The 144,179-nt window shown below is 43.2% G+C and overlaps 2 protein-coding genes and 1 pseudogene across 4 annotated transcripts; all 3 read right to left on the reverse strand.

Moving 5' to 3' along the window:
* Nucleotides 1–4,657: 4,657 nt before the first annotated feature.
* On the reverse strand, nt 4,658–23,803 carry TBC1D20 (TBC1 domain family member 20). Of its 3 annotated transcripts, XM_055434894.2 has the most exons (9): nt 23,586–23,743; nt 19,111–19,273; nt 14,810–14,995; nt 12,355–12,435; nt 9,484–9,670; nt 9,225–9,326; nt 8,145–8,286; nt 7,164–7,351; nt 4,658–6,903 (listed from the first exon to the last, which is right to left on the reverse strand). In XM_055434894.2, exons 3-9 carry the CDS (start codon nt 14,907–14,909, stop codon nt 6,648–6,650), a joined length of 1,056 nt encoding a protein of 351 aa, XP_055290869.1. In that variant the 5' UTR covers nt 14,910–14,995; nt 19,111–19,273; nt 23,586–23,743; the 3' UTR covers nt 4,658–6,647. The 3 variants fall into 3 exon arrangements, with proteins under 3 accessions (XP_055290869.1, XP_055290857.1, XP_055290876.1); XM_055434882.2 differs by lacking the exon at nt 19,111–19,273 and having other exon boundaries at nt 23,586–23,803; XM_055434901.2 differs by lacking the exon at nt 19,111–19,273 and having other exon boundaries at nt 23,590–23,745.
* A 12,977-nt stretch (nt 23,804–36,780) lies between these two features.
* Nucleotides 36,781–93,417, reverse strand: CSNK2A1 (casein kinase 2 alpha 1). Its single transcript, XM_055434841.2, has 13 exons — nt 93,274–93,417; nt 62,052–62,262; nt 59,679–59,790; nt 55,360–55,461; nt 54,795–54,845; nt 53,539–53,598; nt 52,002–52,085; nt 47,274–47,384; nt 46,433–46,534; nt 42,633–42,733; nt 41,467–41,615; nt 40,183–40,269; nt 36,781–38,163 (listed from the first exon to the last, which is right to left on the reverse strand). Exons 2-13 carry the CDS (start codon nt 62,150–62,152, stop codon nt 38,048–38,050), a joined length of 1,176 nt encoding a protein of 391 aa, XP_055290816.1. The 5' UTR covers nt 62,153–62,262; nt 93,274–93,417; the 3' UTR covers nt 36,781–38,047.
* Nucleotides 93,418–111,643: 18,226 nt separating this feature from the next.
* LOC148775391 (deoxyuridine 5'-triphosphate nucleotidohydrolase, mitochondrial pseudogene) lies at nt 111,644–112,177 on the reverse strand (annotated as a pseudogene).
* Nucleotides 112,178–144,179: the final 32,002 nt, after the last annotated feature.

The following is a 144,179-nucleotide window of genomic DNA, read 5'->3' on the forward strand; positions in this document are numbered from 1 at the left end:
TGGGAATTGCAGTCAAAAGTTGATGTGTTGGCCCCTGTCAGTGTAGAACGAGGGTGTGAACAAAGCACAGGGATCCTTGTTCCGGACTTGGCACCCCTGCACCCACTTGAGGGCGGCATGCTCTGGGTCAACCTTGACCTGGACAGGCATCTTGCACTGTGTTGAGAGTCTGCCAGCTGGTGTCTGCAGGTGTGTGTGGGCTTCAGGCGGGGAGGGAGGGGCTGAGGCAGCAGCTACAGGCTGGCAGGAAATTCTTGCTGTGAATTTCTCTCCTCTCAGTGGGCATCCACTGCCAGGGAACAGAGATATTTCAGGAAGAGGTGAACATGCCGCTGCTGCAGGGTGATGCTGTGAGCATTTTTAACATCTGAGATAAGATGGCACATTATTGGTCCAGTGCTCTTGACTAGACCTATTCTGTGCTGGTCAGAAGAAGAAAATACAGTTCTGGGTGTTCATTCTGGAAGTTTTTACCTCCCACTCAGACCCCTCCTACTGCCCCCTGCTCCCAGTGAGGGCCAGCACACTGTCTGAGCCAGGATGTGGAGCATCATTACAACAGGTGCAGGGCATCTTTGTGGCTCACAGTCTAGCTCCAGGCTCCAGGAGTTTTGAAACTGTTAGTCACTCAGTCGTGTCCAACTCTTTGGGACCCCATGGACTGTAGCCCTCTCTGTCCTCTGTCCATGGGATTCTCCAGGCAAGAACACTGGAGTGGGTTGTCATTTCCTCCTCCAGGAATCTTCCCAACCCAGGGATCAAACCCGGGTCTCCCATATTATAGGAATATTCTTCACTGTCTGAGCCACCAGGAGTTGGGGGATGTCATTTGGAGGGAGAGGGAGGGGAAGGGCTTATTCTAGACCCTAGAAAGGAACTGCCCTTCTGTTCCTGGGTGCCAAGGCTCAAGAGAGTTGACCCCAGGCTCTGTGAGCGGAGAAGTGAGAGAATGTGAGCACTTTCCTGCTCTGCGTCGACTCATGAATCATGAAGGCTTTCCCTCCCTGGGAGTAAGGAGTCAGGAGTCAGGCAGAGCCAGTGACCAGAGGAAACAGCAAGCTGAGCCGAGCTGGGCCCCAGGAGAGCACGGGGCCCACCCAGACCACGACCAAGCGCTTGCTCCCTCGTGCCAGGGCCTGTCTTGGCCATGGTGAACCGTAGAGGCCTGTTGTGGAGCAAAGTAGACCACTGTCTCGGTGCACAGGTACGGACTACTGAGCCCCAGGCTATAACCAGTCTACCTAGTCTTGTTTTATAAACTTGAATTGGTCGCCAGTATTTTTAAATTGAAGATGCTACATTAAAATCTAGATACCCAATTTCTCTTGAAAAACACTGAAGCTTGGCAGTCTGGGCCCTCATTTCCACGTGGCAGGTCCAGATCACATGATGTTCCTGATCGCAGCTCACCGCAGTCCTTCACCCCTAGCGCTTGTCACACCATACTTTCCAGTGTCCTTGCACCATTCTTTTGGCATTGAGTACTAAGAAATGTTAATGAAATGTTTCTTTACCTGTGGCTGTATCAAAAAAGTGAGGACAAGAGGGAAGTGGAAACCGCATGGGCCGCATCTTTCACTTGGCCCACTCCATCTGAACTGGCGGGCAGCGGGTTTATGTCTGCTGCAGCCAAATGGGGGGGGGGCAGGAGGGCAAATGGGAGGGTGCAGGGCTGTCCTGGGGTTCTAGCTTCCAGCACCATACATCACATGCCAGAGAGTGAAGAATCTAAGCTGGGCAGGCTCACAAGTGCTCCCCACTGCAGTCAAGTGGAGGCACCACCCTCTCCCAAGGAGTCACCCCAAACAGGGCCCTGGCACGAACTCTCCAGGGCGGACTTTGGACGCAAACCATCTACCTGCGGAAGCAGCAGGAGGTCCCAGATGTACTTGTGTGACACAGTTTTTCTCTCCAGGGCCAGTGGAAGCACACTGCTCAGATAAAGAGCAGCTGCTGATGTGGGCAGGAAGTGGTGAATGGGCCCCACAGCCTGTGTCAGAGTAACACGTCTTCTTCTAGTGTCTGGGGCTGCCATGAAAGCCACTCACTTAAAAAGCAGGAAGCTGGAGGCAAGCCCACAGCCTTGCCAGCTCACAAAGGCTGCTTGACAAATTCCAACCATATGTTAAGTCTGGAGAAAAGGGCCTTTGAGAACTGGAATAAAAAACAGGATCCACCAGCAGCAAACACGGAGGGGACAGTAGGGCAAATGGAAGAACGCAAGCCAGGCTGAGCCTCAGGCGCCATCATCTGGTAGATGTATTTGGCAGAAGCTTCTCGCTTCCTTTCAATCACCACTTAATTCAGGGATGAGCTCCCGGGGCCCAAATGCAAGGCTGAATTAAGGTGTTATTGATCCATGTATGTTCATGAAAATGAAATCAAAATACTTATACAACTTCAGTTGGTAAAACGTTTCCACAAACGTCAGTTCATTAAACCATCCATGGTGGGATGAGACTATCTCTATTTTACTGTCATTGACAATGAGTTTGAGAGATGTAGTGCCTTGGAGAAGCTCACATTGCCAACGAGGGACACATTTGCCATCATGTCACCAGGCACTCTCCAAACTGAGTTTTGGTCACGGCCCATCCTCACCCTACAAATTGCCTACAGAGGGAGTCCCAGTTGCCTTCCACAGATCTTAAAACTCTCCTCTGCCTGAGCCACAAGTACTCTTCCATTGACAATGCACACTCCATCTCTGTACAAAACACCCACACTTTTTATTCAGCTGTTATTTTTAGTTTTCCCTTCAGCCTTGTGTGTTGTGCAGTACTTTCTGATATCACGCTTCTCCAATTCTCCAACATCAACTGGGTGTCCTGTAATTCAATTCAGTTCTGACACTAACTACCTGGGGAGTTAGCATCAGACACCTCAAGTTAAAGGGCTCAGTCCCACAAGGCTGTCCCATTTCAGATCCAGTTGCAAGTGTGGTGCCCACCTACACTTCTGCCTGGTCAACTGCAAGTTCACTAGTTTCCCCAAAACCCTCTCAGGTTCAATAATTTGCTGGAAGTGCTCACAAAACTCAAGAAAACACTTCACTTACATGTACTGATTTACTGTAAAGGACACAACTCAGTAACAGCCAAATAAAAGACGCATAGGGCAAGGAATGGCGGGAGGGCTGCGGTATTCCCAAGCAGTCTCAGGACTGTGATCCTCCCAGCATTTTGATGTATTCAGCAACCCAGCAGCTCTCTGAATCTCTGAACCAAGAGTTTCTGTAGCACTCAATGTTCAGCCTCTCCTCCCCTACCAGGAGGTCATTGGTGAAGCTCAAAATTCCCACTATGTAAATTGGTACAGCCACTATGGAGAACAGTATGAAGGTTTAGTAAAAACCTAAAATGATCCTGCAATCCCACTCCTGGGCATAAGTCCAGGGAAAAACATGATCTGAAAGGAAATACACACCCCGGTGTTCACTGCAGCACTGTTTACAACAGCTAAGACATGGATGCTACCTAAATGTCCATCAACAGAGGAATGGATAAAGAAGATGTGGTACGTGTACACAGTGGAGTATTTCTCATTAAAATAAATGAAATAATGCCATTTGCAAAAACATGGATGGACCTGGTCATACTGAGTGAAGCAATTCACACAAAGGAAAAATATGACATCCCTTGTATGTAGAATCTAAAAAAAAATGATATGAATAAACTTACTTAGAAAACAGAAACATACTCACAAATTTCATGAACCAGCTTATGGTTGCCAGGGTGGAGGGGTGGGGATGGGGGAAGGGATAGATGGTGAGTTTGGGGTGAACAGGTACACACTACTGTATTTAAAATGGATAACCAACAAGGCCCTACTGCATAGCACATAGAATTCTGCTCAATGTTATGTGGCAGGCTGGATGGGAGGAATGTTTGGGGGAGAATGGGTACATGTATATGTATGGATGAGTCCCTTCACTGTTCACCTGAAACTATCATGCTGTTTGCTAATTGGCTATACTCCAGTACAAAATAAAAAGTTAAAGTTAAAATAATTCCCCACTGTATCATCTTTCTGGTGTTCTGTCCCATCCTGAGGCTATTGAGGGGTCCAACATTGACTCACCTCATTAATATCAACCCAGTTGGAATCAAAAGGAAATCATTATGAACAACAAAAGACACCCCTATGAACAAGACACTCAGAAAATTAGAAGGCTTTTAGGGGAACTGGTGACAAAACCCAAATATTTATTACACCACACATACCTTTCCTTCAGTTTTCCATTTATCAAAATTCTCTTTACATTTAATCAACAATGAAACTGCCACTGAAAATACATTGCTTCATCAATGCAGATCTCTGGTGAGCTCCAAGAGACAGGGCCGTGTCCTGGTCAGCTCTGTATCCTCCATGAGTCAAATCAAAGGACAGCATGGGCAGCTGGCCTATGGTGGTGGGACACAGTCAGAGAGCCAAGTGATGCCTGCTCAGCCTTCAGCCCCTTATGTCTCCCTCTGGGGCAAAGAAACAGCAAACCCAGACAAGTGAGTTCTTGCCTCAGGTGAAAGAGAAACTGTTTCAAGTTCTCCAGGTCAGTCAAAGCTAACCAAGAGTCCAGGGCCTAAGGCACAGCTCCAGGTCAGGGGTGGAGGGAGGGAGCATCCAAGCCACTCCAACAAGGGAAGAATGACAAGAGGGGTCAGTAACCACATATGGCTGTTTATTTCATACAGGGCTCTGTACAAAATATTTACAAGTATTCTTTACAGAATAGTAAACCACTTGAAGGTAAAAACGCTTTCTTCTCATTGGCAGGGGCTAATCCTGTCAGCAAAGCTATAAATCGTAAGAACTTTTTCCTTTCTAGGCCACAACAGAAGCAAATGCCACCTGCTTTCCTGGAATCCAAAAAACTGTGGCCTTGGGACTCTGATCACATGCACCTCCCCCCTACCTCTTCCCCATCACTTCCCTTCAGTATTTACAGACAGACCCGAGAGTTTGTGGCAGGAGGGGCCGATGCTGTCCACTTGCAGATGATAAGACAAACTTGCTATAGAAGACTGGGAATACCTGTCACATCATCTAGATCATGGAAATATTCCCACTGTCTTGATAAATTTACCTCTTTCTAGATTAATCCATCCACATCACGCTAACCCCAGATGGGACTCCTGCTACGGAGAACGATCCGCTGTTTTTGGTTGTAAAGTGCTTAGTGTAACTCATGTAAGTAGATGCCTCTCCTAACCACTCTTCATGTGCAGGCGTGGAGGTCTGGTGTGGTGGAAGTGAGTGCTTCTGGCATGTTTAAGAAAATACCTGCCAAGAGAGAACAGTGCCCGAGACAGACCAGGAAAAGAAAAACACATGGCTGCTTCTAACCATACACCCCAGTTCTTCAAAGCAGCAAAAGGCACTTTTTCCCAAGCCACAGTTAATCGAAAACCAACCTAGGTTTGCTTACATGAAGAGTCGTGTCAGAAGAACTGAATATGCACCACGTTCCCTAAGGCCTGGGGAGTCCTTAGGAAGCCTGGAGCAGCGGGGCTGGTGTCCCAGGCTCCCACCACACGCTTTAGGCTGCAGTTCGTCCCTTTCTGGGTGCTGACAAGTTCCCAGTGACATTTCCAACCAGGAAGGAGAGACCAGCAGCTGAAGAGATAAATCAAATACAAAAAACAAAGCCAAGGTCATGACTGGATGCTGATCGGGGGGTAGAAGGGGGACTGAAGGAAAACATGAAGGAAGGAAGGGAAGCTGGACAGGAATTGGGCACTGTGGAAGTGTGGGGCTGTTTACAAACAGCAACTGTGGCTGAAGTGAAATGTTAAACGCTTGAATAGAAAGGAAACCTCAGGGTTTTAGAAGTTCATCCTTCTGACGAGAACTACTTTTTTCTTCCATGAAGGAACTAGTGATGGTACTTTACATGTTGGATGTAATTCTAAAAACAGTAGTAAATGTACATTTTTATAACCACTGTGTGCCTTGTGGAAGAGAGTGAAAAGAAAAAAAAAAGGGTGGGGGGACAAGCAAAAACCGGCCTATGTCAGAGGTCCTAAAACTTAACATTCCTTCCTGTCTGACTGGAAACGCCCAAGTGATTTCTAGGCTGAAAATAGGTAGGACTTACCTACTAACCTAGTTCACATGTGTCTCTTAGATTTCTGACCAGGTTGGAGCTATTCTTAAAAGGGGCCAATCTTGCTCCCAGGCCAGCCTCCTCTGCCCCTTCCCCTTTATTACAAGGTCTGACTAAAGCAGCAGCTCTGTCCTTCTTTGTCCAACTGAAGCAGACAGACTGGAGAAGCCGCCAGGAGGGTGTTCAGTGGTCCAGTTTACTTACTATGAGCAGCCAAGACACTCCCCAGTGACCAGGCCCAGTGGGTTCCAAAGGCACCCAGGAGCTGCAGAGACCCATTTCCTTCAGCAAAAGCGAGGCAGCGGAGAGCTCACTCAGGTCACAAGCGAGAGGAGTTCTGTGCTCAGGCCCCCGAGTGCCCAGCGTCACGCAGGCTCTACTATTGGCCTCTGAAGCAAAGGCATTCATGGACAGGAGGGAAAGGGTGCAGGAATAGAAAACCCTTGACAGAAACCCTTTTAATAAAGGAAATTCCACCCCCTCCCAATCTGTCCATGGAAGGGTGAGACTGACGTCATGTAAGAGGAAGTATCTTCTCTGGCATTTAGGGAAACAGCTGCAGCTGAAACTTTGGGGCCCACTCCAAGGCACTTTTCACCACAGCTAGGGCGGCCGCTCCAAGCGCCACTGTCAGCCCCATCACTGCCAGCTTCACAAAGCGGTTGGTCCTTGGTTTGGTCAGGACATCTTTTGTTCGCTCATCAGGCCGCAGAAGTCCCCGAAACCGCTGCCGCAGTACCATGTCGGGCCTCTGCTGCGCTGACGCCAGCTCAAAGTCTTTGAACGTAGAGGCAGCCGTTCTGCAGAGGGGAAGGAGACAGAAAAGAATGGGATGAAAGAAGGGGAGAAAAAGTGGACTAAACAGTTTGAGGGCAGAGCCATCCACTGCTCAGAAAACTTCTTGATCAAGACCCATGAACTCTCAAGTGGGGATTCTGTTGGCATAAACGCAGATCTCTGGAAAAACCACTCCCAGCCCTGTCCCTACCAGACACAATCTTCCATCACTTCTGCTCACTAACAAACACCCCTGTGCAACCAGTGCCTTGGCCCCACTCACTTCTCGGCTTGCGGCTGGGCAGCTGCCTCTCGAGCAAGTTCAGACGGGGGAAACTGAACAAAGAGGTCTCCTGCTCTACTGATCAGTGTCTCATAGGGCAGGTCCTGAGGGATCTGGGACAACAGATGGTGGACCGAGGCCATGTCGCAGTCACAATCCAGGACTTCCTGCTCTCGATACAACACGATCTGTGGGGAGCAAGGCCTTGCATCACAGACCAGAATACACAGGGCCACTTCATTTCCTTCTCGTTAGAGGTAATATAAATCGGTACCAAACAAGGCTCACCCAAAATGTTCAGCAAATTCCTGTATCTATCTGGGAAGTGATGCTATACTTATCTGAGTGCTTTTCCCAATGGGCTAGCACTTCCTGCTAGAGGCAAACTTTCACACCATGACATGAAAGGCTGACGAAGGTTTTTTTAGGAGGAAGCAAAGGAGAGAGATTACTGGAGATACCTAGAGCTCTAGCACAGAAGAAATGGTTCAGAACAGTAGAAAGAATGGTCTTGCTCCCTTTAAAACACAATGAAGAACACCACCTCCACCCTCATGTCTGATAGTTCAGGCCCCTCTAATAACTGGAGGCCCTCATCCCCGACTAAAAGCCATTTCAACTTTCCATCATAATATCATGCCTCTTCTTAAACCCAGTTGGCCATTTGCACTAGCTCCAAGAGTTGTCAACACAAACCCTGATAATTCACAATGCCCACGAGCATTTTAAAGGTTCAAAAAAATCAAACAGTAAAAAATCTAACAACTTTGTTTAACCAGCATTTCCCAAACTTATTTCTACACAGAATAATTTTGACTCCCATGACTCTCCCAGTAACATTCCAAGAACAGTGTCCAGGAAGCCGCCCAGGAAGTGCTGTCTTTTGTATCTTTCCATAATCACCAGGTTTCCTTTTAGGGAAGATGATCAAGCTGGACTGGGGGGCACATGCCAAACTGCTGGCTCATGGTCTGTACCTACCACAGCTGCAAAGTAAATGGGCATCAGTGGGTGGCAGGCCAGGAAGAAGTCGTATAACCGCACGACGTGCCTGAAGTCAGACAGGACGTGCCCGAACCAGGTGATAAGCCAGCTGAGCGCAAAGATGGTCCCCACCTCGGCACTAGGAGCAAGGGAGTCCAGATGTTAGGTTCCCTGCTGAGTTATCCTGTCCCTCTCCCTGGGCCTTCTTTGTCCTCAGTGCTGTGTGAAGAAAGTAACTGGGGAACATGCTTTCTGGAAAATTCAGCTGCTGATAAATTCAGTATCTTCTCCTCACAAAATATTATAGAAAGTCCTTGCAATATCCTCCACATCGTGGCACTAATTCCACAGTAGGGTCCTGGTTGGCCTTATCTCCTTGGGTGCTCTCATAATGGCCAAGAAATGTCAACTCCAGGAACAAGAAAAAGCTGTTTTCAGAGAACTACACCATTTTCCTTCTGGGAAAGCCACACCCTTTTGGGGGGCACAGGCATCTATTCCTAGGCTTGAAAACATAACTATTAACTGTATAGTTAACATGAGATGACTGAAACACCTTAAGACATATATATATATATATAGTTTTTTTTTTAAGAGAGGCAGGTATTGGCCAAGAACACACTTCCAACTAAACAGAAGAGAAAAATCATACAAGAATTGCAAAGAAATATTTCTTTTCCTTGGTGTGTGGTAAATAAAACAATCTACAGATGGCCTTGGGTCCTATAGGACTCTACTTCTGTCATAGCAATAACCTCAAAGTCTACCCTGGCATGCTTAGCTCGCCCACCTCTCTCCACTAAATGTAAACTCTTTAAGGGCATGGGCTGTGACATCTCGTGCATTCCTTGAAGAGCACAGCACACACAAGTGTTCTAAGACTGTACACAGAACTGAATTATCTAGATTGCTGGTGACTAGAAAGGACAACTCAGAAGAACCTAACACTAATCAACATAAGATGATGATGCAATTGATCTAGACTTGTGAGGAATAAACAAAAGCTAGGAGAAAGCTGAAGAGGAGTGTCTGTGTGTGCGCATGCACGTGTACACATAAATGCAGACACATATATACCTCTGCATGAAGTCATGGAGTTCTGGATTCACCTGGTCAATGATGGGCATCAGATAGTTTAATATATGCTTGGTGTTGTCCATTGTTGGGTCCATGAAATCCCTAGGAGACATTTCAACAAGCTTGGTCAGACCAAAGGCTTGGATCAGGGTTGGGGGGCAGCTGGGAGTGGGGTTCAACCCACTGAAAACACCAACTAGAAAGGGGGCTGAGGAGTTATCCCCGGTGGGGACTGTCTTCTGCCCTTCTGCGTGGGTACCTGAGATGGTGGGTAGACAGCTTCTCCACCAGGGATGTTGCCAGCCTCTCGCCGAGCACCAGCAGGAACGTGACCACGATGTCGTGGTAGCCCTGGTAGTAATGCAGCTGCGGGTTGCGCTCCAAGATGAGGAGGATGATGTCAATCAGCTCTTCCTGCAGCCCTTCTCTCTGTTCTTCTGGCATGCCTGGGGGAGGGTAGTGGGGGGGAGACGCACTTGAACAAGGCAAGCAGTCTAGTAACATGGAGGTAGGGAAGATGGTAAGCTGTGGATATGCAGAGAAACTGTTTAATAAAGTAAAACAACTTGGCAACACACTCATGATCCATACGCTGTTGACAGCTGCTTGGCCATGTAGGAAAGAGCTACAACTTGGCAACCTTACAGTTGGGGAACCCAGCCAACAATACCATCTTAACCAAGTCACCACAGGGTGTGATGGCAGCAGGGGGACTATTGGGCAGCATGTGCCTCTGATGTGCTGGGGTGAAAAGAACTCAACATCGCTTCAGTGGGATTCCCATCAAGAGTGAATCACCTGAATCTTACAAGGAGGAAATAAAAACTGAGGGGGATTTTATAAAGTAACAGGCCTGTGATAAAATACAAAAGAACTAGTCCAGACTAAAGGAAGCTGAAGAGATATGAAGAATGAATGGAAAATGCACTTTTCCTATAAGGAACGTTATTGGAATAAATGGCAAAATCTGAATAAAATCTTTAGATTAGGCAGTAGTATATTTTGTTACTGATTTTAAATGTGACTATGTAAAAAAGAATTGTGTTTTTAAAAAACACACACTGAAATATTTAGGGATAAGGGGGCACCATGTATGTAATTTATTCTTAATAGCTCAGAGAAAAAAAGTGTGTATGTATGATAAAGGAGAGAGAGAAAACAAGACTAAAGCAAATCTAGTCAAAGGTTGATGTATAAGGAAATCTGGGAAAAAGCTACCTGGGGAATTCTGTGTCCTACTTTTGCAGCCTTTTTGTAGGTACAAAATTATATAAAAACAAAAAATGTATGAGATGTGTGCTCCCCTCAGAATCAAACTAAATATCATAAGAAGTACTGATCTTGACCCAAAGATGCAGCTGGAAACAGAGGAGCTGGTCTTGGGAGCTCTTTCAGTGAAGGCATCTAGTCTGGCAGTGGTCAGCGCGGCCCCTCAGCTCTTCCGGCTCTTACTATAAAAATGTCAACCCTTGGCCTCATAACCTGTTTTAGGAGGATGGCACACAATACAGCTTTCCTACACCATTAGGTTTTCCAGTCAAAAGCAGAGCTTGTGAGAGAAAACAGCTAATGCAAGGGCCCAGACTGAACTGAAATAAAGGTTTTTAGGTGACAGTGATGCTCATCTCTTATGTACTTTTACCCATCCCTTCTCAAAAAGGCATACTGTAGAAGATAAAAAAGAAAATGGAAGTAAACCAAGTACTCTGGTCAGGTAAAGTAATGAAGCAGTGAGAGAAAAAAGTAAGCCTTATTTGAATTTTCAGTATAAAAGTGGTCAGCTAAGTTCAGAAGAACATGAATGTAAAAAGAATATAAAACCACATGGAAAGTTCTGTCTGGAAGAATATCCTGGACTGATGTCACATAAATGTTAAGAGTTTAAGGGCTCAGAAGGAAAACAGACTACACCTCGGGAAAAATATGAACTGAGTCGACTGTCCTATGTGGTCTCCTCAAGACCAGAGGAACAGGAAAAGGGGACTGGACCACAGGTGTATGCGTTTATCAAAACCAAGACGGCAAGCTACTGGCTACACAAGAATCACAAGAGCCTTTCTGGGAACCAAGATTGTAAACAGGAGGGATGCCCTTTAACAGACAAATCCAATGCCAGAGCATGGGCTCAGAACAGTGAGGCAGTTGGTTCTGAGACTCTCGGTCCCTCTAGCATCTCCTCTCTTCAATTCAAGGACTGAGAGGTGGAGACACAGACAAGGTCTGCTGCCCAGCTCCCTTCATTGTGAGTGTGGGGGAAACTGTCATCCTTAGCATTTCTGGGAATGGAGAGACAATGTTAGTAACAGACTCTTTAAACATGCAGCGACTGGCCTTCATTCCAGTCCAAGGTCCCAATATATGTATATGCAAGATTGTTTGTTGTTGTTTGGTTTCTAAGTCGTGCCCAACTCTTCTGTGACTCTATGGACTGTAGCCCTCCAGGCTCCTCTCTCCATGGGATTTCCCAGGCAAGAATACTGGAGTGGGCTGCCATTTCCTCCTCTAAAGAATCTTCTGGACCCATGGATTGAACCTGAGTCTCCTGCAATGGCAAGATTGCAATGGCGGATTCTTTACCACTGAGCCATCAGGGAAGCCCACAGGCAAGATACCACTACTTATAAATGAAGGTATTAATAGTTCCTGTTAGTCACCACTTCCAAACCAATCTGCTCTTTAAAGTCAGACTGATGGCTCTAGAAATCCCTATAAAGTCTCTTCTGTAGTTCTAACGGGCAGGGGGAAAACCCTCTTCTCTCATTTACCACCTCTAAGCCAAGAGAAATTATTTTGGGCTCAGTGTTCTTGCCTGGAGAATCCCAGGGACAGCTGCCATCTATGGGGTCACAGAGTGTCAGACACGACTGAAGCGATTTAGCAGCAGCAGCAGGCCTTCACAGTGGGGGTCTGAATGGACTAAGTCAATAAAAGAATGACTCAGCAGATTGGAAGCACGACGGGTCCCTGAGGATCCCTCCTGGATGGGTCCTGGCTGTGGTCATGTTCTGTGCTAGGATGTAAACGTCTTGGGACGAGCAAGCCCAAGAGAGTAATGTAACTGCAATTGGACTGAAGCCACCCTACCAAACCTCCCCCTCCCTCCTCCAAAGACCGACAAAGTGTGTCTCACCAGGTGGGAACCGCCGTAAAGACCGACGGACATCCAGAAGCACTTGTTGGTAGTCCTTGCTCATCTGTCGTAGGTTTTTCCCTATTGGAGAAGGAACATGTTATTGTAGGAATGTCTGGGAAGCCACAGCAGGAGCAAGACATCCTGGCATGACACAAAAGGCCTGGAAGACATACTCAAGGCTTTCTCTTGAAGCGGACATGACTCAAGATACAACATTTGGAGAGGAATCCCTGGTTTAGTTCCAAACTCTGTTTCATGCAAGTCATGATGACCGTGAGAGGAGGGAAGACAGATTATCTAGGAGAGGCAGCAAAGTCAGGAGGCCACGACCCACTGTGCATTACTGGGAACCACACTGAATTTCAAAGTTCATATCTGTAAAATGGGGATTATTCCCTTCCATGTGTACCTCTCAGATTACTGTTAAGCATCAAGTAAGATCATGAATGTGGAAACCACAGACCGCTGGAAAAACTCTAACATATATAAAGTGTAGGAAGATTGAGCTGTTCAGAAAGGAGTATTAAGATAAATGTATATGGAGAAGAACTTAAGCTCTCTTAGCCCTGAAATTCTAAAACTAAGACACTGGTAATAGGAGATAATACTTGTGTTCAGTTGCTAAGCTCAACTGAAAGCAAGGAGGCAGACTCTAACTGTTATATATATAACAAGTGTACATTTCCTTCATAATGGAAATCAAAGCTTAGCAGCCGAGCCTGTAGAATACTTCCCTACACACAGAATTCATCTTAAAAAGATATGAGAAATTTGGAATTTGACAGAATACCATCTCAGGATTTAGAGTGTGACTATGGCAATGCCTATTCCTTCCAACAAAGGATCACTGCTCTGAGGCAGCCCAGTTCCAAAGACAATAACAGTTCAGTTCAGTTCAGTTCAGTCGCTCAGTCGTGTCCGACTCTCCGCGACCCCATGAATCACAGCACGCCAGGCCTCCCTGTCCATCACCAACTCCCGGAGTAACAAGTGGCAACTTAAAACATCTACTTGGCCACACCATGACACTGTAAACTTTTTATTGGCAGTGGCTGTTTTAATCATCTCTGGTACCCAGCACACATTAGGAGCACAACTGTGTGTGTATGCTCAGTCACTCAGTCCTGTTCTACTCCTTGCATCCCCATAGACTGTAGCAGAATTCAGTTTAGTCACTCAGTCGTATCCGACTCTTTTGGTAATTGCCAAATGAAAGAAAGAATCCCCAACACCTGGACTTTTGCCAAACATAGTAGGAAAGCAATAAATGTAGACTCAGTGAATGACAAAGTGCATTCACTGTTTTCTGTACTTTCTTTTGTATTCTGCACTGTAGTCTAAGAAATTCTTTTTTTCACTACATGGGCCTTGCAGATAAAGTTAAGTACAGTTAGTTGTCCTTTGGTATTTGAGGGGGATTGGTTCCAGGACCCCCAAGGATAGCAAAATCCATTGATGCTCAAGTCCCAAATATTAAACAGTTCAACATTTGTACATCCTCTCATACACTTAAATCACCTCTAGATTACTTTCAAAACCTAACAGAATGTAAATGCTATATAAATAGCTGCCAGAGCACAACAAATCCCAGTTTTGCTTTTTGGAAATTTCTGGAGGTTCCCCACCCCCCCGCAGAATCTATGTGTGTGTGTGTACGTGCCTTTTTTTGGCCTTGCCAGGTAATGTAGGATCCTAGTTTCCTGACCAGGGACTGAGCCCATGCCACTGGCGCTGGGTGTGTGGAGTCTTAACCACAGGACCTCTGCGGAAGTCCTTCCAGAGTACTTCTGATACATGGTTGGTTGTATCCTTGAACTTGGAAGGCCGACTGTAACAGCTTTTCACAGAATTACAAAATTTTAGAATTCAAAATGGTTTTAGTATTTCCCTATAAAAAGTCGTTTTGTGTTGTTGTTTTTAAGGACTATAAAGAGGCATTATATCCCTGTAGAAACCCATGTTTCTCAAATGTCCATCTGTATCAGAATTACGTGGGATTCTTGCTAAAATACAGATTCCTGCAAACTTACTTCTAGGTGAATATAAACTGGAACATGCATTTTGTGTTTTGGCTGCACTGTGTGGCTTGCAGGATATTAGTTCCCAGATCAGGAATGGAACCCGGGCCCTTGGCAGTGAAAGCATGGAGTCCTAACCACTTGACCATCAGGGAATTCCCAGAATATATATTTGTAATAAACTCCCCTAACTAGCCAATAATAGCTCCTTCCCTACCTAATAAAAGCTCATTCTATTTTTAATTAAAATTTTATTTCGCAGTTTGGTCTTATTTTCACTCAAAATAGGATAGGCTCAAGCTATCCTAAAACGCTTCAGGTGTTTACACGTCTATTCCTGGTTTGAAACGAGCATAAAAATTAAAGACCCTGGAATTCTTTTTTTCCCTGCCTCCTAGACAAACTCCCATCACAGCACTTCTTCCCCTAACTACCTGATATAGGAGGTGGATCATTGGTGTTGACATTGAGGAGCTTGGGCCACACTTTCCGCCTGATCTCATCGGTCAGGAGCCCTCCTTCACTGATAGCCATGCGTCTAAGGGCAGCCACATCAGTGGGCTCACTGTTCAGAGCCTGGTAGATCTCAGCCACTTTCTTTTTCCTTTTGGCATTAAAGTCTGCAAAAGAGAATGAAAAAGGGCATTAGGCACATATTTACCATGCGTACCTTTTCTGTTCGGAGAAGGCAATGGCAAGCCACTCCAGTACTCTTGCCTAGAAAATCCCATGGACGGAGGAGCCTGGTAGGCTGCAGTCCATGGGGTCGCTACAAGTCAGACATGACTGAGCAACTTCACTTTCACACATTGGAGAAGGAAATGGCAACCCACTCCAGTGTTCTTGCCTGGAGAATCCCAGGGACGGGGGAGCCTGGTGGGCTGGCGTCTATGGGGTCGCACAGAGTCGGACACGACTGAAGTGACTTAGCAACCTTTTCTGTTCAGGGCTCAATCTCCTTACTTGGTTTGAAGTAAGGTAGGTATATTTAAAGTCAATTTACTAATGAGCACGGGCTTCCCAGGTGGCGCCAGTGGTAAAGAACCTGCTTGCCAAAGCAAGAGACGTAGGAGACATGGGTTTGATCCATGGGTTGGGAAGATCCCCTGGAGAAGGAAATGGCAACCCACTCTGGTACTCTTTTCTGAAAAATCCCATGGACAGAGGAGACTAGAGGGCTATAATCCACAGGATCTCAAAGAGACACGACTGAAGCGACTTAGTATGCACAGACACACACTGATTAGCATCACTGGAAAAGACTCTGATGCTGGGAGGGATTGGGGGCAGAGGAGAAAGGGACAACAGAGAATGAGATGGCTGGATGGCATCACCGACTCTATGGACATGAGTTTGAGTGAACTCCAGGAGTTGGTGATGGACAGGGAGGCCTGGCGTGCTGTGATTCATGGGGTCACAGAGAGTCGGACAGGACTGAGCGACTGAACTGAAACACTAAGGAGACATACCACATAAGTAACAAAAGAGGAATTATAGCAAATGCTCAGTACATTTAGGCATATCTAATAGCTGCCGTTCATGCTTTCCTAAAGAATTCTGTGCTTCATTAATGCTAAACTTCACAGAGCATTGTTGTTGTTAAGTCAACTCTGCAACCCTATGGCCTGCAACATGCCTCCCTGGTCCTCACTATCTCCTAGAGTTTGCCCAAGTTCATATCCACTGAATCAATGATGCAATCCAACCATCTCATCCTCTGCTGCCCTCTTCTTCTGCCTTCAAACTTCCCCAACAGCAGAGTCTTTTCCAATGAGTCAGCTGTTGGCATCAGGTGGCCAAAGTATTGGACCTTCAGCTTCAGCATCAGACCTTCCAATGAGTATGCAGGGTTGATTTTCCTTTGGATTGACTGGTTTGATCTCCGTGCTGTACATGGGATCTCAAAAGTCTTCTCTAGCACCACTAAAGAAAGCATCAATTCTTCAGCACTCAGTCTTCTCTTTGGTTCAAATCTCACATCCATACATGACCACATATCTCTTAATAAATTTTCTCTATTATTTACTGAGGAATAATGTACATGCATGTCACCAAAATTCAGTATTACATTTTTTAACAAAACCACATGTGAAAAAAGCCTCTGATTACATGCTAATACAATTGGAAAACATCAGAATCACATGGAGGTATTTTCAAAAGCAGGATGTCAAAGGGTATACTTGGGACTCCAGTGTGGCTAGTGGTAAAAGGGGCATGCTACTGTTTCTCAAGAACCACATTAATCACTGGTAATCTGGAAATAATGTATTAAGCATCTTACATCTTCATGTGATAGTTTGTTATTTATACACAGGCATTTTGCTGCATTTAAATTACTTTTTTAGGAGACTGGTTGAGAGTTTGTGGTTAATGTGCATCATATTATAATTAGCTCTATTTAAAATAATGGGGTAACAGGCTCTCAGAATTTTCATGCAGAATGTTTATTTCTAGGAACAGCAAACACAAGAAAAGTTAAGACTATTCAATCCACTGAAGAGATGTCACATAGCAGTGCACTGTAATCCTCCGAAAAAAGGTATGTGCAGACACCAAGAGCTCAGACAGCTGTGGGTCAGAAAGCATTATGGAAAAGTGAAATTTAAAAAGAAAGGGGAGGATTCAGAGAGGTGAGGAGGAGACCAGAAGAAAGGCTTGGAGACAGAAACACAGGCCCTTTCACTTAACAGTAAATGAAGTCATTAGGAAGTATTCATGTAGCACATATGAGGGGCAGGGCACTAGTGTTAATGTAAAGTAGAAGATAACACTGCAAGGTTGGTCAGGCCTTAGAAAGGAATAACATCAGAAGGGAAGTGAGGTTTTTAGGACAGACACTAAGCAGCTTTCCTCAGTTATGTTCTATTCTGAGGCAGCAGTATAGAAACTGTTTCCATGACATAGCTGCATATTGTTAACACAAATGAAAGGTGGTTCCAATAACCCTGGTTACCTATCAATGAGAGAGCTGTGACATAAACCTTATAAACTCAGGCACCAACTATTTTGGAGTTCCATGCAACTGGAGTTGCAGACAGGACAGGATACTTCTCCACCCAGGTAAACCTGTTCTCCTGGCTAGACTGTTATTTTCCCAGGTGAATCTGCTCCAGGCAGTCTGAGAGATTTCTGGTTTACATCTATAGTTCTGGCATAATTAATTGTTCATAGCAAACCCCTCCTCCCATCTGCACTCCCAAAAATGTCCCAGGTTGATGCTAAATTCAATGGTTACTCTCTAGAAATCAGGAAAAATCAAGTCCCAATTCCCAATTAATCAGCACAGCACCAACTATAATAAAATGTTTATTTACAAGGTGCTTCAAGTTCTTGGCCTGGACATGTCTTACCATCCATCCATGCACCTACCTGTCCATTAATGTATCCATTCATTTATCAACCTGTCATTTAATGAGCAACTACTCATAGTGAAGCACCAGGCTGTGCTGTGTTGTGCTTAGTCCCTCAGCCGTGTCCGACTCTTTGTGACCCCACGGACTGTAGCCTGCCAGGCTCCTCAGTCCATGGGATTCTCCAGGCAGGAATACTGCAGTGAGTTGCCACGCCCTCCCCCAGGGGATCTTCCTAATCCAGGGATCGAATCCAGGTCTCCCGCTTTGCAGACTGTTTCTTTACCATCTGAGTCACCAGGGAAGATCATGAATACTGGAGTGGATAGCCTATCCCTTCTCTAGGGGATCTCCTCAACCCAGGAATTGAACTGGGATTTCCTGCATTGCAGGTAGATTCTTTACTGCTGAGCCACCTGGGAAGTCCGTATAACAACATAGGCTGAGACAAAATACGAGCAGGAATTGAATTTCTAGCAAAGAAGAAAATAAGATTTAAAAAGTTTTTTTAAACTTAAGAGTGTTCTTGTACTTTGTACTTTCTACACATCACAAATTAAGAACACTTAAATGGTAATACTAAGTATTTTTTGAGGTATCTGATATTTAGAAATCTTATTAATCTACTTGCTAAGAGTTTGGAAATTTTTCCTCAATTTTTTTTAGACATATATCCACCCCGCCCCTCTTTCCACTTAAGCTATTCAGCAATCTGGGGGAAAGGAAAACCGAAAGTGTCAGTTGCTCAGTTGTGTTCAAGTCTTCGCAACCCCATGGGCTGTAGCCTGCCAGGCTCCTCTGTTCACAGGTTTTCCAAGCAAGAATATGGCAGTGAATTGCCATTTCCTTCTCCAGGGGGAAAGGAAAACCACAGCTTATATCTTAGGGGAATTAACTAAGATATAACTAAGATGATTAACTGTTTGCAATCAAGTGGATTTTCAGGGTATGTTAGTCATTCAGTTGTGTCCAACTCTTTGCAACCCCATGGATTGTAGCCCAACAGGCCCCTCTGTCCATGGGATTCTCCAGGCAAGAATACTGGAGTGGGTAGCCATTCCCTTCTCTGGGGATATTCCTGACCAGGGATCAAACCTGGGTCTCCTGCATTGCAGACAGGTTCTTCACTGTCAATTTAAACTATTTCTGAACCCAAATCATTGCTCCAATACTTATTTCTCTCAAAACTCTGTTTGGATTCTATTGAAATCCTGCATTTCAAAATTTACTGCTGTCATCCTGATTCTGATGCTCTGTGGGAACTCAATACATGTGGGCAGAATAGAATAAATAATTTAACTTAGCTATTGTTCCTCTGGAAAAATTGGCCTGTAGTAAATGGCATTATTTCCCCATATTTCTATTGATTTTAAGAATATCCTCACCTGTAGGGACTTCCCTGGTGGTCCAGTGGTTAAGAATCCACTTTCCAATGAGGGGAGATGGGTTTGACCCCTGGTCAGGGAACTATGATCCCACATGTCGTGGGGCAACTAAGCCTGTGTGCTGCAACCAGAGAAGCCTGCATGCCACAACGAAGAACTCGTCCTGCAATTAAGACGTGACGTTGTCAAAGAAATAAATTTTTAAAATTAAAAAAATAAAAGTCAATACTCATTGTATAACTCTACATAGATTTATAGCCACTTTGGGCTTTTTCTAAATCTACTGGTGATTCCCAGGGTAGAATGGTGCTCAACTGTAGATTTTAGCTGCTGTGTGTTCAGACCCCAACATCACCTTTCTCAATCCCATATTTAAGCGATCAAGTGATAGTGGAAGATGAAGAAGGCACTCCTATGTGTGCCACACACACAAATATTTCATTGCACCTAATGTACAGGTTTTGATTGTGACATAAAAAGGTAGGAGAAAACAGAAAAAAACTTAAATGATCTGGAGATGTGTAAATTACATAGTGATAAGGTCAACTGTGAGAATACACAATGAGGGAGAAAAAATTAAGCGGAGTCTCAACCAAACAATTAATCTACACATATCCTCGTTGCTGCAGAAGGAGAAAAATCAGAGCTATTCTTCGGGTGCATGGAAAAAGGTTAAAATAACTTTCCTCCTGCAGGGGATCTTCCCAATCCAGGGACTGAATCCGCATCTCCTGTGTCTCCTACATTGGCAGGTGGATTCTTCACCAACTGTGCCACCTGGGAAGCCCAATGTCTAACTATCTATTTTAAGATAAATTTTACATATGGATTTTGGGGTAGGACACATTTCTGGACTTGAGAATGCTTTATTTGGCTTTGGGATAAAAGCCTACATTTCATCTACTGATTGTATACATGTCACTCAAATCCCCTTGAATCCTTTCTTCTCCAGTTTTGCTCTGCTTATATGAGATGTACTCTATATTCTGAAGTTGGGATCTTCCAAACTCCTTTATAGTAAAGGCCTTGGCTTTCACAATCATGACAGAATGAAATGACTATTCTACAGCTGGCTGCAAGATATAAGACACTGCTATAAATAAATCCCTGCCGTCTGAAAAGCAACTCACTCAACAGAGGAAAAAGGAATGATATTGGCACTACTTGACCAGCTCTCCATTAAAATGATCATTTAAATAAGGGGCACTGAAACAGTAGTTCTTAACAACTCTGATAAGGATGACTGAGTCGGTTATTGTCTCAAATCTCTCCCTACTCTGGCTATGGAACTCAAGTAAAGATTTCTGTTTCCTCAGAGCAACAGGTATCATCAAAACATGTGGCGTGGGAAACTCAATATATGGTTAAGGACACTGGCAAAAAATGAGCACTAGCTACACTTCCTCTAAAATTTTTTCCACGTCAGCAAAATACGTATCAGTGACTTAGATCAGGTAAATGATCTACACACTTAATATGCATCTTATGTGTAAGAATAAAATTCCATATTATTTGGTTTAAGCATGCATATCAAGAAAGCTTTACAGACTTTAAACAGAAGTTAAAATTAGCAACGCATTGTTGCTGTTGTTTAGTTGCTTCAGTCATGTCTAACTCTTCCGCGACCTGTGGACTGTAGCTCCCTAGGCTCTGCTGTCCATGGGATTTCCCAGGCAAGAATACTGGAGTGGGTTGACATTTCTTCCTCCAGGGAATCTTGCCCACCCAGGGACTGAACCTTGTCTCTGGCATTCCAGGCATATTCTATACCACTGAGCCACCAGGGAAGCTCCCTTAGGCCTTAATCAAAACGATGGAAGAGCCAGTCAGATAGAGAGCCTCCCAGACAGACATATACCCCCAGCTCCACTCCTTGAACTCCTGATGTTGATACTGGAAATTAACTTAAAAGTTTAAGCTTTCAAAAAAGAGAATTACAGTGGGAGAGGAAAACCTAACCTTATTCTGATAAAGTTTAAGTGTTAGTCGCTCAGTCATGTCCAACTCTTTGTAACCCCACAGACCCTCCAGGGTCTTCCGTCCATGGAATTCTCCAGGCAAGAATACTGGAGTGGGTTGCCATCCCCTTCTCCAGGGGATCTTCCCAACCCAGGGATCAAACCTGAGTCTCCTGCATTACAAGCGTTTTTTGTTGTTTTTTTTTTACCATCTGAGCCACCAGGGAAGCCCTATTCTGAGTAAGATTCCCATCAAAAATAAACAAACAAAAAAGAAACTTTTTTGGAGGTCCCAATTAGTTTCAACAAACAGTACCCAAATTAGCAGAGATTCAACAACTACTTGAAAAATAAAGACAAGTACATATGAAGAATGATTGCTCTACCCACTCCCCTAAATGGAGAAAAACAGAGTAAATCAATCCCATCATAACCTCTACAAAGGAGAGTTAACAGTATTACTAACCACTCCAATTCTCCAATATGATGAAAATCAAAACACCAAAAATAAATAACACTCCTCTCATTTCTAAATTGCTCCCATTTATCCAGAGAAGCAAAATTCAGGACACTAGAGGATAAAGTCTCGCAACCTAGGCACAGTTGTACTCCAACAGGTCACAAGACCCATATACCACTTGGGGCAATGACCATTATGCCATGAGGACAGATGTCATACAAATACCAGGAAAGGGTTACAAGGCCAAAGGGCCCAGAGGAGTAATATGAGGAGTGAGCTTCATTTCTATAGAGGACTGCTGCTGCTGCTGCTAAGTCGCTTCAGTCGTGTCCGACTCTGTGCGACCCCATAGACGGCAGCCAACCAGGCTCTGCCAACCCTGGGATTCTCCAGGCAAGAATCAGAAGAGGAGAAAAAGGCAATAACAAAATGAACTCAGAGAAACAAAACTTGGGTTGCACTGGTGGTTGGTTCTGCTATGGGAATCATCCACCAGGGGATGGAAAGGTGGGAAAGTTACCTTACCCTTTCCCAGAGGGCAGAGAGATTATTTCATCTGGTACAGAGTAAACGTTAATAATTTTAACTGTCATGTATTAACCATTAGGTAAAACACATTTGAAAAGGTAGTGCACAAAGAAACTGTTTCATGGAAATTAGTTTCAGTTCAGTTCAGTCGCTCAGTCCTGTTCAACTCTTTGCGACCCCATGAATCACAGCATGCCAGGCCTCCCTGTCCATCATCAACTCCCAGAGTTCACTCAAACTCATGTCCATCGAGTCGGTGATGCCATCCAGCCATCTCATTCTCTGTCGTCCCCGTCTCCTCCTGCCCCCAATCCCTCCCAGCATCAGAGTCTTTTCCAGTGAGTCAACTCGTCGCATGCGGTGGCCAAAGTACTGGAGTTTCAGCTTTAGCATCAGTCCCTCCAATGAACACCCAGGACTGATCTCCTTTAGAATGGACTGGCTGGATCTCCTTGCAGTCCAAAGGACTCTGGAGTCTTCTCCAACACCATAGTTCAAAAGTATCAATTCTTCGGCGATCAGCTTTCTTCAGAGTCCAACTCTCACATCCATACATGACCACGTGAAAAACCATCGCCTTGACTAGCCGCGGACCTTTGTTGGGAAAGTCATGTCTCTGCTTTTTAATATGCTATCTAGGTTGGTCATAACTTTCCTTCCAAGGAGTAGGCGTCTTTTAATTTCATGGCTGCAATCAGCATCTGCGGTGATTTTGGAGCCCCAAAAAATAAAGTCTGACACTGTTTCCCCATCTATTTCCCATGAAGTGATGGGACCAGATGCCATGATCTTAGTTATAAAAAACAGACTTGCTTTTTACACAATTCAATAACATTAAAATAGGCGGCATAGGATTGGGACACAGAATACATTGGTAGTTGCCAGGAGCTGTGGAGAATGGGGCCTGCGGAGGGATGGTCTTTTATTTTGGCATTAGAAATGCTGTGGAATTAAGACACTGCGATGGTTGCCCCACCTTGTAAAAATTACTAAGAACCACAGAACTGTATACTTTAAAGGGTGAATTTCACGGTAATTAAAAGAAATACGTGTCCAGCGCGTCAATTCAGACGACGACGACCGATGAATGAAGTTTGGAAAACTGGCCTGACCACTAGGGAGGCGGCCCCCGGAGCCTGCGGACGTGGCCGGACAGTCTCGGCCGGGAGCGAGGCTTGGCCTCGGGTCTCAGGGAAGAGATGGGACCTGGGGCCCCCGCCGTCCTTCCCACTAGGGGGCTCGGGTCTGCCGCCAGTGTTCCTCCGGGCCCCTCAGCATCCGCTGACCGCCCCCCCGCGCCGCCCCAATTCCAGGCTCTCTTCCCCTTCAGACGTGACCCAGGCCTTCAGTCTTCTCCTTTTTCGCTGTCCCGACCCTGGCCGGCGGCGCTGGGCGCACCCCGCGCGGTCGTCTCGGGACCCTGGCCTGCGGCCCCCTCCTCCGACAGCTGTCCCCTGCCCCCCGGGCCGACCCTATCCCTCAGGCCGTCCTCGCAGGCCGCTCCTCGGCGCCCTGGCCTGCTTCCGTACCTGCCTTTTCCGCGCCGCCGTCCCAGCGGCCGGAGGTGGGGCCGTCACCCTGGGCACTCCGGACGGCCATGTCCCGGGGGCCCGGGCTCGAGCCCGAGCCCCGGCTGGTGGCGGAGCCGACAGAAGACGCGGCTTGGCCGCAGGTTCCAGCGCCGGTTCCGCGGAGCGAACTCGGCTTGGTCAGCCCGCGGCGCGCAAGCGCTCCCCGCGCCGGCCCCGCCCCACGCCGGCACGTGACCACCCGCTACGGCGCGCAGGCAGCGGCGGGGACGCGGCTGTCACCCGGGCTGGCGCGCAGGCGCCCAGAGCGGCGAGCGAAGAGCGCGCCCCGGAGAGTTTGTTCCAACTGAACTTATAGAGCGTAGCAGTCTTGAAGCAATGTGTTCAGGAGCGGATTTTTTTTTTTTTTATCATTTCCTTTGGTTTTATCTGTAAAGTGATATGGATGATTATATAAGTACTAAACTCACAAGAGTTCTTGGGAAAGTGTTTAGAACACTATCAAGAATATCAAAACTGCTGGTGGCGCTAGTGGTAAAAGAACCTGCCTGCCAATGCAGGAGACGTAAGAGCCAGGTTGGATCCCTGGGTTTCATGTCCACCCTATGCAATCCACGATCATGGTCCACCATCACATTGTAAAAGTCCTTTTTAAAAAGGTCCTCTGAGTAGGTTTCAGGAGCAGTAAAGACTGAAGTTAATCTGATTTTTAAAACTAATATTCAATTTACTAAAATTAGAAATCCTAAAACCTTGCTTTTCCTTGATTTCAGCTGACATTTTACAATTCCATTCATTAATCTAGTAAGTTTAACAATCACTTCTTTGGCACTGTGAGTAAGACCCTATGGAGCCCTCGGAGGACAGACCCGGCCAGCCTCCTCCGCGCCACCCTTCCCTGCACCCCTCCTCCATGTCCTCTGCGTGTGCCTTGTAGAAAAAACTTTAGCTTCCTAGGCCTTCCTCAAGTTCCAAGGAATAAATTTAATTAGAGAAGTGAGGGGAAAAAAAAATATAGAAAGGAAGGAAATCAAACAAGACAAAATAATAGTTTAGCCAAGGCCCCTTAGTTCCTCCTCAAGGGCTGTAGATATCCTGGGAGCCATATCCTTTGACTTGTTTTGCAGATCCTGAAACCACCACCAGGAGAAAAAAGTTAACTATATGCTGCCCACAAGCATGTAGACCCCAGTCCAGTTGAAACCGGAAGGTTGATGATGTTGACTCCTGATTACTTCACCACCAACCAGTAAGAAAAATGTCCAAGAGCTGACTGCACACCATACAACCCCTCTCCCTCACCAAGTCTTTAAAAACCTTTCCCTGAAAGCCATCAGGGACTCTGGGTCTTTTAAGCACCAGCTACGTGGACTCTGTGTTGACACCCTGCAATAAATGCTGCACTTTTCTTGGCCACAATCCTGGGTGAGTAGGTTGGCTTCATTGTACATTGACCAGCAGAACCAAGTTTGGTTTGGTAACAGTACCATTAATAAAACTTCATCAATTAATTGCCTTTCAACATTTGAAACTGCATTTATAAATGTAATAATTCACTTTTCTTTTTAAAGTACCACAAAAATATTAACAGTGAGAGTTTAAAACATTTCTAATCTTTAAATCACAGTTGAGATTAAAAGATGTTTATTGCTTTGAAGAAAAAATTAGGTCAACCCAATTTGGGAGTAACGTGCTGGAGCAATTTGGGATATTTCTTCCCTTCTCAGTTGCTGTGCTGGCCAGTGAGCCAGCTGGATTCTTGCTTGCACTAGTGATGAGACGTGACTGGCTCCCCTCTCCACCATCATGACTCTAGGGCTAAATAGTGTGTGGTTATTGTGAGGTTTGGGTCAGCTCACATCCTCTGTAAAACAACAAAGTGGCTGGCTCACCTGGAAAAGGGGGAGAGGGCCAACTACTGTCAAGTGCTCAAGAAGATGAAGAACAAGGTGTCCCTTAGAGGTAATCAGTTTCTGTCCCAGACTGGTACCCCATCTTCTCAACAGCACTTTTTTTTTTTCTTGGCAGCTCCATGAAGCTGGCAGAATCTTAATTTCTCGACCAGGGACTGAACCCCAAGCCCTCAGCAGTGAAATCATGGAGTCCTAACCACTGGACTGCCAGGGACTTCTTTTTATTTTTTCATTCTTCCACTCATTCAATCAGTATCTACTGAGTCTTCCTTTATGAGAGCCCCTGCCCTAGCAGGTGGACATACAGCAGTAAATAATAGATACGAAAAAGAAATGAAGAGATGATTAAATATAATTTGCTTCTCTGACTGGCAAAAATTTACAGACTGATAATATCAAATGCTGGTGGGGATGTGGAAAAAATGGGCTTTGAGCAGCACTTACAGTTGGAGTTCATCACCATGGAGTTCTAAATGAGAGGGTGAGTGAAGATGCTAGCTATTTTGCCTCATAATTTCCCATGTCCACTCTTGTTTAAAGATTTAGGTGGCAGGTGAAAATTTTTAAGAAACCTTCCTGAGTCAATAGAAACTAGCCTATGATCTGAACGCTGGTCATGCCCACTGCCCCGTGGCCTGGGTGTAGAGCCCGCCAGGTTGGTCTGCCACTGACACTGGGAAACATTAATATCGTGGAAGACCCCCAGCGACAAACATGGAGATTACTGTTTGCTCAACAAACATTCATATAGTCCTCCCCCAGCTCATGCTAGGAGCCAACATAATGAAGCTTTACTCTCTGTGCTCCAGGAAGCTCAGATTAGTAAGGGAGATGGATTTATCAAGGTGTGACAAGTTTTAGGAAAGGGAGAAATTTAGAGGATTATGCAAGCCCAAGAAGGGGATCAACCACACACAAGGGCAGAAGAGGGTGATGAAGGGAAATTTCCTGGGGTAGTGATTTCTAAACTTATATAGAGCGAAGGGTAGCAGTCAGTCAGTTGATGTAGGGAAGAGCATTCTAGTCGAAGAAAATAGCACAGGCATTATCTTGAAGCTATGAGGAAGCAAACTGTAGTCTAGAAACTACAAGTGGTTTAGTTTTCTTACAGCACAGCAGGAAAGACAAAATGAATTTTGACACTAGTGAGGGCAGAGAAGTGCGCAGGGACAAGCCAGACAGAATCTCTTCAACCATATTCAGAGTTTGGACTGGATGGAGTCAGCAGGGTGAATTAAATAATTTCTTTTTTTAGCGTTGAATACATTCTTTGATGTCATCTAGTTTAATCTTTATCTTCAATAAGAATCCCCTCCACTTATCCATGTAACAAAAGTTTATGGATAAAACCAGTGCTAGGCTGTGATTCAGGCCATAGAGAGAGTTGAGTTGTTCAACTTGTAATGGGAAAGAGACAAGTAACCAGACAATTGAAAAGCCAAGTGAAAAGAGGTCAGAAGAGGGCAACCTAGAAATCTGGGAGAACACAGAAAATCCCAGAAACCAAGAGACTCCTAATTGAGTAAAGGGCACAGGAGCATCTGTTAGGTCTGTGTGGTAGGCAGGATTCTAAGATGGTTCCCAAGATCCCCACTCTATGGTGTACATGCCTGATTAATTCCCTCCCTTTGAGTGTGGGCAGGACTTGTGACCATAATAGGATCTCAGTCTCATGATTCAGTAATGTTATATGGCAAAGATGAAGGCATTCTGCAGACATAATGAAGGTCTCAGAGCAGTTGATCCTGTAGTCAACCGAAAGATTGGCCTGGGTGGACCGAATCAAGCAAGTTATTTAAAAGAAAAGTGCAGGCCTTCCCTAGAGACCTTCAAAGTAGGGGATATTCTCCTGTAGGCCTTTTATCAATTTGTATTTTCTTACAGAGTGAGAGATGGACAATTTCACCACTCCCCTCCCCCCAAAAAAAAGCTCAGGCAAAAAGATACACTGGTTCACATTAAATGAAAAGTTGTTGCCCTTCTACATCTCCTGTCTCTCAGCTGCCCATCTCTTCATGTTGATTGCATTCTTCCACAGACCCTGGGTTCATAACATGACTCTGGCAGCTCCAGTCATACTTCCTACATCTGACTCTGTGAAATACAGCTGAATTGTCTTTGTTTCTGCATTTCCAAGAAAAGTCCCCAAACCCTGGTGCTGAGAGAGGGAAAGAGGTGGAGATTAATTTATGATTGCCCTAGGATTTACAATACACATCTTTAATTAACCAATTTGCCTTCAAATAATATCCTGCTTTCATGGAAAGTATAAAGACCTCACAACAGTAGATTTCCATTTCCTCCCTTTCTTTCTTCATGCTGCTATCATATGCTTTGCTTATTAAATTCTTCCTCTTTCCCTTCTACCCCAACCTTGCCTCAACCTACACTTGCAGACAACTGATTAAGCACATTCTGTCACTAGATTAGCTTGCATTTTCTGGAATATTATATGGATGGAACCATACAGTATGTAGTCTTTTGGGCCTAGTATTCACTTAGCATAATATTCTAAGATTGATCCATGTTGTTGGATATATCAAGTTTTTTACTTTATATTGCTTAGCAGTTCATCATATAGCACAGTTCATTTATTCACATTCTAAAACTTTAACATGCTATAAATACACAATTCATTGTTATTATTTTTGTTTTAGATTAGGGGTTAGCAAAGGGTAACTCATACATGCCAAAACCAGCTCAGTGATTTTGCACAGTCCATGAGATAAGAATGGCTTTTACAAGTTAAAATTGTTGGCAAAAAAAAAAAAAAAATCAAAGTAGGATAATTTGCAGCACAGAAAACTTATATGAAATGTAAATCTAAATCCATAAATAAAGTTTTACTGAAACACAACCATGCTTTACCTATTGTCTGACTACTTTCATGCCACAGCAGAGTGGCTGCAATAGAGATCATGTAATCAGCAAAACCTAAATTATTTATTTGCTCCTTTACAGAAAGTTTGCTGACCTCCTCCTTTAGATTTAAGGCAATTAAATCTTTTAAAAATTTACTTTCATCTAGTCCATTTACAGTACTCTTTCATTGTGTAGGTCCAAGTTTCTGTCTGGCACCCTATTCCTTCTGTCTGAAAAACTTCCTTTAATATTTCTTCCAGTAACATATTTCCTCAGTTTTTCTTTGTCTGAGAAAAGGCTTTATTTCCCCCCTCATTTTGAAAGATATTTTCAGGATTCTAGATCGACAATTTTTTCTTTCAGTACTAAAGTCACTCCATTGTCTTCTAGCTTGTATGGTTTCCGATAATTCTTAAGCTTCCTCTCCATGCAATGTCCCATTTTTCCCCCCTCTGGGCTGCCTTTAAGACTTTTTGTTAACATTAAAAAAAAATTTAAATATCTTATTTTTGGCTGCACTGGGTCTTCATTGCTGTAGGTAGGCTTTCTCTTCTTGTGGCCAGTGGGGAGCTAATCTCTAGCTGCAGTGCATGGGCTTCTCAGTGCCATGGTTTCTCTTGTTGCAGAACAAGGGCTCCAGGGCATGTAGAATTCAGTAGTTGTTGCACACCAGCTTAGTTGGCATGTGGAATCTTAGTTCCCAGATCAGGCATCAAACCTGTGTCTTCTGCCATTGGCAGGCTGATTCTTAACCAGTGGACAACCAGGGAAGTCCTTTAAGCATTTTGAATATGGTATGCCTAGTTTTGTGTGTATAAATTTGTTTCCTGTTCTTAGAGCTTCTTGGATCTCTCTGTGGCTTGGTGTCTGTCCTTTGGCCTCCTGTGCCCCAAGCCATCCACCATAAGAACATGCCCTGGGTAGCTGCTGCAACTTCAGCATGGGACCCAGAAGGAAGTACATGGAGCCTGAAACCAAACACAGGAGCTCAGTCCAGTCCCATCAATCCTCAACCTGAAGCTGAGCTGCTTGGCTGAACCCACTTTAGATCAGTTGAACTATAGCTGACCTAGAGATCTGGGTGAGGATAATGAAAGGACCAGAGATCAAAAAAAAAGCAAGAGAAAATTTATCTTTAATGACTGGTTAGAAACCTGGACAGCAATCTTGGAACCACAGCTATACAAAGGCACTCTGGGGAGCAGAACCAAGCAAGTCACATGGATTCTGATGGCAAGTGTGGGCCCTGGCAGCTCGAACTTGCTAAGGCAGGGCCTCTCTCAACTCAGCTCCAAATATCCCTCCTCTGCAAAGGCTTTCTTGATCATTCTCCCCTCTCCAAGAGTTCAGGACTTCTTTCTTCCTAAATTTTTCTACAACATTGTATCACAAACTCACCCTTCAGAAGCAACTACAGCTAAACTTTGTTTTCTTCTAAACTCTTTTCCCAGAGGCAGCCTTTTCAAGTGCCAGAGGATTCTTTGTTTTTAACTTCAAAGACACTGAGGTTGTCTTCTCTCTCCCTCGGGGCATTCAAACCCTAGCCCCTAGCCTCTGAGGCCCACCTGTATCCAAGTCACATGTCCTGGGGCCCACTGTGACTTCAATACCCACTTACCTTCAGGATGAATTCTGTCTTCCTTTCTGCCATCTGGAAATTCCCACTTCTTTTTTTGAAACTGGCTATTTAAAGTAACGGAGAAGGCAATGGCAAGCCACTCCAGTACTCTTGCCTAGAAAATCCCATGGATGGAGGAGCCTGGTAGGCTGCGGTCCGTGGGGTCGCTAGGGGTCAGACACGACTGAACGACTTCACTTTCACTTTTCACTTTCACACATTGGAGAAGGAAATGGCAACCCACTCCAGTGTTCTTGCCTGGAGAATCCCAGGGATGGGGGAGCCTGGTGGGCTTCCGTCTATGGGGTCACACAGAGTCGGACACGACTGAAGTGACTTAGCAGAAGCAGCAGCATTTAAAGTAAATTAAGTTGTATCAGCATCCTCACATATTTAGAGATAGGTACTTATCTTTAGAGCAATGCAGTACGCTGACTAGCAATATGATTTTTTCCCCCTTTGGGAGCAATTTGTTTTCTGCTTTTCTGTCTGACAATAACACATGTCCCCATGGTTGTGCATCTCATCTCTCCCAATCTCCAGTGTTTAGCATGGGACCAGACTCACGGACATCAGCACATGTTTATTGAGGGGCATATTTTATTAAAATATGAATTCTGCAAAGACCAGTCAAGATGAGTGGATAAGTAACCTGGATTCTAGGCTGAGGGGATGAAGTTGAGTGGGTCAGCAAGGAACAGAATGAGTAAACAGCTATGAGAATTTAGGTTTCTTCATAGGAAGTTTACCATAGAATTCTCAGAACTGTTCAACAGAGAAAAAGTCCTCCCTTTCTAGATAAGTCTACAAATGTTTATCTATAGCTGAGACTCTGACTCATAGGGTGAAATCAGGAAATCACTTGCCAGCTGCTGCTACTTTTCCTTTTTTATCATTAGAGGAGCCAAGAAAATTCTGTCAAAGCAGGTGATGCAAGAGTGAAGCTGATTCAGAAATACCCAATCCCCTCAAGAACTTCTCCAAGAAAGGGATTGGCCATCCTGTAGTCTCCCATCTGGAGGTGTCTGGGGAAGAGCTTCTTACATTGAGGTCACTAAGAATCCCTTGTGATTATGACCACAGGGAGACAAATCCAGACTGTAATTTGCTGTAGTGCAAAAATATTTGGCTTTCAGTAGAGAAAAATTCAGAGACAAGAGTGGTAGGATCTTAGAGGGAAAGAGTGATGGGGGTGAGAACTGGCCAGTGCTGGCCTTCATGCAAATTAGAAACAACCTGCATCTGTTGAAAACTTGTCATATTTAGTGCATGGATTTTTTTTTCTTCTAGAACCAGATACTTACAGCCATCTGCTGTAAAATTATAGAAATAAATGCACAAGTCTACAGCACTGCACAGCTTATGTGGCATCTTTTTCTGCATATGACCTACACAATTCAGAGTGGAAATGAATCTTCAGCCTAACTTTACTATGCGCCAGACCCTGTAGCAAGCATTTGTATCTAACCTGAATAACCACTTTACAAAACAGATACTAAGACTCCAATTTTACATATGAAAACAATATTAGAACCTCTGGGGCAGGGAGGAAGAGAAGAGGGGCAAAAGGGGCTTCATTTGTATTGGTAATAAAGACTTGGGTGGGTTCATGTGTGTGTTACAGCTTCTTTACAACTTGGTATATCTAAAAAATTTTATAATGATAATTTAAGTCATCTGTGAGGATTCAAGAGGTTAAACTACTGATCTAAAACTATACTCTTGTGTAGCGTAACTCTCAGCAGAACCAGAGCATGTGAAGTTCAACCAGGTTACCTCTTTGCAGTAGTTAAAATTTACCACAGAATCATAGTAAGGTTATAAAATCTAGAAAGCACTTGTCTACATTAAGTTTGACTCCAGAATCAGACTACCCTGTGTCACCCTCTGTATGTCTGTTCTACTTGGAGAACAGACTGAATTTCACATTATTATATACAAATAGTGGAAAGCAGGGATATTGTGCCATCTAAGTCTTCTAAATTGGTCAGGATCACTGATCAGGCTTCAGACACTTAAGATTTCACCAAAGGCTCATTACATTACTAAATAAAGAAGCAAACATTAAATAAAAATTTTATCATGTTAATCCAGCCTGGCCTATAGCTTATAATTACAGCTGCAAACCTATGAACAAGGCTCTTCTGATCTTAAGATCTTATTCAACAATACTCCCAATTAACTTATTGTATATGAGGGAGGAGGAAGGTGGAACTGGGAGTGTAGAATGAATTACTATTTGTTGAGTATCTACTAGGAACCTGGTAGGGCTTCCCAGGTGGTGCTAGTGGTAAAGAATCTGCCTGTCAATGCAGGAGACTGCCAATGCAAGAGATGCAGGTTCAATCCCTAGGTCAGGAAGATCCCCTGGAGAAGAAAATGACAACTCAATCCGGTATTCTTGCCTGGAAAATTCTATGGACAAAGGAACCTCGCAGGCTATATAGTCCCTGGAGTCACAAAGAGTTGGACACCACTAAGTATATATACACACAGGGAAATGCCAAGCATTTTCCCTGTGATACTCCACTGATCTTCAATTCTGAGGGATATTACCATATCCTCACAAAAGGTTTTTATGAGGATGCACAGATTCACAGATTAGTAAAACATACAAGGTCATCAGAGAGTTTACATGCAGGTTGGGAGAGAGACAAAAATAACAAGTTCAGGAAAAAGGGCACACGGGTAGAGATGGCAGTGGGGGAAGCAGAAAGAGGTGACTTTAAGTATGGTGGAGATTAAGGTTTTTAGATACATTTTTTGAAGACAGAACTGGGGACTACTTTACTTCAAAGACTTCAGGTGAACATTTGTCAAGCAGTAAAGAGTCCCAGGAAGAAACGATCAGCCACAGTCCTCAAAGCTGAGGCACAAGGGAGGGTGAAATTACCAGCAGGGAAGTAAGCAAGGACTGAAAAGATGAAACAATTACTCAAACCCAATTCTAATCTCAGGGGAGATATCTGCTAGTGGGAATGGTGACAGAACTAGGTATTTTTTCAAGAGATACTTATAACACACTTGACAACAGGTGAAACATGATGAAATTTAAAGACTGAGAGGAAATAAAAAAATTTTGAAATCTGTCAACCAATCCGCAATGTTCTCTACTACGTTAGGATTACACTCAGCCACACCCTGAAGTTCTAATCTTACAAAGTATATTCCTCTGCCTCTAATAGGCCCACTCTAACAATTTAATCTTCCTGTCTCATGGATAAAATAAGAAAGAGATAATGTCAGAAATTAACATTCATTTAACCTAGGCATTTCAGATACATGATACTATGCAATGGCTCCTTGTATCTAAACCATGTTTCTCAACTCCCAATATTATTAATATATGGATGCACTGAACATTTAAAGAAAACTAGGAATCTGGGATAACAGCATCTCCTATTTCAACTTTGTTTCTTTAAATGAGAAAGAATAAATGGCAATTCAAGTATATAATGTAGAATATACTCATTTGATATCAGTAAGCAACTATGTGGATCAAAACAAACTGTGGAAAACTCTTCAAGAGATGGGAATACCAGACCATCTTGCCTGTCTCCTAAGAAACCTGTACGTGGGTCAAGAAGCAACAGTTAGAACTTTATATGGAACAGCTCACTGGTTCAAAATTGAGAAAGGAGTACGACAAGGCTCTTTATTGTCACCTTGTTTGTTTAACTTATGATGCAGAGCACATATGCAAAATGCCAGGCTGGATGAGTTACAGGCTGAACTCCAAGATTGCCAGAAGTATCAAATCTCGGATATACAGGTGATAACACTTGAATTGCAGAAAGCAAAGAGGAACTATAAAGAGCCTCTTGATGAGGGTGAGAGAGAAGGGTGAAAAGCTGGCTCAAAACTCTGTATTAAACTAAGATCACAGCATCTGGTTCCTTCACTTCATGGCAAACAGAAGGGGAAAAGGTGGAAGCAGTGACATCTAAAATCACTGTGGATGGTGACTGCAGCCACGAAATTAGAAGACACTTGCTTCTTGGCAGGAAAGCTATGACACACCTAGACAGTGTATTAAAAAGCAAAGACATCACTTTGCCGACAAAGGTCCATATAGTCAAGGCTCTGGTCTTTCTAGTAGTCATGTACAGATGTCACAGCTGGACCATAAAGAAGGCAGAGCACCAAAAAATTGATGCTTTCAAATTGTGGTGCTGGAGAAGACTCTTGAGAGAGTCCCATGGACAGCAAGGAGATCCAACCAGTCAATCCAAAGGAAAATCAACGCTGAATACTTATTGGAAGGATTGATACCGAAGTTCCACTACTTTGGTCACCTGATGCAAAGAGCTGACACACTGGAAAAGACCCTGATGCTGAGAAAGACTGAGGGAAGGAAAAGGGGGCGACAGAGAGTGAGATGGTTGGATGGCGTCACCAATTCAATGACATGAACTTGGGCAAACTGCAAGAGATGGCAAGGGACACGGAAGCCTAGCGTGCTGCAGTCCATGGGGTCACAAAGAGTCGGTCACGACTCACCAAACAAACAACAAAAACCAACTCTGTTTCACTTCTTTTACTGGCCTTTTCATAGTTTCTATTTAAGCTGCCAAATATGTTCCCATAAGCTCACCAGTGGACCTTTCATTTCAGGCCCCAAGACTGCAAATTGCCTCCCACACTGGGAGGTATCTCCAAGCCTGATCTTCCACAGGGCTTACTGCCATTAACTAACACTGGTCTTTTCTGCTAACACAGTGTCTCTATGGGCCTTTATGTACCAACTCAAACTTTCTAAAATCAGTGTCAGAGCTGAAAAGCTCAGAAGACATCTCATCCAGTCTCCCCCGACTGAACACACAGAGGTCCCGAGACAGCCAGAGGAGAGACAGGTCATACTGTGAATTACTTCCAAAGTCAGGACCAAGGACTAATCCTCCATACAAGGGGCCAGGGGAGTTAGGTTTAACAGGTGCCAGACACTTGACATTTACTCTCATTCAATCCCAAAGAAGCAGTGGCTCCATTTTATGGATGATGAAACAGATCCAGAAGCAACTTGCCAAGTAGCCAAGTATGTAACAAGGGCAGGAATGAAACCAATCCTGTTTAGCAACATCATGCTCTCTTCATTGTATCTCCATGTTAAAAACTCCTAGACTTCATTGCTCCTCCACCAACCTTAATCCATCCCGCTACACACTGCCATCAACCCAGTATTAAATTCAAAGCACATGAGAACTAAGGCATCTACAACACACGGTGTCGGCAGGAGAAGCTTTGTTTAAATGTTTTTTATTTAAAAAAAAAAAAAAATTAAAGACCTTCATGGCACAACTTCTTCCCAGCACAATTTATGTTTTCGTTATACCAATTACAATACAATTACAACCAATAAATCATCAAGGTGGGGAGGGGAAACTTATGACTTCAAACTTAAAAGTGGGGGGAGGGGCACTTCAAACAATGTTAAAAAAAATACTTAAAAAAAAAAAAACAAACTTTCAGAGTAACTGCCAACAGAACTCTCTGAGATTGGCATTCCAGATCCTGCCATCTAATCAATGCAAACAGGTAGTGCTGAGAAATGAAGTGTCCCAATACAAGGTATACAGATGAGGTAATTTACAACAACACAGAAGTTGTTACTCTGTAAACCCTTGTCCCTCCCACCCACCCAATTGGGTCTTTTTTTAAATTTTTCATGCTTCTGCAGTGACTCCTTAAGTAGCATTTTAAAAACTTCTATTTCTTTTAAAAGGCTCCTGGGTAGCATTTCAGAGTCCTCTGCATTCACCTTCAGCTTCCTTCAAGGTCTGATGCATGTTAGGAGGTCCAGCTATTTGCAGCTTCTCACATCAGCCTCAGCTACACCTAGGTTTTTCTCTGAGCTACAAGGATGTGATGTAAAATCTTGATTTACAACCCTCCTCCCCACCTCAGAAGAATTCATTAGTCCTGTTCAAATCATAATCCAGTGCAAATGAAATCACAGACTGCATCTCTGGCACGTTCGGTGCTTTGAGCTTCTGCACAGATTCAACATGGTAACCCCCTACAGCATTCTAGGGCAAAAAAGGATCAAGAACAATAAATATCCACTGTACGTGGCCACAAAGAAGAAAATCACCCTGCCACACAGTCAGAATGTTTTCCCTATGGTGGAGAAACATTATAAAAGAAAGCTTTAGCTTTCTCTAAAGTTTACCATTATATCACTAAAGCCACCACCTTGATAAAGTTACTAGAGCCAAGATGGGTTACAAAGTTAGATAAGTTCATTAAATTCAACTCCTCAAACAATTATGTTTATCTCTGCTGCCTGGGTGAGAAAGACTTGTAAATCTACAAAGATAGGAGAATGGGGAACTAAGACTTCAGGTCTTAAAATATGTTGGAAGAATTTTTCCTAGTCCCCACAAGCAGCTACTGTAATGGAATAACAGGAGAAAATACAGAGCTGATGGTTTTGCTATTGTGCTTAAAAAACTAGGCTTCCTTAGTGAAGCACCTGATAAACTTAGGTGGTTGGATTACAGTGGAAAATCCACTTTACACACAAACAAACACACAAAAACTGGCGACTTTTCCCATCCCCAATCCCTGCACTGCCGAGACACAAAATGATTTTATGGCAAAGGATCCTTAATCCCCAGAGACGCTTTGGCTTGTGGTGCTTTTTTAAGGCCTCTCTGCCCTGCCCGGTACCATGGGTTGAATGAGGGGTATATAAAAATTGGGGCCTTGGGAAGCCTCCATGGTACAGGGCTGCAGGCCCTTCAGATGTGAACGTGAGACACCCACCCAGCGAGACCTTTACACAGGGAACTTAAATCTAACCTTGATAAATAAAACCAAACGTTTATTTACACCAAAGAATTCCAACACTGGATCTTTCACATATGAAGGACAAAGTATTATATATATACACACAGCAAGGGGTGGCAGGGCTGTAACAAGAGAGTTTAGTTTTCCCACAATTACAGGTCTACCATTTCAGTTTCACTGGAGATAGTGGCTCTGCTCCTACCACTCAGATACATTTATAAACCTGAGGGGCAGGTCTTCTAATTGGATGGCATATGAGGGAAGGGGAAGGTAGGAGGAAATGAAGGTAGAAAGCTGAAAATAAACTTCAGTGGCCACATCTCTCATTAGCTCTTAAAGAGTTGCTAGCATGAAACCTACATAGACAATGTTTTTTTTTTCCCTTTTGTAAAAAGCAATAAGTTATGCCCAATAACTAACTGAATTCAAAAGGGCCAAGTCAAAGAAAACTGAAAAAGATTTTACCTTCCCCCTCCTACCAGCTATAGAGCATGTTGGGAGATGAAAGGGCAGAGGACGAAGGAGTCTGGGAGGGATGGTATTAAAGTTTTAAACTAAAATGAAACTAAATTATAAATGAGCTGGATTTAGGTTAGGTTAATAAGACATGATTCAAACTGCATGGAAGTTTTCAGGACCTGTCTGCACTTTGGGTAGATTTTCAGCATCTCAATGTAACTAAGACATACTTCCACTAGATTCACCAGGATAACCCCACTGAAGCACTTTTGGAGTAAAGTGATGTAAATGACTAGCAGTGCACTGCTCTCATAGGTTGGGTCCTCCCTTCCTCCTTCCTTCCCACCTCCCTTGAAGAAGCTACATTTTTGTAATGTAACTCTGGAGAAGAGTGTGAAGTACAACCCCCCAGAGTGTGGGATGGTAGGGGAGCAATGGTGAGCATGGGAAGAAATCTCCACCCAAACACAGCAGTTGGAATTGAGGCTGGTTTATCTTTGATCTTTAGTGATGAGAAACTCAATTTGGAAGGGGAGAAAAAAATTTGTCCGTGAAATAGTCCACCTGCAGATAATTTTTCAGGGAATCCCCTGAGTTATGAAAAGTTCGAGTTAAAAAAAAAAGAAAGAAAAAAAGAAAAAAAAAAAGAAAATCAGCCTATTATAATTTTTTTTATGACTGAACTACTATAAATCCACAAGCAACGGTTCAGACACGGTGCTTCTGAAGTATTTCACCCCTCCCCACCAGGCGCAAGCGGCATCAAGGGAGAGAGTGGACTCCCCAACCTCTGCTCAGGCATCAGGAGACAGAAGGGGCCGTTACTGCTGAGCGCCGGCGGCAGCTGGAACAGGCATCCCAAGGGGGTTGGCAGCAGCAATCACTGGTGAGCCCGCCAGAGGTCCAAGGGGTGAAGGGGTTGGCACTGAAGAAATCCCTGAAAGAAAACAGCAGACAGTGAGCTAGAAGCACCAACCATGGAACTCTTAAGTCACCAGTTTTTCAAAGCACCTATCTCAAAAGTGACACAATAAATACTCTTTATTGAAGGCCTCGCCTTAATTTTTACAAATTAATTTCAAATTAAATCCTCACAAATTAAAATTTAAGTTCCAATAAATTTAGAAGACAGAGAAGGAAATCTAAGTTTGGAGAGTTTCAGCAGTTTGTCCAAGGTGCAAAGCTAAGCAGCAGGTATGTATGCTTTGATTCCAACCCAAGACTGTCTAAGATAACACTGTCCAACCAAACCTGCTCTGTAACCTGTACTAACATGACAGTCACTAGCCACATGTGACTACTGAGCATTTGCAATGTGTAACTAAGCAACTGATTTTACAATTTTATTTGACTTCAGTGAATTTAAATAGCCACATGTAGCTAGTCACTACGAACTGAAGAGCAGAAGGCTGGAGTCAAAGTTCATGTGCTTGTGGCCACTGTGCCTAGAGTCAGCTGGTGCAGAGAGGATCATTTCTCATCTCTAAGTTAAAACAGTGTTTTAGGATTTATTCCCATTTACTTTCTTGATCATATTACCTGTTACACTGCCCTCAGTCAGCTAGTTCTTTAAATTTTCAAAATATTATAAATATTTTCTGAATAGGTAATATGGTTACATGACTCAAATAACTGCAAAGAGGATACAGTGAGAATTCTCCCTTGTCCTATAACTTGGCCAACTTACAGCACCATTTTGGGGGGTGTATCCTTCTAGAAATATTTCATGGGTATACTTGAATTTTATAAAAACATGCATTTAAGAATCACATATAATAACTTGATTCTGTTTTTTCCCATTCCTAGTCTTGAGCATGGTTCTGCATCTTGCTTCTTTTCACCTCACATTACTACCTTTGAGTTGAAGCTACAAAAGAACACTAAACACTCGTTCTTTTCTCTGAGTATATAGTACTCTGCTGAAAGGATGCTCCATAATTCATCTTATCAATTCCTTATTCTACAAGGAGATGTTTTTAATGTTCTCTGATTACAAATATGGCTAGAATGAGTAACCTTGGGTATGTATCATTTTGGACACTTGTACAATACCCAGAGGTTGAACTCTAGAAAGCAGCTAGTTCTTAAAAAAAAAAAAAAAGAAAGAAAAATTGAGACAACAGCAATTTTTTGAGGGTGTCGGAGTAGGCACTCTCACAAGCACCCATGTGGATGCTGCCCATATATATAATTCTTAAGGGACAGGCCTATGGTTTCTTTTGGGTAACTGTGGTTTCTTCTCGGTAAAAACTCACTCTAAATCACAATGACTCAACAACAATAAAAAGTAATTGCACACAAACCATTGTAATTTACTAGGTACCCTGTAGCTGCTTTGGAAAAAAGAACCAGTGTTAGACACATATGTACCCATGTACAAACCCCATCGCTGCTCTCCCTCATTTTCTTCTGTGATGAGGACCGCATCACCTACTGCCACTCTAACTTGTGAGATGAAAGGATCCCTCTTCATTCTTAATGGCTTGTTGAGACTTTCAAGTCCCAAACAATTCTTGTGATTCTGGCCTCAAAGACTGTTGATACTCTAACTCAGTGATGCCCAACCTTTCTGGCACCAGGAACTGATTTCATGGAAGTTAATTTTTCCATGGACTGGGGTTGTGGGGAATGGTTTCGGGATGATTCAAACACTTTACATTTCTTGTGTGCTTTATTTCTAACCGAATGCCACTGCTGATCTGACAGGAGGTACTGTTCTGTGGCCCAGAAGTTGGGGGACCCCTGCTCTAACTACTAAGATAACAGGTTTCAAAAGCATCCTGAAACCTGGTGGAGAGAGCCATACAAGTCAGTATGTTAATAAGGTAATCATTATAGAGGAGAGCCATAGAGATCAGGCCACAAAGACGGAACAAAATTAAGAATGACAATTGACTTCTATATATACATTTAAAAGAAAAAAAAAAAAAAAAAGAAATTTACCAATGACACTGACCTGACATCATATTGGCGCTGCTGACAGGCGTACTGCCCCCTGGCATGCTAGATGAGCCCATTCGAGCCTGGTCCTTCACAACAGTGTCTAGAAAAAGAGACAAAAATGTTAGGTTCTGTTATGCTTGAAGAACTGAACTAATGGTCTAGGGTCTTATAGCAGTCATCCTGATTCTTTACATTTTATTTAGACTCTGTATTATTCCCCTGATAAGAGAATTGAGGTGTCAACTACCTTCACTATGAAATCAACAAGTAATATAAACTAGAACTATTTTTGCTTAAAACTGTGACAAAGGCCAACTATTAAAGTAAATGGTAGGAAAATGAAGTAATCATAATAGAGCTAATTTCTAAAAAACACACAAAAAATGTATTTACTTTTGGCCATGCTGCATGGCATTGGGATCTTACTTTCCCAACCAAGGATTGAACCTGTGCCCCCTGTGGTGGAAGCACAGAGTCTTAACCACTGGATTGCCAGGGAAGTCCCAGTAGAGCTAATTTAAAACAAAAACAATCCTGTTACAGTTGAACAAGACAATACAATCTACCCTACCTATCAGTATTATATTATGAGAATGAATGAGTTTTACTGCAGTTGGTCAAGCATGGTGCCAAATGGGCCAAAACTACAGGTTTGATCAAGTTACTGCTTTGACCACAGACTTCACTCTCCATCTCGATCAGCTTGTCTATCTGCTTCAAGTACAGGAGACTGAGCAAGAATATAACTGATTCACTAAAACACCATCCCACCACTCCCCAAGGAACAACCTGACACTGAAGCTAACATCACAGTGAGGATGCAGTGGAGCTAGCTACGTGGCATTTTTACTCAAGACAACAGTTAGCTATATTCACGAACCTAGATCAAAGTGTTCATATAATTAGATTTTCAAGCCTCTCTGGCTCCCTCCAATGAATGATTAATAAGACAGACATAGGGCTGTATGTTCTAATCCAACCCCTCCAAACGAGCCACAAAAACTGTCACCCACACAGTAAGAAAAGAAGTTTATTTAGGGATGATCATGTGTCAGGTACTCTGTTAAACAAGAATCCTCTAAACAATTCTGCAAGACAACTGCCATCACTATCCACACTGAAGAGACCAAGGCTCACTGTGGGAGAAGTAACTTTGCAGCAAGCTAAGTAAGGGAGGCTGGGATTCAAATTGTGTTCTGTAGGTCCGGAGCTTTCTTCACAGCACATATTCTCCCTTGCTCTGTACAGTCTGCTGGGCAGGCCTGCAAGGCTCTGTGGACTGAACAGCTGGACTCACAGAAATAAGGGTGCTCCATGGCCTCTCGTGCAGTGAGCCGTGACTGGTGGTCGTATCGCAGCAGCTTGTCCAGGAAATCCAAGGCCTCAGGACTAACAAGGTGCTGGTTTTCACTGTGGACAAAGCGTTCCCATCGCTTGCGGGAATGTCTGCAGAGCCAAAAGGGAGAATGAGAAAGGGACCCGGAGGAGAGAAGTCCAACACTGCAACCCTACATTTCCCTTAGTGGCTAGCATTCCAGCCAATCACAAAGAGAGGGCAAAACTCAAGAGCTAACTGGAAAGACTGGAAATGGCAGTGTTGCAGAAAAGAGAAATCTGGGTACCCACAATTTTATGAAACATAATTCAGGTTACAGAAGGCTGGACTGGTTGGCCTCCTCCCAACCCCCACCCATATTCCTGGCATCTCTACCACTTGGCCCCTAAAAGCCTTTGTAACAAGAAAGCCTACCTCTTCCCGTTAAGTGGTGAATGAATTAGTATTGGGTCTAGTCACTACTTTCGGAGAAGGCAACGGCAAGCCACTCCAGTACTCTTGCCTAGAAAATCCCATGGACGGAGGAGCCTGGTAGGCTGCAGTCCATGCGGTCGCTACGAGTCAGACATGACTGAGCGACTTCACTTTCCCTTTTCACTTTCACACATTGGAGAAGGAAATGGCAACCCACTCCAGTGTTCTTGCCTGGAGAATCCCAGGGACGGGGGAGCCTGATGGGCTGCCGTCTATGGGGTCACACAGAGTCGGACACGACTGAAGTGACTTAGCAGCAGCAGCAGCAGCTAGTCACTACTTTTAGGGTCTATTGTCTGTAAATCAGCCTGAAACATGCACTTTCTAGATTATTTCTTTCTCTTAGAGGGAGTTCTGTCATCTACAGAAGCAAGATAAATCTAGATATTGATTTCTGACTCAACTACAACCCCTCTACAAGGTCAGGGATCCTCTGTCTACAATCTCCACACTCAGACTCCTGTTAGTGAATCTGGGAAAATGGCCATTCAGTCCAAAGCTTTCATCACAGGCTTGCTTATGCAGCGTTCTGTAGCAGTGGACCACAGAACTTTGCAGGCAAAGAGATCATTAACTATTTTAGGAATCCAAAGTAACATTTTACATCCAAAGTGCTTTATGGCGCAGATGCATAATTTTGTTTTATGACTTACCTGCCCAAGATATCGTTGAAACGTGGATCTAATTCAATGTTGTATTTGTCAATATAGTCATATAAATCTTCTGTCCCCAGAACCTTGGCTATCCTCACCAACTAGAATTGAAAGAAGACAAAACTCATACCAAAGGCATATGACATGATTAAATCAACAATTAACCATCATCAAGTTAACAAAATGGGACCATCATGGCTACAGGTATGAATATTACAGCCATTTACTTCAAATTTCCTTGCATAGCATGAATGGATTTCCACACAACATTCCCTAAATTACTACCAATGTGAACATATCAAAAAGAAAAAACAAACTATTTTATAACCTGGTTCCTTCCCTCTGAAATGCAAAAGTAGGAAGTCAAGAAACACCTGGAGTAACAGGCAAATTTGGCCTTGGAGTACAGAATGAAGCAGGGCAAAGGCTAACAGAGTTCTGCCAAGAGAGCGAACTGGTCATAGCAAACAACCTCTTCCAACAACACAAGAGAAGACTCTACACATGGACATCACCAGATGGTCAACACCAAAATCAGACTGATTATATTCTCTGCAGCCAAGGATGGAGAAACTCCATACAGTCAGCAAAAACAAGACTGGGAGCTGACTGTGGCTCAGATCATGAACTCCTTATTGCCAAATTCAGACTTAAATTGAAGAAAGTGGAGAAAACCACTAGACCATTCAGGTATGACCTAAATCAAATCCCTTATGACTATATGGTGGAAGTGAGAAATAGATTTAAGGGACTAGATCTGATAGACAGAGTGCCTGAAAAACTATGGACGGAAGTTCGTGACAGTGTACAAGAGACAGGAATTAAGACCATCCCCAAGAAAAAGAAATGCAAAAATGCAAAATGGCTGTCTGAGGAGGCCTTACAAATAGCTGTGAAAAGAAGGGAAGCGAAAAGCAAAGGGGAAAAGGAAAGATACCCATTTGAATGCAGAGTTCCAAAGAATAACAAGAAGAGATAAGAAAGCCTTCCTCAGTGATCACTGCAAAGAAATAGAGGAAAACAATAGAATGGGAAAGACTAGAGATCTCTCCAAGAAAATCAGAGATACCAAGGGAACACAAATTTTATGCAAAGATGGGCTCAATAATGGACAGACATGGTAGGGACCTAACAGAAGCAGAAGATATTAAGAAGAGGTGGCAAGAATACACAGAAGAACTGTACAAAAAAGATCTTCACAACCCAGATAATCACGATGGTGTGATCACTCACCTAGAGCCAGACATCTTGGAATGTGAAGTCAAGTGGGCCTTAGGAAGCATCACTACGAACAAAGCTAGTGGAGGTGATGGAATTCCAGTTGAGCTATTTCAAATCCTGAAAGTTGATGCTGTGAAAGTGCTGCACTCAATATGCCAGCAAATTTGGAAAACTCAGCAGTGGCCACAGGACTGGAAAAGGTCAGTTTTCATTCCAATCCCAAAAAAAGGCAATGCCAAAGAATGCTCAAACTACCACACAATTGCACTCATCTCACACGCTAGTAAAGTCATGCTCAAAATTCTCCAAGCCAGGCTTCAGCAATACATGAACCGTGAACTTTCAGATGTTCAAGTTGGTTTTAGAAAAGGCAGAGGAACCAGAGATCAAATTGCCAACATCCACTGGATCATCGAAAAAGCAAGAGAGTTCCAGAAAAACATCTATTTCTGCTTCATTGACTATGCCAAAGCCTTTGACTGTGTGGATTACAATAAACTGTGGAAAATTCTGAAAGAGATGGGAGTACTAGACCACCTGACCTGCCTCTTGAGAAATCTGTATGCAGGTCAGGAAGCAACAGTTAGAACTGGACATGGAACAACAGACTGGTTCCAAACAGGGAAAGAAGTACGTTAAGGCTGTGTATTGTCACCATGCTTATTTAACTTATATGCAGAGTACATCATGAGAAACGTTGGGCTGGATGAGCACAAGCTGGAATCAAGACTGCCAGGAGAAATATCAATAACCTCACATACGCAGATCACACCACCCTTATGGCAGTAAGTGAAGAAGAACTAAAGAGCCTCTTGATGAAAGTGAAAGAGGAGAGTGAAAAAGTTGGCTTAAAGCTCAACATTCAGAAAAATAAGATCATGGCATCTGGTCCCATCACTTCATGGAAAATAGATGGGGAAACAGTGGAAACAGTGGCTGACTTTATTCTTCTGGGCTCCAAAATCACTGCAGATGGTGATTGCAGCCATGAAATTAGAAGACACTTACTCCTTGGAAGGAAAGTTGAGACCAACCTAGACAGCATATTAAAGAGCAGAGACATTACTTTGCCAACAAAGGTCCATCTAGTCAAGGCTATGTTTTTTCCAGTAATCATGTATGGATGTGAGAGCTGGACTATAAAGAAAGCGGAGCGCAGAAGTGATGCTGTTGAACTGTGGTGTCGGAGAAGACTCTTGAGAGTCCCTTGGACTGCAAGGAGATCCAACCAGCCCATCCTAAAGGAGATCAGTCCTGGGTGTTCACTGGAAGGACCGATGTTGAAGCTGAAACTCCAATATTTTGGCCACCTGATGCGACGAGCTGACTCACTGGAAAAGACCCTGATTCTGGGAAAGAATGAAGGCAGGAGGAGAAGGGGACGACAGAGGATGAGATGGGGATCACTGACTCAATGGACATGGGTTTGGGTGGACTCCGGGAGTTGGTGATGGACAGGGATGCCTGGCGTGCTGCAGTTCATGGGGTTGCAAAGAGTTGGGCACGACTGAGCAACTAAACTGAACTATACTTCTCTCTGGTGAAGTCTCATCCCCCCCCACACCCACCCCAACAACCTAGCTGAAGATGTTACTTCCTCTGGAAAGTTCTCTATTTCATCAGACCACTCACTCCTATTATAACCGCCTTTGTGTATCTTATCTACACTTTTACTGACATTTATGACTATAACTCATTTTCTTATACATTTGGTTCTCTTACTAGATAAGACTGTGAAAAACCTTTTGTGGGGCAGGGGGCTATTTTTTTTCTATATTCCTCAAACCTGCGTGGCACCTAACAAAAAGTTGCTGATTTTAACTGAATTCACCCGCTATTCTTCAACTCATATGAAGAGTAGTCATTTTCATGAGTTGTAATACGTAAGTCATAGGTAAATATGACTTATAAAGTCATATTTACATAACATTCTTGGAATTATAAAATTGCAGAAATGGAGATTACAACATAGTAGCATGAAGGCCGGGGGTAAGCTGGTGTTGACTACAAAAGGGCAAATAAAGGATTCCTGAGGTAAAGAGATGTTCTGGTATTCTGGTTGTATTGATATTAATATACTGGTTGTGATCTTGTACATAGCTAGAAAAAGTTCTATTTGGGGGAAACTGGGTAAAAGATATACTATATCTCTCTGTTAATTATGGCAACTTCACATGAATTTGCTTCCCTGGTGGCTCAACTGGTAAAGAATCCACCTGCAATGTGGAAGACCTGGGTTGTTATTCTGGCCTGGAGAATTCCATGGACTGTAAGTCCAAACAGTCACAAAGAGTCGGACATAAATGAGTGACTTTCACAACAATTTACATTATCTCAAATTAAATCACTGTGCTCAAACAAGGCAACAGTACCTCCCACAAGGCCCTGGAATCATTAATTGAACAAGCCATTAACTGAAAATTATTCTGGGGTTTTACACTCAGAGATTCTAACAGCTCTCAGGTAGCGGTTAGGCATTTGTGTTTTAGCAAGATCCACTGCAGTTTCTAAGGAGTAAGCAGATCTGGCCATTGCTAGGGTACATCAATAAACTTCCCAATAGGAACAACATATATTACCTGATCATAATTGTCATGTCCATGGAAAAATGGTTCCTTCCGGAAGATCATACTTGCCAGCATACAACCCAAGCTCCACATATCCAAACTATAATCGTACATCTGCAGTAAAGAAAATGATGTCATCACACGTGAAATGACAAGATGAATCTTGTCACTTCAAATGAAATAAAAAGCTTTTTTAAAAATAGAAAAACAAATAAATCCCACTCCACTGACTTTAAGGTCCAAATACCAGTATCTTTATATATTATTCTTCAGTCTTTTCTTCTATGCATTTCCACTTATACTCCCTAACCCTCTCATTTGAAACCTGTACATACTGTTTTGAATTACTTTCTTCACTTACATAAGAATACCCAATTGTTAGTTTATGAAAACCTTTTAACGTGTACCATTATTTTATAGCATGACTGTTTCAGAATTTAATCTTTAGTGTACCCTACAGTAGGATAGTGTTTTTCACCATTATAAATAACGCCCTAAAGAATATTTTTATGTATAAAATGTTCTTTGAATTCAGTGCTATACCAGAAAAGAAATTTCTACGACAAAGCCTGAACTTCTTTCAATTCTAAAACAAGCCCTGGAATTTCTGATTAGAAGTGTCTTTCTTTTCAGTTAGGATCAAATGCAGATTGTTTTATATTCTACTGACATTGTGATAATACACACAAAAGTTGCGGTAGACCAACTGAAGGGATTCATATTTTACACCCCGATAAAATGGACAGTCATGGATGTGCAAAAATGGCCCATTCAAAACACAAAATAACATTTTTAGAAAATTACATGCAAAACAAACATAGGACAAAAATTTTATCTGCCCTGCTCGTCTCACCTGATAGTCTACAAGTAGCTCAGGACCTTTGAAATACCGGGAAGCAACTCGGACATTATATTCTTGGCCAGGATGGTAAAACTCAGCCAAACCCCAGTCTATTAGCCGTAGCTGAAGGGGAAAAAAAAGATAATAAATAAGTGTGTCTTTCAAGATACCCCCCACAGTGCCATTAGAGTACTCTTTTTTTTTTGGCCACATTGTGTGGCCTGTGGAATTTTTAGTTCCCCGACCAGGGATTGAACCTGGGCCCTTGGCAGTTAAGAATTCCCAAAACTACTCTTTTTAACATACAATTATTTTGTGTTTCTACAAATTTCTACTCCTCCTCTGACTATGACTATGAATGTCTCTACTATTCAATCTAGACTCCTATTCTGGTGAACATCTCTTCTGAGTTAATGCCTTCAATGAAATCTTTTCTAATTATGTAAATAGAAGCAACTACTGTCTTTGAACTGCCTCACCCACCAACCTCAGATAAATTTCTTTAATAGAACCTACAACTCTTTATTGAATATTTGCTTTCTACTTTTTTACAAAATATGGACTGTAAGGTCCTTGAGGATAGGGACTGTTTATTCACCTTTGCTAATTTTTAGAATTCAATGCAATACTCAGTACACAGGAGAAAAGTAAAAATACAGCTCTTACCAAAATAGTATTGGGTTGGTCAAAAAGTTCCTTCGGTTTTTAAGTAAAAATAAAAGACACATTTTTCATTTTCACCAAGATCTTTATTGAACAACGTATTACCGTTTTGTTCTACTACATCCTGCCATTTTCCAGGCAATTTCACAATTCCATTTTCCCAACACTTTTTCTTTCTGAATAAAGAATTGTTCCAGGTGCCTTTAAAGTCTTACAGGAAACTGAAGTTTTTCCACTAAGATAATTTCATAAAGACCAAAATAAACAGACATCCGAAGGTACAATGTCTGGTGAATATGGCAGATGAATCAGAACTTCCCAGCCAAGGTGTTAAACAGTTTTTGTCTGGTCATCAAAGAAACATGCGGTCTTGTATTATCCTGGTAGAGGATTATGCATTTTCTGTTGACTAATTCTGGAGCACTGCTTTCAGTTGGTCCAACTGGGTGCTGTACACGTTGGGATTAATCGTTTAGTTTTCAAGAAGGAACTCATTATAGAGGACTCTCTTTCAACCCCACCACATATACAACATCACCTGCTTTGGATGAAGATTGGCTTTTGGTGTGGTTGGTTGATGGGTGGTTCATTTCGCTTGTCCCAAGATCTCTTCCATTTCACATTACCGTACAGTATCCACTTTCATCATCCGTCACAATTTGTTTTAAAAATGAACAATTTTGTTACGTTTAAGTATAGAGAATCACATGCGGAAACATGGTCAAGAAGGTTTTTTTACACTTAACTTATGTGGAACCCAAACATCAAAGTGGTTAACATAACCAAGCTGGTGCAAAGGATTTTCAATGCTTGATCTGGATATTTTGAGTATGTTGACTATCTCTTGCGTGGTATATAACATTGATTTTTTTCAATCAATGTCTCGATTTGATTGCTATCAACTTCAATTGGTCTACCTGACCAAACAGCATCATCCAGCAGGAAGTCTCCAGTACAAAAGTTTGCAAACCACTTCTGACACAATCAGCCACAGTACCTTCTCCACACACTGCACAAATCTTTTTTTTGCATTTCAGTTGTGTTTTCACCTCTCTTGAAACAATAAAACATAATATGCTGAAAATGTCGCTTTTTTTCTTCCATCTTCAACATTAAAATGGCTCCACAAAAATTCACCAATTTGGCTAAGTTTTTTTAAAAAACACACACTGATAACAATATAATCCAACAAAATTATTTCCAATGAAGTTAAAGACAACTAAGTGCTACTAGAGTCATCATATGGAGAAATAAACAAACTTTTTGGCCACCCCAATAGTAGCAAGGACAAGAGGCAACCTTCCTTGACCTTCATGCAAAGCATGACCATAACTTATAGTGTGAGCAGAAGGGCCTGAGTAATGCCTGACTGTTCCAGCACTGTCTCCAAAACTTCAGTTAATTAGGTTCAGTGTCTTCTTTTAGTAAACAAAGGGAAATATAACAAAAACTATGAAAATGTAGCCTTTTTATAGTCTTTCTTTTCAACATCTTAATATCAGTGCTCCAGAGCTATTCCTAAGCTTCCTGTCTTATCAGTAAGTATTCCCAGATGACTATTTCTGGTCTTGCGGCTTCACACACAGCATCTCTGATATTCCCACCTATATTTAGCTCACACCTCTCACCAGACATATCTCTATGATCACCTGAAAGACATCTCAGAACTAAAACTCTGATTATTCACTGCAAAACCTGTTTTTCCCAAGGAATCCTCCTCCTCCTCTGCTACCTTAAATGTAATCCCATTTATTCTGTCATTCAGGTTAAAAACTTTTCACCCTGGACTCTTCTCTCCCTTCTAGCCCACATCTAATCTGTCAAGATATCCTGATGGCTTTATCAGATTCTGACCCTATCATCACATCCACTGCCACTGCCCTGGTCCATGCTATCACCAATCTCTAATTTACTGCAATAGCTGCTTTTCTTAACTGGTCTACCTTTCACTTTTAAGAGGAACCAAAATGATCCTCTTAAAAAATATTTTAAAATTATTATAAATTCATGGGAATCTGGAGATGTTCTGTGTACCCTTCACCCAGTTTCCCCTGATGGTAACATCTTACGTCACTATAGTACAATATTAAAGCCAGGAAACTGACACAATTCAGAGACCTTTCTTTTCAACAGTTTTACACGTGTATATAGTTCTGCACAATTTTCTCACATATGCAGATTCATACACCTAGATTCTTATCTAGGCCATGATTAGATAAAGAGCATCACAACCGTTATCCTTTATCCTACTCCTTCCTCTCACTTTCTAACCCCTGGCAACCCTTCTGTTCTCTAACTCTGTCATCGTGATAATTATAGAAATAGAACCATGAGTTTAAGTTTTTGAGATTGCTTTTTTCACTCAGCATGAGACTTATCCAAGTTGTTGCATCATCAATAGTTCTTACTAATCAGTAATGATACTACAATGGTATAGATGCATCAGAGTTTAATGAATCATTTACCCAACTGAAAGTTTCTGTATAGATCTCAGTCTGTTTTTCTGGGATAAATGTCACTACTGGGTTGTTTGGTAAGCATATGTTTAGCTTTTAAAGAAACTGACAAACTATAAAACAATACAGACTGACATTTCCAAAATGAGAGTGCCATCTAACATTCCTAACAGCAATATATGAGAAATTGAGTTACTCCACATTCCTGTCTATATTTGAAATTCTTGTTTTTTTTTAAATTTTAGCGGTACTAATAGATGTGTAGTGAACTTTTAAATACAGAATGGAGAACTTATCAACCCTTTGCTCAAACCCTACAAAAACCTCTGTATCTTCAGAGAAAAGGCCTGACGGTGATCTTCAAGGTTTTACTAGACATGGTTCTATTTATCTCTCTCAATCTCATTTCCTTCTTCTCTTCCCTGAGTTCATTCTATCCCAGCTCTACCCTTGTGCTGTTTCAATATGCCAGGCACATTCTTGTCTCAGGGTTTTTGCATCTGCTATACCCTCTTCTCAAAACCGCACAGCTAATTCCCTTCAAGTGTTCTACAAAATGTCACCTTCCTAACAAAATCTTTTCTTTGTCACCCTGTTTAAAATTGCAACACCCTCTGACACTCCCCATTCTTGTTTTATTTTTCTTCCATACCACTTTTAACTCTGTGTCCCACCAGTCTCCCTCAAATGCAAGCTTCTACAGACAAGAATTTTTTGTTTTACACATACACCCCAGCCTCTAGAATAGTACCCATTACACATAGTGTGTAAATGTGTAACAGGATATTAACCCAATGAATAAATCACCTATTATCTCCAAAGCCTGCAACAGAGAGCCATCACTGCATACAAAAGGTGGGCTTGGGTCACCTTAAAAAACAGAAATGTTATACTGCAACTAATACTCATGACACCTGCAGCAGCAGTTTCTGAATATTTCATCCATTTTACAACTATGCACACTTAATCCTCGTAATAACCTAGTGGCACGTACAACAAATATTACTTATATACCCCCTATAAGAAAAAAAAGAGGCAGATGAGAAAAAGCATTTCCCAACAGAGTAGTTTTTCAATAAATAAGACTAAAACCAAAACTATTGCTTTACCCACAACACTAATCTCTTTTATTTTTGATAGGAATATGAATGAAGTTTTAAACATTGTGATTTTTAAAAAATCTGTTTTATTCTAGTTGATTTACAATGTTGTGTTAATTTCTGCTGTACAGAAAAGTGATTCAGTTACACATATATATACATTCTTTTCCACATTCTTCTCCATATGGTTTATGACAGGATATTGAATATAGTCCCCTGTGCTATAAAACAGGACTCTGTTGTTCATCCATTCTATATATAATAGTTTTGCATCTGCTAATTCCATACTCCCAGCACCTCCCCGCACCTTCACTTTGGCATCCAGTCTGTGAGTCTGTTTCACAGATTAGTTCATTTGTGCCATATTTTAGATTCCACACTGATTTGTTCATTCATTCGTCAAACATTTATCAAGTGCCTAATAGGTACCACAGACTATGACAGATGCTAGGGATAAAATGTTGAAAAATGGGCTGTTAACTCTCTTGTGTTGATAAATAAGACTTGTCCTATCACTTTACCTTTCTGTGCTCATGATCAATCATGACATTATGGGGCTTGACATCTCTGTGCATAATCCCCATGCTATGACAGTAATCCAGGGCCTGTGGGAGGAACATGTAAAAAAGGGAAGAATTAGCTTGTATAAGAAATTTTTTTAGTTGAAGTCTTTTACTTTCTCTTCCAGCTTTCCTTCAAGCCTCACAACACTCCTAAGAGTCAAGGTTAGGACAATCACTTCCACAGGTATTTTTCAGAGACTTGTGCAAACCCATGGACTCTAAATTCCGAAGACCTGTTCCTGTAGAGGTATTTCAACATCTTTTTTCTTAAAGACGCAAAATGTATACCAACTACATCACTTCTAATTTCTCCCTCTTACTGAGAGCCTGGATTATTTTCATAAACATGAGTCCCTCAAAGGAAGAAACCTGACCTGTACTACAAACCTCTTATTCAAAGAGTAGTAAATCTCTAGCAGCTAAGAGTCTACAACAGAGGTTGGCAAACCACGACGCTCCCATGGGCCAAATATGACTTGCTGTTTGTTTTTGTGAATGTTTTACTGGAATGTTTTTATAAATTGTTTTATTGTTTAATGGCCCAACTATTTGCTTCTGTGGCTGCTTTCGTGCTACAACAGCAGAGCTGAGTAGTGTGACCAAGACCCTATGACCCACAAAGCCAAAAATTTTTTAACAATTTGGCTTTGTAAAGAAGTTTGCAAACTCCTGATTTATGACATCAAATCCGATTTGAAAACCAAGTCCAACTTCAAACTAGTGGGTGGCATAACTTCTGGAGTTTGCTAATCCAGGCCTTTAAGCCAGCTGAAGCCACTGGCCAAGTTTTTGTCCTTTCTGAAGGGCAATTTGGGTTCCTATGATACCCAGGGTTAGGCAAGCATATCCTTAACTTTGTGAAGTCCTGTGTGGCACAAGACTGCATGAGCCAATGAAAGATAAAATACTTCTACTGGCATAGCTTCTCTGGGGTACTTCTATAGTTCAAATGTAGGCTTTACGTCAACCCTCATTTAGTAAGGCACTAGTCAACTCTTAGCAATTTTCTTACCTACAAAGCTGATCTTTTGAGTACCGGAAGCAACATATTTGGCGATCCCGCTTTAGAAATCAAAGCTCATTCTAAATCAGCAACTTCTAAGCAGAGATTCACATAATCCTTAGGACAACGGCTCTTTGAGGGTTGTCAAAGTTTACTGTTTTATTTGCCCAATTTTAAGTGAAATAAAGTGTATCAGAAGCCAGTACATCAGGAATTATTTTTGATATAGATTACAAATATTTGTTAAGGAGTCTTTTAACCTCTCTTCTAAATACCCTTTCCAAAGCATTATAAATTATACTCCTACTAGACCCTACCTTTCAATCAGCATAAGAGTTCTGATGCTACTAGTTTATTAACTAGTTATAGAAACATACTCCCCCACCCCAACATATTTTACAAAGTCAACCCACTGGCTTTTCTACAGTCATTTGGATTACTTAACAAAGGGGAAATCAATCCAAAGATACTTAGTATTCAAGAATTCCTTACCTTCAGAATCTCATACATGTAAAATCGAATATCATAGTCTGTTAACGTCTGGTACAATTGCTGTTAAAGACAAATGCAACATTTGAGCCATGAAATAGTTCTGAAAGGAAGGCAACTTCTCATCCTCATTTGTAGTAATTCAAATCAAGACCTGGCTCATGTACCACTGTTCTAAGACCTATCTGTTTACCAGTCTCTACTTCTCCAACATAACATTAACTTTAAAGATATACTTTGGGTTTTCAACTCTATATGTAAAAGTGAAGAACTACTTAAGCTCATATTGTTCAAACTATAATCTACTTTTGGAAGCATACCAACTGATATTTGCAACATGCGCTGATACACATTTTCAACATTTTCAGCTTAGTTTTGTTTTTCATTTACTTCCAGATCATCTCATAAAAGGAATGTGGGCAAATACATAACCTCCTCAGTAGGGAATTAACCCACCTTGGCCTACAGAGTCATAGCCACTGCAGATCACCAGCGGGTATGCAGATGGCTTGCTGCCAAACACATCAGGACAATTTAACAGAATATTTCTGTCCCAATTTGAAAGTAAACTTTTCTTCCTTGTTTTCCTCCTCTCAGCATAAGAATTCAATCATTTATTGACATCCAACATTCTTGATACTGGAGTTGTGCAAAGGCAAATCAAACATTTCTGCAAGTTAAAATCCAAGAGAGTGCCCACATTCTTCTACTGTACTGGAATTGAGAATTGTTTGAAACTGGTTGGAAGTGAGAGATACCTATTGCAGGAGTTTGTGTTTTAGCAGAATTTACTATCACCCTTTCTTTCCCATCCATCTCTTTTTAAGATCAAGAGCCCAAAGTTTCTGAGAAATTCTACGGTATAAGCAAGCAGTCCTTGCTTTTATATATACAATATATTCCTTCTTGAACTCTGTCATTTTTAAAGCAAAATGCAGTAAGGCCAGATCCTGATTAAACATGAGCTGTTTTTTCCATTAAGTTTGACATCAGTGGAAACTGTCAAATGAATGGTAAACTGTCAAATGGTGACAAACCTACACACTGGTCACTAAAGAGAATTAAACAAATAAAAGAGCAAAATACAAGATGTGGAAAGTGGGCACTGTACAAGAGTATTTCTATCTTTAAATTAATACTATCAGGATGAAAAGCTCTTTTAAAGCAAGTTAGAAGGACGCTCTTCTAACAGTAACACCCCTAAAAGGTTTGTTATGTGGCCTAAAACCCAGCTTGAAATGGTTGGTTATACATTATACCTTGAAGTCTGTGTTGTTTACGTGTTCAAAAACCAAGGCGGGAGTTCGTGACTAGGGGAAAGAAAAAGAAAACGCACATTAGCAATAGACCTGGCAGCTTTAGTGGGCACAATGTTTGTGGACACTACGTGGTGAATTTGGCAGTCCTCGCCTCAGTAGTAGGAAACCCTCTATTGCTACAAGCCCTCCCCACTCTGATCATCACCACACTTAGGTCACTTTGGGGATGGATTTCAAACAGAAGATATGGAGCTGAAGTCTCACCAGGCTCTAGGCAGCCCGACAATGCGCCCATCGCCCATCGGCATCGGACCTGAGTTTGCAAAATGGATTAACACATTTCAGTTTCCAGTGCTATCAGTCTCTTAGCCTAGAAGAATAAGAAATAGTCTGTGGGTGGAGGTCTCTTTGAAAGAAAGACCCAAACTAGTCAAATGGTATAACTGATTAAGCACTTTTAAAGCAGGACTTAATGGCAGAGTGAAGAACAGAAAGAGGCCAGTTGTGCTCAAGGTCAAACACCACCTCAGCCCTTGTGGGCCTTACTAGTGCCTACTATACTCACCACAGGGTCTTTTACAATGTCTGCCAGTGTGATGATGTTGGGACCACCTCGCAAATTCTCCAAAATCTTTATTTCACGCTTGATTTTCTTCTTCTTTACTGGCTGAAAGGGTAAAAGTACATCATTAAAAACAATTATTTCAGGATATTTCAATGGGTAGTATAATAGACAAATGGTTTGCTTATGAACTCCTTGAAGGAAGGAAATGTGTCAGACTCATCTCTGAATCCCCTTCTCCTAGTCTTGTGCCAGGTACCTCTGCAGCTACTTGGCAATACTGAATTGAAAGAAAATAAATATTTGTACTCCAAACACCAGAACTCTGCAGATTAGCATTTAATTCTGATGATCATTCTTAATGTGTTAACATTAGAATGAAACATGGGGCTCTTTCCATTCCGTCCTCTAAGTCTTATTAAACACCCTACAGAAATGAAGGAAATCAGGACCAGTAGCAAAGATGGCCAAGCTATCTTTGTGCAGTATAACCTTTCTGGTTAAATGTGGGCCTGGGAGTCATAATGACTAATGTGACTCCTTCTTTCATTACCTGCTAGCTGTGTGCTTATGAGCAAGTTATATAACCTTTCTAAACCTTTCATTACAGGTAAAACGATCAATAAGAATACTTATAAAATTATTGCAAGACTCAAATGAGACATCTAAAAAGATCTCAGAATATGGCTGAGACATAATATCTGTTTAGCCTTATAACCAATGTATCTTTCTGTTTTAGTACAGAAATTGCTCTCACTGTTCCGAGAAGGGCTGTGGTCCAAATGCACCTCCTTTACAAAGTCTTCTTTCTAAACAGTTAAAACAGTGCTGGTCCAAAGAAATACAATGCAAGCCACACATGTATTTTATTTTTATTTTTCAATCTATTTTGGCCATGCCACGAGACTTGTAGGATCTTAGTTTCCTGACCAGGGAATGAACTCAGAGGTCATGGCAGTGAAAGGACAAAGTCTGAACCACTGGACTGCCAGGGATTTCCCCACATGTGTATTTAAAATATTCCAGCACCCACATTTAATATTTTAGGGCTAACAACAACAAAAAAAAAATCCAAAATCTTATCATTTCAATATGTAAATCAATATAAAAAATTACTAATGAACTATATCTCAATTTGGATCAGCCATATTTCAAATGCTCGGTGTGACCTGTGTCTGCCACAATGGACCATGTGAGTCTTTCCTATTAGTTTTGGTCACCTCAGACTACTGACACATAGTATACACTTCTTAGAAATTATTGTAAGCATATAATATCTCTTCTTTAACAAGACTGCTGGTTACTAAACTTTGATGATCAACCTGGATTTTTTAACATACAAACTGTACAGACCCACTGAATCAGAATCTTGAGAACAGAGCTGGAGATCTATTTTTAGACATTTCCCAGGTTGATGATTTAGGTCTAGGAACTACTAAACAATACTGCAGACTTTTTAAACCTTGAGTCCTAAGTACATGGTACAGCAAAAAGGAGAAAGTTTTGGAAACAGATTGGCCTCAAAACCTGGCTTTGTAGCTGTGCAGCTTTGAGAAAAATACTTAAGTATTTCTGAACTTTACCCCAGCCTTGCAGAATTGTGATGTAAATATCACAGCTAGAAAAGGGCCCAATGTGGGGACTTCTCTGGTAGTTCAGTGGCAGAGAAGTCACCTGTCAATGCAGGGGACACAGGTTCAATCCCTTGCCTGGGGAGATTCCACATGCTGCAGAGCTACTGAGCATTCATGCCACAACTCCTGAAGCCCGTGTGCCCTAGGGCCCGTGCTCTGCAACAAGATAAGCCACTGCACCACAACTAGAGAGGAAACCCTGGTTGCCGTAATTAGATGAAGTCCATGCACACCAATGAGGACCTCGGGTGGACAAAAAATTTTTTAAAAAAGTCCAATGCAAAGTAGGCATTCAATAAATGAAAGCTATTTTATTATACTAACAGTGAATTCCATTTTTAATTCAATCCATGGCCTCAGCCTTGCTTCTATTAGAATTCAGTACACTGGGTGGGAAACTTTGCTAATTTTAAGTTTTCTTTTTGCTTCAACTACATCTTTCTCATCTGCTAGAGTATCTAGGCGGAGAAGGCAATGGCAAGCCACTCCAGTACTATTGCCTAGAAAATCCCATGGATGGAAGGGCCTGGTAGGCTGCAGTCCGTGGGGTCGCTAAGGGTTGGACACGACTGAGCGACTTCACTTTCATTTTTCGCTTTCACACATTGGAGAAGGAAATGGCAACCCACTCCAGTGTTCTTGCCTGGAGAATCCCAGGGACAGGGAGCCTGGTGGTCTTCCGTCTATGGGGTCACACAGAGTCGGACACAACTGAAGTGACTCAGCAGCAGCAGAGTATCTAGGAGACGTTTCTCGTCTCCAGGAAAGTCAAAGTGTTAGTTGCTCAGTTGTATCTGACTCTTTGCAACCCCATAGAATGTAGCCTGCCAGGCTCCTCTGTCCATGGAACTTTCCAGGCAAGAAAACTAGAGTGGGCTGCCATTCTCCTCTCCAGGGGATCTTTCTGACTCAGGGATTGAATCCGGGTCTCCTGCACTGCAGGCAGAATGTGTACCATCTGAGCCACCAGGGAATCCCCTCTCTCCAGAAACTAATCCATTAATCTCTCTTCTGTTTTCTACTAATTGCTATATCCCTACTGCTGGTTGATGGCAAATAGCTCCTGGTTTACAAACGTTTTTCCTACAGAATCCTTTAAAGTCTATAAACTTACAAAAGCTAGTTTGTGATAAACCAGGCGAGTCACTTAAACCCTAATTTAATGTGGTCAATGTAAATTTTGTCTTAATAAATGGGAGGAGATTAGAAAAAGTCTTTCCAAACTACCCATCACTAAAGACCATCAATGGCTCCCAAAAACCTAGAAGAGACAAAAATTGTAATTTTTAGGCTGAAAGGGAATGCAGAGGTTATCTTTTCCAGGTCATCACTAATTTATTCTCCCTTTCCAAGTTTACTTCCTATGTAAACTTCCATATGAAACACTTCTCTCACTTATTTCTTCCTCTGTTCTTATCTTGTGCATTCTAGATTATGCCTCCCTCCCCCGCTCCCATGCACACCAATCCAAATCCTCCTCACTCAGGCCCTGAAAACAGTTTCAGGGACCTTTCCCCAAGCACCACCACTGTCTTCTACACTGTAAGACTCACTATTTGTGCCTTTCATATGACTCTAAATGATCTATCACCTCAGTCCATCGTATACTTTTCTGTAGGAATATCATTTTATAATTACATAGAACTTCAGTCTCCAAAGTATATATCTATATACAATTTTGTGTTTGATCCTAATAACTCTGAGAAGGACAGGTAAAGCCAGACTATCTCATTTTCACAGATAAACATGTCTTAAAAAACAACTACCATGGCTAATTACTTTTAAAGTGATATTAGAATCTAAAAGTCCAGGTATCGGCCTACTTCTCTTTGAACACACAATAAGACATAAATACTTAAACTCTCTGGTTCCTGAAAGGTATGCCAAAACACCCCAGAAAATTCACAGGTGCTCTATGGGCTTTTTAATTTTTGAGGGAAGCACCAGTTACTACTTGTGGTCTGCCAGTCACTTAGCACACTACCAGCTTGAGGTAGTTCAGTTTCAAAATTACACTGCACTACATTCTCTTCGATGGCATATTTTTGTGAAGCTGGGTTTTCAGCAGTTGCTGTGACAAAAATCAAGTATTATGCAAAAATCAGTGTGGAACAGGAAATGAGGTTACCGATGTCCAGTGTGATTCCAACATATGAGAAGTTGTGGAGTGACTAATAGGTATACGTATCCCAATAGTAAATAATTATGGTGACAGAAGAATAAAACAAAATTACTTTTCTCTTTAACTTCATATGTATAATTTTTTAAAAGGCTACCAAGTTGAAACATAAATACTATTTTTAGTTATTTGGACACAAAACTATTTCATTTGGCTTAGGGGCACCATCAAAGTTATTGAAGCAATATGGGTGCTATAAATTGAGAAAGTCTGGGGCCCTCTGCTTCTCGTGTCAAACATGGAAAAGTTTCTGTGGTATGTGACAGTGCACAGTACAGCTGTAACTAAAACACTCTGTACACCAGTAGCCCATGGTCCAATGTGGCCTGTACAGTGTACTATACGACTTGAGTCAAAAACTGCTCCTGCTTCAGTTTCCTGATTTGTCAAATGAAGATAATCTCTTCTACCAACTTCAAAGGAACAATAAAATAAAGGCATTAAAAACACTAGAAAAATACCTTCAAATGCTACTTAAAACCTCTGAATTACAATCTTTTTGTACTTACCTTCAGAATTTTAACAACAACTTTTTCATTATTTGTGATGTTGATGGCTTCAAATACTTCACTGTATTTACCTCGACCTAATTTTCTAACCAGCTGGTAGTCATCTTGATTTCTGGGAACAAAAAGAATCAAAGTCACAGTGATTTACAAAGTTCAAATTATCAAGTAATAATTCAATTTACAAAACTGTCAAGTGTCAGTCGCTCAGTTGAGTACAACTCTTTGCGACCCCATGGATTATAGCCCGCCAGGCTCCTCTTTCCATGGGATTTCCCAGACAAGAATAGTGAAGTGGGTAGCCCTTCCCTTCTTGAGGGGATCTTCTCCACCCAGGGATCAAACCCCAGCCTCCTGCATTACAGGCAGATTCTTTATCATCTGAGCCACCAGGGAAGTCCATACAAAACTATATCCAGTAGAATAAAAGAAAAAAGAGGTATTTCAAATAATTCCTTAATTGGTTTCTTTGTATTTTTTTTTAAAGTTGGCCAGTTAAAAATGTGTCTTCCAAATCCCAGAATTAAAAAATTTAAGTCTTTCAGTTTTCTTTCAAATCCCAAGCTGTTTGTATTTCTACTGACATAGCACACATAGATAGCTTGTATTGGGATTTGTTATATGTTTATCTCCAACAACAGACAGCTTTCCCTTGGAAAATAATTTTTATTATATTCTTGCCCCCCCCAGTCTTGCCCACTGGTGGCATCTAGCAAGAAGTCAATATGTACTGTAAGACTATTTCAATTCAGCCACACTTTGGGAATTGCTGATTTTTTAATGGGTCTCTTTGCACATAAATGGCTTTCAAACATAGAGGCTTGACCGCCAACTTGTTCTCCAAGGCTCTGAGGACAGTCCATGTACTGGAGTTTGCAAACTACACTATAGAACATGAATCATAGTCTGGTGTTCCTCCTGCTACTTTCACCCACATTCCAAGACCACTAAGCAACATCTGAGGTAAAAAGGAATAACGGAAAATGCCAACACTTTTTTTGCCTCTGCTTACAACTTAGAGGAGTTTGATCTAAAGAATGACAGACTTTTCAATAAGGCCTAAATGCTATTTACTCCTGCCGGGGACCCTTGAAAATCCAACATGTAAAAAATCCACCATTCATTTTCCTCAAGCAGCTATAAAGAAAGTGAATGAACAGAGAAGGCAAAAGGTACTACGGCAATGGACAATGTAATCATCATCACAGGTCTAGGGAAGGAAGCTCTGAGTTCTGGTTGAGTTCTTTTCTTGTGGGAGGGCCTAGAACACAAATGTAAGCAAGCAAACAGAACTAAGCCAAAAACTCAAAAGGGTTGTTTAGTGTCATTTAAGCAGAACTAAGCACAATGCACTTAATTTGAAGACAGTAATTTCTGAAATTACTGCAGTAAAACTCAGATATTCCTACAGTCCAAAGCATGTGATATAGAGGAAAATTAAGATTATCATTAACACTTACTGGCACTGTACCACAGTTCTTGATGGCATCTTTGAAGCACACTGTGCTTCCTTGTGCAGAGGCAATATACTTACTGTTAAGAATTATGGCCATCAACATATTAATCATCAGGAGTAAAACACACCCTTTGATAATTTTTGAAGACTGTCTGTAAACACTCACATGCTATGAAAATCACATGTGGAAAATATAAAATGTAACATATAGGAGCTGCAGCTTTACTGAGTTTTCAAATTGCTATCTTTTGTATTTGAATATTAAAATAATTTTATCACAAAACGTACAACCCGATCAATTATAGTAAGCACACACTATGCTGGGACAAGATATGCAAAAATCCAGATGAGACTGCACAGAGGATTAGAAGGGCAAATACAGCTGTTCAGGCAGACAGCAACTGTTCAGAATGGAAAAGGGGCGGAATTCCATGTTACACATGGCTAGTCTCATGATGAGGGCAAATGTTTTAAGGTTTTAATTTTGCTTCTCATCAGAAAGAGGACACCTTTCTGGAGAACTGTTTTATCCATCAGTATCATCATGGGACAACATTCTCTGACCTCAAAAATTCTTTTATGTAAGAGTCCAGTATTTTCAAACTCTCTCAAGTATTAATTCTCACCTAACTGAAAACCCTTTAGCTGAGCAAGCTAATAGGTAACTCTTTGTTACCAGCTTTATATATATCAGAGAAAAAAAATAATAAGAGATTGAAATGATTTTTAAACGATAATCCATCAAAACTGTTAATTTGCCAAAGCCGATAATCTGTTTCTTTACTGTAGAAGAAAACAAAAACCGGGTTCAATCTTGAGGTTTATAAATGCAGTCAGGGAATTTCTGACATAAATTACTCAACAAATCCACCACAGTCAGCCCTTTGGATGAGTACAGTGAAGTGAATGGAAATTATTACCCCCATTCCACCACATGTGACTCGTAATCCCAGTACTCTCGGGGTCTGTGTGTATTAACATCTGTGTAAACTCTGGCTCTGCTTGGCACGGGTCCCGACATGTCAGACAGGTTGGCGGACAAAGCTGGACTTGGTATCTGGAGAGCTGGCAGTCACTGTGTTGAGAGGCAGCTGGGGAGTAAGACCTTGTTTCAGACCTGTTTTCTTCAAACTGCAGAAACAAAACACATAAAGGCCAAGGAACCGTTTTTAAAAAGCATATAGGAAGAAAAAAGTCATCTTACAGTAATGGTCTCAAGTATACCTCAGGCTCTCTACTGGTTAACCAATGAATGTATCCCAACTGTGCCAATCGATATTTCCTAAAACATGGGGAAAAAGTAAAACAAGAGAACTCCAAGAAACATATCTAAGCCTATACTGGCCCTGATCCTATCTTACAAAGTAGCCTGTTACCGCCTCATCAAAAGCTTGGATGCTCTTGCAGTCTGAAAGCAAAGAACGGCATTGAGGATACACCAATCAGCATTACTATTATTTATACATTCTACAAAAAGCTTTCAACAGTTTTCTACAGCTCATGGAGGGGTGCTAAATGGCTCTAGAATGGTGGCAAAGTTGAGTACAAACCTCAGTCTTACTCTAATATTTGATGAAACCAGGAAGGGAATAAACACTTGTTCTCAAACATCAAAGTTCAATGTTATTTTATTATTTGGGAAACCTTATGTAATAATCGATAGGCTGTTGATAATCATTTGAGAAATATACTTCATTAAAAAAAAACAGTAATTTTCTCCTGATTTAATATACAAGCAAGCTTAATACAAATTGGTAGAAGACAGTAATATATATTGGCTGAACTAACGCAAAATTTTATACACAGGAAAAGCTGGTGAAATTTCAGAAATGTGCTTTCTACCAAACCAGTAAAAAATGAAGTCTCATTCATCATCAACCACTCCAATCTAGTTGTCTCCATTCTCTAAGAGTCCTACAGCGTTTCTTGATTCCCTTAACTCTGCATTTAATTACAAATGTATTGAGGGAACCCCCCTCTGTTTGTTTGACGGGACACTGTCCAATGCATAAATCTGAATAAACACAATCATATTTTTTTTAAATGTAATGAGTCTCTAGGCCATGCATATTTCAGCCTAGATGGTATAACTTCAATCTAATTACAAGGAAAACACAGAAAATGAGGAAGCTTCTATTAAAAAAATTCAGGAGTGGGGAATAATATACTGTGCTCTCCAAAAGTGTAAATATTATAAAAGATAAAGGAAGGCAAGAGAGACATGGCAACTATATACAATGTCCTACCCTAGACTAGACTGTATCCTGTATTAAAGGGGGAGAAATGCTATAAAAAACAACACTATCAGGTCAAATGACAAAACTGGAACTTAGACAATAGGTATGTACAAGAGTGTACTTACACACGATAAACCAAATGGGGTAACATGTTCTTTGTACTATTTTTATTTTGCTGAAACATTATTTTTAAAAACTATTGTAAAATATATATAAAGTTTACCAACTTAAACATTTTTAAGCATACAGTTAAAAGGCATTAAGTACTTTCACATTCTTGTCCAATCATCACATCCATCCATCCTCAGAAATTTTCACCATGCCAAACTGAAACTCCGTACCCATTAAACACCTACTCCTTCATCCCTGAGCTAATAACCACCATTCTATTCTGTCTCTCAGTCTGACTTCTCTAGGTAACTTATACAACTGGAATTGTAGAATACTCATCCTTTTACATTTGGCTCACATTTGGCTCATTTTTTTTCATTCAGCATGTCTTCAAGGTTCATCCATGTTGTAGTAGCACATGCCAGAATTTCCTTCCTCTTTAAGGCTGATTACCTCCATTGTATGTATATGTTTTGTCTATCCATTCATTCATCAATAGACACCTGAGTTGTTTCTACCTTTAGGCTATTGTGAATAATGCTGCTAGAAAAGTGATGTACAAATATATTCTGGAGTTTCTGCTTTCAATTCTTCTGGGTACAATTGTGGATCATATGGCAATGCTATCTTTAATTTCTTGAGGAACCAGCACACTCTTTTCCATAGTGGCTGCATCATTTTATATTCCCATCAGCAATGCACAAAGATTCCAATTTCTCCACATCCTCTTCATGTAACAGCTTTTTAAAAAAAAATAGCCATCTTAACGGTACAAAGTGGTATCTCATTGTGATTTTGACTGGTACTTTCCTAATGATTAGTGATACTGAGCACTTTTTCAGGTGTTTATCGGCCATTTATCTTCTTCAGAGATGACTATGCAAGTATTTAACTGTTTTTTCTTTGGGGGGGGGGTTTGAGCTGCAGAAGTTCCTTATATATTTTGGACATTAATCCCTTATCAGATATATTATTTGCAAATATTTTCTCACATTCTGTGATTTGTCTTTAATTTTTTTGTCTTTAAAAAAAAAAATTTATTTACTTATTTTTGGCCGTGATGGGTCTCAGTTGCTGTGCAGGCTTTTCTCTAGGTGCAGAGAGCAGGGGCTACTCTCCAGTTGCAGTCCATGGGTTTCTCAGTGCAGTGGCTTCTCTTGTTGCGGAGCATTGGCTCTAGAGCACAGGCTCAGTAGTTGTGGCGCGTTGGCTTAGTCACTCCTTGGCAAGTGGGATCTTCCCAGACCAGGGATCGAACCTGCATCTCCTGGGTTGCAGGTGGGTTCTTTACCACTGAGTCATCAGAGAAGCCCTGTGGTTTGTCTTTTTAAGCTGTTGATTGTATCCTTTGATGCACAAAATTTTCAAATTTTGATGAAGTCGAATTTGTCTCTTCTGTCTTGTCTGTGCTTTTGATGTCCTATCTGTACTATTTTTATTTTGGTCTCATGTAAATTTGAAGTTACTTCCAAATAAAAAGTTTTTAAAAAACGAGTATTAGAAAACTGAAGCTCATTTACCGCAGAGGAAACTTTGCCTACAATCACATAGCTACTTAATAGCAGAATAAGAACCAGAAACCAAACTTCTGTTTCCTGTGACAGTAACTTGTTTTTGCCATGTAATCATAAACTAGTTAGATAACAAAAGCTAATGTCTACAGGCATGCTTTATGTGAATATTTCATAATCCTTACCACACGAGGAAATGGTAAGGAAAGGTTACTATTATTTCCAATTTACAGGATGAGGAAAATGAAGTGAAGAAAGAATAAGTAACCTGCCAAAGGACACACAATTAGAAGGAGCTGACAATGTTCAACAAGACTACAAATCAAGAGATAATTATTTACCTCAGGTTTGTGGTGAGGACCCAATAAGCTAAGTGTCTAGAATTCTGCCTACTTGAGAACTCATTTACAGCAATCTGCACATTCTCTCCAATTTGTATTTAAGTTGGAGCTTAGCTATTACACCAAAAGATAAACCAGTGTTGTCTCCTTAAACCTAGTTTCAGTGGCTTAAAGCTTTAGAGAAGAGCATAAGAGACCAGAGCAGGGGTTAACGATATACCCCAGAAATGTGACAGACAGTGATACTCCCACTCCCCACACAATGCATGAGACCAAAAGATCCATTTGTCTACTTATGGATTCCCCCATTCATAAAACCTGATATAACCACCTCTGCTGACCTCTGGTGTCCCATAAGTATACAATTTATATGGCCACAAAACAACATGGTTCAGATAGTTATTAAAAAGTGGACCAAAACTGCCTTTAAAATATTTCCAAATTATTTCTTTGGTTTTATAAAACAACCTGAGTGATAATAACCTAATTTATCTTTATCTAATATCAATTAATTATAACAGACACACATACCCCCAACAAGCAAAAAACCAGAAAGCAGACACTTTTAACTTCCCTTTTTCCCAAAGAAAAAGGTCATTTGTGCTTCAGGGCTGTTGGCTTCTTGGCGACTATTATCACTAAAAACAGCGAAAGACACTAGGGAGATGAGTAAAGGTGTGTGCATGTGCGTGAACAGCCAAAACAGTAGAGACAACAGCATTAAGCCAGAAGAAATACTGTCCTGGGAGTTTATAAATTATACTCATACTAGACACTTTAAAACTTTTACCTTCTTCTCTGCAACAGTATCTTCCTTTTCAGTCACTATATTCCTTTAAAATTTATTCTTTATGTTGATATTCTATACCTACAAGATGACCTTTAACTGTGGATCTCAAAGCTCTTCCACTATGAACTTAACAAGTTTACAAAATCAGCACAAATTTAATAACTGGGATTAGATGCAATAGGGTGATGAAACAAGCAGTCAAGTCCTGGGTTCAAATCCTTAATTGGCTGCAGGACCTCTACTGGGCTCTTCCTCCAGCTTTGATTCATCACTTATAAAACTTGTCTAACTGCACTTGCTTAAGTGAGATGTTCTTCTAAAAAGGGCTCAGAAAAACCAAATACAACGTAAATTAACATTAAATGATTACTATACCATTGCTCCTTTGTGAAAACTAATAAGCAGAAGCCTGGCCTTAAAAGGCTCTGGTCTTCAATTTTAGTTTTCTTCACTTCATTTACAAAAATTACAGGCGCTGAGGTTAACTCCCAGCCTCTGAGGGCCAACTTATGGGTGGACACGCCATTACAAAATGAGACTCATTTCTCCATGGAAATCATCTGACTCACATGGAAAATATTCCCCAACTCCTTTAATAGACCAAATATCAATCACACTCTTACCACCAAGTCTTCAGCTCTCATATAGCCTTGGTATTCTCTGAGAAGAGCAGAGCAAGACTATTCACTAATGAAACTCCTGAGATCCTCAAATACCTGTTTAACTGACATTTGCAGCTTTGTGCCTCATCAACAGGGACCTAATTTATGAACAGGGGAATTTGATCCTCCACTGGGAGGACAACTGGTTGTTTTGCAGCAACCCAAAGCGGTACTAGAGTACATCATGAGGAACGCTGGGCTGGAAGAAGCACAAGCTGGAATCAAGATTGCCAGGAGAAATATCAATAATCTCAGATATGCAGATGACACCACCCTTATGGCAGAAAGTGAAGAGGAACTCAAAGGTCTCTTGATGAACGTGAAAGAGGAGAGTGAAAAGTTTGGCTTGAAGCTCAATTCAGAAAACGAAGATCATGGCATCTGGTCCCATCACTTCATGGGAAATAGATGGGGAAACAGTGGAAACAGTGTCAGACTTTATTTTTTTGGGCTCCAAAATCACTGCAGATGTTGATCGCAGCCAGGAAATTAAAAGACGCTTACTCCTTGGAAGGAAAGTTATGACCAACCTAGATAGCATATTAAAAAGCAGAGACATTACTCTGCCAACAAAGGTCCGCCTAGTCAAGGCTCTGGTTTTTCCCGTGGTCATGTATGGATGTGAGAGTTGGACTGTGAAGAAAGCTGAGCGCCGAAGAATTGATGCTTTTGAACTGTGGTGCTGGAGAAGACTCTTGAGAGTCCCTTGGACTGCAAGGAGATCCAACCAGTCCATTCTAAAGGAGATCAATCCTGGGTGTTCGTTGGAAGGACTGATGCTAAAGCTGAAACTCCAATACTTTGGCCACCTCATGCAACGAGCTGACTCACTGGAAAAGAGTCTGATGCTAGGAGGGATTGGGGGTGGGAGGAGACGGGGACGACAGAGAATGAGATGGCTGGATGGCATCACCCACTCGATGGACATGAGTTTGAGTGAACTCCGGGAGTTAGTGATGGACAGGGAGGCCTGGCGTGCTGTGATTCATGGGGTCGCAAAGAGTCGGACATGACTGAGCGACTGAACTGAACTGAAAGCAGTACTTCACTTTATTGTCATGCATACCAAGTAATCTGCTTAGAGTAAGAGTCATTCACATGAATTTCAAATAGCTGGCCTTCGTTAATCATGTGGGGAGAAGAAAATGGGTGTGTGTGTATGTGTATATTCTTGAACTACATAGCCCAGCAACTTCAGATAAGTAAAACTGTACAAGGAGAGGTGAGGGAGGGTGATGGAATGGACTAAAGAGGGGATGAGAAGATGGAAAAAAGAAGATAAACATTATTCTACTCAGAAATACTACTTCACTTGCACCTCTGTAAATATGTATGGATATTCACATGCTCTATACAGTCAGCAAAACAAGACCAGGAGTTGACTGTAGCTCATATCATGAACTCCTTATTGCAAAATTCAGGCATAAATTGAAGAAAGCAGGGAAAACCACCAAGCCATTCAGCTATGACCTAAGTCAAATCTCTTATGATTATACAGTGAGGGGATGAATAGATTCAAGAGATTAGAGCTGGTAGACAGAGTGCCTGAAGAACAGAGATCCATAATACTGTACAGGGGGTGGTGACCAAAACCATCCCAAAGAAAAACAAATGCAAAAAGGCAAAATGGTTGTGTGAGGAGGCCGTACAAATAGCTGAGAAAAGAAGTGAAAGGCAAGGGAGAAATGGAAAGATATATCCAACTGAATGCAGAGTTTCAGAGAAGAGCAAGGAGAGATAAGAGAGCCTTCTTAAGTGAACAGTGCAAAGAATTAGAGGAAAACACAGAATGGGAAAGACTAGAGCTCTCTTCAAGAAAATTAGAGATACCAAGGGAACATTTCATGCAAAAATACACAGAAGGACTACACAAAAAAGGTCTTCATGACCTGAATAACCACAATGATGTGGTCACTCATCAGAGCTGAGCATCTTGGAGAGTGAAGTCAAGTGAGACTTATAAAGCATTATTATGAATAAAGCTAGTGGACGTGATGGAATTCCAGTTGAGCTATTTCAAACCCTAAAAGATGATGCTGTTAAAGTACTGCACTCTATATGTCGGCAAACTTGGAAAACTCAGCAGTGGCCACAGGACAGCGAACGGTTAGTGTTTATTCCAATCCCAAAGAAAGGCAATGCCAAAGAATGTTCAAACTACTGTACAACTGTGGTTATTTCACATGCTAGTAAGGTAATGCTCAAAATCCTTCACGCTAGGCTTCAGCAGTACAAGAACAGAGAACTTTCAGATGTAGAACCTAGATTTAGAAAGGGCAAAGGAACAAGAGATCAAACTGCCAATATCTGTTGGATCACAGAAAAAGCAAGGGAACTCCAGATAAACATCTACTTCTGCTTCATTGACTACGATAAGGCCTTTGACTGTGTGAAAATTTCTTCAAGAGATGGGAATACCAGACCACCTTACTTGTCTCCTGAGAAACCTGTATATAGGTCAAGAAGCAATAGTTAGAACCAGACATGGAACCACAAACTAGTTCAAAACAGGGAAAGGAGTATGTCAAGGCTGTATACTGTCACACTGCTTATTTAACTTATATGCAGAGTACATCATGCAAAATGCTGGGCTCAATGAATTCCAAGGTTGAGTCAAGATTGCCAGGAGAAATAGCAGCCTCAGATATGCAGAAAATATCACTCTAATGGCAGAAAGTGAAGAGGAACTAAATAGCCTCTTGATGAAGGTGAAAGAAGAGAGGGAAAAAAGCTGGCTTAAAATTCAACATACAAAAAACTAAGATTATGGCATCCAGTCCTAACTAACACTTCACAGCAAATAGATGGGGAAAAACTGGAAACTGTTCATAGATTTTATTTTACTGGGCTCCAAAATCACTGGGGATGGTGACTGCGTTCATGAAATTAAAAGATGCTTGTTCCTTCGAAGAAAAGCTCTGACAAACCTAGATAGCATAAAGCAGAGGTATCACTTTGCTGACAAAGGTCTGTGTAGTCAAATCTATGGTTTTTCCAGTAGCCATGTAGAGATGTGACAGTTGGGCCATAGAGAAGCATGAGCACTGAAGAACTGATGCTTTTGAATTGTGGTGGTGAAGACTCTTGAGAGTCCCCTATACAGTAAGGAGATCAAACCAGTCAATCCTAAGACTTCCCTGATGATAAAGGAGTTAAGAATTTGCCTTCCAATGCAGTGGATGTAGGTTCCATCCCTGGTCTATGAAGATGCCACATTCTGTGGGGCAACTAACCCTGTGTGCCGTACCACAGACCCAGCAGAGCCAAAAATAAAATAAATAAAAATACTAATTTAGGGTGAAAACAAACTAAACCACCAGTCAATGCTGCTGCTGCTAAGTCACTTCAGTCGTGTCCGACTCTGTGTGACCCCAGAGACAGCAGCCCACCAGGCTCCCCTGTCCCTGAGATTCTCCAAGTAAGAACACTGGAATGGGTTGCCATTTCCTTCTCCAATGCATGAGAGTAATAAGTGAAAGTGAAGTTGCTCAGTCGTCCGACTCTTAGCGACCCCATGGACTGGAGCCTACCAGGCTCCTCTGTCCATGGGATTTTCCAGGCAACAGTACTGGAGTGGCTTGCCATTGCCTTCTCTGCCAGTCAATGCTAAAGGACATCAACTCTTGATTATTCACTGGGAGGACTGATGCTGAAGTTCTAATACCTTGGCCACCTGATGCTGGGACTCATTGGAAAAGACCTTGATACTGGGAAAAATTGAGGGCAAAAGGAGAAGAGGAGACAGAGGATGAGATGGTTGGATGGCATCACTAACTCTATGGACATGAGTATGAGCAAACTTTAGGAGATAGTGAAGGACAGGGATGCCTGGCATGCTCCAGTTCATGAGGGTGCAAAGAGTCAAACACGACTTAGCAACTGAACAACACTTACATGCAGCCTAACAGGAAAATACAGGGATGAGCTAAATCTCTCAACTACAGATTTGGTTCTTTCAGACATTTCTTCCTTTGTTCATACCTTTAACTATACGGGCAACTACTATGAAAAAGTACTGTGCCAGGCTGTGCGAATATAATAATGAGCAAAGCAGAACAGGGTGAGATGAATACGCCTTTAAGATTTTATCTACAGATTAAGGACAATGGAAATTCATTGAAGAGTTTTACGCAAACAAGTGACCTGTATGTAAATTTTGAGTAAGTTTATTCTGGCTGGTGTGAGACAGGCAGGAGAATATATTTGGGGAAACAGAAAAGTTATCAACAGTAGCCTATGTGAGAGAGATGATGAAAGCCTGACCTATGGTGGTAGCAACGGAGATAAAAGAACTAATTATGATGAACAAAATTTATGGTGTAAAATCAACAGCTCTGGGTGGACTGGATTAATGGTGTAAGGAGTGGAAGTGACTTTCAGATGTCTGGCTAGAGAGACTGCTGATGCCATTCAGGGAGATAGAAAACATTCTGGAAGAGAGCTCACAAGTCAGGTTTTGAACGTAAGGTTAAAATGGTTCTTTGCTATGCTAAAAAGAGAACTGAATAGGTAATTAGGTATTACAAGTCTGGAGCTAAAAGTTTTCCAGCTTTAAAATATCTACCCCCCACCTCTCCCCTAGAATTCTATGTGGCAGGTATTTCTTTTCCTAATCTACAGGTAAGAAAACAGCCTAAGTAAATTCAGCAGCTTTACCAAGAACATCCAGTAGAGATGGAGCTGGGATTCCAAGCCCAGATGACTGGCCTCCAAGGTGTCTTTACATTCCTATCGAACTTACCACTTCCTACATCATATGGTAGTCTTCAAACTTTAATTTCCTTATTAGACCTTTAACTCCTTGAAGTCAAGATTCATTATCTAATCCATCTTTTTACATTACAGTACCCAGCCCAAGGCACTGCATTTTGTAGGATGTTCAGTAAATATTATTCATCAATTAAATCAACGTTGGTTTTTTATCCCAAAACTGAAACATAAATGAAGCTGCCTCCAAAAGGTAGTGTACCCCTAACACTTCAGGTCATCTGGTACATAGCTAGGAAAACTAAAAGATTAACTCAAGGGCTCTTGAGTAGTTCTTCCTTCCACTCTCTCCCCCTTCCCAATACAGCTTTTTCTGTCAAATCACAAGGCCACAGTTAAAATTTGTCTTTTTCTCACATTACAATTAGAATTAAGAGAATACTAAGAAATTAAGTTTAGCAACCTTGATAGTATATTAAAAAGCAGAGACATTACTTTGCCAACAAAGGTCCGTCTAGTCAAGGCAATGGTTTTTCCCGTGGTCATGTATGGATGTGAGAGTTGGACTGTGAAAAAAGCTGATCGCCAAAGAATTGATGCTTTTGAACTGTGGTGTTGGAGAAGACTCTTGAGAGTCCCTTGGACTGCAAGGAGATCCAACCAGTCCATTCTAAAGGAGATCAATCCTGGGTGTTCATTGGAAGGACTGATGCTAAAGCTGAAATTCCAATACTTTGGCCACCTCATGTGACAAGTTGACTCACTGGAAAAGAGTCTGATGCTAGGAAAGGTTGGGGGCGGGAGGAGAAGGGGACGACAGAGAATGAGATGGCTGGATGGCATCACCGACTCTGTGGACAAGAGTTTGAGTGAACTCCAGGAGTTGGTGATGGACAGGGAGGCCTGGCGTGCTGTGATTCATGGGGTCGTGGAGAGTCGGACATGACTGAGTGACTGAACTGAACAGTGGTTTATCTGAAAAGTCAGGGAAACTGCTTGAGTTCTGAAGGTCAAAATTCTCCTATCTACCACTCACAATCAAGTGTACATTAAAAAATATATAACTTACAGAAGAAGCATCACCTTTCCATTTCTATTTTAAATGACCTTACTTAGTCCTTACTGTCCCCATGTAATGCATAATAGATGCAACTTTTGTGGGTAACAATTTCAGATCACTTCTATTTTAAAAGCCCTCAGACTAACTGAAGACATGGCTAAGTTTTGTCTGTTCAAAGTTTCACCTAATAAAAGCCAATTAATCAACTATGAAAAGTTATCTTGTCAACAAAAGTTTCCCCACTAAAGTCAGACTACACCTGCAACCAAAGTCAACTGCATGGCTCTGACTGACCTATTCTTTAATAAAATGCAAGGAAATAAAAACTTCATTAAATCATCAGGCTAAAATATGTACTGTCAAAATCATAAGTTTATTGACATAAATGTAACAGAACTAATTAATTTCAATAAAAATTCCTTTTGCCCTCTTCAGCCAGTCTCTCCCTCTAATCTCTTCTACTCCATGTGATTTCTGTTTTTCAACCTGGTAACTAAAAAAGAAAATTAAAAGGCTTAGTAAATGGTCCAATATCAGAAACTGCGTAAGTCTAATCAGTTATCTGTGCTAAATATATTTTTATGGATAAATTTTCTAGTATGAGAACTGGAAAAGATTATTCTGAAACTTTCAACAATTATCAAGCCGTGAAACAGTTCTAGGTCTTTTAACCCTAATATTTACTTAGGGTCTCCATCTTAAAAAAAATTAAAATTGCCCCTTCCATCCCTAGATGAACCATAGTGAACAAACAAGAGCTCATACTTATCCAGACAGGACAAGGACGAGTTCTACAATAAAGAATGAGGAATGTGCTTATACTGCATTGACTACATGATTTAGGACTTCTCGTTTAGAGGAAAAGCAGTTGTACGAGGAAAAAACACCTTTGAAGCAGTGGCAGAAAAGGACCTCTTCTCAGCAACCAGACAGCATAAACTAGTGAGAGGATTTGTGGCACAAACTATGTATGTTTTTGCCCTGTTGTAGAAACAAAAGCAAACATTTAGTCATACAAACTTGCCCTTTCCTCTTTCAAAGTAGCACTGTTTAGAAGGCTAGTTCAGTTCAGTCGCTCAGTCATGTCCGACTCTTTGCGACCCCAAGAATCACAGCACGCCAGGCCTCCCTGTCCATCACCAACTCGCTTACTCCTTGGAAGGAAAGTTATGACCAACCTAGATAGCATATTAAAAAGCAGAGACATTACTCTGCCAACAAAGGTCTGTCTAGTCAAGGCTACGGTTTTTCCAGTGGTCATGTATGGATGTGAGAGTTGGACTGTGAAGAAAGCTGAGCACCGAAGAATTGATGCTTTTGAACTGTGGTGCTGGAGAAGACTCTTGAGAGTCCCTTGGACTGCAAGGAGATCCAACTAGTCCATTCTAAAGGAGATCAATCCTGGGTGTTCACTGGAAGGACTGATGCTAAAGCTGAAACTCCAATACTTTGGCCACCTCATGCGACGAGTTGACTCACTGGAAAAGACTCTGATGCTGGGAGGGATTAGGAGCAGGAGGAGAAGGGGACGACAGAGAATGAGATGGCTGGATGGCATCACCGACTCGATGGACATGAACACCAAAAAAGCCTAAGTAGTTAAAACTACACAAATTTACTTGTTTCAAATGTCCACAGTTGCTCTTAATTTCCAATTATCTACTCCTTTCACATCAAGAGCAGAATGTTCACTCATTAAGCATTTATCTAATACTTACTATGTACCAATCAAGGAAACATGCTTGATTGCCAGGAAGGGATCTTTTCTCTAGGCCCGAGAGAATAAAGAGAAAGTAACTCTGCCCTCCAACAAAGAAAACAGACCATTACAGTCGCAAGCAATCAGTACTTGAAAGAATTAAGTCAGGGTGCTCTTGGAGGAACTGAAGGGAACACAAGTCAACCATCAACCCATTACCATGCATTCAATAAATATCTGTGGAGTACCTCAATGTTTGGGAAAGGCAGTCAGGAAAGAAATAACACCTATACTCAGTTTTGAAGGATGCACAGGAATTATTCAGATGAGAAACACCAAAACAAGAATTCACGAAGTCCTTCTTTAAGCAAGTTAGGAATTTTAAAGACTATAATTTGTATTCCCAAATGACCAAAAGCTGGCACACCCTGTTCTCTATAAGAAGCATATCAGATCAACAATCTTTTAATATCTGATCTAGAAAACACTAGTGCACTCTACTCCACTGTTACTGTGTGTGCCTCTCTCCTCTGCCCTGAAACAACGATTAATTCACAAGCACTGCACCTGAGATCTCATTCTCTTCCCTTTTCTACTCCTCAAACAAGTCCGTTCTACTGTAGAGGTGCCGAGGTCACAAAGGAAAATGCCTAGAAAGGGCAAGTAGCTAGGGTATGTAGATGATCCTTAAAAGTGTGATTGCTTCTCAGTTTTAAAAATAAGAAATCAAGGTTTTTGCAGATAACTCCTGTTTTCAGTAATGGCAGACTAGGTCAAGTTTCCTACTAAGAACCACAGAGAATTGCTTTAACATCCCCTCCTCCCCCGCCACTTCCCTCTTCCTCTGCTCATCTGTCTCACTTTTAAAAAAAAATTTTAATTAGAGAATAATTGCTTTACAATAATGTATTGGTTTCTGCCATACATCAACACAAGTCAGCCACAGGTATACATATGTCCCCTCCCTCCTGAACAAAGCCCTCATCTCCCTCCCCATTCCACCTTCAAGGTTGTCACAGAGCACTGGGTTGAGCTCCCTGTGTCAAACAGCAAATCCCCATCTGCTATCTATTTTACATAGGGTACTGTGCATGTTTCCATGCTATTCTCACAATTCATTCCACCCCTTTCCCCCACTGTGTCCACAAGTCTGTTCTTTACATCTGACAAACAAGCATACAGCCAAAAGTGAAGACAAAATGAGAACTCAGAGAAGAAAGCAAACAAGGAAGTCCAAAGGGTCTTTGTTGATCCCCTAAAATTAGAACGTTGTTCTGACAGAAAGCAAAGCCCCAGGGTTCTGACAAGGTAAAGAGTCATAATAAATAATGAATATATATTTATTATTAAAAATTTATTCATAATTAGTAAACAGGTAAATAAATAAATGGAAGGGAGGAGGGAAGGAGGGAAGATAAAGACCCTTGTCACAATAAGCTGAGATTTGAGTCACATCTTAGGGTAGAAGTGAACAGGAAGTAAAAGATCCAGGGAAGAGTTACAGTCCTATCTATAGAGGGAATATCTTAGCTGAAGCCTGTTTTAAGGTGACGTCTAGATCACCTGTGTCCACAGATACCTGACACGAGCAAGTTCTCTGTGGAGAAAAGAACCTTGCTATGGGCTTCAAATGAATCTTATAAATAATTTTTCAAATACAACATCCAGCTTATAACAGAATAAGAACTAGCAGAAAAAGAACAGATAACAAAAAACCCTACAGACTTTTGATCTTAGACTCAAGGAAACAACTACGTTGACTACCCTTACAGAAATGAAATAAACTTCAGACTATCTGCAGGGAACAGAATATTTTAAAAATAGCCAATTTCAGGGCTTCCCTGATAGTCAAGTGGTTAAGAATTCACCTGCCAATGCAGGGGACATGGGTTTGATCTCTGCTCCAGGAAAATCCCACATGCTGTGGAACACCTAAGCCCAAATGCCACAACTACTGAGCTTGCGTGCTGCAACTATTGAAGCTCATGCACCTAGAGCCTGTGCGCTGCAACAAGAGCAGCCTATGCAATTGAGACGCCTTTGCGTCTGAGTTAAAGAAGCCAGTTTTCAAAATATTATATATTGCCTGATTCAATTTATGTAAAATTCTCAAAAAGATAAAACTATAATAACTGAGAACAGAACAGTTGTTACCAGAGAATAGGGGTGGGAGGCTGGGTAACATGGGGAGGTGATATAATTGTTCTGTGTCTTGGTTGTGATGGTGGTTACTTCCCTGGTGGCTCAGACAGTTAAGAATCTGCCTGCAAGGCAGGAGACCTGGGTTTGCTCCCTGGGTTGGGAAAATTCCCTGGAGAAGGGAATGGCCACCCACTATAGTATTCTTGCCTAGAGAATTCCAAGAACAGAGGAGCCTGGCAGGCTACAGTCCATGGGGTCACAAAGAGTCGGACATGACTGAGTGACTAACACACAGAAAGGAATCAGTTTTACTCTATATTTATTAAAAAAATAAAATTAGAAAAAGGGGGAAAAATCCTATCATATGCCATATCCTAAAACATAGGACAACATGAGGAACAAATTTGAAATATTGAGAGGAAAAAGACTTAGCAAAGCTGATACAAAAAGAAATGAAAATCCTGAATATCTAGCCATTTCCATTTCAATCAGTATGATAAATGGCTATCAGTTTTCAACCTCCTTTCCATCCTAATGTTTTCCTACTGCATGCCTTAATATTTCTATAACACTTTTTATTCAGCATGGCCTAAGCCATGCTGAATATATTTCATGAATATTTGATGAACTGATATTAAGACAGTAACAGACAATATATTGGCAAAAATCAAACCTGTTTGCATATGGATCTGCTCCTCTTCAACACTGAGAAAAGTAGTTTGGCTGTATAGTGGATATTTGATCTGTAGCTGATTTTAAAGTTGCTCTTTGGTCTTACATTAAATTTTACCACACACATCACTAATACCAGAAGTAAAACAGTCATACTATCACTTCCCAGTGAGGTATTTAGTCAATATGTGTGGGAGATGTTTCTTTAGAGCCATGAGCTTTTATGAAGCCATGTAATTTACCCATGTGATGAGCACCCTTGATAGAACTACAGAAACAATATAGTACTCTGTTAATGAAAAACATGAACCTTGGATTTATAAGGCCTCATGAGGTGGTACAAAGAACAGGAACACTTGAGCCATTAAGTTCAAATATGGCTCTGGGACTGTCATTTAACCTATATGATTTCACTGAGGAAACTGCAGGATATAAGGAGTAATAGTCTCTCCCTCTCCCTCCTTTACTATCATGGAGGTAGGTTACTTAGGAGACAACCATACTTCCTGCAGACGATCAATAAGCAATAAAAAATAGGGTGGGTTGTCCTAGACTTGCCAAAAACAGATAATAGATTGGAAACAGGACAGCAAACATTATCTATCCAGCTTCCAAATCTAAAGAAATGTAAATACCTATACCTATACTGTTTCTTGGGATTTAAAATTATCACTTTTGAACATAACAAGCCCAGTGAAAGTGTAAGTCATGTCCAACTTTTTGTGACCCCATGGGCTGTAGTCTGCCAAGCTCCTGTCCATGGAATTCTCCAGGCAAGGATACTGGAGCGGGTAGCCACTCCCTTCTCCAGGGGATCTTCCCAACCCAGGGATCGAACCCAGGTCTCCTGCACTGCAGACAGATTCTTTACCAGCTGGGCCACCAGGGAAGCCCAAGACCTACATAATACCTTTCCCACATTACAGTAGGTGAATCTGAACAACTTTGACAATGTCATAGAGGGCAAGTGATTTTAAAATATTCTGTCTAGATTCAAAACCTATTCATTCTGCTTTACAGCAAACATAATATACCCTATTTAGCTCATGTAGTCTCTTTTCTTCCAGTTTTTAAAGCTGAGATAAAATCCACACAACATCACATCCATCATTTTAAAGTGTACAATTCAGTGGTTTTTCTAATGTTTTTAACATGCAACCGTCACTACCATATGATTACCTTCACCTCCAAAGAAAACAAACATCCCACAGTAGTCACTCCTAATAACTCCCCACCCCCCAGTCTTAACAACTATTTATCCGCTTTCTGTCTCTATAGATTTGCCTATTCTGGACATTTCATAAAAGCAGAATTACACAATACATAACCCTAAGTGTCTGGCTTCTTTCCTTTAGCATGTTTTCAAGGTTCATTCATGATGTAGTTTTACAATAGTTCATCCCTTTTTATGGCTGAATCCACTGTAAGGATATACCACATTTTGTTCATCCATTCATCAGTTGATGGACATTTGTCACATTTTGTTCATCCATTCATCAGTTGATGGACATTTGTTTTCACTTTACGGCCATTATGACTAATGCTGCTATGAACATTCCTATGCAGATTTTCCAGTGTTTTTAAAAAGCGAATCAGCTATTAAGTTGAATTATGTGTTAAAGATTTTCGTGATAAATAATTTGTATTTTTAAGTGTGACCTGGTTGCCAACACTAAAAAACAAATTAATGTTCAGTTTCTTATAAGAAATGAGAAAAGGTAGGTAGGTCTGTCTTTTTGGTAACAATGATTCTGCATTCCTGCATTGACCACGTCACTTTGGATATGCTCACTGTGATTATTCAGTCAAAGATGCCATAGGTAAACCTGGACAATTCTACACATTTATCTTACTGGCCTGACTCCTGCAGGTATTTTGGTTAGCAATCCCTGACCTATACTAAACATATAAATTTATAAATATATAAATAAATTTAAAATTATTTTAAAAAGATAACTAGGGAAAAATACAGGCAAAGAAAATGTTCAGCATAATCAGATGCAACAGTAATAAGCCCATTTAAGCTCTCAATTTAAGACCATTTGCTCCTTGATTTAGTTTCCATTACTAGTTCAATTAAAGCTTAAAAAACAAAAATCATGCAGTAGTTTGCAGTATGTTTTCGGCCAATTAGAAAATACAAAAATGACTAGATCTAAAGAAAATTTTCAATGATCAAGACCCTCCTTCCTCTGTACTCCAACAGCATACTTTGCTTCTCTCTTTCATTTAGAACTGTCACTGTACTGTTTACACATCTGTCGCCCTAGCTGAACAAAGCGTCAAAGGCAGAGAATATTGCCTTTGCATCCTCAGGAGTCTATCACAGAAGCTGACATACAGAATACCACGCAGAAAGTATTTGTTGGATACTGTGACACCTAAGGAATAAAAAACAAAGCAAGAGGTATAATTCTCCCAGACCACAGACAATACTATGTATGTATATATGTATGTATGTTAGTCGCTCAGTCATGTCCGACTCTTTGGGACCTCATGGACTGTAGCCTGCCTCTTTCCATTCTCCAGGCAAGAACACTGGAGTGGCTTGCCATTCCCTTCTCAAGGAGATCTTCCCAACCCAGAGACTGAACTTGGGTCTCCTGCTTTGCATGCAGATTCTTTGCAGTCTGAGCCACGAGGGAAGCAGACAATACTACAAAGCTACAATAATCAAAACAGTGTTGATACAAAACCAGACATACGGATCAATGTAACAGAATAGAGCCCAGAGATAAAGCCACACACCTTCAGCCAATTAATCCTAGACAAAGCTGGCAAGAATATAAAACAGAAAAAAACAGGCTGTTCAACAAATGGTGCTGGGAAAGTAAATCAATGAAGTCAGACCACACCCTCACACTATGCACAAAAATAAATTCAAAATGCTTTACAGACTTAAACATAAGACACAACACTATAAAACGCCTAGAAGAAAATAAAGGCAAAATATACTCTGACATGAACTGTACCAGTATTTTCTTAGGTCAGTCTCCCAGGGCAAAAGAAGTAAAAACAAAAATGCGATCTAGTCAAATGTATGACTTTGGATAGCAAAGTAAAACAACAACAACAAAAGAAACTGAAAAACCAAACCAAAACATGAAAAGACAATTTAAGGAATGGGAGGAAATATTTACAAATGATGCAAACTGACATGGGCTTAATCTCCAAAATACACAAACAGTTCATACAACTCAACAACAGCAAAAACAAACAGACCTTAACAGACATTTCTCCAAAGAAGACATACAAATGGCTGGTGTGTGCGTGCATGCTAAGTTGCTTTAGTTGTGTCTGACTCTTTGCGACCCTATGGACTGTAACCCACCAGGCTCCTCTGTCCATGGGATTCTCCAGAAAAGAATACTGGAGTGGGTTGCCATGCCCTCCTCCAAGGAATTTTCTCAATCCAGGGATCACATTTACATCTCTATGTCTCCTGCATTAGCAGGTGGGTTCTTTACCACTAGTACCATCTGGGAAGCCCTACAGACGGCCAGTAGATACATGAAAAGATGCTCAACATCACTAATTACTAGACAAACGCAAATGAAAACTACAAAGAGGTACCACCTCACACTGGTCAGAATGGCCATCATTAAAAAGTCTACAAATAACAAATGCTGGAGAGGGTGTGAAGAAAAGGGAACTCTTCTACCCTCTAGGTGGAAACATAAGTATCAAACATAAGTTTGATACAGCCATTATGGAAAACAGTATGGAGGTTTCTCAGAAAACTAAAAATAGAATGATCTAGCAATCCTACTCCTCGGCATATACCTGGACAAAACTGTAATTCAAAAACATATATGCAACCCTATATTCATAGCAGCACTATTCACAATAGCCAAAACATGGAAACCACCTAAATGTTGATCAACAAATGAAGAGATAAAGAAGATGCAGTACATATATATACACAATGGAATACTATTCAGCCATAAAAATGATATATGCAGCCACATGGACGCAAGATTATTAAAACTAAGTGAAGCAAGTCAGAAAGACAAATATCGTATGACATCAGTTGTATGTGGAATCCAAAATATGGCACCAATGAACCTATCTACAAAACAGACATAGACACAGAGATCAGACTTGTGGTTGCCAAGCAGAGGGGGAAGAGGGATGGGCCGGGAATCTGGGGTTGGTGGATGCAACCTACAACATCTGGAATGGATAAACAACAAGGTCCTGCTGTATAGCACAGGCAACCATATCCAATCTCCTGGGATAAACCGTAATGGAAAAGAATATTAAAAAAAAAAAAAGAATGCATACATATGCAAAACTGAGTCACTTTGCTGTGCAGCAGAGATTGGCACAACACTATAAATAAACTATATTTCAATTAAAAAATACTGTGAAAAATGATAAATCATACAAATGTTACTATATTAAAAATAATAAAAAGGGGAAACTGTTATTTGGACTAAACAAATTATTTCAAACTGGAGTTCATCAATGAGATTCGAGGTCCAGGAATTCCCTGAAGTAATACAAAGTAGTGTGTACAGTACATTTTTTGAAATAAAAATCTATAGCTTTCACTACAGGCTCAGATAAATCTGTAAACCCAGCAGAATTAAGAATTGCTAAGTTAGACAAAAGGAGAGGTACATTTTTAACACTGCAAAATATCACTTTTTAAAAGTTAACTTGATGGGAATTCCCTGGTGGTCCAGTGGTTAGGACTCCATGCTTCTACTGCAGAGGGTACAGGTTCAATCCCTGGCTGGGGAGAGGCTGCAGGCTGCACAGCATGGTCAAAAAAAGAGGGGGGAGGGAAGCTAACTTCATAACTTACATAAATATCAAACAATTAAAATTTTTAAGTTAAGTATATCCCATTCTTTCCAAAAGCAAGAGGGGAAGACAATGTATCCTAGGTTTCAATTTATGTTAAAGCAGGAGACCCATGCCTGATGAATGATTTAACAAAGTGTCAGCTCCCAGAAAAGATACAGTGGCATTCAGAGTCAGATGAGGACACCAATTTTATACAAGGGAACTTATTTTGCTTCATATTATTGCTTAAAAAAATAAGAACCCAAATTTTTTCACAAGTGCCCAAACTCTAATCGTTTAGTCTCACATTTTAAAGTATACCCCCTGGATTATATGTGGAATGGGAATTGCTTGAGGATCAGAAAGATACACTTTAAAATGGTCTTCTCTAAACTTAAAATCAAGACTATTTTCAGATCGGCATCCCCTCAAAACTTAAAACTGTTACGACACTCGATTACTGAACTTACTCAACTAGCGCTTACATGTAGCCTTTTAAAAACTCAAAACACAAAGAGAAAACAGTGTTTGTAATAATGGATAAATGATCAAGACTTTTGGACTTAAGGTCACTGGTTTGGAGGCCCTGTACTCTGCCCAAATGGCCTGAAGTCCGAGGGGACCAGAATCTCAGCATATCTGTAACTCTCCCTGACATGGTCCATTGGCTGAAAAATTCTGATTTAACTAAAGAGATCATGAGCTGAATTGTCAAAATCCATGCAGTAGGCTGAGAAAATTATTTTCATAGTGCTCCTTTAAGAGATAAACAATTTATCTTTTGCAGCTTTTAAGTACAGTTCACTAACATACTACCATTTCTTCCGGGAGGTCACCCATTCGGAGGTCACTGGCACAAGAAAACCAAAACAATAAACACAACCTAAACCTCATAACCCTTCCCTGGTGGCTCAGAGGTTAAAGCGTCAGCCTCCAATGCGGGAGACCCGAGTTCAATCCCTGGTTTGGGAAGATCCCCTGGAGAAGGAAACGGTAACCCACTCCAGTATTTTTGCCTGGAGAATCCCATGGACAGAGAAGCCTAGTAGGCTACAGTCCACGGGGTCGTAAAGAGTCGGACACGATTGAGCAATGGAATGGAACGGAAACCTCCTAACCCTACAGCTTGAAAGAATAAGCCAAAAGAAAACAGGTTAATGGTGGAAATAAATGAAGGTTAAATGAAGCAATCTTCTTTCCTCTATTTTAAAATGATTCTCCCTCATCTATCAAATTAATGCCATAAGTAATGGTGTTTTATTTTTTCAATTGGGGAAAAATACAGAGGTCAAAAAGTTAACAATTTAGCTCCTTAACAGTTCACCATACCCACTCCAACCCTCAAATTCCAAGATCCCAAGTACACACTGAAGAGCAAGAAAACTACCTGGTTCAAAGCTAAGTGTTTAGATTCTGTTAAGGGTCTGAATTTGGAATATAAATTTCACAATAACACCTGATATAATCCTAACAAGGGCTTCCCTGATAGTTCAGTTGGTAAAAAAATCTGTCTGTAATGCAGGAGACCTCGGTTTGATTCCTGGGTCGGGAAGATCCACAGGAGAAGGGATAGGCTACCCATGCCAGTATTCTTGGGCTTTCCTGTGGCTCAGCTGGTAAAGAATCTGCCTGCAAAGTGGGAGACCTGGGTTTGATCCCTGGGTTGGGAAGATCTCCTGGGGAAGGGAAAGGCTACCCACTCCAGTATTCTGGCCTGGAGAATCCCATGGGCAGAGGAATCAGGCAGGCTACAGTCCATAAGATTGCAGAATCAGACATGACTGAGCAACTAACACAATACTACTCTAGCACATACAAATATTTCTGAATCATTTTGCTGTATAGCTGAAACATTATAAATCAACTACACTTTAATAATACCTAAATCAAACATCCCCAAGCAGTTTGATCTGAATTAACAGTTCTACCTCAAACACTTGACATAAGTTTGAAGTACAATACTGTTTCCAATAATATAAAATAGAATAAATGGTGGGCAAAGAATCTATGCCCTGTGTCTTTTTTACCAGGCAACACAGTGAAATGAAGTCACAATCTGCTACTCTATTCCACTTGCCACCACCCTCCTGAACCAAAAGATTCATTGTGACCTACAGTAATCTAAAGTATAACCCATATATGTATGTAATAACTATCATTTGAATGTCTCTTATAGGCCAGACATGGTATTAGATGTAGATTCCATTTTAGAAATAAACATGGATTCAGAGGATAAATAACCTGCCAAATATCACAGGACTAATGGGGTCGCGGAGAGTCGGACACGACTGAGCAACTGAACTGAAGTAACTGAGGCCACATTCGAACCCAAGTCAAATCTTATGTTTCAAAGCCTAAATAGGGATTATTTTTACTAATTTAACACTATGTCCCCAATTCTGCACACTGATTCAACAACAACCTATCATTTGTAATACTACAATGAAATGGATTTCTTTAAATTTGGAGGCAAGGTGAGGAGTGAGAGATTTGAGTTTCGACAATCTGGAGTCTTCCTTATTCTCTTACCTGAACGGGCTGGCCACAAGGTCACAGTGGTATAAAAAATCAGATTTGAAAAAATGGGACAACTCCCAAGGCAGATGGCTATTTGCATTCATTCTATACAGAGTCATAAATATACGGAGGACTGTAAGTATTGATGAAGACAGGTTTCTGCTATGCCTAAGGGTGTGTGTGTATGATTTAAGAATACAGAGCAAAGAAAGCCAGTTAGTGGATTACCTGAGTGAGCAAGACACAGAGAAGATACTAATGCAGGAAAAAGTTCTCCTCCAAACATATCCCTAACAACACACAATACACAAGTTAATTCCCAAACTGTGATCAAAGAACCATCAGGAATAAGATCTCTGATTTCAGGTTCACAAGTCCATAGGTGAGCAAACTTTGAACTTTCCCCGAGTCTGAGATGAAAAGAGTCACTTTTCTATCTAGAAGCAACAGAACCCTAGATTCACCAAGACTAGATACCACCCTGACCATGTTCACTGTAGATGAGTAACCGAGGTAATCTACACTGGCCATGACTTACATACTGACCCACCCCTGAGCAGCAATTCAGTACCTCACCCATCCAACAGGCCACATCCGAAACAGGAAGTACAGGCCAAAAGGCCTCACTGAAAAATAAGAACTCCTGGCAGCAGAAAATGAAAATTAAGAGTATCAGCACTGGCAACGAACACACGGTTTTCACTGACAGGGAAGGAAAAGGTACCAGGCATTTTACAAATTATCTCCTTTAATTTTCAGTTGTGAAGTGAAAGACGCTCAGTTGTGTCTGACTCTTTGCGACCCGAATTCTCCAGGCCAGAATACTGGAGTGGGTAGCCATTCCCTTCTCCAGGGGATCTTCCCAACCCAGGTCTCCCGCATTGCAGTCAGATTCTTTACCAGCTTGAGCCACAGGGAAGCCAAGAATACTGGAGTGGGTAGCCCATCTTTTCTTCAGCGGATCTTCCCGACCCAGGAATCAAACCAGGGTCTCCTGCATTGCAGGCGGACTCTTTACCAACTGAGCTATGATAACTAGCTGGTGCTTTAGTTATTAATCCTCACAAGAATATTCTGAGGTAAGTACTGACGCCCATTTTATAGATGAAGGAACAGAAGGCTAATAAATAAGTTGCCCAAGGTAGTTGTTATCCCAATTGCAGAGATGACAAAATCCAGGCTTAAGAGTCAAGTAAACTTGGTTATTAAACCCAAACTTGGTCTCATTCCAAAGCTGAAGCTTTTTCCAACTACCCTGCTGCCTCCCTCCCTTAGTTCCCCCGGTAATCTTTTTTTTCTTTTTCTTTTTTATTGAAGGACAATTGCTTTACAGAATTTTGTTGTTTTCTGTCAAATCTCAACATGAATCAGACACAGGTATACATATATCCCCTCCCTCCTGAACCTCCCTCCCCATCCCACCCCTCCAGGTTGACACAGATCCCCTGTTTGAGTTTCCTGAGCTGTACAGCAAATTCCTGTTGGCTATCCATTTTACATATGGCAATGTTAAATTTCCATATTATTCTTTCCATACATCTCACCCTCCCCTCCCCTCTCCCCATGTCCATAAGTCTATTCTCTACGTCTGTTTCTCCACTGCTGCCCTGTAAATAAATTCTTCAGTACCACTTTTCTACACTCCATATATGTGCATTAGAATACGATACTTATCTTTCTCTTTCTGACTCACTTCGCTCTGTATAATAGGTTCTAGGTTCATCCACCTCATCAGAACTGACTCAAATGTGTTCCTTTTTATGGCTGAGCCCCAGTAATCTTGGTTAAAAGAATTTCATTAAGAATCAGAAATCCTGAATCCACTGCCCACCAAATTTCTGCAGCTGTTTCAGAAACTATACCTAAGATACAAAGCTGGTAAGAGTTTTCATAAGAAAACACTCCAGAAAGCTGCTGCTCTGGCTCCTCTGCCTTTTGGCTAAGATCAAGTGCAGAAAGTTGCCAAGGGACGGAATGATACATGAGGTCAAGGACTATCTAGAGATCAGGTAGGCACAGCACCTACCTACCTGAAATACACCAGGCACTCATGGCTTGTTGAAAGAATTAACATCGTTTGACTGGTTATAAATCTAATAAGGTCAAATGGCTATTTTGTACTTTCTGATATGACATGATTAAATTTTTAGGAAAATAATTTATCCATTCATTTTAACAAGGTTGTTTTCTTAAAAACTATAGAACACTAATGAGATAGCTAAATTGAGAAATGCCCACTAGGGCATTAGTCATAACTTCAGAAAAATTTCAAGTGTTCACTTTTCCAAGCAGATTAAAATGTTTCAGCTAATAAAAATCTGTCAGAAAAATCCACAAGACCAGAAAGTGTGAAAAGAAAAAAGTGGCCAATATAAAGGCATTTAAAACATGACACATATAAAATTATAAAACATTATTCTAAGTATACAGCGGTATTTAACCCTAAAACCCTCACTTCAGATAACACATATTTTCTATGCAAGAAAACACTATCATCACTAACGTAATAAAAGCTTGCCCACCATAGTAACTGTTGCTAAGTACATTTCTTACGTCTAAGGCTGAAAGACACACACTTTGTAGAAACCAGTGAAAAGTCACTCCTAGTATGATACTATTAATTCTTTCACCTTAAACTTTTAAAAAAGATAATACTTGAATTCTGTAATGTGAAGAAGAAAAAAGTTTGGTCAATAAGTAGGTCAGCTGAACTCTACCTTGGAGAAACTACCAATTGCCTATAGCCCAATGTAAATATTTGTTACAATGATAGCAGTTCCTTTTTCTTAATAATTCTAGAGGAATTTTTTCCTTCGAAAAGCTAGATGGCTTAGATCTCTATTAAGGAACAACTAAATGACACAGTACCATTTTAAATTATCTATTTTAGGAGTTCAAAGAAATTTAGGTGTATGAAGACACTAACATTCCTGTGAAACAAACTTGGTCCAGGTCACCCAATGACTTAATTGTGACAGACCAAGGATCAAATCCATTTTCTCATTTTAAATTAAGGATCACAAGCATTACCTTAAAACATTAAGTCCTCAACTAATCCAATGCCAAATCACATAATTCTGTTTCTGAACTTGTACAAATTATACTGTAATATTTATGCAAAAGATGTCAAATAGTTGTCAAAACAATTATCATAAACATAACAGTTAACATCTTTTGGGCACTTACTGTGTTAGGTGCTATGCTAAATGTGTTATAAGTGTTATCTCGATCAATCCTCACAACAACCCCATGGGGAAAATGAGTCACAGAGAGATAACCGATGTAAGATAAAATACAGAAAAAGGACAGGATCGCGGTACACAGAGAATATATTCTTAAAGTCACGAATCCTCACTGCCTGGACCAGGATTCTAGGCCAGCTGTAGGACTGAGATACTTGGTTTAGTCACTTAACCTTCAGGTGGCCCAATTTCCTTTACTCTAAACCTAAAAGTCAAACAGATAATCACAAAAATCCTTCATATCCTGAAATGCTCTAATTTTGTAATCATCTTTCTATTCAGGTAACTAACTCAAAGAGAAACTGTCTTATTTCCTCCATCCTTTGAAGTTTCCTTCACTAAAGTTGAGAGGCCATATTTTATGTATCTAATCAGTAACAAACTGATAACAAAAAGGCCTTTCATAAAAGTCAGAAGTCTTTTCTGCGATTATGATTCCAAAATCGTATTCTTTTTTTCAAACTGTATTGGTTTTTTTAGAAATTAATAGTTGATTTACGGTGTTACAATAGTTTCAGGTGTACAGCAAAGTGATTTAGTTATAGACATATACCCAAATCTTATTTATGGCTGCTATGGGTCTTCATTGCTGTGCATGGGCTTTCTCTAGTAGACGTGAGCATAGGCTATTCATTGCGGTTGCTTTTCTTGTTGGGGAGCACAGGGTCTAGGCGCACTTGCTTCAGTAGTTGCAACATGTGGGCTCAGCAGTCATGGTGCATAGACTTAGCTGCTCTGTGGCACGTGGAATCTTTCCAGACCAGGGATCGAACCCATGTCCCCTTTACTGGCAGGCATGTTCCTATACACTGTACTACCAGGCAAGTCCCCAAATCTTATTCTTAACCTCAAGTGACCAATGACAGTGACTGGACTTCCCTGGTGGTGCAATGGTTGAGAATCTGTCTGCCAATGCAGGGGACACGGGTTTAATCCCTGGTCTGCGAAGTTTTCACATGCTGTGGGGCAACTGAGCCCGTGCCCTAGAGCCCGTCCTCTGCTACAGGAGAAGCCACCTCAGTGAGAAGCATGTGTACCGCAACTAGAGAAAGTGCATGCAGCAACAAAAGTCCAGCTCAGCCAAAAAAAAAAAAAAAGGCGGGGGGGCAATAAAAGGGAGAAAAGACCTTGTAACAATTTTGGGTTGGGGTGGGAAGTGTGAAAGAACAGACTACATATAGGTGGTTATCAATTCCTAAAAAATAATCACCTATTTTCAGCTCTTCTAAAAAAACAGGAAGTCTTTAAAGGATTGTCAAATAAACTCAATGCGTTATTCAGCTACTAAGATGAAGGAATTATCCAGGATGCTTATTACCGACATGGAAGAATCATCAATTTATAGAAATTCTACCAAAATGGCCTAGAACTCTAGAATCTATGTTTTACCAAGCTGTTCATCTAGCCCCTTCAAACTTCATCTAATGACACATGCTTACATATCTAGGAAGTGTGTAAGGATGCTTACCCATCTAAGAAGACGCCTGGGTTCCACTTAACACCATTATTCTCTGAGGTCTTCCAGGACCAAATCCCCACTTTACAGAATAATCTCTGCTGTCTTTGTTCTCTAGAGAATAATCCCTGAAAGATTCTTAAATAAAGTAAGCAAAACTCCTCTAATTAGTTTTCTTTCAAAATTTTTCTAGTTTCCTATTGTCACTGGAACAAACTAGCACAAACATAAAACAACACAATTTATTATCTCACAAAGTTTCTATAGGCTAGAAGTGAGGTACGGTTGACTGGATTCTCTATTTAGGGTCGTGCAAAGCCAAAAATCATGGTGTCTGTAGGGCTATATTCCTTGTTGGAAATTCTGGGGTGGGGAATCTGCTTTCAAGCTCATTCAGATTGCTGGCCGAAAGAGGTCCCTATTTCCTTGCTGGTTGTCAGCTGGTGCTGATGGCATTCCTTCTTGTGCTTACCATGTGGCCCCCTCCAGGAATGGCAGCTTGGGTCCCTCTCATGCTTCAAACCTAACTAGAGCTGGATAGAGTTGTCTGCTTTCATGTGAACAGACTGGACCTACCTACCCAGAAAATCCAGAATAACCATTCTATGTTAGAATTCTTAAACCACAGTTACATCTGAAAAGTCCCTTTTGCCACAAAACAGTAACAAACTCAGATTCCAGAGGATCTTTGGACTAGAGTTCACCCTAATGGCCTCCAAAGACTCATACCTCTCCCAAATGCAAAAACCATCCAACTCATCATAAGGTCTCATTTCATTAAAGCATCAACTCAAAGTCCAAAAATCTCACCTAAGTTCATCGATTCAAAACTCCCAAATCTCACCATCTAAAGCAAGTATGGATGAAGCTCTGGGTATAATACGTTAAGTGCAACCCCCTGGAGCACAATTTCTAAAAAAACACCAAAAAAGACAACTAGTTATCTGCTCCCAATCTGTAATGGTGAGACAGGCATAAGGCAATAGTCAAAAACATTCCAATTCAAACAGGGAATATAACTATAAAAGAAAGCAAGCAAAATATAAGGGAAAGTGGATCCATCGGTCCAAAGCAGTTTCATACTGTGGGCAAACTCCATTACATTTCAAAGCCAGGGAAATCTCTTCTATAACCTTCAATTCTACCTCTTTGGGCTATTGGTTCCACCCTCTAAGTCACCCTTTTTTAAAAGAAAAGAAACTCGTTCATATCTCTAGTTTTATGAGCCTGCTTCTCATTAGTAAAAAAAAATCAGGGGGAGGGGAGTGGTTGAGAGCCCCCTTTAATTTCCTACTCTATGTTTTTCAATCAAGCGGACATTGTTTCTGCTAGCATAAAATGCTCAAGAACTTAGAGGGCTTCACGTGAATTTAACAGGAGCTCACCGTTAGACCCATATCTACAAATAAACCAATACTTCACTTGGAAATCTCCTCAGCTAAACATCCAAGTTCATCATTTGTAAGTTTTCTTTTCCACATGACCTCAGAACACAATTCTATTTGCCATTATGTAAAAAGATCCTGTTTTCTCCAGTTTCCAATGTATACCACACTTCCACTTGAGTCCTCATTACTTCTATTAACAATCTCTTTCTAGGCCTTTTCTATCTCATGCTCCTCTAAAAACTGCTGGCCTCTTCTACTGCCACTTCCACATTTTAGGTAATAGTACCCCATTTCTGGTACAAAATTTTATACTAGTGTTCTACTGCTGCCGTAACAAAACCACAAACGTAGTGGCTTAAACCAACAGAAATTTATTATCTCATAGTTTCTGTAGGTCAGAAGTTAGGTGGGCTTGGCTAGGTCTTCTGCTCATGGTTTCTCAAGGTCAAAATCAAGGTGTTATCCTTGCTGGAAATTGGGGAAGAATCCACTTTCAAGCTCATTCAGGTTGTTAGCCAACTTCAGTTCCTCGTGGTTGTAGGACTGTGGTCTCCATTTTCTTCTTGGCTGTCAGCCAGGACTGGTCTTTGTTACTAGAGGCTCCCTGCATTCCTTCTCACGCTTTCCATGTGGCCCCCTCTAGCAACAGCAAATGGACTCTCTCCCATGATTCACTTCTCTCTGATTTCCCCTTCTGCCCCATCTCCCTTGACTCCCAGCTGGAGAAAGTTCTCTGCTTTTAAGGGCACATGTGATTAGACTGGGCCTACCCACAAAATCCAGGATAATCTCCCTGTTGTAAGATATTTAACACTCATAACATCTGCAAAGGCCTTTTACCATGTAACATATTTACAGATCCGGGAATTAAGAGTTTGGACATCTTGAGGGTGGTGGTGGTGGTGTGGTCATTCTGCCTACTGCAACTCCAAACCCTAAGTAAAGCTTTAAACTCAGTTCCCAAAGAAAATTTCTTTCTCCAAGAGTGTGTGAAGTAAAGGTATATGTTCAGAGACAGAGACAACAGTAAAACCAAGGACTCACCCTGGAAGAGACTGGCTAAGAAAAAGAGATTAAAAATATACTTGTTTCATCCCTAAACAGTTATGCAATTAACACACTAGGTAGAAACTCACCCTTTGCTCTCCCTTAAATATGTGCTTCTCTCCTCTACTGTATTCCATACAAAAGGATGTAACTAGACATATTTGGGTTTTGCTTTTCAAAACAGGGTGACCTAATTTTGTAATCAGCTGATAAACTGATCGAAGTAAACTTGAAATATTTTCATTCTTTCTTCAAGTCACACACCCTCCTCCAACAGCAAATGAAAGTCAAGTATTTCAAAGTCACAGAAGGACAAACCTGTCTAGGTAAAACTGCAGGTGAACTTTTAAAAAAACCATGAGGGAGAACTAGCATTGGTCCTGGTCTTTCAGCTCAAGGTCCACCAAGACAGTTAAGCCAAGTGACTTAGGACAAAATACTACAACAACTACAAATATAATATTCTGAAGCCTTGCCTACTGTCAGATTATTGACCATACACTTTACCTAGATTGGAGGAACCCCAAACATACCAAGTAGGCCCTTTAAGAAAAGCAACATGTAAGGTCTATCGGGCACTTACGACCTGCCAGTCACTGTAGTAAGCACTTGACACAAATTATCTTATTCACTCACCACAAACTTATCTTCTAAGAAATATTACCATCCCCATTTTACAGACAGAAAAACAGAGATTTACAGGAGTTAGGTCACACAGGGAAACAGCAGTGGCACTTCTAATTGGGAATCCAGAGATGTACTGCCACTCCTGAGATGGAATGGACTCTCCCAACTCTTAGAAAAATCTTCCCTTTCTAGCTTTCTTTTCATTTCCTCTCCGCACGCCCACTCCTCATAGAATTTAGCAGTTGAAAAGGTAATCAGGCCTCCCCAATTAATTTGCCACCTCCTTGCCAGAACTCTTTCCTTCTCACCAACAGCAACAGCCAAGAAGCAACTTCTCCTGACCTCGACTTTGCTTCCCAAAAACAAACTACATAAACTCCACCCATCACCTGCCAAGGCAAGAAATGTTCCAGCGCTGCAAAAATAAAAACAAAAGCACAACAACCGAAAAACAAAAATGAAAGTCCTACTCTTCAAAAGGTCACAAACTAACATGTAAACTCAGCCAATCTTTCATTCTATGTACCTCTCCTCTTCCAAGCAAGCTCCCAACTAACCCTTAACTCCAACTCCACCCGTTCTGCCCCACTTCTAGGTTCCCTTCCCCTTTATCCTCAATGACCTCGCCCCGGGTCGCCTCCACCTTGCACCCCAGTGTGCAGGTGGGAAGCCCTGCCTCGCCCAGAGGGGCCTTAGGAGGCCCCCACTCCAGCAGCTCTGCTCCACAGGAAGGTCCACCCCAGCCTACACTGAGGGCATCAGTCCCCTAGACACCCTCCCCTAGCATCCCCCCTTGCGGCCCCACTCCCCCTACCCCCTCTGGCGACCCCCTTCTCCAAGTTGCCCCCTAGTCCCCGCCCCAGTCCAACCCGCTCCCCGGCCATAAGCTGGACGCGAGAGCCAGCTCCCATCCTCACATCAGCCTCTGCCCCCGAAGCCTCCCTCCCCGCCCTAGGGAGTGGCCCCAGGCCTCTCCGATGAGCCAGAGGGGCCTCGGATGGTGAGGGGGGAGGGCGGGGGGCAGGGGAAGGCGAAGGGCCGCTCCGGAGTCTGCTGGAGGCGTGAGAGGCGGCCGCGCCCCGCTGCCCCGCCGGGGCCCACCCGCACCCCACAACGACCTCGCCTGGCAGCTCCCACGGTACCTGGGGTGGAAGCGGCAGCGGCGGCGGCCGCTCTCCCCTCTCCTCACACAGACAATATGGCGGCGGCGGAGGAGGAGACACACGGCTCGGCCGCCAGCCGCAGGGACCAGAGCGAGGCTGCAGCCGTCGCTGCCGGAAGCGGAAACCCCCCTCCGACCGGGAGGCGGGGAGGGACCGCTTCCGACTCCTCCCCCAGCGGAGTCTCGCAGAGTGCGGCCATGCTGGGATGTCTCATTGAGTCCCTAGGGGTTCAGCTGTGAATTGCGCCGCAAAACGGAAGGCGTTCTTATCGCAAATCATAAAAAGGAGACTTGGAATAATTAAGCGAACTTTACTGCAGTACTTGTACGGGTTGACGAGAGAGAGAACACGAACCTCCCCCTAAGTGTACTATTGGTTTGACCTAAGGTAAGATGGCGGTCCCTAGGTTTCCTGCATTTCATCCAGTTGGCAAGTCCTACAGTCTGCAAGCCGGTCCGCCTTTCGTGAAAAGAAGCATGCGCGACCTGCAGAGCTGGAGAGCGAAGCATTTTGGGAGTTGAAGTCTTCTACACTGGTCCCTCTTCTAGGCTCGGGGTTCCAGCAGCACATTTTTTTCTGCTCACACTTCGAGTTCCGGAACAAGTGAACGAAAGTTGGACCCCGGGAGTAGGGTGGCGCAGGAGTCGATGAGTGACGGTACTAGCCCTCTGTAGACTTAGATCCAGTTCCTGCTCTTAGAGGAGCCCTAGCCAGAGCTGCCCTAGCCAGAATAAAATATTTTCTCTCTTCGATCTGCCTCTCCACCCCACTTTCCCGGGCAATCGCCCCAAGGCAGGTATAGGGCACTTTCTGTTGTGCAGAACTGACTATGACGTCCTCTTGGTCGAACATCTCCCAAGACTTTCCTTTGTGCACCAAAAAGAGCGCGAGCTCTTCTCTTAACGTCGGAGTTTCTGCATAATTTGGACACTACCGCCATCCTTTCTCCCTCCACTGCCCCAACCCCCCCGCCCCAAGCCTCCTCTTCTGCTGCTCTTATTAAAATTTCCTGAGATTCCCACTCACTAAAACTGCAGACTGATCCTGGGTCTTTTCTGCGTTGCCTCCCTCCCTTTGCACTGGCAATTGCTTCTGTTATTGTCACCTAGGCTGGCTAACCGGTACGTCCGTTGAACCAATCCAAGGATCCTTTCCTCTGGGGTTCTTCCCTCCGTTTGTTGTTCTGGTTCAGTGGCTAAGTTGTGTGCGGCTGTTCGCGACCCCATGGACTACAGCCCACCAGGCCTCCCTGTCCTTCACCATCCGTGGTTTGCTTCTTCCATCAGGCTGTGACCCCCAGTGGACAGGGCTGTCTGATGATCACCCTGTTCCCTGCAGGCCCTGCTGAAAGCTGGTGTGTGTGTTACTGAGAGGAATTCAAGTGTTAGCCTCACCTTTGGTGGGGCAGAGGTGTGAGGTCTGGTACAAGGGTGAGAAGGCTGGGTTATTTTGGTACCTGTTTTTATCCCTGAGCTGCCTCAGAATAGCTGCTTGACCCAGGGGATGGGCCTCCCCACCTTCTCCAGCTCTCCTTTCACAGCTCTTCAGCTGACTGGCACCTCTGCTGTCAAAGAGACAGTCTCCTCCCCTCAGGGATGGAGTGGTGGCAGCTGCAGACGTACAGTGTGGCCTCAGGGAGGTGGCTGTGACCTTTCCTGGGCCTCTTCTGTCTGTCAGAGAGATCTGTGGTATTTGATCTCAATGGACTGAAAGTCCACAGTAATGACTCTCTTGAGTGCCCTCACACTAGTTCAGTTCAGTTCAGTTGCTCAGTCATGTCCGACTCTTTGCGACCCCATGGACTGCAGCACCCCAGGTTTCTCTGTCCGTCACCAACTCCTGGAGCTTACTCACACTCATGTCCGTCATGTTGGTAATGCCATCCAACCATCTCATCCTCTGTCATCCCCTTCTCCTGCCTTCAGTCTTTCCCAGCATCAGGGTCATTTCCAATGAATAGGTTCGCATCAAGTGGCCAAAGTATTGGAGTTTACGCTAGTTACTTCTGTTTTATGAGTCTTAGTTTCACAGGTTAGACAAGATGGTTCTAGGTTTCTGTGAAGCTATCTTCCAGGAAATGAGGCCTTCATTTCGCTTTTCAGCTGTCTTTTCACTCTCTGGTTCCTTTTCCCTATCGAAGCACAAGCTGGAATCAAGATTGCTGGGAGAAATATCAATAATCTCAGATATGCTGATGACACTACCCTTATGGCAGAAAGTGAAGAGGAACTCAAAAGCCTCTTGATCAAAGTGAAAGAGGAGAGTGAAAAGGTTGGCTTGAAGCTCAACATTCAGAAAACAAAGATCATGGCATCTGGTCCCATCACGTCATGGGAAATAGATGGAAAAACAGTGGAAACAGTGTCAGACTTTATTTTTTTGGGCTCCAAAATCACTGCAGATGCTGATTGCAGCCATGAAATTAAAAGACGCTTACTCCTTGGAAGGAAAGTTATGACCAACCTAGATAGCATATTAAAAAGCAGAGACATTACTTTGCCAACAAAGGTCCGTCTAGTCATGGCTATGGTTTTTCCCGTGGTCATGTATGGATGTGAGAGTTGGACTGTGAAGAAAGCTGATCACCGAAGAATTGATGCTTTTGAACTGTGGTGTTGGAGAAGACTTGAGAGTTCCTTGTACCGCAAGGAGATCCAACCAGTCCATTCTAAGGGAGATCGATCCTGGGTGTTCAGTGGAAGGACTGATGCTAAGGCTGAGACTGCAATACTTTGGCCACCTCACGCGACGAGTTGACTCACTGGAAAAGACTCTGATGCTGGGAAGGGTTGGGGGCGGGAGGAGAAGGGGACGACCGAGGATGAGATGGCTGGATGGCATCACCGACTCTGTGGACTTGAGTCTGAGTGAGCTCCGGGAGTTGGTGATGGACAGGGAGGCCTGGCGTGCTGTGATTCATGGGGTCGCGGAGAGTCGGACACGACTGAGCGACTGAACTGAACTGATTAACATTTATTCAGTTCATAGCTTTTCATCACTTGCCATGAGACAGACAGTGTGCCAGATGCTGAGGATGTGGTATGAGCAAAACAGATACCAGTTCCTTGTAAAACTCACCTTCTAAAGTGATAACAAATAATGCACAGGTAAACAAGTGAACGGAGAAGGCAATGGCAAGCCACTCCAGTACTCTTGCCTAGAAAATCCCATGGATGGAGAAGCCTGGTAGGCTGCAGTCCGTGGGGTCGCTAAGGGTCGGACACGACTGAGCGGCTTCACTTTCACTTTTCGCTTTCACACATTGGAGAAGGAAATGGCAACCCACTCCACTGTTCTTGCCTGGAAAATCCCAGGGAAGGGGGAGCCTGGTGGGCTTCCGTCTATGGGGTCACACAGAGTCGGACACGACTGAAGTGACTTAGCAGCAGCAAACAAGTGAACAAATGCTATGAAGGAAAAAGATAAGTAGGTGTGAGGGGAGAACTTTAGCTTGAGTGGTTCAGAAGGTCCCTCTGAGGGAAAGACAGAACAAAAGTCCTGAGGCAGGAAAGAGCTTGATAAATTCAAGGAAGGAGGCCAGGGCAGCCAAAGCACTCTGAGTGAAGGAAAGAAGAGTAGGAAATAAGGTGGGAAAGGTGGCCAGGGCATTCAGGCCATGGTTAGGAGTCTGGAATTTCATCTGAAAAGAGTAGGGCTAAGTCCCAGGGTGTAACCCTCACGAGACCTTTTCAATAATCTCAGCAGCCCCCACAGCTTCAGTTCTTCATTCTTCTACCCAATTCCAGCCTCCATGCGTGACGTCATTCAGAGGACTCACCCAGACACACACATACAACCCCCCACACTATGTAGGTCACAGTTGAGACCCAACCCCTGCTATCTTCCAGGCTGGCCGGGTACAGGTCTCTGATTCCAAAAAGTTCTCAAATCTCCAATGTTCAGTAGTTACGGCGCCTCCAAAACCAGCTCAGTTATCTTTAATACTAATTTCTCCTGTGCCTCCATAGCACAGCTCTCAGACTAAACTTTCTTCAAACAATAACAATAGCCACAGCCATAGTTTAAGTCATACATACCGTACGATATGTATGGTCAGACAGTACTTGTCCTGTGCCACACACTGAATGTTCATCAACTCATTTTATCCTCACATCAGCCTAGTGAGGTAGGAACTAAAAGTATCCCACTGTACAGAGGTGGAAACTGAGGTTCAGTCAGGTTGCAGGACATGCCTAAGGTCACTTAAGAAATGGAGCTTACATTCCAACCAGAGCCATAGGCACTGCATAAGAACCTCAGCATATCAACTTTCTATTGTTGCTTAACAAATCATCCCAAAACAGTAATTTAAAATAACAGTAATTTTTTTGATTATTTGTATGGATTGGCAACTTGGACATGTCTCAGCTGGGACAGCTCTTCTCGGCTGTACATAGTTTTGCCCAGGCTTACTGCTGCATTGCAGTCAGTTTGCAAGTCAGCAAACTCATTGGTCATACAGATATGGCCTCATTCACGAGTCTGGCAGATGGCTGGGGCTGCTGGCTTGAGGGCCTAGGTTCTTCTCCACATGGCCTCAACAAGCTAGCTCAGACTTCCTCATGATGGCCTCTGAAAGGAAAAAAACCAAAGCAGCAAGGCCTCTTGAGGCCTAGGTTCTGAAGTGCTCTGAAGTGCTATAGCATCATCTTCACTACATTTTATTGATCAATGCCTATCACATGTCCAGCTCAGATTCAAGGAGACTAGAAATAGTCTTTTGATGGAAAAGACAGCAGAGTCATATTGCAGAGTCAAGTATGTGGGGTGGGGGAATCATTGTGACCATCTTTATGCACAACACAGCACACTAAGTGACCATGGGTACAGAACTGGTTAAGTAAATTATGGTATCATTACACACAGAGCTATTAATAGGGAGAGCTAATATGTTTTGAGCTCTTAATATGTCAGACTGTACAAAATGCTTTATGTGTATTAACTCTTTTAATCCTCATAATTGCTCTGTGTGAAGGTACATGTTTATCCGCAGCTACAAATGGATATACTAAGTCTTAGGTTAAGCCACGTGTGCAAGATCCCACAGCTAGTAAGTGGCAAAGTCATTAAAAGTGATTTCTGGACATAGAAAACTGGCCTTGCCATACTAGTATGTGATAAAAAGCAAGAGACAAAAGTTTGGTGAGAACACATTTAAGAAACTTTTAAAAACAGGTATATGTATAAGTATTATGTGGTTTTAGACATAGTTCAGGAAAGATTTACCATAAACTCTTAATGGAACTTATTTCAGGAGAAAGGAAGAGGAGGAAACTTTTAAACACTTTTGTCTGCACAGTGTGAATTTTTTTTTTGATTTTTTTTCTTTGTACAACAAAGATAACTTTATTTCTACATGTAGCAAAACAGAAACAGATCCACACACATAAAAAACAAATTTAGGATAACCAAAGGGGAGTGGGGGAAGAAATGAATTAGGAGTGAGAGATTAGCGGGCTTCCCAGGTGGCACTAGTGGTAAAGAATCCGCCTGCCACTGCAGAAGACTTAAGAGATGCAGGTTATATCCCTGGGTTGGGAAGATACTTTGGAGGAGGGCACGGCCACCCACTCCAGTATTCTTGCCTGGAGAATTCCATGTTCAGAGAAGCCTGGCAGGCTACAGTCCATGGAGCCCAAAGAGTCGGACATGACTGAGCAACGGAGATTAACAAATGTACACTATCATATATAAAATAAATAAGGATTTATTGTGTAGCACAGAGAACTATATTCAATATCTTACAATAACCTGTAGTAGAAAAGAATCTGAAAAAGAATATATATACATATATATGACTGAATCACTTTGCCATACATGCAAAACTAACACAATATTGTAAATCAACTATACGTCCATTAGAAAAAGAAGAAAAGAATCCTGAAAAAAAAGGCGATCAGTATATTTTCCTAACAGGAAAAAAATACAAAAGATATATGTCATGCTATATCCTTTCCCCTTTCTTTCTTCCTTCTCTTTCTTTCTTAACAGATAAGGAAACAGGCTCAGAGAGGTCAAATAACTTCTCCAAGGTTTACTGCTAGTAAATGACAGAGCTGGAATCCAGTCAAGTTGGAGTCAAGGTTACACATACCGTGTATCTGAGACCAAGATGTTTGGACTTTCTCTGAAGGCGATGCAATGCCTCTGAAAACTTGAGCAAGAAAGGAGCAGTATGCAGAGCAAGCGGGAGAGGGAGAGAGGAGGGGCCCCTAGGATAGCCACAACATTTCAGGTCAGAGCTAATGAGGGGCTGGGCTGGGGCAGTGTCAAAAAAGGAAAACAGGGAATTCCCTGGTGGTCCAGTGGTTGAGAATCCACACGGCAAAGCAGGGGACCTGGGTTCAATCTCTGGTCAGGGAGGGAACTAAGATCCCACGTGCCCCGGAGCAATAAAGCCCGCTAGCTGCAACTGCTGAAGCCCACGCACTCTGGAACCCACACGACACAACTAGAGAGCCTGAGTGCCACAACTAAGACCTGATGCAGCCAAATAAATATTTTTTAAAAAATCAGTAAATGTAAAAACCAAATAGAAGAGACAAGTGTGCATATATACACAATGGAATATTAGTCCGCCATAAAAGAATGAGATATTGCCATTTGCAGCAACATGAATGGACATAGAGATTATCATATTAAGTGAAATAAGTTGGAGAAAGATAAATATTATATGATATCACTTATTTGTGGAAATGAAAAATAACACATTTGTGTATGTATGTATGCCATATCTTTCTTATCTATTTGTCTGCTGATGCTTAGGTTTTTGCCATTTCTTGGCTAAATAGTACCACTATGAACACTGGGGTGCAGCATGACAAATCTTGCAGTAAATTAGATTACTATTCAATGCCTCAGTCTCTCCCCCAGTTAGGACTGATTGATGCTCTCTACTCTGTTGATGTTAGATGTGGCCACGCAGTTTGCTTTGGCCAATGGAATGTGGATGAAAATGACAGTGTGCAAGTTCAGCCTAGGCCTTAAGAGATCTCTCATGTTTTCAACTGCCTCCTTGGAATTTCCATCTCTGTCATAAGGATGGGGCTGTCATTAGTGTATTCCATCTTTTAAAACAGTGTCAATCAAAGTTGCCATAGAAAAGTCTGGAATAAGGATAGTTTTGTAGTTTAGTGTTTTGTTTGTATTATTATTTTTGGCTGACTGAGCCACACAGCTTGCAGAATCTTAGTTCCCTGATCAGGGATTGAACCTGGGCCCCTGGCAGTGAGAGCGCCGAGTCCTAACCATTGGACTGCTGGGGAGTTCCCAGTATTAAATTTTAGGTTGCTGCTGCTAAGTCACTTCAGTCGTGTCCGACTCTGTGTGACCCCATAGACGAAAGTCCACCAGGCTCCCCTGTCCCTGGGATTCTCCAGGCAAGAACACTGGAGTGGGTTGCCATTTCCTTCTCCAATGTGTGAAAGTGAAAAGTGAAAGTGAAGTCGCTCAGTCGTGTCCGACCCTTAGCGACCCCCCTTAGCAGCCTACCAGGCTCCTCCATCCATGGGATTTTCTAGGCAAGAGTACTGGAGTGGCTTGCCATTGCCTTCTCCGAAATTTTAGGTTGTATTTTTGTTTATTTATTTAGCTGTGCCAGGGAGGAGTTCCCAGTATTAAATTTTAGGGTTTTTTTTGTTTATTTATTTAGCTGTGCCAGGTCTTCATCACCACATGTGGGATCTCCAGTCTTTGCTGTGGCGTGTGAACTCTTAGTTGCAGCATGTGGGATCTAGCTCCCTGACCAGGGGTCAAACCTGGGCCCCCTGCATTGGGAGAGAAGAGTCTTAGCCACTGGGAAGCCTCCAGGGAGGTCTCCTCTTTTGTATGTATTATTTTTTTTTCCCCATGAACTCTTTCTCTTTTGAATGTCAGAAAACTGAACAGGTAGGAAGAGAATGCTCTGTATCAATGTAGGAAAGCAGTAGTTTCTATCCAAATCCCTAACATCAAATCCAGAAGAATAAGAGGCACATGTGGTAGTCAAACCCAGCAGAGCCCAGCTGAGATCAGCCAAACCCCAAATGCAGGTGGAAGAGGGAGATATCATCATTTGCTGCAGTAAGGCATGGGTATTTGGGATGGGTTGTTATGTAGCATTACTATTATGCTATACCCACCTCTACGGAGAAGGCAATGGCACCCCACTCCAGTACTCTTGCCTGGAAAACCCCATGGACGGAGGAGCCTGGTAGGCTGCAGTCCAGGAGGTCTCTAAGTTGGACACGACTGAGCAACTTCACTTTCACTTTTCACTTTCATGCATTGGAGAAGGAAATGGCAACCCACTCCAGTGTTCTTGCCTGGAGAATCCCAGGGACGGGGGAGCCTGGTGGGCTTTCGTCTATGGGGTCTCACAGAGTCGGACACAACTGAAGTGACTTAGCAGCAGCAGCAGCAGCATACTCACCTCTAAGGACCCTTGTTAAGATTAAATGAGTGATAATAGCATGTGCGTGCTCAGTAACTCAGTTGTGTCTGACTCTGCAACCCCATGAACTGTATGTAGCCCACCCACCAGGCTCCTGTCCATGGAATTTTCCAGTTAAGTATACTGGAGTGGGTTGCTATTCCATCTACAGGCGATCTTCCCTACCCAAGGAACCTTCATCCCCTGCATCGGCAGGTGGATTCTTTACCACTGCACTACCCGTGAAGCCCCCGAGTGGTACAGTAAAGCCCTTAAAAATATGCTGACATATACCAAGAATAAAGTCAATGTGAGTGATTATTATGGGGGTGCAACTGGGAACAGAGAAGTCCCTGTTCTCACAGGCCTCATGTTTTGTAGAGAGATATGTGCTCTGTCAGGTGGTGATGAGCACTATGGCGGAAAACAAGGCAGGGAAGGGAGAAGGGAGTGCTATGGTATAAATTCAGATAGATAGTCGATGGAAGCCTTGCTTAAGGAAACATGTGGAAGAGGTGAGGCAGGGAGTCACAAGGGTATATGGGAGAAGATTGTTCCAAGCAGAGAGCAGGCAAAGACCGTGAAGTGGACTCATGGCTGGTGGGTTTAAGGAAAAGCCAGTAGACAGGATGGCTGAACTGAATAAGCAAGGGAAAGATGATGTCAGGAAGATTCCCCTGGGACTGGATCATGCACACCTTTGTGGGTCATTGTAAGTACTTTGGCTTCTGCTCTGAGTGGGGTGGACCATATTGGAGAGTTTTGACCAGAGAAAGGACAGGGCCTACTTTGCATTTTTACAGGATCTCATCTCTGTAACTGATGGGTGTAGAACAAATGGAATGTGAGTGAGCTGAAGCAGATAGACCAGATAAAGAGGCTGCTGCCATGGTCCAGACAAAAGATGGCAATGGTTTGAACCAAAGTTTGACTTTGGGATTATTAGGAAGGTAATAAATGGGGTTATTATGAAATTAATCTACATTTTGGAGCAGATTGATGATGAAGTGTTTGAGAAAGAGGAATTAAGGATGACTCCAAGGTTTTTGCCCAGAATTGCAAGAAGGATTTACAATCAACTGAGATGTGGAAGTCTGTAGTAGAACTTTTTTGCAGGGGAAAGGAGAGGAGAATTAGCAGTTCTGTTACTATTTGGAACTTGTTAAATTTAAGGCACCTATCAGATTTCCAAGTGGAGAGGTCTAGTTACATGTTGCATTTATGAATCTGAGCCCAGGTTGGAGTTATAATTTTGGTAGTTGTTATGGACTGACTTGTGTCTTCCCAGAATGTGTGTCAAAACTCTAACTCCTCAACGTGACTATGTTTGGAGATAGGGCCTTTTAAGAAGGTAATTAAGATTAAATGAGATAATGAAGGTAGGGCCTTAATTCAATAATCCTTAGAAGACAGTGAAGAGACATCTGAGTGGGGCTCCCCTGTCTTTCTGTGTGTGTGTATGTGTGCACAGAAGACAGGCTGTGTGGAGGCACAAAGAAGGCTGCAAACCAGGAAGAGAGTTCTTACAGAAACCAGCCCTGCTGGCACCCTTCTCTTGGAATTTCAGCCTCCAGAACTCTGAGAAATAAAAAAAATCCTGTTTTTAAGCCACCCAGTCTATGGTATCTTGTTATGGCAACCCGAGTAGATTAACAACAGGAGTCATCATTGTGGAAATGGCTTTTAAAGCCATAAGGCTGGGTGAGATCTCCAACAGAGTGAGCATAGACAGAGAAGAGGGCAGGGCTAAGGACTCAGACCCCGGGGCCCCCAACACTAAGAGACAAAGAGCCAACAATGGAGCCTGAGATAGAGTAGCTAGTGAGGAAAATGGCCTGGGAACCAAGTGAGGAAAACATTTCAAGGCGGGGAGAATTTATGAACTGTGTCAAATGCTGCTGAGAGGTCCAGGAAGATAAAGATCAAGAACTGATTTAGCCAAGTGGAGGGCTTTGTTACTTTGAAAGGAAAGAGTGTAAATAGAAGAATGGGAGCAAGAGTCTGATTGGAGTAGGATTAAGTGAAGTGAAGTCGATCAGTCATGTCCGACTCTTTGCGACCCCCACTAGCCTACCAGGCTCCTCCATCCATGGGATTTTCCAGGCAAGAGTACTGGAGTGGGTTGCCATTTCCTTCTCCAGGGGATTTTCCTGACCCAGGGATTAAACCCAGGTCTCCCGCATTGCGGGTAGACACTTTACCGTCTGAGCCACCAGGGTAGGGTTAAGAGAGTGTATATAAGATTAAGGTATAAACACACACACACATACATACATACACACATAAGGGAAAGGAAAGTTCTTAACAGTAAAAGGACAACTAGTAAAGGTAGAAAAAGAGGAATTAGAAATTTACCATTTGGCAACCATTCTAGTAGTAATTGTTTCTGGAGAGAATCTTTAATGGATATTGCAATAGTGGATTAAAGTTTGACAAGAAACAGGATATTTGCATAGTCCTGGAGTATCTCCTCACAGGGTACTTATTAATTACAAAGGGTAACATTGTAACTTTACAGTGAAGAAACCAATCAAGTGATGAAGTAAAGAATCACCAGTAATGGGGCAGATTGACCTGTCCCTCATATGACGCACTGAGGGGGATGCAGCATACTTTCAGCGGTATTTCTGTTAAAGTGCATGGCTGATTCATGAGGAAGTTGTTCAGTCACTAAGTTGTGTCTGACTCTTTGTGACCACATGGACAGCAACAGGCCAGATTTCCCTGTCCTTCACTACCTCCTGGAGTTTGCTCAGATTGATGCTCATTGAGTTGATGATGCTGTCTAACCATCGTATCTTCTGTCGCCCCCTTCTGCGCCTGCCCTCAATCTTTCCCAGCATCAGCGTCTTTTCCAATCAGTCATCAGCTCTTCTCAGGTGGCCAAAGTATTGGAGCTTCAGCTTCAGCATCAATCCTTCCAACACCTTCAGGGTTGATTTCCTTTAGGATTGACTGGTTTGATCTCCTCACTGTCCAAGGGACTCTCAAGAGTCTTCTCCAGCACACTTCAAAAGCATCAGTTCTTCGGCTCACAGCTTTCTTTATGGTGCAACTCTCACATCCATACATGACTACTGGAAAAACCATAGCTTTGACTAGACATACCTTTTTTGGCAAAGTAATGTCTCTGCTTTTTAATATGCTGTCTAGATTTGTCAAAGCTTTTCTTCCAAGGAGCAAGCATCTTTGAATCTCATGGCTGCAGTCACCATCTTCAGTGATTTTGGAGCCCAAGAAAATAAAGTCTATCACTGTTTCCATTGTTTCTGTATCTATTTGCCATGCAGTGATGGGACCAGATGCCATCATCTTAGTTTTCTGAACATTCAGTTTTAAGCCAGCTTTTTCACTCTGCTCTTTCACCGTTATCAAGAGGCCCTTCAGTTCTTCTTTGCTTTCTGCCATTAGGGTGCTGTCATCTGCATATCGGAGGATATTGACATTTCTCCCGGCAATGATTCCAGCTTGAGCTTCATCCAGCCTGGCATTTTGCATGATGTACTCTGCGTAGAAGTTAAATAAGCAGGATGACAATATACAGCCTTGATGTACTCCTTTCCCAATTTTGAACCAGCTTGTTGTTCCATGTCCAGTTCTAACCGTTGCTTCTTGACCTACATAAGATTTCTCAGGAGACAGGTAAGGTGGTCTGGTATTCCCATTTCTTGAAGAATTTTCTACAATTTGTCGTGATCCACATGGTCAAAGCCTTTAGTGCATAGTCAATGAAGCAGAAGTAGATGTTTTTCTGTAATTTCCTTGCTTTTTCTATGATCCAACAGATGTTGGCACTTTGATGTCTGGTTCCTCTGTCTTTTCTAAATCCAGCTTCTACATCTGGAAGTTCTCAGCTCATGCACTACTGAAACCTAGCTTGAAGGATTTTGAGCATTACTTTGCTAGCGTGGAAATGAGTGCAATTATGCAGTAGTTTGAACATTCTTTGGCATTGCCTTTCTTTGGGATTGGAATGAAAATTACCTTTTCCAGTCCTGTGACCACTGCTGAGTTTTCCAAATTTGCTGCATGTTGAGTGCAGCCCTTTCACAGCATCATCTTTTAGGATTTGAACTAGCTCAGCTGGAATTCCATCACTTCCACTAGCTTTGTTCGTAGTGATGCTTCCTGAGGCCCACTTGACTTCACACTCCAGGCAGCCTACTCTGCAACAATAGAAGCCACCATGGTGAGAAGCCTGCACACCTCAGCTAGGAAGTAGGCCAGCCTCACTCACCACAACTCAGGAAAGCCTATGTGTTGCAACAAAGACCCAGAACAGCTAAAAAGGAATAAAAAGCAACACATAAATATTTGGGCACAATATTGTCACAAAGTACAGTCAGTCCTCCGTATCCAAAGATTCAACCAACCTCAGACTTAAAATATTTGGGGAAAAAAATTTTTTTTTTTTCAGAAAGACCTAAAAAGCAAAATGTGCATTTGCCACACACTGGCAACTATTTACTTGGCTTTGGGACTTCACTGGAGGTGCAGTGGTCAACTCCTTGCTTCCAATGCAGAGGGCTTGGGTTTGATCCCTGGTCAGGGAGCTAAGACCCCACATGCTCCAAACTGCAGCCAAAAAAACAACAACCATCACCACCACTAAAATACGTGACATATACATTGTTTTAGGTATTATAAGTGATCTAGAGATGATTTAAAGTATATGGGAGGATGTATGTAGGGTATATGCAAATGCGACACCATTTTATATAATTTTATATAACCACAGACTTGAACATCTGTGGATTTTGGTGTCTGCAGGAGGTCCTGGAACCATCCTCCCCAGATACCAGGGGATGACTTGTAGTTGGGTGGGCACGGCTATAAGTGGAATCACTGTGAATCTGTGGGCTGAATCAGGAGCTCCGGCTACTTAACCACCACAGCTGCATGGCTGTGATAGTCCAAAGTGTGAGTGCCAGCTCTAGGTAAAGTTCTGAACCAAGCGCAACCTGATCCGATCCCAACTTATTTGCTTTCTTGGCAGATTCACTGTATATTAAAACCAAGCAAATACTGTGTTGGAAAACGCAAAATTTTGACAATAAAAAGATCGCTGGTTGCCAAGGATTTGGGGGAAGGGCAGGAGGGATAAATAGATGATGCCTGGGCATCTTTAGGGCAGTGAAACCCTTCTCTTTCTGTCATGTGAATACAGAACTATGCATTTGTCAAAACCCACAGAACCTTGCAACATAAAAAAGTGAATCTTAATGTAAACTATGGACTTCCATGAATAATGATGTGTCAGTATTGGTTCATCAGTTGTAGCAAATGTATCACACTAATGCGAGATATTAAAAATAGGAGAAACTGGGTGTGTTGGGGGGAGAAGTATAGAGGTACTTGGTGTAATTTCTGCACAAATTTTCTCAAACCTAAAACTAAAGCCAATTAAATGAACCAAACAAAACAAGCCTCCCAGAATTCCCTGGCAGTCCAGTGGTTAGGACTCCATATTCTCTCTGCCAAGGGCTGAGGTTCAATCCCTGGGCTGAGGTTCAATATCTGGTCGGGGACCTAAGATCCCACAAGCCTCATGGCTCCACCAAAAAAGCAAAAACAAAGCAACAACAAAAAACAACGACCCCCACCCAACACACCCACACCCACACACACACACTGTGTTTTCTGTGAAATAGAATTTAGTCCCAGGCTCAGATTATTATAAACAAAATTTTCACCTATGCTAATTAATAATGGAATGTTTGAATACCGCATTTGACTTGGGATCCATTGCAGGATGTCTGCACTCCTGCTTTCCTCCTGCTCTATGCCCAGGCCACACCCTGATCAGTGGGGCTGCCCAACACCCCTGACAACGCTGCTCCACTTGAGATCTTGGCACTGGACCCTTGCCCTCTGTTCCTTGACCTTGAAGAACATCTTTTAAAACTCATCAGTGCCTCTTGCTGACCTTGGGTGATGGAGACTTGATGGCCAGATTGAAAAGTCTCCCTAGGGGCTTCCCTGGTGGTTCAATGGTTAAGAATCTGCCTTCTAATGCAGGGGACACAGGTTTGATCCCTGGTCAGAGAAATAAGATCCTATATGTCATGGGGCAGCTAAGCTCTCTTGCAACTAGAAAAAAGTCCGCACGCAACAATGAAGACGTGCTGCTACTGCTGCTGCTAAGTCGCTTCAGTCGTGTTCGACTCTGTGCGACCCCATAGACGTTAGCCCAACAGATTCCCCCGTCCCTGGGATTTTCCAGGCAAGAACACAGGAGTGGGTTGCCATTTCCTTCTCCAATGCATGAAAGTGAAAACTGAAAGTGAAGTCGCTCAGTCATGTCCGACTCTTAGCAACCCCATGGACTGCAGCCCACCAGGCTCCTCCATCCATGGGATTTTCCAGGCAAGAGTACTAGAGGAGCCAAAAAAGAAAAAAAGTCTCCCTAGCCTCTGGAACTCCAGGGTTACTGGAGTTCCTCCAGCCTTGGAACATAACTCACACCTCAGTTTCCAGAACTCCTTCTTTCTGTATGAATCCCAGCCCCTTACTCATTGTATGAGCTTGAGTGAGTTATGTCATGTCACTTTACTAAGCCTCAGTCTCCCCACTGGTCAGAAAGAGGGTGGTAAGACCTGTCTCACAGTATATTTATTTGTTTGGTAAATATCTGTTGAGCACCAACTGTGTGTATTGGAGCTATAACATGAACAGAATGAACATCCCTCACTTATTGGAACGCATGGTCTAAGAAGGATAGACAAAAATCAAATAAATGTATAAAACAATGTCAGGGAGGAAGAAAAAGAAGACAGGGTCATGGAAATAGGGCTAGGGCTGCTTGGGCCACCTGAAGGAGGTGGCATTGGAACAGAGATCTGATTGAAGTGGAATGAGCCATGTAAGTCTGCAGGGGGAACCGTCCAGGCAGAACAGCAAGGACCAAAGCCCTGATATGCTTGGTGTGTTTGAGAAACAAAAAGGAAGTAAGCTGGCAGGGGGTGCATGAGTGAGAGGAGAGAGACACTGGGAGAGAGCAAACCGGGCAAGGAGTCTGGGCTTTATCCCGACCGTAGCAGGGAGAAAACTTGAAGTTACTCACTGAGGAAGTATGTTGTGTGTCCTTGCATATGAGAAAAGTGGGCAGGTACACTCTAAAGCCACCCTCCTGTCCAGGACCACCGTCTGTGTCCTTTTGGTGGAGAGTGCTCTTCCTCTTCCCAGCCGGCTGGTGATGGAATGTGTATCCAGGCTGTAGTTCCCATAAAATAACACGAGGTGGCGACTCGGGGTCGCGTTTCTAACTTGAGGGTTATTGATTCAACTCTGAATATTCATTGGAAGAACTGGTGCTGAAGCTGAAGCTCCAATACTTTGGCTACGTGATGCGAAGAGCCAACTCATTGGAAAAGACCCTAATGCTGGGAAAGATTGAGGGCAAGAGGAGAAGGGGGCGACAAAGGATGAGATGGTTGGATGGCATCACTGACTCAATGGGTGTGAGTTTGAGCAAACTCCAAGAGATGGTGAAGGACAGGGAAGCCTGGCGTGCTGCAGTTCATGGGGTCACAATGAGTCAGACATGACTGAGTGAACGACAAAACTGATTCCAGCGCTGCTGCTGCTGCTAAGTCACTTCAGTCGTGTCCGACTCTGTGTGACCCCATAGACGGCAGCCCACCAGGCTCCCCCGTCCCTGGGATTCTCCAGGCAAGAACACTGGAGTGGGTTGCCATTTCCTTCTCCAGTGTGTGAAAGTGAAAAAGTGAAAGTGAAGTCGCTCAGTCATGTCTGACTCGTAGCGACCCCATGGACTGCAGCCTACCAGGCTCCTCTGTCCATGGGATTTTCTAGGCAAGAGTACTGGAGTGGCTTGCCATTGCCTTCTCCGGATTCCAGCGCAGTGGTTACCAAACTTGTACGTCATCAAAATCACCTGGAGGGCTTGTTAAAACCCAGCTTGCTGGGTCCCACTCTCAGAGTGTTTGATCTGTAGGTTTGGGGTTGGTCCCAAGAATCTGTATTTCTAACAAGTTCCAGAGGATGCTGATGCTGCCAGTTCAGGAACCTCACCATCAGAACCCCTGGTTGGAGCCCTGAGGTAGAAACCAAGACCGCCTCCTTCCTTTCAGAGATGGAATAACAGAGGTGTCTGACCAAAACACTCCAGTACCTTCCCATCATGTTGAGAATTAAATCTAAGTCTCCGATCAGATTCACCTCCACCCTTACCACAAGTCCTGGTTTCTCTCCTCACCTCATCTCCTGCCACTTCCTAAGCAATGGCCACACTGTTTTGCTCCGTGCCTTGAAGCTGGTTCTTGCATCACAGCCTTTGCATGTCCTGTGACTCTCACCTGTGATGCCTTCCCCACAATCTTTTCCTTGGTTGGCATCCTCTCATTCTTCATGCCCCAACTTGAATGTCACCATTTGGAAAGCTTTTCCTCTGCTGGCCCGGAAGCTGGCAGCCCTGCTCCTCTTCATCCCTGTTCTTTTCCTTTTGAGTGCTTGTGTTTGTGTGTGTGTTAGTCGCTCAAGTTGTGTCCAACTCTTGGCAACCACATGGACTGTAGCTCCCCTGTCCATGGGATTTTTCCAGGCAAAAATACTGGAGTAGGTTGCCATTCCCTTCTTTCTCCAGGGCATCTTCCCCGCCCAGGGATTGAGCCCAGATCTCCCACATGGCAGGCGGATTCTTTACCGTCTGAGCTACCAGAGAAGCCCAGCAACCTTATCTTGGTTGATTGTCTCCTGTTTAGATTCTAGGCTTTTGAAGGCAGGGACTGCTTTCTGCTTCATCCCAAGTACCCAGGACAGTGCTGGCAGCACATAGGCCCCCCAGGCAATAGTCATTGAATAAATAGAACTAAACACTTTTCCAGTCCCTACCAGAGAGCCAGTGGGTTAGCAAGGACTCCATGTAAAGGATATGGATTGTGTGATGTTCAACATCACCTCACCCTAGTCCCAACCCTGATGTTCAGAGTGATCTGGAAGGAAATAAAGATAAGTAAAGGGACTTACCTGGTGGTCCAGTGGTTAAGAATCTGCCTGCCAATGCAGGGGACATGGATTTGATCCCTGGTTCAGGAAGAGTCCACGTACTGAAGGCCAACTAAAGTCTGTGTACCACAGCTACTGAAGCTCTTGCACTCTAGAGCCTGTGCTATGCTACAAGAGAAGCAGTGAGAAGCCTGCACACTGCAACTTGACAGTACCCGCCTCCCCCCACTTGCCACAACTAGAGAAAGCCTGAGAAGGCCCAGCAAGCCAAAAGCAAATTAATGAACTTTTTAAAAAAGGTGAATAAGGTGGTGTTTGTAAATAGTTTATAGCCTTTCAAGCATTCCTATCTCACTGTCTACTTCATTTGGTATCACAGGGGCGACTCAGAGGGACTCCCCCAGAGTTCTGGGTTTGGTGGGCCGAGACACTGCACAAATAATAAATTTGTAAATCCTTTCTACCTCTGTTATTGCATTGCACCCTCAGGTTAAAAAAAACTACCCCACACTCAGCGATAATGCAAAAGGAGAACTGCGTGTCCTTTCAGAAACATGCTGGAGCATCCTTTTAACAGGCCCACTCAAGGGTTATCTAAGTCTCTAGGGGAACAGATCTTTTTCTGACTTGTCATTTACTCATTTGCTAGGCCCCAAACACGGGGAAGTTCTGTGTTCACTTGTAGGTTTATTTATGATTTTTGTCCAGTAGAAAAGGTCATTCTGAAGGTTGCAGTTGTTTTGCCTTGTAGGAGTTTAGGCAGTTTCACTCTGCAATCATTTTTTCAGCATTTTGTCTTTCATTGATTATAAACTTTCTTATACTCTTTGAACCAGCTTAATAGCCCTGCTGATTGGTTAAATGCTAATGAATTACAGATAATTTTAGCACGTGCTTACTCTTTTAAACAAAGTCTTTATTTTCAAGGAAAAAGTACCTTTTCTCATTTTCTGTTCTTGGCATAAATTTTAATTATTTCCAGGAAGCAAAACTTCCTGAACCCCTTTCAGTGTCATCTAAAACTTGAACTTTCTCTATTTCTGTGTAAAATGAGCTGTGCAGTTCTATCACCCTTTTTGACTTCAAACTTTTCTTGGCCAAAATAACAGTACAACACCAACATTTCCTCTATGCTCTTCATCTATGACACCAGCTCCTACATCTATGAAGTGTTTTACAGTCAAGCCAGAACATGGAGCTACTCTCCCAAAGCATCCAGAAGGAAAGGCTGGCTGAATTTCAGGCCATGATCAGGGCCATGACATGCTCTGAGAGCCGAGCAAAGAGGAACCGCATGCCGCCTCCTCCATAACCTGGGCGGCCTTGCTGGGGGAGATGACTTATGCCTCTTGAGAGCAAGACACGATTGGGCAGAATGTGGGCTCAAGAGAGAGCAGGGAGGATAATCACTTAAAAAGAAAATTATTTATTTGCCTGCACAGGATCTCAGTTGTGTCATTCGGGATCCTCACTGCAGCGCACCGACTCTCTAGCAGTGGTGTGCATGCTCAGTAGTGTGGGGCTCGGGTTTAGATGCCCCCAGCATGTGGGATCTTAATTCCCTGACCAGGGATCAAATCCACAACCCCTGCAGTACAAGATGGATTCTTAAACACTGGACCACCAGGGAACCCCTTGGCACACACTTACTTTTTATTGTATGAGAGTTGTGTCTTTAAGTTTTAAAAAACTAATCTTTGGGGACCATCTTTATAAGAGCGGTTGATCATCCCTGTATTCCAGATGAGTCTGTTGAGGCGCAGAGAGATACAACATTTGTCTCCATGAGCAAAAGTGAAGCTGGGTCTTGACCTTAGATTGGCCTGACCTCAGCGCCCCCGGTCCTTCAGCAATACCACACTCTCGTGCACAGTGCTGTTCTGGGCACTTTATAAACCCTTCCACTTAATTCTCGCAACTCAACAAACGACATGTTGCTATCTGCATTTAAGGACTAGAGTCGGGAAAGAAGTCACTCAATGTCACTCAACTCTTTGATGGCTGGCAGCAAGCCTTTTGGAAACCGGCAGACCTGAGTTTCAACTCTGGCTCACAGCCTCTTTAGCTAAGTGACCTTAGGCAAGTTGTTCACCTAACTCCTCCGAGTCAAACTGTATTATGGGAAGAAGAGCCCCTTCCATGTGGGGGCTGTTGGTAATACTGACAGGCAAATCTAGGCCTGGGGCCTCCAGGCTCACAGTGACACCAGCTTCTCTTGTTCTGGAATCCAGGGGGAAAGAGCAGTTGATTTGTTGCTGGCTCTTCCTTGTCTTTCCAGGTGGCGCTAGTGATAAAAAAAAAACCCGTCTGCCAATGCAGGAGATACAAGAGATGCAGGTTCTATCCTTGGGTTGGAAAGATCCCCTGAAGTAAGAAATGACGACCCACTCCAGTATACTTGCCTGGGAAATCCCACGGACAGAGGAGCCTGGCGGGCTACAGTCCATGGGGTCGCAAAGAGTAGGACATGACTGAAGCTTCTTAGCATTTTCCCGGGCTGACTGGCATAAGGATCCTGGAAGGACAGGCAAGTACCCGGTGAAAATGGGAGGCAGAAGCTGCTGGGCAGGAGTGTGGGGGAGCTCAAAGGAGTCCCCAAGTTGAGCGCAGGTGTGGACTTCTGGGCCGGGACTCCAGTCAGTCAGCTGGGGACAGCAATAGAGCCTGGGCTTTGGGGTCAGGCAGCTGGAAGTTCTCAGAGCTCCAGTATCCAGATCTGTAAAATGGAATAATAATGACTCTTCCCTGTTTTCAGATTATTGTGAGGCCTCCAGGGACAGTGGGCTTAGCTCGAGGGGTGCTATTCTAGGCTGTTCTCTGGGACCTCAACCCTTGTCTGTGGCCTTTCTAAAGCCTGAGGAGGTTATTGATCATGTACTGATAAGGATAATGATGGTAGAGAACATCTGGGATAGATTATTGGCCACTCGGAGGTCCTCCTTCAGAGTTTTGGGTTTGTTGGGTCAGAAACATGGCGCAAATACACAGCCAAGGGTCACTTAGGGCTTTGCAGTTTACAAAGACTTCCACGCAGTGGCATCACGACCTCGTGTGAAGACAGACTCTCTGTGTCAAGCATTCTGTTAAAGGCCTGGCAGGCTTCATATTTTACTCTTCCAGGTGAAGTAGGTGGGTGTCTCGACCCTCATTTTTCACCTGAGAAGAATGAGGCACAGGAGAGTTAGTGACTTGCCTAAAACTACACAGATAACAAGTGGCCGAGTAGGGGCTGGAGCACAGACAGCTGAGTTCCCGAGCTGGCCTTTTGAGTGGAGGGACCCACAGCAAGTTGGAGGCTCAGAGGCATCTGGAAGGACCTGAGGCTCCTCTGGCCACTCCTGCCTGGCCTTGTGCCCCACTGTGCCCCCTGGAAGTGGCTGGAGGGGAGAAGAGAGGATGCCTGGGGCACTGAGCCTGAGGGGGAGGCTTTAGGGCGCAGGCCAGGGAGGCAGGGAAGAAAAGGATGCAGGGAAGGTCTCTGTCCCTCCAGAGCAGCTGAAGGGAAGATAAAGTCCTAAGGAGATGTAACTAGGGGCCCAGATGAGGAGGAAAGGAAGAGGCTGGGAGGCGGAAGATACAGCTGCAAGGGAGGAAGCCGAGTCTGGAGTCTCAGGGGAGAGTGGAAGGGGTGGGCTGGGGACAGGCCAGGCCCTTGGCCCAGGGTTCTGGACCCCTGCCACTCCAGACTCCACAGATGGGACCCTGCGGAGGGACCCTCAGCAGATACCCCTTTCACGCCTGTGCTGCACAATGCTGGTGCCACCAAGGTGAGCCCGGAGTCCCTGCCCTCAGTGGCTCACACACTCTGAGCTCAGCTGAGTGACCAGATGGGCACTGTCCAGGGCATTCATTCATTCAACAAATACCTATGAAGGGCTCACCGTGTGCCAGTCTGGGCTCCTAGCAGGAAACTAAGTCCCTCTGAGGAGACACTAAGTTCCAATTCAAGGAGCCCCCAGTCTCACGAGGAGACAGACAAAACACAGGAAACAAATCAGTGTACGATAATATCAGGTCAGGCTATAAAGCCCGAGAGGTGAGCAGAGCTGTTTTATGAGGGTAGTCCGGGAGGGCCTCTCTGAAGTGACATTTGAACAAAGACCTGAAATCTTGGGGCAAAGGAACCTCACTCACGCCAGCATTGATTACTCTGTTAGTAAAATTCTGCCATCTTCTCTCCTCTGTGGACTCACTCCCAGGGGATGTCACCCAGCCCTGTGACTTTAGCCTACCCATGCCCTGATGACTCTTAAAGGTAGATCTAACATGTAGGCAATTCCCTGGTGGTCCTGTGGTTAGGACTGTGTGCTTTCACTACCAGGGGCATAGGCTAAATCCCTGCTCAGGGAACTAAGATCCCACAAACTGAGGGACAGCCAAAAAAAAAAAAATCTAACATGTGGATCCAGGCTCTCCCCTGAGCTCTAGATGCTGATATCTGCCCATCAACGTGCCCACCACTGTTGCTTCTGCAATTCTCTCTGTCAATAAAGGGCCACCCTTCATGCCGCTGCTCAGGCCCAACACCAAGGAGGGACCTCCTTGACTCCTCCCACCTCACCCCTGCTTCTTGTCCTGTTGGTCCCATCTCTAACATACATCTGGAACTCCATCCCATCTCCCCTGTCCCACCGTCACTTTCATCTGGCAGCTGGATTGTGATGGCACTTAGACCACATCAATTTCAGGTTGAGAGCTGATGGCCAGGGGCAGGTGTGGGCTTGTGAGGACATGGCCTGGGGTCCCAGGTCTAGACTGAGTCTGGCCTAGGCTACTGTCTGTCTTGTGATCTTCAGTAAGCTGCCTCCCCTCCTAGTTTCAGTTTTCTCCTCCCCGAGGTGGGGATGAATGTGTCTGCCTCACTGGGCAGTGGAGAAGGTACAGTGAGATAACTCTGTCCTTGGAGGGGAGAGGAGGCCACCAGCAAGAGGCAAGGATTTTGTTCGACAGGTGCTTATTGCACCCCAACTATGTGCCTGGCACTGTACTTGGTTCTGGAGAGGTGATGGTGGCAGACAAGAATGTCGCTGTCTTTGCTCTCAGAGCTTTAATGGTGGTAGGAGAATGGGGAGACCAGGAGGGCACTCCCGGCAGGGGCATGGCATAAGCCAGGGTGTGGAGGTGGGACAGATGGCAGTGCAGGGGCAGGGAACCAGAGACACAGTCTCTTGCCCTGAGCCATGGGAGGACTCGTGAGAACCTCAGACATCAAATTCGGTTCAGGGACCTTGCCCAGCAGGACTTGAGCCCCCCATGTAGAGGCCAAGGAAGGAGCCCTTGCTGCCAGACTGGAGGGAGCCACCTTCCTGCTCCTGTCACACAGCTCCCCCTTGACTGGGAGCCCCAGCCTAGGACCCTCCCCAGCAGGGACACCCGTCCCCAAGAAGCTACAGCCTGGCAGAATGTCTGGGGTGCTCACGATGGCATTTCTCACCTGGACCCCAGATCAGCTCCTGGTTGGGGAGGATCAGCTCCTTTGTGAGAATCACCTCATTGAGTCCCCAGTTCTCTGCCTCTGAGCCTGGAGGTGAAACTGTAGGAGTTAGGAAAAGACCTGTGTGTGTATATGTGTGTGTGTGTGCATGCGCACGTGTGTCCGTGTGCATGGGTGAGTACATGTGAGAGAGAGAAGCACAGAATGAGCCTGAGTGTGAGAGAGAATGAGTGTGTGTGTGTGTGCGCGTGTGTGTGTATAAAGCGGGAGAGATCTTCTCTGCCCAGGCCAGGCAGCTGGACTAACGGTCCATTTCCCCCTGGTCCAGAGGCCTCCTCCAGTCCCCCAGCTGCCCTGATGGGCCGGGTCAGCCCCCCCACAGGAGCCCCCAGCCGCTCCCCACTCGGCTTTCCTTGTATTGTGCACAGCCTGGTTCCTCGAGGAAATGGGGCGGCTGCTGGGTGCGGGGGTGGCCACCAGCAGCCCCACCCCCTTCCCCCCATTGTCACTCCTGGCTTTGGCCCCTGGCCCCTGCTGCCGACACTAAAAATAGTCTTGTTCACAGGGAGACAGCCGCACCCCTGAGCGGGCTTCCAGACTGGGCGTGGGGCCAGAGCTGCCAGGACAGAGTTGTTGTCCCTGGGGAGGGGGGTGAGGTGCACCCATCGTGTGACCAGGGTCAAAGCACAATAGGGCTGTGTGACCTCAAGTCACCTTCTTCCTCTCTCTGAGCCTCAGTTTTCTCATCTGTCAAATGGGGATGAGGACACCTACCTCCTGGGGTTGCTCTTGAGAGTGGACAGAAGTGTGGCTGGGTCCCCAGGGCTCTATTGATACCACCAGAGTATCTGGAGAGCCTAAGGTGAGAGGTCACAACAGGTCTTCATCCTCATCCCTGTGAGTGACAGTGGCTATCAAGGGTCTCCGATTTCCCTCTACACAGAGGGGCCGAGGTGCAGAAGAGCCCACCTGGGAGTCTAGAGGCGTCTAAGATGTGCGTGTGAGACCTGGGAGATATGGGCTCTCTGTACCTCCGAGGTCTGTGTGAGCTCACACTGTGAATTATGTGGCCAAGCTGGGACTCGAACCCATGTCTCCAGCTTCTGAGGGCTGTGTTTTTTCCTCTCTGAGGGGCTGCTTCCATGCTAATGACTCTGCAGACTTCCTGGCTAGATCACCTTGTCTTCAGTCCACAAACACATGATTCATCGCAAAGGAAGACGCTGGGCGGTGGGTGTTGAGGCTTGGGCTGGGGGCTGGGTAGTTTCCCTGGAGCATGCGTGGGTGGACAGCTGCCCTCTCTGTCTCCTGGCCGCTGAGCTGGGTCTGCAAAGAAGGGATTATCCGTGTGTCTGTCTGTCTACCAGGCTCTTTCTTTCCTTCTTCTTTTGTGCTTTGTTCTTTTTTCTCAACCATGATTTGTTTGAAATGGGTTCTGTTGTATACTTTCAAGATCTGGAACCCTTAGAATTACTCTGGCCATAGTTGCAATTTTATATGTCTTTCTGTGATTAACTGAGTCTCCCACTAATCCTGGGCCCTGGGACAGTGACTGAGACCTTATTATTTAAAGTCATGTATGTCTGGAGACAAATACAGTGTAAGTGTTCTCCCATGAAGACCCTGATCCTGTGCAGGTTGGTCTCCATCCACTTGTATTTGGGGATTTGTTGGGATGCCTTGTCACCTGGTTTGGATGTAAATCTGGTCGGTGGGGTTTTGGTTTGCTAACTAGTTGCTTCACCTATTTTGGGGTGGGGATTTGGAAAGATTCAAAAACTGCTTTTCTACCACAGTCACAGTCATCTTCCCAGAAGCCGGACTCTTTCTGAATTTTTATGCACAGGGGAAAAAAAATCAGCACTCGAGGTGTTGAGCAATGGATCTCCTTGGGACCCTGGAGATGACCACTGTTTCCAGTTTGGGCCTCCTTGCGCATCAAGCAAATGTAGGCACCCAGCTTGTTTTTACATGGACATTGATGCATCCTGCTTTTTGTATTGTACTTAGCGCGGTGTTTTGACATTGTTCCAAGTCAATATACAGAGTACCTCCCCACTTACAAGCAAAAATGGCTGCATGTAAAGCAGGGATTTTTAGCTTTTTGTCCTATGGACCCCTTTGGCATCTGGTGATAGGATGGACCCCTTATCACAATCATGGTTTTTAATCACATAAAATAAAGTGCATAGAATTACAAAGGAAGTCAATCATACTGAGATGCCATGACCGCAAAAGCAGCAAGAATTCGCGATGTGGTAATAGAAGAGCTTCTTTATAATGACCTTAAGTTAAAGGTGCGCAGGCAGGTTTGGGGACTTGATGAGCTTAAACAATATGTGTGTGGGGGTGTCTACACACACTGTGATGATATCAGACAAGTGTCTCCAACTTCTGTTGTGGCAAGGGCACTGCTGACCCTCCTGGGGCACGTGGTCCCCATTTATACTTGAAGGGAACGCTGAACTCCAGTTAGAGGTTGGTGACTGTACAGTTTTTATTTCATTCCTATCCGCGCTCACGGAGTCCCTGAGTCCTGGAGCCCAGGTCCAGAACCTCTGCCACAGAGTGTGGCTGCCCTCACTTTATTCACCTCCATCTCTGATTGAAAAGTCACCCCGTCTCAGAGTTTCTCCAAATCCCGTTATTGCACAGAGGGGGAAACTGAGGCCCCCGGCTGGCGAGTGGACTAGGGTGACACAGCCCTGGGTCCTGACTCCTGGCCCAGATGCTTGCCCGGCTCCCCCCCAACCAGGCTGGTGGCAGGGAGTCCAGCAGGAGCAGGTTGGCAGCTGGTGTCCTGCCCGGAGAGTGACCCGGCCCCGCCTGCGCCCTGCACCCCGCCCTGGCCGGCACAGCTGTGGATGTGACAGGAGGCTTGGCTCCGATTCACCCAGGCACATTCCTGGCCCAGCCACTAATTTTTTTTTTTTTTGGTGACTCTTTCTCCCACACCCCCAACACTCACCCCCCCTTTTCCTCAAAAATGCTCTGTCTCTCCCCAGAGGGTCCCTTTGGGCGGCGGCTCCTGGAGGGAAATGTGGCCTGGATTTCCTGGAACACTTGGAGCTGGAGTCCCAGCGCTGGGAGGAGGAAAGCTGCTGGCAGCAGAACACCATCCTGCCCCTCGAACATAACTGGTTTCTTTGGAAAAAGGGGGTGAGCTGGAGCCTCAGGAATCCCATTCCATTGGGCGATCTTAGAAGAGGTGCCTACTCCTGCAACGATGGGCCACCACGAGACACCCCTTCGGACAACCGTGATTCTGTGACCTTTGGGGCTCTGACCTTGGACAAGCCACAGGTTCCTGCTGGGCTCTGGTCTCCTCACTCCTTAGCCTGGGGCCTGTGACCAAGACCTGCCAATGCCTGTGGGTGGCCCAGTAAGGGGATAAAGCTCAGCACGAGCAAGTGAGGTGTTTCGGGGGTGTTGGGGAGGCAGGTTTGGGGAATACACTGGGGCAGGGGTGGGTTGAAGATCCTCCATCCTCCTCCATTCGTTCATGAGACAAATAACTTGTTGAGCACTTACCATTGTGCCAAGCACTGATGCACAGCAGTGAGCACAAGAGACCAAGGCTCAATTCATAGACAAAAGTCCCCGTACAGTCAAGAGGAGATGGGGAAAAGTGAAGCAGGGTGTGAGGGTTGGGGGAGAGCCTCTGCTGGGGGACTGGAGAGCTGAGGCATGAATGAAGCAGGCCAGGCTGCAGAGGGGGTGGTGGGCTCCTAAGGCTCAGAGGAGTGCAGGTGAGGGAAGGAAGGGGAAGCCCATGCTGAGAGAGAGGTGGCGGCTTGTAGCCCAGAAAGGCCTCGGCTTCATTCATGGGAAACCACCAAGGGCTCTGACATGTGCAGTCACTCATCGGTAAAATAATCCACAGGGGTTGAGGGTGGCATAGGCGATGCTGCAGGAGACGCACCCTCAGAGCACGGGCTTTGAGACCAGGTGCGGCTGCTTCCCGGCTCTGACTGTGGGCAGGGAACTCTCCCCCTCAAGCCTCAGTTTCCTCCTTGGTAAAAGGGAGGCTCATAGCACTCAGATGGCCAAGAAGAAGGACCATGAAGGGCGTAGCGACAGCTTCCCAGGGTGGGAGCTGCCCTTTCTGTGAGTCCGAGGCCACTTTCTTGGGCAGAGCTCAAGGCTGGCTTTGAATGTGAGTGTGGGTGTGGCTTTGAATGAGGCTGCTCAACTCCTGGGGATGTGTGGGGTCATGACCTTGGATGGGGATACCCCTGAGTTGTCTGCAGCTGCTTTCCCTTCTGAGGCCACAGTTGGATTTAGCAGAGCCACTAGGGTGAGGGAAGAGGGGCAAAGAGCTGCCCTGAGATGCAGAGGCGTCTGGGGGTCCTCCTTCACAGTCTCAGGATGCCCTTCTGACTCACCCCTCTCCCCCGGAGGGGCTGCACCCATTGGTATGCTTAGTTGGTCTCCCTCTCCCCTGATCCTCAGCCTCCGTGAAGGAGCACAGCAAAACCCAGCCCTGGTGCAATGATGGGAAGGGCAGGAAAGCAGCGGTTTGTTGTGCCTGAGGTGCCTGGACAGGACCCCATGTCGAGGAGAAGGGACCCCACCTGCCCGGATACTGTGCTAAGAGCTGCCCTGCATCAGTTGAAACCCAGTGGGATGATTTCTCTCCACTCCAACTTTCAGTGGCGTCCTGTTGCCCTCCAGATGAAGAACAGACTCCTGTCACAGGTGCACAGGCCTCCTGGTTCTTCGTCATTGATGCCAACTTTGTTCCAGCATCCGAGCCTTGCATTGATCCCTACACGCATCCCCCTTGGCCAGGTAAACTTCTGTGCCCTGTTCAGCTCAGTTTTTAACTGCCTCTGCCTAGAGGAAGCCCGTCTTGACCTGCAAACTAGATTGAGTTTCATGTTGATCAGTCCTAAGGTTGCCACCTCCTCTTCTGGTAACACCTATCACTGTTGTAATTTCATGGTGTGATTATTCGGTTATTGACTATCTCCACGTTAAGACTGTAGTTAATGAGGTCAGGGATGCTGTCTTGTTCACAGCTGTAGCCCCAGCATCCGACACAATGTCTGCACATAGCAGATGCTCAATACATGCCTATGGGATGATGGAGGAATCCTCTTGACAGCCAGAGGAAGGAGGTGGTATTATTCTCTTTTTTACAGATAAGGAACCAACAGCACGGAGAGGTTAAGTAACACGCCCCAAGGTCACACCGCCAGAGAACAGCCAGACTCAGATGGTGTCTGTCTGGGGATGACTCCCTGCCAGCAGGGCTCAGAAGGTGGGCAGTTGGGGTTATGCAGAGAGGAACTAGGACCATCTGGATGGGGAAGGGGTGTGGGGGCGTGCCCCACCCATCCGTGTTTTCTCCTCACTGTGGTGGTTCGTGGCTGTTTTCCTCAAGGGCGACTCAGGTGACCTTCAGGTTGGTCCCAGGGGCCGGCTGGGTGGAGGGCCTGGTCTGGCCGGGGCTGCTTTTCTCGCCCCTTTACCCGCCCGCTGGCTTCACGCACAGATTACAACTTCCCCTCCACGGCCGTCTTACGCAGGCCACCTCCGGCTCGCCATTGTCTCATTGTTTGCCGAGGGAAGCTCCAGGAGGAAATTAACCTGCTGCTCACCCCAAGCAGGGAGTTTCACCCCCAGTCCCCACTGGGAATGACTGGGGCCTGGGCAGGAGGGGGCGGGGGCAGGTAGTAGACAATACAACAGGCAGCCTTGAAAGGAGTGAGCTCCCAGGCAGGGAAAAATGCAAGCAGAAGGGCCATTCCCTGGCAGATTTACTAGGCCCTATCAAGGGCCAGACTGTGCGTAAGGGAACTGGAGACGCAGATATGAGACAAAGGTCTTCTTAAGGGCCCTGCAACTGATGGGAGCTGCTGTGTAGGGGCCTCAGGGCCAGCTGGCTCTGCAGGTTGGATAGGTAACAAGGTCTGAGAGCATGTGGGCAATGGGGAGTGGTGGGGCATATAGCAAAATGAAGGCTGAGGGCATCTCCTAACGGCCTTTAGATCCTGATTTCATCTTAACAAAGTGCAAATGAAAAAAATGCTCAAAATCCTTCAAGCCAGACTTCAGCAATACGTGAACCGAGAACTTCCAGATGCATAAGTTGGGTTTAGAAAAGGCAGAGGAACAACAGATCAAATCGCCAGCATCTGTGGGATCACAGAGAAGGCAAGGCAATTCCAGAAAGCATCTACTTCTGCTTCATTGACCACGCTAAAGCCTTTGATTGTGTGGATCACAACAAATGATGGAAAATGCTTCAAGAGATAGGAAGACCAGACCACCATACCTGCCTCCTGAGAAACCTATATGCAGGTCAAGAAGCAACAGTTAGAACTGGACATGGAACAACAGACTGGTTCAAAATTGGGAAGGGAGTACATCAAGGCTGTATATTTGTCACCCTGCTTATTTAACTTCTATGCAGAGTACATCGTGGGAAATGCCAGACTGGATAAATCACAAGCTGGAATCAAGATTGCTGGGAGAAATATCAACAGCTTCAGATATGCAGATGATATCACCCTAATGGCAGAAAGTGAAGAGGATCTAAAGATCTTTTTTGATGAGGATCCTTTGATAAGGGTGAAATAGTAGAGTGAAAAAGCTGGCTTAAAACTCAACATTCAAAAAACTAAGATCAGGGCATCCAGTCCCATCACTTCATGGCAAATAGAAGGTGAAAAGTGACAGATTTTATTTTCTTGGGCTCCAAAATCACTGTGGACAGTGACTGCAGCCATGAAATTAAAAGACGCTTGCTCCTTGGAAGGAAAGCTATGACAAACCTAGACAGTATATTTATTAAAAAGCAGAGACAGCACTTGCCAGCAAAAGTCCATATAGTTAAAGCTATGATTTTCCCAGTAGTCATGTAAGGATGTGAGAGTTGGACCATCAAGAAAGCTGAGCACTGAAGAATTGATGCTTTTGAATTGTGGTGCTGGAGAAGACTCTTGAGAGTCCCTCAGACAGCCGGGAGATCAAACCAGTCAATCCTAAAGGAAATCAACCCTGAATATTCATCAGAAGGACTGATACTGAAGCTGAAGCTCCAATACTTTGGCCAGCTGATGCGAAGAGCCGACTGACTCATGTGAAAACACCCTGATGCTGGGAAAGATTGAGGGCAGGAGGAGAAGGGGATGACAAGAGGATAAGATGGTTGGATAGCATCACCAACTGAATGGACATGAGTTTGAGCAAACTCTGGGAGATAGGGAAGGACAGGGAAGCCTGGCGTGGTGCAGTCCATGGGGGTCACAAAGAGTCAGACACAACTTAGCGACTGAACAATAAAATGAAACAAAATGAATTCCCTAGACTGGTGTAGTGTGCAGACTCTCAGTCTAGACTTTAGAAGGGAATTCTTGTTCTGGGGTAAAATTGGGTCCCTGGTTATTATTGGCATCCCACACTGCTGACTTTGGCTGGAGCTGTGGTGGTCACTTCCTAGCATACTGATGGTATCCCACCTCAAGTACCTGTCAGTCATTTGGCTTCTCTGAAGCCTTGGGAACTCCCAGCCAGGACTTGGGAGCAACTGACCCTCTCCAGAGGCAGCCCTCTATCATGCGGGTGGGGGGGTTGAAATGAGTAGATTATTGTCTCAGCCTCTTATTCACTGGAAATGCCTTCCCTTGGCTGCTCAGAAGGTCAGCGGTGAGATGGAGCACCTTTACCCATGTTGGAAACTGGCTCAGTCACTCCTTTTTTTTTTTTAAATTGCTTTTCCTCCCTTCTTTGTTTCAGTCTCCCAAATTCCCCCCTGGCTTCCTGGGCTACTTGGCACTCAAATCCTTGTCTCAGGTTCTGATCTCAGGGGAATCCAAACTAAGACAATCTCTAACGTTCTTTCTGAATACAGTTTATGATTCTAACCTTCTGTGATTCTAAGATTGAGTGACTTTCACTCTGTGATTACAAGTTTTCGTAAGTTAATCCATCTGTGATTCCAGAATGGTATCATTCTAATGTGGCCAAAACACACCTCTCAGCCATGTACTCAGACATGCAAAAAAATGTAACACTCCATTTTCTATAAGGATTTTGCTTCTCCTGAGCTCCTATTTTTCCTGATGCCAAAAAATGCAAACTTCAATCAAATCTAGGCCAAAAAAAAAAAAGTTATTTCAGATTTGAATGAAATTGAGTGAGTCAAACTTTCCCTGTGTTCCGTTTTTTCCTGGATTGTTTTATAAGTCTTGGATGGGTGGGCTCATCTTGACATTGGTTGGGGGTGAATGGGGAGGTCTATGACTGGTATTTCTCAAGATGTAGCAGTCCCCCTGCCCCACCCCCGCCAGCTCTCCAGCATGCCTCCCCTTGGCATCCACTGAGAAAAACTCCACTCATGTTGATACTTTGACTTGTAGAGCCAAAGAAACATAGTTCTTCCTGGGACACTAAATGTAAATCCAGTTATGGTCACTCGATTCTTAGTCACCTGGGGAAAGATCTGAACATTGTTTGCACCTCATGAAACTTGGTATGCAAATTCATCATTCAGCCTATTTGTTGAGCATCTATTGTGTGCTGGGCATTGTGCCAGGCATTGAAGATACACAGATGACAAGACAGACATGATCCCTCCCTCGTGTCATTCACAAGCCAAATAAAGTGTGTATATTTATAACTTACGTATCATGGTGTCTGTTATGAAGGAAACAAATAGGGTAGGCAGAGAACACCTCTTTGAAGAGTTAACATTTAAGTCAAGACTAAGAATCTAAGGTCTAGAGAAGCAACCAGAAGAGCTGTCAGGAAAGGGAGATGTCTGGGTTGTATCTGTAGTTGTAAGCATTTTGTAATGTTGAAGACATCACTTGCATTTCTTTTATACTTTGCCTTTCCTTTCCCCTGTTTGTTGGCGGCCTCTATCACCTTAGACAGGGGATAGTGAGGCAAAAATGGAAGAAATTCTTTTTTGAGTCTCAAAGTCCCAAGCCTTTGGTTTGGAAAAAATTTAGAAATTTAGTCAAAGCCCTGAAGAATTTGACCATATACAATTTATGCTGTAACTAACAGAGTGGGAAGAATAGGTGAATCAAAATTGGGTTTCCTCTGTAGGAAATGAGATAAAGATTATCTGGGAAGTGGGGAAAAAGGAAGTGTAGCAAAGATATTTAGTCATCAGGCAATTATCAGACTTCCCCTTCTATAGCTGCAGATGGTCACACAGCTGAAGACTACATTTCCCAGTGCCCTTTGCAATTAGATGTGGCCACATGACTAGGTACTGACAAAGGACATGTGAACCCAATGGTGTGTGCAACTTCTGGGTTATGTATTTAAAGGAAAAAGGGATGTTCTATCATCACTCCTCTTCTACTCCTGCCAGCTGGAGTTTGACATGCTGGCAGAAGCTGCAGTGGCCATCTTAGACCATAAGATGAAAGCCACGTGAGAAGGATATCAGAGCAATGAAATAGAAGGAGCTAAGATCTCTGACACCAGGGGACTCCATATCAACTGCACTTCCTACCCTCTACTGGTTAGTGAGAGAGAAATCAACTTCTATCTTGTATCAGTTCAGTTCAGTCGCTCAGTCGTGTCCAGCTGTTTGTGACCCCATTGAGTGCAGCATTCCAGGCCTCCTTGTCCATCACCAACTTCCAGAGCTTGCTCAAACTCATGTCCATCGAGCCAGTGATGCCATCCAACCATCTCATCCTCTCTTATCCTCTTCTTCTCCTGTCTTCAATCTTACCCAGCATCAGGGTCTTTTCCAGTGAGTCGGTTCTTCGCACCAGCTTCAGCATCACTCTGTCTTATACGGGACATAGCTTGGCCTGTGTTACACTAGATAAATTTGCATCCCAAGTAATACAGAGGGTCGGATACAGTAAGCTATAAAGTGAGTACATACTGGTGTGTGACCCTGAGAAAAGAATACAGAACCCTCAGGTAATCTTAAGGGATCAGAGAGCAGAATTTATGGTCTCAAGCCTGGGTTAAACCTAAGGAAGCTGTGAACCTAGATGTCTGAGAAGGTGTGCAGGCCCCCTGGACCACGACTCTTTCTGCACATACCAGGAGGCGAGTGAGCACGTCATCTGAGCAGGGAAACTGAAACAAGACACCCAGAATTGACCAAGGTTAAGTTTATACCACTTAGTGGAATGGAGACCATTTACATTGGGAGTGGCCTAAGAATTGCATTTGCTTCACTTCTCCCTGCTCCTTCCCCTTCTCCCCCTTCCTTCTCGTGCTTCCTCTTCTGCTTCTCCTTCTCTTCTCTTTTTCCTCTCCTTTCTTCTCCTCCTTGTTCTTCTTCTCCTTCTTGTTCTTCGTTCTTGTCCTCTTCTTTCTCCTCTTTCTTCTTCTTTTTCCCGCCTCCCCCTCCCAATACATTTTTGGCTGAGCACCAAGACTCAGGTTCAGGTCCCAGCCCAGTCCCATCAGTATGCTGTGTGGTCTCGAGCATATTGCATCACTTCTCCTGGAGTGATCTCACTGGGAACATAAAGAGGTTGAACTCCAGTTTGTCCAAGGTGGCTCTATCTTCATTAGTGTTCTGTGGCTTTTCTCTATATCTGATACTGAAGAGGACTTAGGAAATGTGTGACAAAGTATCTCTCTTCCAGTTCATGAAGTAATTGGACACAAAGAGATGAAGATACACATATATACACACTTAAACAAATGAACGTGGATAACCAAACATCACAGTAGCCAAGAGGAAATAGTGTCAAGGTTTAAGATGCAGGCTTTGGAACTGAACAGTCCAGAGTTTCACTTCCATCTTCTTCACTAACTAGCTGGTGACCTTGGGCAAGTCACTGTGTTTCTCCGAGTTTTAACTTTCTCACGTTTAAAATGAGAATAATAATAGCTACCTTTAGGGTTCTCATAACGGAAGATGAAGTAATATATGTGGAGCACCTAGCTCAATGCCCAGCACATGGTGGGCACTCAGTAAATGGTTGTATTTATTGAGTCAGTTGTAATGAATGAGAACTGTCAATCATGGTAGGAACCAGTGAAATGTAGAAAAGGGCAGGGTGAAGAGGAGGTCTCAAGTGCAGAGCAGAAAGATCCCTGAGGGTCGGGATGTGGGAAGGCAAGTCATGAATGGTGCTGCTGCTGCTGCTAAGTCACTTCAGTCGTGTCCGACTCTGTGTGACCCCATAGACGGAAGCTCACCAGGCTCCCCCGTCCCTGGGATTCTCCAGGCAAGAACACTGGAGTGGGTTGCCATTTCCTTCTCCAATGTGTGAAAGTGAAAAGTGAAAGTGAAGTGGCTCAGTTGTGTCCGACCCTTAGCAACCCCATGGACTGCAGCCTACCAGGCTCCTCCATCCATGGGATTTTCTAGGCAAGAGTACTGGAGTGGCTTGCCATTGCCTTCTCCGCATGAATGGTGCAGGGATGTACAAAATGGTTAGCAGAGGGGATAAGGTACTACTAGAGGGAGAAGGAGAAAAGATACACAGAAACAAGGTGGAACCAGGGTTGAGAAAATCTCTTCCTCCCCTGGACCTTATTTTCCTTATTTATAAAGTAAGTATAACAATATTTGCCTTTCAGTGTTGTTGCAATGATTACTAGAGATGACAAGGTCAAGTACCCATGAAGAGGCCTGGTTCATGGAAACATATTAAATATCAGTTTCATTCATCTCCCAGGGAAGAGGTAGTCACACAATATCAAGGCAAGAAGGACCCTCAAAATATGGTGACACACATGCCTATACATGAACTGTTCACACATTATCCATCAATCTACCCAGTGATCATTTATCCATTTTTCATACATCCATTCAAACACTAACAATTCATTTATCACCCACCCACCATCCATCTAGGCTAATGTCTATTCAGACTTCACCCACCATCTATTCCTTATCCATCACCATATATTCACCACCAACCCAGTATCCATCTGCCTATCATCCACTGTATATCCATCCTTCATCAGTCTATTCATCACCTGTACTTCCACTCAGTCAGCCACCCAGCCAGCCATCATAATTCCATCTGTCTATTTATCTATCATCCGTCCAACCATCATTCATCCGTTCACCATTCACTAGCCATTAATAGCCATCCGCCACCTTTCATACAATCATTAGTTCCTCATCCACCCATTCTTTATGCATCTATTTATCCTTCATCCAGCCATCCAGTCATTATTCCACTTGTCATTTATCTTTCTGCTCTGTCTCATGCCTCAAGTATTCCTCATTCATTTCTTCATATCCATCATTCACAAGTTAATCATCAAGTCACCAATCTAGGTTCCATCTATTTCTCTTCTATCTACTATCCATACTTCGTTCTTTTACTAAATATCTATCATTTATTAGGCACATCTGTCATCATCTTTGCAACAGACATTTATGAAGCCACATACAATTAATCTGAACATTTTATCATCCATTTGTATCCATCCATCCAGTTTTGTTTCATCCATCCATTTATGTTTCATTTTCTGTGTTACCTAGGGATAATCTACACTAGAAATCTACACTAGGGATACAGGCTAAATAAACGACAATCTGTCCTCAAGTAGTTCAGAGTCCAGTAGAGAAAGGCTGACAAGCCAGGAGGTAGTTAAACATAATGTGAGGGCTTCTGATATAGCAGAAGGATTGTACCAAGCACTGTGGGGGAGAACACAGAGAAGACAGCCCATAAACTCTGTCTGAGGGAACAAAGGAAGGATTGTCAAGAGGGGTGGCTATTAAACTGGGTTTTAAAGGATGAGTAGAAGTTCAACTGGTGATTTTGGTGGGGGAAAACTGAGTCCTGAAACCAGGGAAGTGAGCACACAACCTTACTGAGAGCAACAAAGTAGAGATTTGTAACTGCCTGCAGCCTCCTAGACTAATGTTTCCACTTCCCAAATTTGGGCAGACTTGTCAGTGAAGAAAAACCCACCTCAAGGCAGGGGAGAGGCTGCTTAGGATGGGATGGTGAAGAGGATTTCCTTAGACCTCAGCTCTCCATCCACGGAGAGGTAACAGCAGAGGCCCTAGGAACTGGCATGGATTTGACAAAGAGAAGAAAAGAACGGCCTTGAGAGGAAAGAAACAGACAGGGAGCAGGTGAACTGAAAACATTTAGTCTTTAGCTTCTTAAGTGAAGATGGATCAGAAAAGAGACACCTAGTATATCCTTGTTACCTTTACTCAGGTAATTATTAATAATATTGCTACACTCTTACAGTCATGTTTTATTCATCACCGACTATGTGTTAAGCTTTCCATGCATTACCTCATTTTGTTCTCCACTCTTCAGAAAGCCCAAGAAGTAGTTACTACTTTTATTTCCGTTTTACAGATGAGGAAACCGAGTCTCTGAGAAATTAATGTATTATTGTTATTCAGTCGCTAAGTCATGTCCAACTCTTTATGACCCAATGGACTGCAGCACACCAGGCTTCCCTGTCCTCCACTATCTCCCGGAGTTTGCTCATGTTCACATCCATTGAGTCGGTGATGCTATCTAACCATCTCATCCTCTGCCTTCACCTTCTCCTTTTGCCTTGAATCTTTCCCAGCATAAGGGTCTTTTGCAATGAGTCGGCACTTTGTATCATGTAGCCAAAGTATTGGAGTTTCAACTTCAGCATCAGTTCTTTCGATGAATATTCAAGGTTGATTTCCTTTAGGATTGACTGGGTTGATCTCCTTACAGTCGAAGGGACTCTCAAGAGTCTTCTCCAGAGAAGTTAATGTGCTGTGCTTAGTTGCTCAGTCATGTCATACTCTTTGCGACCATATGAACTGTAGCCCACCAGGCTCTTCTGTCTGCGGGGATTGTCTAGGCAAGAATACTGGAGTGGGTTGCCATGCCTTCCTCCAGGGAGTCTTCGCAAACTAGTGATCAAACCCAGGTCTCCCACATTGCAAGTGGATTCTTTACCATCTGAGCCAACAGAGAAGCCCTTTTTTCCCCCACTAGGGCCTACCTAACAGAATCGTTAATGCAAAACAAAAGACTCAGTTCAAGTAGGGGTAAGAATAAGAGAAGATTCATGGGGTCGTGGAGAGTCGGACACGACTGAGCGACTGAACTGAACTGAACTGAACTGAATGCTAGGATTTAAATGTAGTTCATGTGGCTACAAATTCCAGGTCTTTCCCACTCCACTTCCTCTCTCTCATGATCCTTTAGGCATGGTGTATGGTTGCGCTGGTCACTGAACATCGGAGGTGAGTAGGGAAGGAGTTGGGGCAGTGGAAAGAGGGGAATCATACATGACTTAGATAAAGTCACTCACACACTAAAACGTGTGCTCCATCACATTGGAGATTATCTCTGTATCACCAGACTTTTTAAAACTGTGTCTGGCACATAGTAGATAATAAATATTTGTTTTTGCTTGAATTCTTAAAAAATTTTGTTAGTTTTTTTTTAATTTTTTATTTATTTATTTATTTTTTTTGTTGTTGTTAAAATTAATTTTTTATTGTAAGACTTGTCAAAAGCGTTCATTTTATACTGTGCATTGTAAAACTTGAAAGAAATAGACATTAAGCATGAAAGTTTAAATTTTTTTTTTTACAGTTCATAACTTTTATAAATAAAATAAATTAAATGTACAGTGAATAAGTTCTCTGAAATATTTCAATATTTCTGCAGGTTTAGTAACATCGTAAAATACATTTCAACTAAAATTCACAAATCTAAAAAACTGTTAGGCATTTTTAGGCGTTTTAAGATGGAAATGAAGACCAATGTTACATCGTAATATGCCAATTACAAATAGTACTTCAAATAACAAATACTACAGTTTGTCCCAAACTTTAAAAACTATTCATGAACTCAACACTGAACTATTGATGGCTATGAGAATTGTTTCCTAGCCTTTTTGAAAATTTCAACCCATTTACGTTTAAGGTAATTACTGATAAGTACGATCCCGTAGCCATTTTCTTTATTGCTTTGGGTTCAAGTTTATACACTCTTTCTGTGTATCCTGTCTATAGAAGATCCTTTAGCATTTGTTGGAGAGCTGGTTTGGTGATGCTGAATTCCCTCAGCTTTTGCTTGTCTGTAAAGCTTTTGATTTCTCCTTCATATTTGAATGAGATCCTTGCTGGGTATAGTAATCTGGGCTGTAGGGTATTTTCTTTCATCACTTTAAGTATGTCTTGCCACTCCCTTCTGGCCTGAAGAGTTTCTTTTGAAAGATCAGCTGTTATCCTTATGGGAATCCCCTTATGTGTTATTTGCTGCTTTTCCCTTGCTGCTTTTAATATTTGTTCTTTGTGTTTGATCTTTGTTAATTTGATTAATATGTGTCTTGGAGTATTTCGCCTTGGGTTTATCCTGTTGGGGACTCTCTGGGTTTCTTGGACTTGGGTGATTATTTCTTTCCCCATTTTAGGGAAGTTTTCAACTATTATCTCCTCAAGTATTCTCTCATGGTCTTTCTTTTTGTCTTCTTCTTCTGGGACTCCTATGATTCGAATGTTGGAGCGTTTAACATTGTCCCAGAGGTCTCTAATATTGTCCTCATTTCTTTTAATTCGTTTTTCTTTTTTCCTCTCTGTTTCATTTATTTCTACAATTCTATCTTCAAGTTCGCTTATCCTGTCTTCTGCCTCTGTTATTCTACTGTTTGTTCCCTCCAGAGTGTTTCTGATCTCATCTATTGCATTATTCATCGTATATTGACTCTTTTTTATTTCTTCTAAGTCCTTATTAAATCTTTCTTCCATCTTCTCAATCCTTTTCTCCAGATTATTTATCTGTAACTCCATTTTGCTTTCAAGATTTTGAATCATTTTCACCATCAAAATTTGAAATTCTTTATCAGGTAAATTCCCTATATCTTCTTCTTCTGTTTGTGTTGGTGGGCAATTATCTTGTTCCTTTACTTGCTGGGTATTTCTCTGCCTCTTCATCTTGCTTATATTGCTTTGCTTGGGGTGGCCTTTCCCTCTTCTTGCAGTTTGTGGAGTTCTCTTTATTACGTAGTTTCTTCGCTGTGTGTGGGGTTGGACGGGTGACTTGTCCGGGTTCCCTGGTTAGGGAAGCATGTGTCGGTGTTCTGGTGGGTGGAGCTGGATTTCTTCTCTCTCCTTTAGAAGACAATGGGCTGCTTTTCTGGGAGCCTGATGTCCTCTGCCAGTATTCAGAAGTTGTTTTGTGGACTTTACTCCGCGTTCAAATGTTCTTTTGATGAATTTGTGGGGGAGAAAGTGGTCTTGCCACCTTCCTCCCCAGAACACTGGATTCTTATATTCCACTTGGTCGTGGAGTATCTCTTCCCAGCTGCTCCAGCAAGGCGCAGCCGCTGTACCTTACCTTGGACGAGGGGTATCTCCTCAAGGCCGCGCCTCCTGCTTTGAATGTAGATCAGCTCCTCTCGGCCCTCTGGTGCCCAAGCAGACCGCCTCCTGAACGTGGTACAGCTCCTCTCGGCCACCGCCCTAACCCTGGGCGCGGGGTAGCTTATCTCAGCCACGATTCTGCACGTGGTCGGTTGCGCCGGATACCGTGTCTGCGCCGCCGGAGTCGGGCGTCTCCCCTATTATTTTTTTTTAATGTGACTGATAGCTTAGGACAAGGTCAGTCTTTATTTTTTTTAATTTTATTTTTTTTCTTGTTTTAATAACAACTTACTTTAATAAAAAAAACTTTCTTTCAGTATTTTTTTTTTAATTTTATTTATTTGTTTTTGGCTGCACTGGGTCTTTGTTGCTGCCTGTGTGCTATTCTCTAGTTATGGCGAGTAAGAGCTACTGTCTTGCAGGGCTCAGTCTCTAGAGCGTTTGGGCTTCAGTAGTTGTGGTACATGGGCTTAGCTGCCCTGTGGCATGTGGAATCTTCCTGGACCACGGATCGAACCCATGTCCCTTGCAATCCAGATTCTTAACCACTGGGCCAGGAGGGAAGTCCTTGATTGAATTCTTTTGCAAAGAAAATGGGTGACCAATTAGAATATAGAGCATATAGATTCAGTTGTTCTAACGCAAATCCTAAGTAATGATAGCATAAAGAAGAAAGTATTTTGTTTCAGGCCTGGACATAATAACTCAGGACTAGCTTGATAAAGTTGGGGTCCCAGGCTTCTCTTAGCTTGTAGATCTGCCATCCCTAAGGTGTTGCCTGGCTCCTTATGGTCTCAGATAGCTCCTCCATGTCTACACTGTGGCCAGCCAGCAGGGGTGGGGTTGGGGGAAGGAAAGGGGCAGTCATGACTTAGAAGACATGCAGGGTACTCTGTGTACCATTGGTCAGAATTTAGTCGCATGGCTATTTAGCTGCAAGGGAGAAGCTGGGAAATAGTCTATTTTGTGTGGCTAGGTGTCCAGCTAAAGATCAGAGGTTTTATTTCTGTACGAGAAGGGGAAAGTGGGTATGAGGGCCAGCAGTGGACTCTGTCACAAATGAGGACCCTTTGTGTGAGCACCAGTATCCTTCACGGTGTGAAGACTCCATAGGGACAGATATGGTCTCTCCCACTAGACTGCAGGCTCCCCGAGGGGCAGGAGGCTATGTTACATCACCCTGATATCCCTGGCAGCTTCTAGCTCAGACTTAAGAAGGAAGCTCTCTCAGACCTTGGATAGAGTTCTGATGATATGATGGAATCAGAACAAGTGGGTTAGAGGGCTTTTGCCTGGTGATGATCAAATGGAGAGGACTGAAGTTCAGACTGGGCATCTGGGAGGAAGCCAGCAATAGTGGAGGGACTCAGGAAGGTGACTTACAGGAGGACTGGATTGGGTGAAGGGGCAGAGAAGATCTTGGAAGGAGGAGGCAGAGTTGGGGGCAGAAGGGACCGTGCAGTAATCACAGCTCTTCTGCAATAAAATGCTCAGCAGTCCATAGAGCTTCTTGGCTTCTGCTGCCTTATCAGTGAGGCCAGATGGTGCCTGAATTTAACTGGGGACATGAGGCGCATCTTGAATGCCACTAGCCTGTCCTGTTCGTATCAGAGAACCAGCACTGGTTTCCTCCCTCCCTCCTTACCTCCCTCCTGCCCTCCCTCCCTCCTTTCCTTCCTTCCTCTCCCCTTTTATTTATTCAGTTTATCTCAGAAATTTGGAAGGATTCCATCTTGTACTGGGAGCTTTAAAGACTCCAGGTCTGTTCTAAACTGGGAAGCACATAACACCATTGTATCTATCTGTCTATCTCCTATACAAGTGTATACATACATATACACAGACACACGCTTATGTATATATGTGTATGTAATCATCACTCTGTCAGTGCTAGCCACTCTGCTAGTCTCTGGGGAACACAGCGGTGAACAAGTTGAAGTCCTTGCCCCATGGAATGTACAGTGAGGAGAGACAGATAATACACAAATGAATACACAAATAACTACAACTATTAAATTATTAAATTAATGCTACAGAGTTAATTAAATTATTAAATTGGTACAGTGACTTCCCTGGTGGCTCAGTGGTAAAGAATCCTTCTGCCAATGCAGGAGACCTGGGTTCAATCCCTGGTTGGGAAGATCCTCTGGAGAAGGAAATGGTAACTCACTCCAGTTTTCTTGCCTGGGAAATCCCATGGACAGAGGAGGCTGGCAAGCTGCGGTCCATGAGGTTGCAAAAGAGTCAAACACGACTTAGTGGCTAAATAAGTACAGAATGCTGTGAGAGCATAATCATGTTTCATTCCAGCATTCATTATCAAATATTTAACAAGGGAGCTTATATATATTAAAAATAATTTTTTCAAAAGAAAAAACCATGCCCCTTGTTCAAACATAAAATTAACATGTGTCAAAGTTTTTATTTAAATGATTAATTAATGAGAGAAACAATAAGGTGTTAAAAACTAGATCAAAGGAGAAACCAAAGCACATATATGCTGAAATTAATTTGTTAAGATGCAAAACTATTTTCTTCCAAGAGGGATGGGGAGGGGAGTGGGGGGATTGATTATACCTCCAGCAGATAAAACTTACTTGCTTCCCTATGAGCAAGAATTGTGTCGCTACCAGTCTTGTTACAACTTACACGGAGATGCGCCATAGCTCAAAGGAAAGGAAAGGGATATACTACCATAGAATCAGTTAATCCCAAATGAGGCGAAGACTAGGGATAAGGTCCTATAGGACAGCCAGTGATCTTTGTGGTTCTTGTTTTATTTTGCATTTTGCCATTTTGAAGTTGTTTACAATTTTCCTTAATATGAGACAAATCTGTACTAGGTACTGGTAATACAGAGGTAAACCATACAGACACAATAGCTCCCTCAGGAAGAAGAATGTTAAATGTTCCCTTAAGTTCTTATAGTGGGGCAGTGGGCTAGGGAAGAGTTTTGGGAAGCCAAACCAATTCTCTGCCATTTTTGTCCAATAGTCTGATCAGATTATAAAAGCACTTTATAGCCTGAGAAAAACCAGGGCTCTTCTATCTAGTTCTAAATTCCCAAGCAAGCAAAGCCTTGCGGCTTTCCTGTGAATTTCCACCTCTCTAACAAAAACAACTTTATTTCTTACTTCTGCAAAACTATGTCCAAACATAAGTGATTACCTTTGCAGATATAATAATCGGGTGAGCAAATCATTTTTCCTAACTTGGAGAGACTACTCCTTGGTAGTTTTTTCCCTTGACGTATCTGTTGCATTTTTATTTTGTTTATACAAATATCTGTTGTATGTTGTCTTTGTTGCTGCACAGGCTTTTCTCGAGTTGTGGAGAGCGGGTGCTACTCTCTAGCTGTGGGGCAAGGGCGTCTCATTGCAGCTGCTTCTCTTGCTGTGGAGACCAGCCTCTAGGCTGTTCAGACTTCAGTAGTTGTGTCTCCCGGGTCTGGAGCATAGACTCAGTAGTTGTGGCACATGGCCTTTGTTGTCCCATGCCGTGTGGGAATCTTCCCAGACTAGGGATTGAATCCACGTCTCCTGCATTAACAGGCAGATTTTTTTACCACTGAGCCACCAGGGAAGCCCCACTGTTATATTTTTTATTCAGTCATTTATCATTCTAAAACTTGGACCCTCTTGTAAAACTTCTTTTCAGGTAAATTTTTGTTTGCTTTCTAACTGCTTTTGTCTCTAAAGTTTCTTTGAGACAACTAACAGTTATATACACTCACACATGCCAAACAAAACCAGGATAATTATACACTGTTCTGAGTGCGTTAAATAAACCAATGCAGTGACACAATCAAGATGAATTGGAAAAACAAGGTCCTACTGTATAGCATGGGAAACTATATTCAATATCCTGTGATAAACCATAATGGAAAAGAATATGGAAAGGAATGTGTACAATGTACAACTGAGTTCTTTCTAAATTAACACAACATTGTAAATCAACTATACTTTAATTAAAAAGAAAAAGAAAACTTGGGAAGAGGGGAAAGATTACTTTAGATAAGAAGTCAGCATACTTTTGTCTGTAAGGGACCAAACAGTAAATATTTAGGCTTTGAGGCACATCTAGTCTCTGTCACAGTTCTTAGCCCTGAATCACAATGGGAAAGCAACCATAGACAATATGTAAATAAATGTATATGGCTGTGTTTCAATAAAACTTTATTTATAAAAATAAATGGTGGGCCAGATTTGGAATATGGGCCATTGTTTGTTAATCTCTGCTTTAAATAATGCAGTTTTACAAGGGCTTCCTGAAAAGATATTTAAGATGAAGCCTAAAGAATGAGAAGAAGCTAGCATCCCAAGAGTGGACAGGATGTGCTAGGACCACAGGGTAGGAAAGAGTCTGGTATATCTGAGGAATAGCAAAGGGATCAGTGGCAGAAGCACAGTTATAAAAGAGTGAATAAATAATGAATGAACTCAGTGCCTAACACAAAGTCTGCTTACATAACAGGGGCTAATAGATATTTGTTAAAATTTGAGTGGGTGATATATTCACACAGTTCAAAAAGTATAAAAAGGGATCCTGTGTAGAGTCTCATTCCCAGTCTGTCTCCTTCCCACCACTCTTACTCATTTCTGATCTTTCCAGAGTTTCTTCATTCAAATTTATGCAAATGAAAACTACATCCTTGACCCCCAGGCCATGCTTGGTGAGAGTGGCTGGGACTGAACAGGTTGAGATTACTCTGTCCATGTTCAAGAATCAGAGCTCTGAACTCAAGCTCCCTTATGGCTGGGGCTCTGACCCTCTCCACCCTGGCTTGTGTGCAGGGGAGGCACGGCCCCTCCACAGGAAAAACAGCTTCCTAAGAGTGGGCGGAGTGGGAAAGGTCCCACCTGAGCTGCTGCCAGGTGGAGCCACTCCCAACTTAAGAACAACTGAGCCCAGAGTGGAATTTTCCTCCCTTTCCCGTTTTCCTTCAACTTGTTGAGGAGAAAGTCTCTGTTGAATGCTGGTGTGTTTTTAACACCTCTCTTAACACTTCCCTTTTTAACAGAGAGCAGGCCTCCACCTCGGAGCCTTCGGCAGGCAGCTGGATCTGGCAAGAATTTAATGACATTGTTTTGTTTTCATTGTACTTATTTTTATGGTTACTTTCTATTTATGGCACGAGATACTGGTTTTCCATTTATGGAGGGATCTAAAGTTCCCTTTTGAAATGAACATATTTATGTTTTTAAAAGAGGGTTCATTTAAAGAAAAAAAATATTATGTAACTGATGGCACAGGTGGTACCCAGACATGGAAAAAATTGAAAAGAGGGACATGAAGAGCTAAAAGGGAGGAAATGCCTCTTAGGTCAAATGCCTTGCCAGCCCCTGTGGAACGAAAAGGACCTCTGAGGCGTGGCAAGGGGAAGGGACTTTTCTAAAGTCACATACATGACATGGACTGAGACTTGGCCCTCCTGATCCCCTTGTGGTGGGGATATGCTGCGCCATAGGGATAGGGCAGGGGTCAGGGACTATGTATACTCTCGCGGGCCTGGCCACTGCGCTAGCCAGGGTCAGGGTCTTTCCAAAGATGGCCAAAACACAGACTGAATGTAAAGAGGGCTTGGGTTGTGAAGGAGAGAAGGGAAGCACAATGGTGTCCCTCAAGCAGAGTCCATGTGCTAGACCCTGGGCTGAGACCTTGCCCCAAGGGCACTCACAGATTCAAGGTGAGGACAAAAATAACTTAAGTTCCTGGTGGCAGTATGGCCAGTGCTCCAACAGGAGCATAGCTGTTACATCCATCACTACTGACATCCGGGACTTTTGCCTGCCCCAGTAGCCATTTCTTTTGGGAAAACCACCCCTGCTCCCATTCTAGGTTTTGTAGCTCAGGTCAGGCAAACCGCACACCCACTTCAGAGATGGTCATAGGATTAGGTCTAGCCAATCAGAACGCTTTGTCCCTCTAGCCATAGTGATTGGCACAGGTCGGTAATGTGACCCAAGGCAGGCCAATGGGAGCCTTCTCTTGGACTTCTGCTGGAACTACTGGAAAAGGGGCCCAGTCCAAGGGGTTTCTAAAAAGATGAGTCCTGATCTAGCATTGTTAGCAGTCATCTTTGCTACCAAAAGAAGCTGTCTGCGAATGAAGCTGACATCCAGGAAAGCAGGGCTAAGAGATGGAGAGGAAAAAAGGGCAAAGGATAAGCTGACATCCAGGAAAGCAGGGCTAATGATAGTCTAACCTAACCTGGATTCCAGCCGTGAAATCAAAGGCCCTGAACTCAGTTCTGGAACCAATAACTTAAGTTTTTTTTTTTTTCTCCCCATCAATTACTTTGAGCTGGATTTTTGTCACTTACAATCAAAAGAGAACCGGCCAACTCCAGGCAGAAACACAATGTCACGGGCAAGTTGGAAAGAGAGAGAGATTGGAGTGATGAAAATTTGTCTGGAATCCTTTCTTGTGGAGGTGGGATTGAGCAGGGTTTTGAAAAACGGACGAGGATTTTGATGCATGAAGAAGGAACAATCTTCCCAGTAAGGGGAGAAGCTCAGGCAGTAGAACAGTGCTGGGACCACACAGCCATTGTGACTGGAGGAGGTGGGGTAGAGAAGTGGTGGGAGAGGGGCTGACAAGAAGGAATGTTCTCGAATTTTGCAGAAATTATCTACTTCTCTGCCTGTATCTTCCTTCTCTGGAAGAGAAGTTAATTTACCCACAACCATTTTGTTGTTGTTCAGTTTCTCAGTCATATCTGACTTTTTGTGACCCCATGGACTGCAGCATGCCAGGCTTCCCTGTCCTTTAGCAAGTCCCGGAGTTTGCTCAAACTCATGTCCACTGAGTCATTGATGCCATCTAACCGTCTTGTCATCTGTCATCCCCTTCTCCTTCTGTCCTCAATCTTTCCCAGCATCAGGGTCTTTTCTAATGCGTCAGCTCTTCACATCAGGTGGCCAAAGTATTGGAGCTTCAGCTTCAGCATTGGTCCTTCCAGTGAATGTTCAGGGTTGATTTCCTTTAGGATTGACTGGTTTGATCACCTTACTGTCCAAGGGACTCTCAAGAGTCTTCTCCAACACATCAAATGTCAAAAGCATCAATAAACCATTTAACGAGCACCTATTATGTGCCATGTACGGTTGTGAGAGTTGGACCATATAGAAGACTGAGCACTGAGGAATTGATGCTTTTGAACTATGGTGCTGGAGAGGACTCTTGAGAGTCCCTTGAACAGCAAGGAGATCAAACCAGTCAATCCTAAAGGAAATTAACCCTGAGTATTCACTGGAAACACTGATGCTAAAGCTGAATCTCCAATACTTTGGCCATCAAATGCAAAGAACTGACTCACTGGAAAAGACCCTAATGCTGGGAAAGACTGAGGGCAGGAGGAAGAGGGGGTGACAGAGGATGAGATGGTTGGGTGGCATCATCAAGTCAATGGACATGAGTTTGAGCAAACTCTGGGAGATGGTGAAGGACAGGGAAGCCTGGCGTGCTGCAGTCTATAGAGTTGCAAAGAGTCAGACACAACTTACCAAGTGAACAACAGCATCTACATGCCAGGTACTGTGGAAGGGCTGGTGAGGCAACAGTGAACAAAACAGCCCAAGGCCATGTTATCTTGTAGCTTCCATTCTAGTCTAAATAGACAGACAATAAACATGATAAATTGATGAATAAGTATCATAATGTCAGGTAGTACTAACTTATAAAGAAAAACTAGGACAAACAAAGTGGCTGAAGATTGGTGGTGAGCTGTTGAGGATTGTGAGATGTTCTGAAAACAGATGGCAGTGATGATGTACATGGTCAAAGTACTTAATGTCACTGAATTGTACATGCAAAATGGTTAAAATGGTGAATTTTATGTTATGTCTATTTTATCAGAATTTAAAAAATGGATGGATGGAGGAGTGCTATTGTAGTGATGGTAGTCAGGGCAGACCTCCTTGAGGAGGTGACATTTGAGCAAAGATATGAAAAACGGGAATTAGTGAGCCTTGAGGATACATGGAGAAAAAGCAGTCTAAGCAGAGGGAACTGCAGAAATAAGAACCAGGAGGCTGGAGTGTGCCTGGTGCGTTGTGAAAATTGCTAGGAAGCTGGTGTGCCTGGGGCCAAGAGAGCAAGGGGGGAAGGCAGAGAGCAAGGGGACAGGGCAGGAGGAAGGTAAGGCCACATGGGGGGCAGAGGCTGGAGCACAGGGAGAGAACTTTGGATTTGGTTGCAAGAGTGATGGGAACCCTTGCAAGTGTGGGCAGGAGAAGGGGCAGGAGTTGGCCCTTTGTATTCAACTTTCCCCCTCTCTCCGGTGCTGTCTGTTCATCAGGCCAGTTTTCTCACCTCTGCTTCCTGAGTATCTCCCCTGGGCTGCTGCCCTCTTCTGCCTACCTTCATGACCACTACCTAGTTTATCGTTTTTTAACATGGATGACACAGCAGCCTCCAACCAGCCTTCAGGTCTCCTGCTAACAGGGCCTCCGCCATGTCTACTGGAGGCTTTCTCTACCTGCACTCGTGACCAGTCCTTCTACTTTCCAGTCCAGCCCTGTCCAGCTCTCCAGTCTCTTCTCTCCTCATGTACACCCCTCACACCTTGGCCACTCTGAGCCTTCCAGGGGGTCCCCTGCTGCCTCAGGCTCTCTCTTCAAGGCTGGTGCATGTACCCTCTCCTCTACATACGTCCCTTTTTACTTAATCTCCCCCATGATCCTTTAAGAGTCAACCCGGCACCACTCTCTGAAGAGACTTCCCTGCCTATCCCACCTTAGCTGCCTCCTCTTCCGTGTTCCCCCGCCTCTTCCACCAGCAGTCCAGAGGACACTGTCATGCATGGCTGCTTGGTTTGATTTTTTCCAAACCTCTATCTCTCCTCACCTCCTGGAATCCCCTAGTTCTCTGTCCATAGCATGTTCTCAATAAATATTTATTGGATAAATGAATGAGTTTGGAATGTATCTTGCAGAAACAACAATAGCTAACTTGGTTTAAGGATGTGCTATGTGCCAAGCTAAATACTTAGAGTCTGGATCTAATTTCTTTATCACAGCCTTAGGAGGAAGCTACTATAATTAGTCCCATTTTAGAGACGGGAAAACTGAGGCTTAGTGAGATTAAGCAATTTTCCCATAGCCCTGAAACCTAGAAGCAGTGGAGATGGCAGCAGAGCTGACAGCAGAGCTGCCGGTTCAGAGTGCCCAGTTCAAAATCATGGGTACATCACACAGCCAGGGGAGGTTTTAATAGCATTATTGGGCCCATGGTGGGGTTTCCAGGAGTCTCTGGACTTTATATGAAGCTCAGTTGTTCATGAGCTGTTTTCAGACAGCAGGCTGATTGCTGTCATCAGAGTCTCAGAGGGGTTCTTGATAACCACTATGTTCAAGATGTTCTTCCTCATACAAGAGAAAGGTGGAGAATTTTTGAATATTGGACTGATGAATTCCAAGTTATGCTTTGGAAGGATCACTTGGGCAATTCATTGCAGCATTATTCATAAGAGAAAAAATTTGAAATATCCTCAATGTTCACCAAGAATGGACACATTAATTATTTTATTGTAATCCTTCCATAGAAGGGAACATCATGCAGCTATAAAGATGAATGAGGAATCTCTTTCAGCACCAATCTGAAATGATGCTAAGATACATTTTTCAGTAAATGAAGGAAAGTGTAGACGAGGTTGTATAATAAGCTTCTGTTTTTAGAAAGGGAGTTGAGGGTAAGATTACAGATCTAGATTTATTTCTATATGCATAGAATATCTTTGGTAATATTTGCAATAATATAGACAATGGAAACCCTACTTCATACAATTTTTATAAAGATTAAATGAGTTAATATTAGATAATTGTTTAGAAAAGTGCCTGGCACATAATAAGTACTAGAGGAGATTTTGTTGAATAAAATAAAAGAGGAATTGCTGCAGTGGGCAGACAGGAGGTGATAGGCAGTGGTGGAAAGACTTATTTTATCTCATGCTCTCAGGCAACTTTTGAATTTGGTAACATGGGCAAATATTATTATTTTATTATTGACGTGGACCATTTAAAAACTCTTTATTGAATTTATTACAACATTGCTTCTTTTTTTTATGTTTTGGTTTTTTGGCCACGAGGCTTGCAGGATCTTAGCTCTCTTCAACCAGCATTCCCTGCACTGGAAGGCGAAGTTTTAACAACCAGACAGTCAGGGAAGTCCCCATGGGCATGTATTATTGATACATATTTTGAAAGTTAAAATTAAGTGTATTCATAAAAGATAATCTGAGGGGATCAGAGACTGGAAGGAGGTCCCACCCAGCATCCCCGGGAATTAGCTGGAATTGGTCAAAGACTGCATTGTGTAGTGTGAAAGTCAGGACGCGAGGAAAAAGCAGAGGGGGGCGGGTGGACACTGAAACACCCACGCCCCAGGGCCCACTATAAAAAGCACATTTGAAAACATCAGACTGGAAATGTTTTTTTTATTTTTATTATTATTATTTTTTTAAATAGCCAAAGCTCATCCCCCCAGGAGGCGTGTTGCAGCTGCGGGCCGTGGCAGTTCCCAGGTGATGTCAGTCCTGGCCTCGCGCCAGCCCTGGCCCCTTGGAGACGGTCTTGGTGGGTTCAGCTTGACTGTTTTTCCTTCCTGAGACTTGAGGACACCTTCCTGTCTCAAAGAAAGCAGCCTTTCCAGGGCTTTCTGAGAGCCTGGAGCGGGGGAGGTGGTGGGCCTGGGCTGAGAGGAGAGAGGAAGGCAGGGGAAGGTAGGTGAGGGGTGGGGAGGAGGGGGAGGCTTCATCGGAGGAGAGCGAAGGCTGGGCGAGCTGCAGACAGGCCCCGCTCCGTCTGGGTGGCTCCAAAACCACCCCACAGGGGACAGGAGGGGGCGTGCTCCTTGGGAATCTGAGACCCATCTCCCTGACCCCTTCCTCCCGCTGCCCTGGCTGCTGCCTGGGGGGATGCACTGGGGTGGGGTGGGGTTGGGGGCAAGATTCATTCCCACGGAGTTCCCAGCTGGTCAGCGCCTCCTCTCTTCCCTAAGCTCTGGGCCCATCCCTCTCTCCTCTCTGGCTAACGGCCCTTTGCCAGTATCTTCTGAGCCTCCAGGCGTGGGTTTCTACAGATGGGAGGAACTGCAGAGCCGGGTTCAAGGTCTCACTGTGCTCCTCATTGTATAACCTTGGGTCAGCCACTGCTCCTTTATGGTCTCCATCTGTGAAATGGGTCAAACCCGCCTTGCAGGGTGGATACAAGACTCCGAATCTGAGACTCTGGTTCCCTCAGTGCGGGCTGGACTCTGGGCAGGGGAGAAGACCCAGACTTGGAGGGATGAACTTTTCTGTCTCATTTTGGAAGCCCAGCCTCTTGGTCCTTCAGCAGGTCTCCGCTAAGCACCCACTATGTGCTGGCACTGTGTGAAGCCCTTGATGCTGCCACGTGATGGTGGAAGCCAGAGGTGTTGTGAGCAGAGGCTCTGACCCAGCTCACGGGCCTGGAGAGAGTTGCCTCCTGCCTCAGGACCTTGACACTGAGCGCTTGGACAGCAGAGGAGGAAGATGAAGGGGTGGCTCTGGACTCTGCGTGTATGCTGTCTCTTCAGTCGTGTCCGACTCTGTGCAACCCTATGGACTGTAGCCCACCAGGCTCCTCTGGCCACAGGATTCTCCAGGCAAGAACACTGGAGTGGGTTGCCATGCCCTTCTCCAGGGACTCTTCATGTCTGGGTCCAAATCCTGGTCTTGTCATTCAGTAGCTGAGTGACAATGAGGATGCTAAGTCCCTGCCTCTCGGGGTTGGAAGAAGTAGATAAATTATGGATTCATACCATGCCCAGCACCGACC

Source organism: Moschus berezovskii, chromosome 15, assembly GCF_049115385.1.
Source record: "Moschus berezovskii isolate FMDL1 chromosome 15, NW_MosBer_1.0, whole genome shotgun sequence".
Lineage (NCBI taxonomy): Eukaryota > Metazoa > Chordata > Mammalia > Artiodactyla > Moschidae > Moschus > Moschus berezovskii.

Excerpts from the sequence above, each read along its gene's own strand:
- TBC1D20 (XM_055434882.2), bottom strand. The coding sequence starts at position 23,655 with ATGGCCGTCCGGAGTGCCCAGGGTGACGGCCCCACCTCCGGCCGCTGG. Across the intron at positions 12,436-14,809 it reads TGATCCACCTCCTATATCAG|GGAAAAACCTACGACAGATG; the intron begins GTAGTTAGGGGA and ends CTTCTCCAATAG. Across the intron at positions 9,671-12,354 it reads TTTACGGCGGTTCCCACCTG|GCATGCCAGAAGAACAGAGA; the intron begins GTGAGACACACT and ends ACCCTCCCCCAG.
- CSNK2A1 (XM_055434841.2), bottom strand. The coding sequence starts at position 62,152 with ATGTCGGGACCCGTGCCAAGCAGAGCCAGAGTTTACACAGATGTTAAT. Across the intron at positions 55,462-59,678 it reads TTGTTGTTAAAATTCTGAAG|CCAGTAAAGAAGAAGAAAAT; the intron begins GTAAGTACAAAA and ends TTACCCTTTCAG. Across the intron at positions 41,616-42,632 it reads TTCAACGATATCTTGGGCAG|ACATTCCCGCAAGCGATGGG; the intron begins GTAAGTCATAAA and ends TTGGCTCTGCAG.